Raw genomic sequence first — 129,383 nt, forward strand, 5'->3', positions numbered from 1 at the left:
AAAATTATTTCAGTGTTAGATAGCCCATTTATCGAGGAAGGCTATAGGCTATATAACATTACGCTATGGTCATTAGGAGCGGAGTAGCAACAAAAAGTGTTACAAAAACGGGGAACATTTTGATCCATTCTCTTAGGTGACGCAAGCGAAGTTGCGCGGGTCAGCTAGTCCTTCATAAAGGATTTTAACGCGGGCGAGGTCGCGGCCTGAAGCTAGTCATGCACCCTGCCTTCTTCCCAGATGGGATATAGGTCGACTAGAATAAGCCGCTTGCGTCACATAAGAGAATTGGTCAAAATTTTCCCAGTTTTTGTAACATTTTGTACTGTTATTCTGCTCCGAATGACCGTAGCGTGATGTTATATAGCCTATAGCCTTCCTCGATAAATGGGCTATCTAACAGTGAAATAATTTTTCAAATCGGACCAGTAGTTCCTGAAATTAGCGCGTTCAAACAAACTAACAAACAAACTCTTCAGCTTTATAATATTAGTATAGATTATACACACGATTTCTTAAAGAATAGTCAAACAAAAAATAATAATTTAAAAATCTAAAATTATCTTTGGACAACTCCTCAACCGAATATGTGTGGAGCAAGCCTTACATAGTTAATAATCTACATTAAAAATTATTTTTAGTTTATCGAGCTACAAGATATTATATATTAAATTGTCTACTTCATTATTTAAATTAACTTCAAAACTATTCACTGCATATGGCACTTGTATGGAGATGATTTCCTTTCTTACCCCCGGTGTCTGAGGTACATTTAGCGGTAGTTTATCTATTCAATAGCGTTTGCTTTTATATGAGTTCAAACGCTATTGAATAGATAAACTACCGCTAAATGTACCTCAGAAACCGGGGGTTAGTAGCGGGCAGTAGCTTGTACAGAGATTTGTTTAAACTAAACAGAGCTTGTACTGTAACAACTGAACACATACTTATATACTTACTAGCTGACCCGCGCAACTTCGCTTGCGTCACATGAGAATCATAATTTTCCCCGTTTTTGTAACATTTTTCACTGATACTCTGCTCCTATTGGTCGTAGCGTGATGATATATAGCCTATAACCTTCCTCAATAAATGGGCTATCTAACACTGAAAGAATTTTTCAAATCGGACCAGTAGTTCCCGAGATTAGCGCGTTCAAACAAACAAACAAACAAACTCTTCAGCTTTATAATATTAAAGTATAGATAAATGCAAAACTATAAAATTTTACTTAAAATTAATATTGAAATTTTCAAAAAAGAGATCATTCTTATAAATGGACAACTTAGTAGAGCCTTGTTAGCAAGGATCGCGGCTTGTGGAGATATACAATAGTTAGCATTTTAGTAACATACAGGCTTATGCAGCAAATCCATACTAATATTATAAATGCGAAAGTAACTCTATCTGTCTGTTCCTCAATCACGCCTAAAATACTGAAAAAAATTGCATGAAATTTGGTATGGAGATATTTTGATACCCGAGAAAGGACATAGGCTACATTTTACCCCGGGAAAATGACGCATTCCCATGGGAAAATTCAGGTGGCGGACGAAGTCGCGGGTAAAAGCTAGTTCTTACTATAAAGTAGATTCGTGTACGCAGGCTCTCTACAAAGTTGTTGGACTATAACTTATAATTAAAACTATAAATTATACAAAAAATATTCTTACAAAATTTCAAATCAAAACATCACTTAAATAGCACCTAGAAAAAAGATTATGACCAGAATCAATTTATACAATACTAGCTGACCCGCGCAACTTCGCTTGCGTCACATGAAAGAGAATGGGTCAGAATTTTCCACGTTTTTGTAACACTTTTTGCTGTTACTCTGCTCCTATTGGTCGTAGCGTGATGATATAAAATATGCTTGTCTTTCACGAAAAATATTCTCAAAATTATTTATATCTCATAGTATAACGAAGTCGCGCTAAGACATATCCGCCATTAAAACAGTTGCCATGACAACGAAATTTTGTTAATTCAATGTCATTATAATATTGACTATTCGGGATTTCGTTCGCCACCTGAATTTTCCCGGGAAATGCGTCATTTTCCCGGGGTAAAAAGTAGCCTATGTCCTTTCTCGGGTATCAAAATATCTCCATACCAAATTTCATGCAAATTGGTTCAATAGTTTAGGCGTGATTGAGTAGCAGACAGACAGACAGACAGACAGACAGACAGACAGACAGAGTTACTTTCGCATTTATAATATTAGTATGGATTATTGTGACTTATTATTAAGTATATCTAAAAAAACTACTTTTTGAATATATATCAGCCTAGCCTTTCTTCCAACTATGTTGGAGTCGGCTTCCAGTCTCACTGGATGCAGCTGAATACTAGTTTTTTACATGAAGCGACTGTCTATCTGACCTCCACAACACAGTTACTTGGGTTATAACACGATGCTTGTATGTCCGACAACCAGTCTTACCAAAACGTATTGTGTTATAACCCAGGTAACTGTGTTGTGGAGGTTAGATAGATAGTTGTTTCATGTAAAATACTGGTATTCAGCTGCATCCGGTGAGACTGGAAGCCGACTCCAACAAAGTTAGAAGAAAGGCTAGACTGATTGATTAATTACATTTTTTTTTTATTATACTACACACAATTGTTGAATATAATCACTAAATATGCGGTACATTTTTACAAATAATACATTTTAATAATTTTACATCAACTAGAACTATTTAGTTACTACTTTTAGATATTTAATTAATACTTAAGCATTTTGATGCCACTCGGTCATATTAAGATAGTGTTACATAAGTAAAAAAAATAAATAAATTTAACCCAGTCCCACTGCTGGGCAAGGGTCTCCTCCCGTAATGAGGGAGGGGTTAGGCCTTGAGTCCACCACGCTGGCCAAGTGCGACTTGGGGACTTTGCCTGCCCTCAATAAATGTTTTAAACAAATTTTAGGCATGCAAGGTTTCCTCACGATGTTTTCCTTCACCGTTGGAGCATGTGGTAATTATTTCTAATACATACATAACTTCGAAAAGTCATTGGTGTGTTGCCTCGGGTTCGAACCTGCGACCACTTGCGTGGGAGGTACCAACTTATACCACTCGGCTATCACCGCTCAATCAACCAATCAATCCGCCGATTACAAATAATACATTTCAATAATTTTAGATCAACTAGAATCATTTAGTTACTACTTTTAGATATTTAATTACTTAAGCATTTTGATGCCACTCGGTCATCTTAAGATACAGTTACATAGGTAAGTGTTTCTTAATAATACAATGAGACTAGCTGACACGGCAAACGCTGTTTTGCCATATCAATAAAAAAAAAATGTCACTTGAGGTATGAAAAATAGATGTTGGCCGATTCTCAGACCTACTCAATATGCTCACAAAATGTCATGAGAATCGGTCAAGAAGTTTCGGAGGAGTATGGCAACGAAAACTGTGACGCGAGAATTTTATATATTACTTTAATTCGTTATGTAGAATTTTAGAAAGACGAATCATCTATGTTCAATATTGTTAGATCAATTTCTTAATTCTATATTATTAGATTTATTTTAACTACGATATTCAGGAATTAATAGTTAAAAGCCTAATATTTGTTGTGTAATACATTTGTATCTTTAGATAGCAATACTTCAGGTTTAGATGTCGTTATAATAAATTTAGATGTCACATTTTTTGATGCCAACACATCAAACTTAGATGTTGAATCATTTGATGCCGTTTCATATGATAGATGTAAAATCATTTGATACTAGCTGACCCGCGCAACTTCGCTTGCGTCACGTAAGAGAGAATGGGTCATAATTGTCCCCGTTTTTGTAACATTTTTCGTTACTACTCCGCTCCTAATGGTCGTAGCGTGATGATATATAGCCTATAGCCTTTCTCGATAAATGGGCTATCTAACAGTGAAAGGATTATTCGAATCGGACCCGTAGTTCTTGAAATTAGCGCGTTCAAACAAACACTTCAGCTTCATAATCTATATACTAATATTATAAAGCTGAAGAGTTTGTTTGTTTGAACGCGCTAATTAACTAAAAGGAGCAGAGTAACAGTGAAAAAATGTACGTCAGGCTGGCCCGGCCCCATGGAATTTAATAATGAGATTGTTATCAATCCAATGTACCCGGGTATACTAATATATGTAACACCTTCATTTTCAATGTAACTCTTTTTAAAAGAAATTACGTGCACTTCTTAGTGGCCGGGCCAGCCTGACGTTTTCAGCCCGGCCACCTTGTTTCCCACTAATCTACAAAAAATACTGGCAATATTGTGCTACAGATGAAATGTACCCTATAATTTATGCATATGTAACACAAAATCGAATCCTAAAATGCAATAGCATACGAAATATTAGCGGTTGCAGGTGGCCGGGCTGAAATTATTTCGTTAATATAAAACAGTAAAACTGCAACACCTACCAAAAACTAATACCAGTACATAATGAGATATAGAGATATAGAATACATGTAACGCTTTCATTTTAAATTATAATACATATTTAGAAAGAATAATCACTTGAAATTATATTTCAGCCCGGCCACCTAAAAGCGGTAATATTCCCTAAAATCTTATGCCAATTTGTACAGTAAAACCTAATACAGCTATGAAATGAAAGTTACATTCGTTTCGTTTTAGTCGTATACCTTTAAGCCTTCTGTTTGACTAGATTATCAAAATCTGAGAAACTTGCCGAAGAGTGACTATCATTTATTAACTAATTTCAGGACATTTGGTTTGTTGAGTGAAACAAAATTGGTAATTGTCATATTTTTTTAATAATCATTTTTGAAATTAGTTAGGCAACATTTGTACTTACATTAATTAGGTACTATAACAATTGTTAATTATAAATAATGTAAAAAAAGGTTACACATTGATAATAACACAGTTATCAAAAAATTATAGTAATATCAATATTACCTTAACATCGAACATTCATTCATTCAGAATATTAGAAGATAATTTTTGGTTAAATACTTATTATACCTTGGTAAAAAATCACAGATTTTCATAATGATTTTTACATCAACTTTGAATTTAAAGTTTTGAAAACTTTCAATTAAACTCAATTTGTATAGACGTTATTTCGAAGGATTGTGAACACGATTGCCCGGGCACTGTTTTGTCCAGCTATAATGTAAAGAATATTATATCTTTTGATTTAAATGGAACAGATCAAATAATATTGAACCATATACCCTTATCTATCAAAGTTAGAACTAATATTTATGTGATTGTAGGTGCTATTGAATATGTAGTATTGGGGGAAAATCTAGGACATTATAAATGCCATTTATTTAATCAAGATCTGTGGATGTGTTATGACGATTTACAGTCTAGTGTTAAAAAAAGTAATTTGGATTTAATATTTTTACATTCCTTGACGTACATTTTAGCTTGATTAAATAACATAATCAAGTGATTAGTACGTTTTTAACGATTCTAATAAGCAATATATTTAAATTTGAATTAGTCAAAATACTTATAGTACAAATGCCAGATATAGGCTAGCAATGATTATTATATTAGCATACGTTTAATTATACAAGTTAACATTGTGATTTTTAGCTGTGATTTTAATATTATGTTAAATTATATATACTACATAGCTATATTTCCATTAGCTGCCACTGAAAGAACTATGGTTCTCTCTTTATTTAAGAATTGTTGTAATAATTATATTAGCATAATTTAAATTGAAAGTTTTCAAAACTTTAAATTCAAAGTTGATGTAAAAATCATTATGAAAATCTGTGATTTTTTACCAAGGTATAATAAGTATTTAACCAAAAATTATCTTCTAATATTCTGAATGAATGAATGTTCGATGTTAAGGTAATATTGATATTACTATAATTTTTTGATAACTGTGTTATTATCAATGTGTAACCTTTTTTTACATTATTTATAATTAACAATTGTTATAGTACCTAATTAATGTAAGTACAAATGTTGCCTAACTAATTTCAAAAATGATTATTAAAAAAATATGACAATTACCAATTTTGTTTCACTCAACAAACCAAATGTCCTGAAATTAGTTAATAAATGATAGTCACTCTTCGGCAAGTTTCTCAGATTTTGATAATCTAGTCAAACAGAAGGCTTAAAGGTATACGACTAAAACGAAACGAATGTAACTTTCATTTCATAGCTGTATTAGGTTTTACTGTACAAATTGGCATAAGATTTTAGGGAATATTACCGCTTTTAGGTGGCCGGGCTGAAATATAATTTCAAGTGATTATTCTTTCTAAATATGTATTATAATTTAAAATGAAAGCGTTACATGTATTCTATATCTCTATATCTCATTATGTACTGGTATTAGTTTTTGGTAGGTGTTGCAGTTTTACTGTTTTATATTAACGAAATAATTTCAGCCCGGCCACCTGCAACCGCTAATATTTCGTATGCTATTGCATTTTAGGATTCGATTTTGTGTTACATATGCATAAATTATAGGGTACATTTCATCTGTAGCACAATATTGCCAGTATTTTTTGTAGATTAGTGGGAAACAAGGTGGCCGGGCTGAAAACGTCAGGCTGGCCCGGCCACTAAGAAGTGCACGTAATTTCTTTTAAAAAGAGTTACATTGAAAATGAAGGTGTTACATATATTAGTATACCCGGGTACATTGGATTAATAACAATCTCATTATTAAATTCCATGGGGCCGGGCCAGCCTGACGTACATGTGAAAAATGATACAGAAACGGGAATTTTTTTGACCCATTCTCTCTTATGTGACGCAAGCTAAGTTGTGCGGGTCAGCTAGTATTAGTATAGATCTGTACATCAAACTTTAGCTGTCAAATAATGTGATGTCTATACATCACGCTTGCGTGTCGAATCTTTAGATGCCAACGCCTCAAGCTTAGACATCAAATCTTTTGACGTCATCACATCACTCCTACCCTTTACATCATCAACCTTCACACATTTAGCCGCCTTCATCAATTTCTTTCTAAAATAAGTTTTGATATACGAGTTGAACAGAATAGCTAATTGATGCTGGACGGTAGTCTTATGTACTTTCACATCAAGGTTAGTGAACTCTTGACATTTGTTACAATAATATGAGTTAGGTTTAGTGATTGCGTGGATGTTTTGTATGGTATTCGCGCTGCAAGTCAGCCATTGTGCCTTGTTGTACTTTGCTACTTGTTTTCGATGATGCTCGTTGAAAGCAGCGTGTGTGATGCCTGGGAGTACTTTTTCATTGCATACTAGGCAGTGGCTCCATTCTGAGTTCATCTGAAATGATAAATGAGTATTTTTATAATTCGTTCATAGATTTTAATGTAGTCTGTTTTACTGCGACAATGTATAAGTTTGATTTTAACTGATTTTTATTATTATTTATTTACTTTATTATTTAATTTGATTTATTATTGTTTAAAATTGTTATAAATATAATAACACTAGCTGACCGAACTTCGCTTGCGTGACATAAGAGAGAATGGGTCATAATTTTTCCCTGTTTTGTAACATTTTTCGTTGCTACTCCGCTCCTAATGGCCGTAGCGTAATGTTACATAGCCTGAAGCCTTCCTCGATAAATGGGCTATTTAACTGAAATAATTTTTCAAATCGGACCAGTAGTTTCTGAGATTAGCGCGTTCAAACAAACAAACAAACTCTTCAACTTTATAATATTAGTACAGATTTTAAAAGAGTCATGGCCATGACTTTCTTGTCCTAGTTTAGGCCATTCAATTGTCACTGGTCTTCATTACATAGTATAAAGCGGAGTTGCTTCCCGCATCTCACTGTCTGCATAGGTTAGTTAGGTCTTCAAAACTATGCAAATGATTTTGATGCGATTTTTAACCCCCGACGAAAAACAAGGGGTGTTAATAGTTTGACGTCTGTGTGTGTGTCTGTCTGTCTGTGGCATCATAACTCCCGAACGGATGCAGTGATTTCAATTTAGTTTTTATATTAAAGGTTACTTATGTGCGAGTGTTCTTAGACATGTTTGATGAAAATCGGTTCAGCCGTTAAAACGTTGTAGGGGGTGAAAGTGATGGGAGGAGAGAAAATTTACTCGGATCTCAAATAGCTTCGTATGATGAGAAAGTTGGTGGTGGGAATATTAGAACGGCTTAACCTAACTAGCCAATCTATAAAAAGTATGAAAAAAAAAGAAATGTTATAATTTCCGAGGTTTTTAAATTTATAGTTATTAATAGATAGGGTGGAGGTTCAGGAGGAAGGCTTATATTTTTTTGTACAAAATCTATTAAAACCGGGAAAAAATATAAATAAAAATGTACACACCTCTCTAAGAAAATCGTCGTCGATATTTCTCGTAATCATTCTTACATGTGGCTCACACATGCTGTGCGCTTCCTCTTCCGTCGTCCACACGTTACACAGCTGGCAATACACAGCCTGGCCGATCACTCGGTAACTGTGGAACGAAAGCTCCGGAATCTGCATTTTAAAACCTTTTGGCGTCACAATTATCACTTCTTTTTCTTTCACAACCGGTTTGTCGTAAACCAGTTTGTATTTCGAAACAATATCTGAAAGGTATTCTTTATATTCTGCTGTCTTTTCATCGTATTTGATTTTGCTTTGTTTAGCTGAGTTTTTAACTTCACACATGTTAGCTTTATTATGTTTTTCAGCGATTATTTTCATGTTTTCAGATACAGGATTTAATTTGATCGTACCGTCGTTGTTTCGTTCACTCTTCATAGTTTTATTCATGTCTTTTTTACAAATGCTTCTCATTAAGTCGTCTCTGGTCCCTGTAGTAACAACTCTGGACGCTTCTGTTTTCATTATAATGTTTTCAGCATCGAGTAATTTTGATGCGTTTTTAGCTCCAATTGTGTTTCCAATTATATCTTTAAAATCAGTATTCGTTGATTTATTTTTGAAACCAACTGAAGAAGAGTCGATGGTGTTAATTTTTTTATTAGCATTGTCTTTTGTACCAACTATATTCGACATTCCTGCCTTATTTTTGAAATAATCTGTTTTAAAAACGTCTGATTTTGTTGTGTTCGAAGCGGCAGTCTTAGCAGCGATGTATTTTATATCAAACGTGTTTTCTTCACTGACTTTGAAAGCATTCATGAGTAGCGTACTTGCTGAGGTTTTAGTACTTGTAGTGTCTTTAGAATCACCTGTCACGTCCGATTTTACTGTGCTTGTAACTACATTTGTTTTTAAATCATTATTCATTATCTTGTCTTTAAAAGCAGTATTTGATACAGTTGCTTTCATTGCAGTGACGTCGGAATAGGTCATTTTTGTTGCCTTATTTTTGAAATTTTCTGTCTTAATAACGTCCGATTTTGTTGAGTTTGTAGCTCCAATTTTAACAGTGTCTTGTGAACCAGTGTTATTTTCATTGTGTTTAAACACATTCATATTTGATATGTCTCTCGTATCAGCTGATTTTATTGCAGTCTCGCTAGAAGTAACTGCTTTCATCACAATATCTTTGGAATCAGTCGATTTTGCTGTACTGTTTTTGAAAGAATCTGTCTTGATGTCTGATTTTACTGTGCTTTTCGCACCGTTTGTTTTATTAGCAACGTCTTTTAAATCATTGTTTGTTACATTGTTTTTAAAGGCATTTGTTGTTGATCCGTCTATCGTATCAACTGGTTTCTTAGCAGCGTCTTTTAAACTAACAGTTTTCGACATTGGTGCTTTATTTTTTAAAGTATCTGTTGTAATAATTTCAGATTTTCCTGTGTTTTTCGCTCCAACTGTTTTACCAGCGATGTCTTTGAAATCATTCTTCGTTAGCGTGGCTTTATAAGCATTTGCGTGGGATACGTTTCCGAGATCAATAGTAGTAATTGCAGTGTTTTCTGAAGCACCTGAATTAATTACAATATCTTTAGAATCAGTCGATTTTTCTGCCTTATTTTTCAAAGAATTGTTTACTCTGCTTTTTGCTCCAACTGTTTTAGCAGCAATGTCTTTTAAATCATTGTTTGTTCCATTGTTTTTAAAAGCATTTGTCGTTGATACTTCTTTAGAATCAATTTTTGTGTCTTTTGAAGCATTTGTAATAATAACGTCTGATTTAGCTGACTTTGACGCTCCAGATTTACCCGCGATGTCTTTTAAATTATTATTTGTTACTTTATTTTTAAAAGCATTTGTATTTGATACATCTTTAGCATCAATTGTAGTATTTGCAGCACCTGTGTTCTCTTTTGAAGCACCTGTTTTCATTGCAGCGTCTTTAAATTCTGTCGATTTTGAGTTTGTAGCTCCATTTGTTGTATCTGCGATGACTTTTAAATCATTATTCTTCAGCTTGTTCTTATCAATTGTAGTAATTGAAGTGTCTCTTGAGGCACCTGTTTTCATAGCAGTATCTTTGAATTCCGTCGATTTTGAGTTTGTAGCTCCATTTGTTTTACCAGCGATGACTTTTAAATCATTATTTTTTAGCTCGTTCTTTAAATCATTTGTCTTTGATACATTGGTATCAATTGCAGTGTCTTTAGAAGCGTTCATTTTAATTGTTTCTTCTCTGGAAGTAAGAGAATTTATCGCGAAATTTCTGGAACCAACCGGTTTAATATCTTTTAAACCGACTTTTTTACCGCCATTCGAAGTTTTAGAAACTTGTTTGACACTAAAATTTGTGTTAGCAATCTCAGTGTCTTTCCCGTTAGACTTGCTCTTATATTTAGTAATTGCTTTCTCGAACTCACTCCTTTTAGCAGGTGGAGTTTTCTCTTTATTATCTTTTTCATAACGAATACTTGTATACTGCGACGGCTTGTACAAATCAAAGTCGTAATCTTCATACATTTTGAATTGATCGATAATATGAGTGTCTATGATCAATTGTTTGGTTAATTCAATATTATTTATATTGAATATTAGACCGTTGCTATCTGGGGTCTTGTTGTCATTATTGTTAAGTTCTTTCGTTGCAGTCTTGGCACATGATTCAGTTTCCAAATTGACTTTTTTGGTCACTGTTTGCCTTTCAGTATATGATTGGCTATTCATGTTGTGTGATATTCCCGATTCAATGTCCGTAATTTGATAGTTTTCTGATTGACATTGTTCTACTGATTCATCGCCACATTGAGATTGTACCTGAATATTGATTGTCTGAGATTGATCAACCGATTGAGCGTTCGATTGAAACCTTACCAATTGATGTTTCGGTGGATCATTATCAAATTGTGTGCTTACAAATTGATAGTCGATTTCTTCTCCATTCAAATAGAGATTGACGAAATCCTCAATGATTTTCTGATTGTCCGAACATTGGGAGTGATCATCAGTCATTTCGTGTTTGTATCTATTAGAATTTCTAACTGCTTTAGAACATATCTCGCAATAATACAAGTCTGTGTTAACATTATTATTCTCATATTTCGTTGTTGATTTAAAAAGTTTGGACAGATTTCGTAACAGTTGGTTAATAAATATGGTGTAAGCCCTGTGTTTTCTGCTGCTCAAATGTTCTTTACCGTATATATTAGGTACAGTGATGTTGCAGACATAGCATTTGTGTGATGCACACGGTTCTGGAATAAGAAAAATATATTATTCGCGATTGCTATACTAACTGCAGGCACAAGCGTGGGAGTTGTAGTGAATGGAGACCCCTCTCCATCTTCTTATGGCACACACCCCCTCCTCTACATGGTATACTAGCTGACTCGCGCAACTTCGACATTTTCCCCGTTTTTGTAACATTTCTTTTTGGTACTCAGCTCCTATTGGTAATAGCGTGATGATATATAGCCTATAGCCTTCACAAATAAACAAACAAACTCTTCAGTATAGATTACCCCTCTATCCACTTATGGGCTAGACTCACCTCCCTTCTTATGGGATTGACCCCTCCCCCTACTTATGGTATATACCCCCTCCATCCACTTATGGGCTAGACTCACACCCCTTCTTGTGAGACATACTCCCTCTCAATGCTTATGGGATAGACACCCTCCCATATTTATAGATTAGACCTCCTCCCCCTACTTATGGTACAGACCCCCTACCCAAACTTACGGGATGGGCCACCCACCCATACTTATAGGTTAGACCCCTCTCCCTACATATGGTTCAGACCCCCTACCCCAACTTACGGGACAGACTACTTCCCCCTACTTACGGTTCAGACCCCCTACCCCAACTTACAGGATGGACCACCTCCCCCCACTCATAGGAAAGACCTCCCCTCCCCAACTAATGTGATACTAGTTATAAGGAGCCTTCCACAATTTTTTCCCACAGAGCCTGTGTAAATAGACTATTAATAAGGAAGAACAATTTAAGGAACCATTAAAGAAACCAAAATATATACTTTAAACTGTGCTTTCAAATAGATAAAAGCCTGTTAATATGGTTCTTAAATTGAAAAACCAAATATATTTCAGAATTATTACACATCAGCATAAAAAAACTAGCATTTGCTTGTGCTTCTGACATATAACTTGCTTGGCAAAATTCATGACAATAGGTACAACAGTTTAGCTTATATTGCATAGCAGATAAATACAAATTTATGACTTGCATACAAAACAGTAAAATAAAGTTTACATTAAATATATTTTCAAAATCATAATAAAGGATGGTTAAGAAAGAATAATAAGCAAGAATTCTCCTAAGCCATGTCTATTTGCATAATATATGCTAATCTCTAAAACTACTAGACTGATTTAAATGCATCTTCCATTGTTATATAGCTAAGAATAAGATTATCTTTATTTGTGCAAATGAGTCTTACAAGATGACAAACTTTTGTCATCTTGTAAGACTAGGTTGCTGTAGTAGAGTAGGTTGCTGTACAATAGCAATATACAAAATTCTATCTTATGAAATTTGGCTCACCTTCTATTACATGAGACTGTCAAAATATGGATGTATTTCATACATTTCTGTCTACATCTTTTGATAATAAGGATGTGATGTTCATAATGACTTCTGACATCATTAAACTAGCCTTTCTTCCTACTATGTTCAAATCTGCTTCCAGTCTTACTGGATGCAGATTTGAGTTAAAGTGAAGTGACTACCTATTGGACCTCCACAACCCAATTACCTGGGTTATAACACAATACCTTGCTGAACTGTTGTAAAACTAACAAGAGTCTGACTACTGGTCACAAATGTCAAAGATCTTTGAAAATGACAGCCAGGACCTGCATGATGTTAAGTATGTATTATTGTATGTATCTTAATTTGCCACGTATGCCCAGTTTCTGAGGACATTAAGCGGTAGATAAACTATTCAATAGTGTCTTTATTACATGAGTTTAAACTCTATTGAATAGATAAACTGCCGCTAAACGCACCTCAGAAACTGTAGGTTAGACAGTTATAGTTATTTAATCATCATCAATATGCATTTGCTATTTAAAAAAAGGTACATACAAAAAAATCATAGTAAAGAAACAAAGTTATGAGCACAAAAAGATTAATAAAAAACACTTGAATAAAGAAACAACATTGCAACAGCTATTTAAGAACAATTCCTTACCAAACAGCGGGTCGTCAGGCTCGTCGGAGACCACCTTTACAGTACAATAGTCCACCACTCCATCAAGCTTCGGCTTAGACCACAACAACGACTTCTCTCTAGGCGACTTGTATATGTAGCGTTCCAGAAAACTCAGATCTAGACTGTCCAATGATATTGTGTATTGGACATCTGGATATTTTAACCGAGGCATTATGAACTGAAAAAGTATAAATTACTAATTACCAGTAGATAGAACAACACTGTCAAGTGTCAACTAGTCGCCACCGTGTTTTCATTATCAAATATTTTACAAACTATGTTTTTGGGTCTTTTCATATTTTATTACTTTTTCTAATTTCTTATTGTTAGCTTTAATGATAAAAAGAACCATTAATATTTATGTGGTATTTGAGATTACTTTTAAAGATATAATATGAAGCCCAACCCTTCTAGTGTTAAAAAGAAGCTTCTGTGTCACAGCCAGAACTGTAAAATAGGTGTGATATTATGTATTCACGTATCGACTTTCTGTGTTTTATGTATTTAACAAAGTAAATTAAGAACATAGTGGAAAGCATTCTTTGCTTCATGTAGATATGTTACATTCTCACGGTAGCATGAAATATGGTTAATGGATTATGGTATGATTTTAATTTATCTACAATCAGTAAATGGTAACTATTCGTAAATTAGATATTATGTGTAAGTATTTAGTCATAGTTATAGTCTAGAAGATGGGCCATAATATTTAGATTCTTTTTTCTACAACATAAAAGCTCAAATCAGTTATATTGTTTCAAAAATCGAAGATGCAAAAACTAGGAAAGCTTGAGACAAATGAGAGATGCCTTTGTCTAGTAATTGAGGCAACAAAAGCTCGCTGAAAAAGCACATACGTAGACCTTCTCAATCTCTCGTTTTACAGAGTAGTCTAGTAGATATCAATTAATTAACAAGAATTCGCGAACCTTGGCAGAAATTCTTATTGGAATCGTTAAAATCTACCGGTGTTTTTTTATTTATTAATATAGTTCACTTACCGGAATAAAACAAAGGAACTGCCTCTAATTAACTCAATATTTTTTTGAAATAAGAAATTATGGTGTATAATCTTAGAAGTTCATTCAAAAATCCACTTTTTATTGCGAATTAACGAAACAAACAAACAATTCATTCTTATCAGGTCAAAATTAATGGCTATTCGGCGAAGTTTATTGGACAATGAAAGAAAATGGCTATTGGTCATTGGCTATGGTAAACCACAGATACAAAACTTACAACTACCCACAGGCTACAAATATTACTAGACTAGGCAAATATTATCAAAACAAAATAAGAAATTATGCTGTGTTCACAATGACTTAACTAGAGCTGACAATGTTATAATGGGTGGGTAGTTTGATGACTTGTTTTTTACCCAGCGCGCGGCGCGCAACATTCACACTTAACCATTGTGAACTGATACTTCTCTTATAATTGAATATTTCAGTAGTAGTAGATCAATATGTTGAGCACTCGAGTGAATTTTGCTCGTAAATTTATTGACCGTGTAACCGCACTTTTTGACATAGACAATTAGTTTGCTAATGTCATATTTTGTAAAATTTTCTTAGCGCCATTCGTCCGGTAGGTGTTAGTTTTCTCCACCCTCAAATTCAATTTCCAACGTTGAATTTCGGGAAAATTCATCACTTCGTGAGTAGAAACTGAAGACTCTATTGGATTAGGTAAGTTTGATACAGTTTAGTTACTTGAAATACTTAAGTTGTTTAAGAACAGATTCATTTGGCCAGTAACAAGTCCCTACTTCGGTATTCGGTACCTATTATTCAAGGCTATTATCTAATATTATTTCAATTAAATTGTTGTGCTATTAGGTTCAGCTCAATCGTAAGTTGTTTCAAGCCTGTAGTACTATGTACTCGACTGTTTATATACTTCATCTCGTGAATACCTACTTTTCAAGACCGCCCTTCGCCTGCCTGTATAGGTACCTAGTTGTTTAACAGTGAATTTTTGTTCTTATCCACATTTTCTGTAGCCTGCAACAATGTTAAAACTGAGCTTGACGATCAACTCAGTCTGAGACGACTGTAGTAGCCTTTAGTAACAGCCTTAGAAACCTCTTTCTTATTATTATTATTACGTAGCTATTACTCAAATTGTACAGTGTTATTCCCTCCAATGATCGACTCTTCCGCCGGGAAACCTTGCAACAGGCACTCGATCTTCACGAGTTTAGTGTTTCATTGGTAAATACGGAGGCAATATCGTTTTACCGATGTTTTTAGGTATTTAGGCGGGAAACATCCCGTGGCCATGTAGGTCGCGTAGGTACGAATGTTTACGATGCTTAGCGGTGTTCCACTGCGTGGGGTGAATCGTTTGAACGGTACCTATATCGAAAGGTGCGGTTGTGGTAACTTGACAAAACTGGGGCTTGATCATCATAACTTATGGTCTATTATTTTATCTATTGTATGGTTAGTGGTCAACATAGTGTCAAAGTTGTTATCCGAAAGTTGTTGTTGTAGTGTTGGCGGCTTGAACAACTTTGACACTAGGTTGATCACTAATCACACGACAAGAAGAAGACCATTTGGGCGAGTAGTCTTTGCTGTCGCGCCCCGCATATATCAAGCGGACCTAAAAATCGTTCATTGCGATCTAGGTTCACTTGTCAAGTAGTTTGAAACCTTAGGGTCAGCGCAGACCAAGAGGAGCGCAGCGGAGAGGATTTTTTTAACGCACTTGAAAATAAACTTTAAGTTAATTGAAATAAAGTGCATAATTGCTTGAACCTGACAAAAAATGCTCGCGCGTCCTCGAGGATGCGCGGGTATCCCCGCGCAACATCACGTCGCCGCCGGCGTCGTACGAAAAATTTCAATGTTGTTACTGAGTTTAAAGAGAGAGAACGTCATTTTTATTCTTCTTCAGTCAAAAGAGCAATTATAGTCATGGCCCAGTCCACCATCGTTGACGAATTTTCACGAAAACTGGCCTGTTTAATGAAGAATGGTAACCTAGAACGCTTTCCTCGCGCAGGCTCGAGCAGTCGAGTTCTACATTAAACGCGCGTCGACGCGTGTGTTTCTATGGCATCTTCAAGTATACCGCGCAACTGTCATGGAGTAGCCGTGTATATTTTAAAAGTATCACTAAAAGCAATGATCAGAACGCTTGATACTTGTTTATTCTCATTTATATTGGTTTAAACTCATACGTGAATATTCAAAGGCAATACCACAAAATTTCATGGTTTTTGAAACCTTTATATATTTCTACGTGTCCTCTAACATCGAAGATAAGAATGTTAATATCCTAACATCCCTAAACACTGAGTACCTAACTCTTTAAGTATCATGGTGTGTTTGTCACTTCGACGTGTTCCATACCTAAAGAAAAGCGTCACTTTAAATTGAGTGATGTTTGACTGCTCGAGCGATAGTGAATGCGATTGCCGTGCCGTCTTGAGTTCGAATCCTGGATCCAGGTAAAAATTTATTCATTCAGTCTTTCTGTTCTGAAGTGCTTTGCACAATGTGTGAAGTTAAGGAAATTGTGGCTGTAAACCTATTTGCCTCGGAGAGCGTGTTAAGTCATCAGTCCTGCTTCTGACCTCTCACTGGTCGTGTTGGTTATCCATTCCACCAGGCTATGAGAGTGTGGAGACATAGCCACAAGCTAAAACATCATCTTTACGTTGTACAAACGGATAAAAAATCCAAACTAATATTATAAATGCGAAAGTAACTCTGTCTGTCTGTCTATCTGTTACTCAGTCACGCCTCAACTACTGAACCAATTTGCATTAAATTTGGTATGGAGATATTTTGATACCCGAGAGAGGACATAGGCTACTTTTTACCCCGGGAAAATGACGCATAATCTATACTTCTATACTAATATTATAAAGCTGAAGAGTTTGTTTGTTTGAACGCGCTAATCTCAGGAAATACTGGTCCGATTTGAAAAATTCTTTCAGTGTTAGATAGTCCATTTATCGAGGAAGGCTATAGGCTATATTTCATCACGCTACGACCAATAGGAGCGGAGTAGCAACGAAAAATGTTACAAAAACGGGGAAAATTTTGACCCATTCTCTCTTATGTGACGCAAGCGAAGTTGCGCGGGTCAGCTAGTGGGAAAATAAAGGTGGCGGACGAAGTCGCGGGTATAAGCTAGTGTTGTATAATCACATAACCATATATTGTTATGCACAGTCGGGTAATTTTCTTTTTATGTTTCAGAGAGCCATGTCTAACTGGAGTGATCTAACCCAGGGTCATAACGGTTTGACCCCAGGCCTTATAATCTACGACGCGAATCAATCCGCTAACGACTCGGGCAGGAACCAGTCTTGGCCACTTGGCGAAGATGCCATACCCAGTAAGTACTTTACTGCTAAGTTATTTCTGTTTTACTGCAGCCGCCCGCGGCTTTATGGACATAAATCTATACTATCTATACTAATATTATAAAGCTGAAGAGTATGTTTGTTTGAACGCGCTAATCTCGGGACTACTGGCACAGAATAATAAGTACTATAGTACAGAACACGCACTTCCCGAAACAATTTATAGAAATAACGACTCTTGCTACTTAGCAATAAAGTTCAATTCAGCTCGTATAAGCGCTCCGTACCTACCGACATATTCACCTAAGTATTCCCGCTCTCTTTTAACGCGTAACTCTGTCATCCTAAACCTGTGAACCGATTTATATCATTCAAACGGATATAATAGTTTTAGTCTTAGACCTTTCATTTGATACCAAAATCGTTGAAATATCTCAATAAACAAAAAGTCACATTTGCAAGTTGCTCTCGTAATTATAAAGTATCAAATTCCTTAATAATTCAGACATGAGTCCATATTGTTAGCATCAACAAAGTAACTAATTATACCTAGTTAGTACTATTATTTTGTGGTAGGTAGGTAATGTAAAGTTTTATAGTTTTTTAATGAATCTGTAGGTAATGAAAAAAATGACAATCCCTCGTCCTTCTTTTTCGACAAACATCCATCAAATGAGCAATGCTTTAAACCTGCCATTCTATTTTAAACGTTTTTATAATAATATCACTCACAAAACTTCTAATAAATGCACGCACGAGCTCTACGCGTGAGCGTCGACACTCGACTCTCGGAGTGGCGCTGAGGCCACGCGAATTTGTAGGCACTTATCGCTGTAGGTACGGCCGAGTGACGGTGGCCTGCTACTGGTCCGATTTGAAAAATTCATTCAGTGTTAGATAGCCCATTTATCGAGGAAGGCTATAGACTATATATCATCACGCTACGATAAATAGGAGCAGAGTAACAGTGAAAAATTGCGCGGGTCAGCTAGTAAGCAATATGAAGGTCGAAGATATTCGCTTTTCGAAGAACACTGTGGCGCGGTCGGTAGTGTATAGTGAGGTCCACACGGAAGAATAATTTGTGTGATAAGCAAATAATTGTTTCGGGTCTAGTTGCATTTTGTGTCCATTGTTTGTATGTTTGTAACGAGACAATTATTTGTGTATCGCACAAATAATTGTCTCGTGTGGGAATCGAACTCACGACCTCCCGACGCAATGGTAGCGGCGTGGCGACTTAACCACTGCGCCACGGAGGCAGTGTTGTATGTATATTACAAACATTGAAGTCTTCCTGTTTATTAAATTCGAAGAAAATCTATACTAATATTATAAAGCTGAAGAGTTTGTTTGTTTGTTTGAATGCGCTAATCTCAGGAACTACTAGTCGGAATTAAAAAATATTTTACTGTTAGATAGCCCATTTATCGAGGAAGGCTATAGGCTATATATCATCACGCTACGACCAATAGGAGCAGAGTACCAGTAAAAAATGTTACAAAAACGGAGAAAAATTTCACCCATTCTCGCTTATGTGACGCAAGCTAAGTTGCGCGAGTCAGCTAGTGCGTAGTAAAACATTTATTGTATGAATAATTTTCTATTTACAGTTCCATCTTACCTCACTGCACCGAGAGACCCAGAGGTCGCAGCTTTCGAAAGATACTTGGAAGCAATGTGTCAAAAGTTTGAAATACCCTTCCCGCCTCATGTAAATGTTTTAAACAATGCTATAATGATAATCACTTGCAATTGGAGCTCTATACAAGTGAGTGTAGATGAGTTTCACAGTTATAAGACAGTGATTGGCGAGGTATATTGTCAGGTGTGCAGGAAATATCTGAGTGGAAGAAAGTCTATTCATAATGTGACGGAAACTCATGTGAAGAATGTTTTCAAGAAAATTGATAACCAATTTATAAGGAGGGTGAGTATTTTTATATTACTTACTTAAACACATATTGTAAGAGCAAATATTCACCTTTACACACACACACACACACACACACACACACACGCACACGCACGCACGCACGCACGCATGCACGCACGCATAAAACAACAATCGCACGCATAGAGGGTGTACAAGGGGAAAGGAAAGACCACGCGCTGCGCTCGTCTGTGAGCGCCCGCGAAGAAAATCGCGAGCGAAGACCGCGCTGCTTTCCCGCGTGTAATTCTGTACGCTCCTAAGATGGCTATTGAAGTGTTCAACCAGTTGCGTTCATCGGTCAGTAAACGATCTCTTAGTTAAACTACCATTGGCGCGGTTAGTCCATAGATGGGTGGCCCATTGTGTAACACAAATCACCTGGGTCACAGTAGGCGAGTTTCATAGTTATAAGACGATATTTGGAATGATTTATTGTCAGGTGTGTAGGAAATATCTGAGTGGCAGGAAGTATGTACATAATGTGACGGAAACTCATGTGAAGAATGTTTTCAAGAAAATTGATAACCATTTTGTAAGGAGGGTGAGTATTTTTTATCGTAACTTTGCTGAGAATTATTTCTTTGGTCTTTGCTTACTACTATGGGAAGAAGGCGTGATTTTATGCATCTATGTAATAGACCAATTTGCACAACATTTGAAAAAATAAACATTTTATGCATTTAAATACGTTCTTTTGTGTTGATAGATGTAAATACCGGTCTTAGCTAGTATAAAAAAGTTTTTTTGGTATGGCAACTTTTTGTAATATTAATCTATGTTGGGTATCAGGTTCGATTCCCGTCAATCAGTTGGGTAAACTCGGATTATTCTCAATATTATCTTACATTTTATGAACTTGTCAATACATTTTCATGTTCTGTACTTTTGGATGTAACAAATTCGTACAGGGAATCGAACTCGAGACATCATGCTCACCAATTGCAAACACTACTCAAACCACGCCCACTCATTATAGCAATTCAACTATCCATACTAATATTATAAATGTGAAAGTAACTCTGTCTGTCTGTCTGTCTGCTACTCAATTACGCCTAAACTACTGAACCAATTTGCATGAAACTTGGTATAGAGATATTTTGATACCCGAGAAAGGACATAGGCTATTTTTTACCCCGGGAAAATGACGCATTCCCATGGGAAAATTCGGGTGGCGGACGAAGTCGCGGGTAAAAGCTAGTAAAAAACATTTTTAATTTCAGGTGAGTCCGGAAGTCAATCACTGTCTCAAATGTAACGACTTAGTTGCTTACAATCATACACATATAACTCCAAACCACAACAAAGATGTCCCACCAAAGAAAAAGAAAACAAAATTTAACAAGCCTAAGACCACATACTGTAACATATGTGCCATAGACATAATATCACACAACATAGAGAGCCATTTAAAATCAAAAAAACATATGCAAAAATTAAAAACTTGTCCGCCCAAAGACAATATTAATGATTCCATAGACAGAAGTCATGAAAGAATTATGATCAATGAAGGTTACTCTAAAATGAGTAAAAGTGCCCGGAAGAAACGTAATAGGAAAGCTAATAAGAATAAGAAAAATGCTTATATACCAATTACTGGAGCTAAACATGACCGTATATTGCCCCCATCTGATACTTATGTTCCTAAAAAGGACCATATAGTACCATCTTCTACGTTTATACCGAACAATCAACCGGAAGAACATTCCAGTGACTGTATTGAAATCATCGACCCTAGTTCTAAAATTGTGTACATTATATCAGACGATGAGACACCGTTTCTTAAAGAAAATGATCTTTTAAAGTCAGGACCAGACATACCACTGGAAAAAAATTATCAAACTACTAAAGAGACCGGTTTACAATTGACACTAATACAAGGAAAGAACAAAGATTATCAAGAAAATAATTTCCAAGGAAATAAAAAGATTGCCTATGCAGAAACAAGTAATTTAGATTCTACATGCCAAGGAAAAAACGATTTGAATGAAAAAAATAATACAAAATTACAATCAACAAATATGAAGACTGAATTTGTATCTACAATACAGAATTCTAGCAAATGTATTAGTGATATAATAGTGATATCGCCTGGTGGGTATGAGCTGTGTGTGTCCGAGGAAGTGTTTCATAACTATAGGGAGATGGACTCGTCTGTACACTGTCAAAGTTGTATGGTGTTCATATCGAGGAACACTAAAGCACATAGTGCTACGATCAAGCATATTAACTTAATTACTCAACCGGTTGATGATAATTTTATAAGGAAGGTGAGTTTTTTGGTTTACTTTTGTATCATAACGGCGCAGGTTGCACTCGCCGTAGTTCCAGTCAGCCTGCGACCACGGCGAGTGCAACCTGCGCCGAAACGTCAGGCATTTTAAGGTAAAATGCGTGTTCGCGTTAATTCCCGTATTCTATTATACTTTTGTATCAGTCTGTAGGTAGTGTCAGACTACTGATCGCAAAACCTCAGGTTTGATGCCTGGGTCGAGTCGTGGCGCAGTGGTTTAGGTCACCGCGCCGCTACCATTGCGTCGGGACTCGGGAGGTCGTGGGTTCGATTCCCACACGGGACTATTATTTGTGCGATCCACAAATAATTGTTTCGGGTCTGGTTGTACTTTGTGTCCGTTGTTTGTATGTTTGTAAAAGTCCCCGCGACGCAAGAGCAATTCTTAGTGCGGGAGTTGTCTTTAAAAAAAAAAAGTATTGTGCTATTGCTGTTTTTTTAATTTAAATGAAAACATAGACCAATAGTAGTCCATAGTTTAGTAACATGTCCGGTAATTCATTGTTGTCCATTATTACGGTATTTGGTTGTTCCCATATTTCATGGGACAATTTTTTTACGGCGAAACGTGGGTGTACTTTATACCTCTGCCTATGTCTTCGAATTTAACTATGTGAACTAACTACCTACTGTGCAACTACACTATAATAAGCAATTTCATAGGCGTGCGCGTGGATACATCGCGTGGTTCATGATACATTGTGCGCTCGAAAATGACATACCCCCGGTTTCTGAGGTACATTTAACGGGAGTTTATCTTTTCAATAGCGTTTTTTATATGAGTTTTGATGCTATTGAATAGATAAACAACCGCTAACTGTACCTCAGAAACGGGGGGTGACTCGGGAACCAATCATTACCGAGAAAAATGGTTGAAGTAAATTTCGCGCATGTAGTGTCACAAAATTAACACTGAAGTTTTTGGTTTGCCGTCATTTATACCCTGTATGCACGACGTATTAGAACAGTTTTTATTATGGAAATCGCCTAGTCTTTCCCTCAGACATGCTCTCTTAATTATGCAGACCCTCAGCTCAAATACCCTACGATCACCCATCTCTAAAACGTCCGCAATTACTTTGCTTAACCTTATAAACATTTTCAGATTAACGACGTATGGAGCCACTGCCTCGCATGCAACGACATGGTTCTAACTAACTCGCAGCATGTTCAAGTGTTTCACAAACATATAAGATTCACCTCCAAGCAGTCACACAAGCAATTACATTATTACTCGAATGGACCCTTTACTTATTGCTACGTGTGTTCGTTCAATGTGAAAAGTGAAGGGTTTCTTGAACATATCAATTCGAAATGCCATTTGGATGTTTTGGATGTTATTCGGGGAAGAAAAGGGCCTCGAGATGTGGTTAATTCTGGTGAAAATGTTATAAGGGGTGGTATATTGAGAGATTATTTGTTGAAGGAGCAAAATTTTGCAGTGAATAAGCAGAATTCTGGGGTAAATGTGCTAGAAAGTGGCATAAATGGACCGAATATTGGCTTAAATACTCAAAATAGTAGCAATTCGCAAGAAAATTTGCGAAACAATAGTGGTAATTCGCAAAATTCGATACTTAATGATCAAAATAGTGGCAAAAATTACCCTATTTGCGGCAAAAATGCTCAAAATAATAGTATTACTCAAAATGTTGATACAAATAAAGGTTTGAAGAGATCTATAGACGAAGTAGATGGAATAAGTTCTCTAAACTGTAGCAGTTCCTTGCCAAGTGATGTTTGTAGACAAAGTGAGAAGGTGCCAAGGAATGATGCGGGTACAAGGTGTGGTACATATGTGGCTGATGTTGAAGATGTTCTGAATTTTAAACTGTATATTGAACAGGTATGTTATTATACTCATACTATACTTAATACTAGCTGACCCGCGCAACTGCGCTTGCGTCGCATAAGAGAGAATGGGTCAATTTTTTGTAACATTTTTTACTTGTACTCTGCTCCTACTGGTCGTAGCGTGATGATATATAGCCTTTCTCGATAAAAGGGCTATCTAATTTTTCAAATTGAACCAGTAGTTCCTGAGATTAGCGCGACTTCTCATGAGGACCAATTTTCTGCATTCACATTTTTCTTATTACTGCTCCACTCCTATTATTCATAGCGTGATGTTATAAAACCTACCTCAACTTCTTACAGCCTTCCTTAATTAGTGGACTATTCAACACAAAAATATTTTTTCAAATCAAGTCTAAATTCAGCATTAAAACATCTTTTCAGCTTTATATTATTATCCTCTTATTCATAAAAATATGTATATGCAGTTATGAAAGGCTTGTAAAGAGTTTTGTTTCTTTCACTCCTTAGCGAAATGAAAAAGAGAAAACATATTTTAGTAGTTTTTTTAACTAAAATAGTTTTATAGTGTGTTTAGGAATAAGAAGGTTAGTATAGAATATAGATGGATGTGTATAATTTTTCAGGTTTCAAAAAAATTTGGCATCAAATTCAACATGCTGGCAATCAAAGAGGACTCCATTTCCCTCGTCACTCCCCAAGGAGCCAGCGTACAGATAACTGTGGAGTCCTTCCACAGTTACACTGACAGTCACAGACCGGTCTACTGCCAGTTGTGTGAGACTGTGGTCACTGACCACACTGCACATGAGATGACTGACAAACATGTGAAGAACATCTCTGGAGAGGTCGATGAACATTTCGCTAGGAAGGTGAGAGCATAGATTTTATAATAATTTATACCATCTCTGCTGGTTTATTTATAATTGTAGATTTATAGATGTACTAGCTATGGCCGCGATTGCGTCCGTGTGAAAAGGTTTATATGTGTATATGTGAATCTAGGTTAATTTCAGCTCAGTCAGTAGTAAATCTAAGCAGATTTATACAAACTTTCACCCCCTATTTTGTCCCGTTAGGGGTGGAATTTAGCGAAATCTTTTCTTAGAGTATCAGGAAAAGGCAACCATGTGACGTCATCGTCACGAATTCTACCAGGAAAATTCTACCATGTGACGTCATCGTCATGGAAATGTCTGCCATGTGACGTCTTCATCATGGAAAATTCTACCATGTGACGTCATCATCACGAATTCTACCAGGAAAATTCTACCATGTGACGTCATCGTCATGGAAATGTCTGCCATGTGACGTCTTCATCATGGAAAATTCTACCATGTGACGTCATCATCACGAATTCTACCAGGAAAATTCTATCATGTAATTTCATCGTCATGGAAAAGTCTACCATGTGACGTCATCGTCATGGAAAATTCTACCATGTGACGTCATCGTCATGGAAAAGTCTACCATGTGACGTCATCGTCATGGAAAAGTCTACCATGTGACGTCATCGTCATGGAAAATTCTACCATGTGACGTCATCGTCATGGAAAAGTCTACCATGTGACGTCATCGTCATGGAAAAGTCTACCATGTGACGTCATCGTCATGGAAAATTCTATCATGTAATTTCATCGTCATGGAAAAGTCTACCATGTGACGTCATCGTCATGGAAAAGTCTACCATGTGACGTCATCGTCATGGAAAATTCTATCATGTAATTTCATCGTCATGGAAAAGTCTACCATGTGACGTCATCGTCACGAATTCTACCAGGAAAATTCTACCATGTGACGTCATCGTCATGGAAATGTCTGCCATGTGACGTCTTCATCATGGAAAATTCTACCATGTGACGTCATCATCACGAATTCTACCAGGAAAATTCTATCATGTAATTTCATCGTCATGGAAAAGTCTACCATGTGACGTCATCGTCATGGAAAAGTCTACCATGTGACGTCATCGTCATGGAAAAGTCTACCATGTGACGTCATCGTCATGGAAAAGTCTACCATGTGACGTCATCGTCATGGAAAAGTCTACCATGTGACGTCATCGTCATGGAAAAGTCTACCATGTGACGTCATCGTCATGGAAAAGTCTACCATGTGACGTCATCGTCATGGAAAAGTCTACCATGTGACGTCATCGTCATGGAAAAGTCTACCATGTGACGTCATCGTCATGGAAAAGTCTACCATGTGACGTCATCGTCATGGAAAAGTCTCATGTGACTACCACGAGACGTCTTCTCCGTGCATTCTACCAGGAAAATTCTACCGTGTGTCGTCATCGGTATGAATTCTGACAGGAAAATTCTACCATGTGACGTCTTCTCCACGAATTCTACCAGGAAAAGTCTACCATGTGTTGTCGTCATCACGAAATTTCGTAGCGTCGTAGCCTCGTAGCATCACGGACTCGTTACATCATAGCTTCGTAGCGTCATAGCCTTGTAGCATCACGTTTTCGTAGCGGCAAGGGCTCGTAGTGTCAGGCCTCGTAGCGTCATAAACTCGTAGAGTCGTAGTTTCGTAGCGCCGTGGCCTCGTATCGTCGTTACTTTACAGCCTCGTAGCTTCATACCCTTGTAGCTTCATAGCCTCGTAGCGTCATGGCCTCGTAGCGTCGTAGCCTGGTACCCTTGTAGCCCCGAAGCGTCATGACTTCGTAGCATCGTAGCATCATTGCCTCGTAGCATTGTAGCCTCGAAGCGTCATGACCTCGCAGCGTCGTAGCATCATTGCCTCGTAGCTTCATAGCCTCGTAGCGTCGTAGCCCCGTAGCATCATAGACTCGCAGCGTCGTAATGTCGTACTTTGCAAGCTGACTGTTAAGTCGATCGGTGGACACACTCTCAGTTGCGTCTACAGCCAGTTGTGTGTAATATGTGGGGGTGAGTTTGCGGGGTGGGGGGGATGTTGCAATCAGTTTGTTGTTGTTTGGTGGATATAATGTGAGTGGCGCCTGAAATGAGGCCTGAAACATCAACATTAAGCCTAACCCAAGTACTTATAAAATTGTTGATTTTGTTTTTGAAGAACTGTCATAAATAAATGTATTTGTCAATTTTCAGATAAACAACGCTTGGCGGCATTGTATCGTGTGTAACGAGATGGCGTTCACCGGCTACGACCACGCGGCATTCAGTACGAAACATCAAGAAATTATCAAACGACATACCATAGACAATAACACAGATGTCTATGACACACAAGTAATAAACAAGGAACACACCATAGGCAATCAATTGATTAATGATAGGGTAAAAGATATTGTCAATGTTACTCAAATCATAGAATTACACACCATAAACAATCAATTTAAAAGTAACAGTCCCGAAGATATTGTCTCTGGTTCACAAATCACAAATAAAAAACACGCCAAAGACAATAATTCTCTCAATAACGACGCAAATAGTGTTGTCTATGATACACAAAAACCAGGTATAGAAGTAGTCATAGATAATCAAATAAAAAATAACTCGACCAAAGATATTGTCAATGGTACAGATAACAAAAATAATAGACTTGAAAATAGCTGTGACATTTTTGATGAAGATTCAACTTTGAAAGATATTTCAGAAATAGATTCCGATAAAACTGAAATATTAGATTATAGTGTTATAGAATATAGTCAAAAAGTTATCGAAAAAGATTGCCAAAATTACCAAAATACGAATAATAAACGAAATACGGAAAATAACACTTTAGTTGCTAATAAAGAAAATAACTCTAAAGAGATTCCCAAAATATATTATCAACATTCAAATACTATATTACAAAATTTTAACCAAAGTCTTTGCATAGATAGCACTTTAAACTCACAAATAATTAATATAGACTCTCTAATAGAAGAAAAAACAACAACAATGAATAAAAAAATGAATACAATAAACAAAAATCTAAACAACATATTAAAAAAATACAAAAAAGTCAAAGAGAATTTACTAAAATCATCTCGTAGTAATAAAAAAATGAGACTTAGTATCACTAAATTAGATTTAATATCAATAATGCCGGGTAACGATGTCGATTTCAATAAAAAATTGAATGCATCGCGCCGGCAACTACGATTTGCTAGCAAACAGTATTACGACTGCCTAATTTGCAAAGAAAAAGTTAAAAATATCGACCATATTATCATAGAACATGTTCAAAGTGATATACATTCTTCAAACGTTATTAAATTTATGACAAAAAACAAAATAATGGAACGAAATAATCGTATTATTTGTGAACTGTGCGACAGTGAAGTTCAGAACATTATAGAACATGTGTACGAGAACGTTTCACATGTGAAATTGAAGTTATTAAACGACGGTGTGACCCAAAGTGAATTACAACACTATGTGTATGAAACTAACAGTCGCTGTGTGCAAGAAATTGCTTTTAAGAAAGTCTATGAAGAGCTCTTAGAACGAAATAAGGTGAGACAAGTATCTAAAATGGTGTTTCAGTGCGATGCTTGTGATAAATGGGTGATGAGAGAACATGAGATTATTCATATATTCTCTGATTTACATAAGTCTTATTTAGAGAAGAGTACAGCTAAAGAGAATATTGAGTAAAGCTTAATTTCTTTTTACGCTGAATCGGTCGCGTATGTTAGGCGAGCGCACTGCTATTTGCTTATTTCATAGAAATATTAACTTCACTATACTGTGTTATACCTATACAATATCGTGTATATTTGTACATGATACCGATGTCAGCGTAGGAAGAAATAAGGCCTAAATTTATTGTTCAAAAGATTATTGTTACACAAAAGTGTATATTGTATTTTTTTTCGAAAATATTGTAGTAACTATAAACGCTTATATACGCTATATAGCTTTGCGTGTCTGAATATAGCAACAAGTAGTGCAGAAATTAAAGAGTAGATACAAAAGGCACGGCGCCTTTGTTGTTATTATACGTGTTCGTCACACGCGCTCCTAGGGTTGCCAGATCCAGGCTGATCGTTTGCGGGATATTTCAAGGGTCACGAACGGAATCGGAGTTTAGGTCTCCAGTCCGAGGCGATACATTAAGTAGGAATGACCAAAAACAAATATCGTTAGTTTATAAGCCACTACGCAGTGCGTAGCGACTGATTGTCGAAGTGCCTTATCATGTTTTTTGTAAAAATCATGTAAATTGTTGATCTCTTATTTAGTTGTATATTTAAATACTATATGTTTACAATTACTTGAGTATTGTTTTATATAGAGCTTAAAGGCCGAGTAATGAGGCCGCCACCGGAGACTTTTAAATACCTAAGATCTGCCTCCTGCTTCGCTTGTGAACTGTTTCCTACAACCTAAAGTCAATTGGACTGTTTAATTTAATTTTACTGTTTGGCAACTTTGAGATTGGCGGAATTACAAAGAATCGCCATGACTAAAAAAAATGGTGTCGCCGTCTCATGCCTCTCTCGTGATGCGAACTGCAAAATATATGCCACCAAAAACATTCTGTAAAAACCTCAAGTCTCGCCGTAAAAAGTTGTGAGATCTATATAATACCAAGTCGATTAATCTATTTAGTCTCTACTTAAAGGACCTTCTGTCTTAAGTTATTACGTATGTTACTATCATGCCAATTTAAAAAAAAATACCTCTAAAACAAATAGACCGACCTGGCCATCGCATGATGATTATTAGTATGTATCACACTACACAGCACGACGAGAAGTCAATGCTCCTGAAACGTTAATGGCGAATTTGTGTTTTCTTGCGATGACCAAGTCGATCTATTTGTTTTAAAGGTATTTTTTTTTAAATTGGCATGATAGTAACATACGTAATAACTTAAGACAGAAGGTCCTTTAAGTAGAGACTAAATAGATTAATCGACTTGGTATTATATAGATCTCACAACTTTTTACGGCGAGACTTGAGGTTTTTACAGAATGTTTTTGGTGGCATCTCACTTCTTTTTGTAGAGCGAACATAGGTCCACTTTGTATGGAAAGACTTTTTTTTTTTTCATAATTCAACATATTTTCCTATGGGAATGTTGTTCAGTTTCATGGGCTAAACACCCTTATTACCCACTCTATATGCCTTCCGTTATGCCTCATATAGTAGGTACCTATTTACACCTATTTTTTTTTCTACAGTAATAATAATTCATTAACTGCAAATGTAACCTTGTAATCTTATACATTTATATGGGATTACAAAGTTATTGTTGCAGTTAGTGTATTTCGAAAACTGGACCGAAATTAGAAAATATTAAATTTTTCCCATGATTAAGACACTAAACCCTATTTGTATTCTAAATTTTAAGCTTCTAAATCTGCTAGAAGTACCTTAGACTTTTGATGATCGGTGAGTCAGTGAGTCAGTGAATCAGTGAGTGACAAAATTCAAAATTTTAACAAGTTGTCATTCTTAAACTACTGGTTCAAATTGACTGAAATTTTAAATATACCGTGTTTATACAATGACTGATTAGTTGCTGAAAATCCAGGCTTCTTGTGTTATCCACAACGAAATTATAGGGGTGTCAAAAATAGCTCGAATTGCTTCGAGAAAAGGATGTTACGGCCGTGCCGCTTTTTTTTTGCTCGACTTGCGGGGGCACTTCCGTGCCCCCAGATAGATATTCTTGTTGATCCTGCTCGTTGAAAAATTGTTTAAAAAGACTGTTTTATTTTAAGGTATTATTATAAGGTTGTATGTATACACTATACAGGGTTATAGAGGTATATGATCAGTAACCGACTCTCAAGACTTATCTACAGAAGAGGAGTCAGCCGGGTCCTGACTGAGCGAGCAGCCTCGCGAGGCAATATCTAGGTCTCTTTTCTTTCAGACCGAAATGAGCGGGACCGAAATATTGCCCCGCGAGGCGGCTCGCTCAGTCGGGACCCGGCTATCGTTATTGCGGGAGTTGTCTTATTGTTAAAAAAAGACAATTTTAAAACACTACTTCATATAAGTGCTTTAGTAGAAAAACTGTTTATTTAATTAGTTAGTATAGATTATTTTATATTTGAAATTGCCATTTGTGATAATATTCCGAGACTGATAGAATAACTCGAGGGGCTCGTGGCTAAGTAACAACAATGGGTGATCATATTATACGTATCGAGCTCCTCCGTGTTTCGGAAGGCACGTTATGTGGGTCCCGGCTGTCATTTCGAAGATCTTTGACAGTTGTTAACAGTAGTCAGAAGCTTGAAAGTCTGACAACCAGTCTTACCGAGGCGTATCGTGTTATAACACAGGTAACTGTGTTGTAGAGGTCAGATAGACAGTCGCTACATGTAAAATACTGGTATTCAGCTGCATCCGGTGAGACTGGAAGCCATGTACGTCAGGCTGGCCCGGCCCCTTGGAATTTAATAATGAGATTGTTATCAATCCAATGTACCCGGGTATACTAATATATGTAACACCTTCATTTTCAATGTAACTCTTTTTAAAAGAAATTACGTGCACTTTTTAGTGGCCGGGCCAGCCTGACGTTTTCAGCCCGGCCACCTTGTTTCCCACTAATCTACAAAAAATGCTGGCAATATTGTGCTACAGATGAAATGTACCCTATAATTTATGCATATGTAACACAAAATCGAATCCTAAAATGCAATAGCATACGAAATATTAGCGGTTGCAGGTGGCCGGGCTGAAATTATTTCGTTAATATAAAACAGTAAAACTGCAACACCTACCAAAAACTAATACCAGTACATAATGAGATATAGAGATATAGAATACATGTAACGCTTTCATTTTAAATTATAATACATATTTAGAAAGAATAATCACTTGAAATTATATTTCAGCCCGGCCACCTAAAAGCGGTAATATTCCCTAAAATCTTATGCCAATTTGTACAGTAAAACCTGATACAGCTATGAAATGAAAGTTACATTCGTTTCGTTTTAGTCGTATACCTTTAAGCCTTCTGTTTGACTAGATTATCAAAATCCTATCCAAAACCAAATGTCCTGAAATTAGTTAATAAATGATAGTCACTCTTCGGCAAGTTTCTCAGATTTTGATAATCTAGTCAAACAGAAGGCTTAAAGGTATACGACTAAAACGAAACGAATGTAACTTTCATTTCATAGCTGTATCAGGTTTTACTGTACAAATTGGCATAAGATTTTAGGGAATATTACCGCTTTTAGGTGGCCGGGCTGAAATATAATTTCAAGTGATTATTCTTTCTAAATATGTATTATAATTTAAAATGAAAGCGTTACATGTATTCTATATCTCTATATCTCATTATGTACTGGTATTAGTTTTTGGTAGGTGTTGCAGTTTTACTGTTTTATATTAACGAAATAATTTCAGCCCGGCCACCTGCAACCGCTAATATTTCGTATGCTATTGCATTTTAGGATTCGATTTTGTGTTACATATGCATAAATTATAGGGTACAGTTCATCTGTAGCACAATATTGCCAGCATTTTTTGTAGATTAGTGGGAAACAAGGTGGCCGGGCTGAAAACGTCAGGCTGGCCCGGCCACTAAAAAGTGCACGTAATTTCTTTTAAAAAGAGTTACATTGAAAATGAAGGTGTTACATATATTAGTATACCCGGGTACATTGGATTGATAACAATCTCATTATTAAATTCCAAGGGGCCGGGCCAGCCTGACGTACATTGGAAGCCGACTCCAACGTAGTTGGAAGAAAGGCTAGACTGACTGACTGATAGTTCTTACGAAGATAAGATTTTTGTTAAGGTTGAGTATATTTTGTTCCGAATTTATAACCTGGTAAAGCTTTATGCAAAGATCACTAATTTCTTAATTTGTATACTAAAGAAACGAGTTAATTATGTACAGAAACTTGTTTTAATCTTAGATCGTTAGCTATGTAAATACAAGATCGATCATTTATTATTTGATTTTTTAATTATGTTCCTATAAATAAACGTTATAAATATTGTTATTTAAATAGTATTTATTTCCTTCCTTTTACATGCAATATAGATACAACTACTTTTTAGATCCTATAATCTATTTCAATTGTGCATGCCAGAGCTCTCTAAGTCTGACTCAAGGTATAATTTCAGCGGTCGTTAGAGTGCAGGGGTTCCCAAACTTTTTCCTAGTCCGGGACCACTTTTGTATTATTCTTGCTAGCAGGGACCACTATGTAAGAATATCAAAAATAAAGTGTAGTAATCATCCCGAAAATTTAAAATTATTCTCGGACTATATTATGACTCCGGCGGACCACTGGTTGGAGACCACAAAGTCTAGTGTGGCAGCACATATCTCGGGCTCTTCTCACACAGCACGGGGAAGGTGTGAGATCGTCTTGCCAGGTTGAGAGACTCTGTGGCGCAGCGCAGGTACGCGTGCCGGTACTCCGCGTCCGCCGGCTTGCGGCCCGACAGCCACACGTTGAATAATTGCTCCACTGGCTCTCCTGTTGTAAAAAATATTGATATTTAACAGAAGACTACGGTGCGAGTTCATGTGGCAAGTGGCGCCCTAGGCTGACTTCGAGGACCGTCAACGCACTGGACGTATTCTGAAAACTAGGTCTTAAAGTTTCCCTCGAAAGTCTTTTTATTTTTGACGCTTTGCCTTTCTTTGCTTTGTTAGTAAATAAGTCTAGTTAGCGCAATGTTGGTACAAACCTTTAAAATTGATTGACGTCTAACTATAGTTAAATTTGTTGATACCTATTAGCAACAAAAACAGAATGTCTGATGAATCCACTTCGTCTTCAATGGCTTAGACCACGCGGCGCTACGGTTGTCGGCGAGGTGATCGCTTAAACCACTGCGTTAGACGACTCACCATCAATGCTCTTCCAATGGCCCTGCCCGTCCACATCCCTCAACCCCACATAGAAGATAGCGTCAGCGCTGGTGAGGCGGCACACGGCGCGCTGCTCCTCCGCGTGGTTGACGACGGTCACGTAGGCGCCCTCCAGCTCGCACGTCATGGTCGCCTCGTCGTAGTTGATCGCCTCCTCGTGATGCTTGTAGCAGTTGGTCGTGGCGTTTAGGAGAGTGTACCCTGGTATACATATACTAATTTTGTAACTAGTTTTCGTGACGTCACCACTTTGATGGGTGGGAGGGTATCAAAGTATTGTTCCACGGAAATGTATGTCTTTGAATGAAAATCTGATCAGCGCCTCTAGCGGGGAACTTGATAACTATTTTTTTAATACCTACATTCTAAATGTCAAAATCTCTGTAGAAAATCGAGCTAGTGTTCTTACCAAGTCAATGTTTATGATTCTGTTCAGGTATAACTGTAAAAGCGTAACGGACTGAAAAACTTTCACGTTTATAATATTAGTATTGATGCGAAAGAGACTCCTGGGAACAAGTACCTACTAATTATTTATTTATGTAATTTGTCATGTCACGCAGATCAATGACCCGTATTATACACGCGCCATGAGGCCTAATTATTATATTCTTACGCTATTTTCATCAGGTTTTCTAAACGACCTTCAATAACTTATAAATAACTTGTTATTGGACTTAATTATAGTTTTACAAAGAAGATTAATGTATTTACTTAATAATAAAGTCTCAGTCATGTTACATAGGTATTTCCCTAAAAACCATAGTTTGTTGAACAGGTAAGTATATGGTCTGCCTCTTGGGCGAATACTTAAGCACCACTTAAGATTCAGTTTCGTTTGGTTATTTGGCTAGTGGTACAACGGAAATGTGAATTACTGCCATCCAGAGGTCTCGAGTTTGGATCCCAGGTCGGGCCGAAAAGTCTTTTCTGAGTTTTCTGTTAGAAAAATCATAGAAATTGTTGGGAGTTAGGAAGTTGAGGTCGTAGACCTCCGTGCCTCGGAGAGCAGGTTATGTCGCCGGTCCTGGTTAGCTCGCTACCGTGGCCAAATTTACATACTTGCATACATACATAGATATATAATGTCACGCTTTTTCCCGTAGGGGTAGGCAGAGACCAAAGTCATTTGGTACGATCCATCAAACTTCTTTTGCCTCATTCACGAGGTTACGAATATGGGCCATATTTTTAGATTATTATTTACCTGTATCACACTCCGGTACAGCGCGTGGTTCATGCTTTCTAAAACAGATATATGGCAGGCGGGAGACGCACGACACCGCGCTCACGTCGCCCTGTGCGTTGATGACGAGGCACTGGAGAGCGCGCACCTCGCCAGATACTGACACATTCACTCCGATAGACACTAGCTCGGATAGAGGCACTCCTGAAACATATTATACTAGCTGACCCGCGCAAATTCGCTTGCGTCACATAAGAGAGAATGGGTCAACATTTTCCCCGTTTTTGTAACATTTTTTACTGCTGCTCTGCTCCTTTTGGTCGTAGCGTGATGATATATAGCCTATGTCCTTTTCGGGTATCAAAGTATCTCCATACCAAATTTCATGCAAATTGGTTCTGTAGTTTAGGCGGGATTGAATAGCAGACAGACAGAGTTACTTTCGCATTTATAATATTAGTATGGATGTTATGACCAAAGTGTGTTTGGTAGTGTTGGTAGGTAGCAGCTACATACATCATCAATGATTTATACTTACTAAGCATTAATATTGTTAAAACCATTTGGCGGCGATTAAAAAGAGTGGCCAGGAGTTTGTTGGCAGCTCTTCTCATTAGCCCTACCTTCCGAACTGGCGGTAAATTCACTCTCTGTATCATTGACTAAACTTGACCTAAATAAATGAATGATTTTGATATAGGAATGAAAAACATCAAATAAAACAAAAAATCTGTAATCGATTTAAAGCTCTTTTTCAAAAGGGCTATCCAAGTCTTAGATATTAGTCTGAGGTACGACGCATTTTCGCGTTGCGATTCAATTACGAACCACAATAGACTTGTAGGGAAGACTAAACTCGGTGAGCCTTTGATATTTATTGCCCTTTGATTTGGCTAGCTGATTTTCATAAGTTTTAGAAAGATGGTTCGCGGGTCCAAAGACAGTTAATAAACAGAAAAAAAATATAAAATTGCAGTAACTATGATGTAATCGGGTTGTAGTCTATAAAAACCTATGATCTAGTTATCTACTTATTAATTTAACTGAGTGTGAAACTCTACGTACCTTCTTCGGACTCGAAGCGTGGAGGGTTCCCCTTGGCGATGGTTCCAATGTAGAAGGAGGAAGAACGTTTCTGTGATGATATGATGCTCTTTATCTCTTTCAATAGGTCAGCGGTGATCGGAGACGCTACCACTGAACCTAGAAATCAGAATAACCATTTATTTACTAAAGAAAAAATAACTAAATTAACTTTTTTCTGTCACACCGGACTATGAGAGTGAAGGAATAGTGAGTACCTGTGTATTGTCCACTTGAACAGTACAAACAAAGTTAAATAAATAAATAAAATAAATATTATTGGACAACTCACACACGGTCATTTGATTCCAAACTAAGCAAAGCATAGTTATATATACTTCTAAATACATACTTATTATTACTTATACTTATAGATAAATTAACATCCAGGCTCAGAACAAATACTCGTGCTCATCACACAAAGATTTGTCCCGGGTGGGATTCGAACCCACCACACGCGACGCTACGGCTATTGCGGCGAGGTGACCGCTTAAACCACTGCGCCAAACGTGCAGTTTTGCACAGTTGATCGGTTTCAATGGTCGCCTAAGCCCAGCTTAGTTAATAGTTACTGCAAGATTAGTGTTTTTGAGAAATTAACCTCCCAACTGTTTTGTCAAGGATCATGACGAATTTGGGTATTAAAAAAAATAAGTTGGTACCTATACCTATGCGGTAAACTGAAGACATTTTACATTTTTATTTTAGGTAAAGACTAGCGGACCCGATAGACGTTGTCCTGTCTACACGTCTTTAATTTGAAAATTTTAAACTTTTTTTAATAATCTCAACCATTCTTAGATCTCCTTGAACACACACAAAAATTTTCATCGAAATCGGTCCAGTCGTTTAAGAGAAGTTCAGTGACATACACACTTACAGAAGAATTATATAAGTATGTATGTATATAAAGATGTTGAATGTTACCTCTCGCGTGGCATCGATGTGAAGCTTCTCTGTAAGTGACTGCCGCTTTGAACGGCCCGATCCAACCCTCGAGCTGATCACGATACTCAAACTTGCCGTACGTCACATCTAATAAATAATAAATAAATAAATATTTAAATAAATATTTTTGGACAACTCACACACGGTCATCTGATTCCAAACTAAGCAGAGCTTGTACTATGTTAACCAGACAACTGATAAACATACTTATATACTTCTAAATACATACTTATATAGATAAATTAACAACCAGGCTGAGAACAAATCCTCGTGCTCATCACACAAATATTGGTCCCGGGTGGGATTCGAACCCACCACACGCGGCGTTACGGTTATTGCGGCGAGGTGGCCACTTAAACCACGGCGCCAAACGTGCAGTTACGAATATAGTTATAAGCATTAACAAATAGCCCCATTTTTGTAGCGCAGTCTAGTAAAAAATACTTTTATTGAAGAGCTCTATTGTGTGTCTATATATTTATAGTAAATCTGAATGAAAATAAATACATAATATCTCTAACTTTAAATTTTAATTAAATTCTTATACATTGAAATTAAACGTAGTCAATGAAAATCGGCTTACCTCATTAATTATTTACGATATTCAAAACACGTTGTTTAATCTGTGAAATCTTGCATGATATTTAATTAACGTACAAATTTGAGGGTTTTAAAATTCAAAAATTCAAATCATTTATTGCTTACTAAGTTATATATACAAAAGGATCTTATATTAGGGTCGTGACAAACTTAGTAACCTTTTTCAGACATTGCAATTTTTACAAGGTAGGGTAAGGTGAGTTATTAAAATTTTATCATTATGTCTAGATTCTAGCTTCTATATAATTTATATTGCTTAAAAATTGGCCATAGTTAAACGGAAAGGATCCAACCCACACTATTAAAACACTCCTTGAAGTTAAAATTTTAATATCACGAAAACAATCCAAGTAAAATTCAAACCCGCCATGAAGTTATAGACCTGAGTTAGTCCCCAAAGTTAAAGTGGAGAATCAATGACGGAATACGATCTGAATTTTAAAGTTAAATATCTCGAAACTACGTCTGTGTGGGTTGGATCGTTTCCGTTTAACTATGGACAATTATAAATGCAATTTTCATATTTTTTTGTAATAATAACATACCTATAACATCAAATTATTTAAACAAATAAAAGCTAATTGTTTGACACTTACCAGCAAGAACAAGTAAGACGACGGCAAACACGAATTTTAACATAATGTCAAAGTGTTTCTAACACGAACGATTAATTATTAATGAAACTCTAAGCTAATTCCGCTTTATATACCAGTAAATAAGTAGATAAAGACCCCGCCTGAGACCACAAGCGATAACTACACGAGCTTTTTAACCAACTTCTAAAACGGAGGAGGTTGTTGATTTGGTCATTTAAAAAAAAATGCGTTATAATTAATTTTATGACGAAAACTGTAGAGAGTGAAATTAGAGATTTCTTTAATCTTAAGCAATGAAAGTTCGGACTTATATAAAAAGAGATTGCACAAATCGTTCGAATTTGGGCGCTCAATTATAGGTTTTAAGTAACATCTGCCTTTGCGCTGTACAATATGAGAAGTGAAAATATCTATGTCGTATAGAATTCGAACCAACTCCTGACGACAATGATAGAGGCGCGACGTTCACCTCAACCACTGAGCATATTTATGCATGTTTAATTCTCATATACTGTAAAATTATGTGTAGCTTTTTAAACCCAACAGGCCATTACTCTCTCACTTTTGGGCAAGAGTCTCCTCTCGAATTTAATTGAAAGGCCTTGAGTTCAATGCTATTTGATGCATATTGTACACGTGCGAAAAATATTCCATTCCCGTATCAGAATGGTCTGAACAAAAACAAATATGATTAGAACAAATTAATAGGCGTGTGTAAATGATATTATAACATGAAATACTTCCTGTTGACGGCCTTGCAGGTTCGTAGCGATTACTTATCGATTTCTCGAAAGCTATAGTTACTACAGGTGTTATTTATTTATTTATTAAGGACAACTTACAAAACATACACTAGTAAAAAGTTTACAAACATGTTTCATAATATTAGCTTAGAGCTGTTTTACTTAAAAGTTGCCACGGCATGCATTGGGACAATTTTAATCAACGAAGTATTTATATTATACAAAAACTTAAAAAATAAAGAAAAAATACATAATATCTAAATTAAACTAAACATTAAACTTCACATTAAACTATTTAAATAAATTATATTTAAACTAAAAAAAAAGCTGTAATATGGTATTAAAAATTCAATTTTAATGTTCTCCATTTCGAGAAATAATCTAGATAATTAAGGTGGATTTTTCAATAATTTGCGATTGTTGATTTGCTTACTCAAGATATACATTTCTTCAACCCGCATTTAGAAAGCTGTGTAGGCCTAGGGTAGAATATCAAATTCAAAATCAAATCATTTATTCATATAGGTCAAATGCTGACACTTATGATAGTCAATGATACAGAGAGTGAATTTACCGCCAGTTCGGAAGGTAGGGCCAATGAGAAGAGCTGCCAACAAACTCCTGGCCACTCTTTTTATTCTAAGAAGAATCCGACACTCAGAAGCAAGACTGTATTAGGAAAAGTAGTTAAATATAACAACCTCTTCGTGCAAAAGTTGTGTGTGAAAAAAAATTATGTCAAATATTTGAAGCGTCTACCTTGTTGCCTTTTTTAATATTGAGCAAAAAGACGAAAAGTTTGTAGGGGTTTTTTTTTTTAATTTTTAAAATATTTTTTTATTTGGGCACTGCCGTGTCCCCAGATTCAGTTCAAAATACTTTTGCATTAATCAGTACTAATAAAGAGCTTTGTAATAAAACAACAAAAATGGGATAAAAGGTCTTTATTTATTAAAATAAACAAATTAAATACATTAATTAGATATGTTATACTTGTGAGATACAAATTAATATATTTATTTAAAACAATTTTAATAATGATTTAATCACTTCAAGTTTAACCAATTTTTATTTTTATTAATTTAATTGTCAAATTTGTTCAAGCCGCCAGAAAGGCCTTTGACATGGCTTAACGACTGTTGTCTTATAGACAACAATCTAAACGAAACGTGCTTTTCGAAGCACGGAGACGTTTTTTTAAATTCGAATATTCGGTCACCCATCTATGGAATGACCTTGAAAAGTGTTGCTTAACCCACCGATCGATTACCGACCGGTGAGCGCAACTGGCTACAAGCGCCTTTTATAAAAACTTTATAATAAACGTTCCTTACATACATAGAGACTGAAAAAACTGACTTTGTTTTGCATAGATCTTACAACTTTTTATATTGAAGAACAGAGATTAAATTTGTCTTTTTAACTGGCTTTCAGCTTCAGTTGTTTCATACATTTGCCGTCCATTCAATTAGTAGATAGTTTATCTACTTAAATATAAAACTGTGAAACAGTAGCACGATTCTCCACAATCGGTACTTTTGAGTATCGAGAACTTGACATTTAAAATGTACTGCTGTAGTTTTTACGATGACCGCTAGAGGCGCTGAACCGACTGTCATGCAACATTTTTCGATAGATAGCCGGTTGTCGGTACTCGATAGTGGTAGAGAATCGCGACTGGCTGTTACATTATTACGAGTTATAGACATTATTACTTGCTCAAACTGTGAAGGAAAACATTGTGACGAAACCTTGCATGCCTAAAGTTTAATACATTTCTAGAGGGCGTGCAAAGTTCGCGAACCGCACTTTAACAGCGTGGTGGACGTAAGGCCTAACTCCTCCCGTAGAAAGAGACTCTTGCCCAGCAGTGGGACAGTAAAAGCTCAGCGTGGTGGACTCAAGGCCTAACCCTTCCCTCATTGAGGAGACCTAGCAGTGTAATGGCTTAAAAATAAACATTAATTAGGTTTATTTTTTAAGCTCGTCGCTAGCTGTGTCGGTGGAGCGGTCATGTTTGTCCACTCTTTTGTGCGAAGCTCCCGTCGCAAAGATGCGTGTGGCCGCTCGTCCCGGTGTGTGCGGATGTAGTTGGCCAGTGTACTGCGTTTCTGTAAATACAAAGATAAATAATTAATTATTTTATTTTCTCTCACACATTGTCATCAAAGTACTAAAATCGACTAGGATACTAAGAAAAGCGACGGCTGGATTTGAAATGTTTTGTCAAAATTTTACGGTTCATGAGATACGGTCTCATAGTCAGACAGTGAAGTCATAGTAATAAGGTATGGAATCCTAAAAACAATCCAATTTATTGTAAGTTAGATTCACAAAGAAAAGGTTCTGTACCATGTATAAAAAACGTTAAAAATATCGTCTGCTGTATGAGACTTACTGAAATTAGAACTAGGGTAATTGGCTTGCGTCGTTAAAAATAAGGTCTACCCCCCCCCCCTCTCTCTCTCTCTCACATATATACACACACACACACACACACTCTCATATACATATGAGTAAAGAGACTAAAGTAATACTCACCGCGATTGCTTTACTGCAGTCAGAACAAATCTTGTCTCTCGGCTTCGAGACGCCTTCGTGCTTTTCCAGTATGTGACACTTAAGACGATCACGCGCTGCGAGGCTCTGCAACAATAATTACACTTTGTAACAATTACAATAATTAACTGTAATGTTAAGTGTCAACAGGGTCCTGTAGCGTGATTCTGTACAATCGGTATTGTCGAGTACCGAAAGTTTGACATTTAGAATGTACTGCCAAAATAATTCCTACGATGCCCGTCAAAGATTTTCATACAAAATTTCTCGATGACAAGCCGGTTGTCGGTAGTCGACAATAGTAGAGAATCGAGCGACTGTACCGCGATTTTCTATCGTTGGCATCGTTTTGAATTGCAACACACATATTTGGTTCAGTATAAATCAGCCTAGCTGGGCAGCAAAACCGGACAGGGACCTTGCTTGTTTAATTAGACTATTTGTGTTTAGGAGCGGACCCCAATGCGACGTATTTTTAACCCTTGACGCAAAAAGAGGGGTGTTATAAGTTAGACGTGTCTGTCTCTGTGTGTGTGTCTGTCTGTCTGTCTGTGGCATCATAACTCCTGAGCGGATGCAGCGATTTCAATTTAGTTTTTGAAAGTGGGAAGATTAGCCGAATGTCTGCAAATATACTCGGATGGGGTCTCAAATAGCTTCGTATGATGAGAAAGTGGGTTTTAATAAGTACTTACTTTGTCATGTTTTTCTTTCACAGGCCTCTGATATTTTCCTTCATCGTAATATCCCTTAATGCATGTATCAGATTTATATCTCGAAGCCTCTCTATCCGTTTCTCTGTTCTTCAACATTTCTTGTTTAGTCAGTTTTAATACTCCAAATTTTTCTTTGTCTTTGGCGACTCTATTCGTTTTCTTGTTTGTGCTAAGGTTTGCTAAAACATCTTCTTGTTTTGTTTCTTTGGAATAAATATTGTTCAAAATTTTTGGCAAATGTTTTTTTGGTACATTGGGGCAAACGTTGGCCTCCGGAGAAGTGTTGTCTAGATTAGTTTCTCTTTTTATTAGAACAAAATCAACAGTAATGTTGGACAAACGTTTGACAGTCTTTGATCCAACATTAAGACCAATAATTTTGTTGCCAGTTTTTTCAATATCATATACTTCTTTAATTCCAGTCTTGCCTCTATGCATATCCTTGACATTATCTATTTTTTTTTCTTTATCAAAAGTTTCAATTTCATTATTATATTTTGTAAATGAAATCATACGTAGTTTTACTAGTAAGAGATAATTTTGAAAAATACTTTTTGGTTAAAAATCAAAGAGGTATAAATAATTATAACTTGTGTAGAAAATAAAATGTAATTGCTGTTTTAATCCAGCCACCAGCCAACTTGTTCGTGAGCGATCATTAATTTCTGAGATATCAACACTTGGGTCTTGAAAATCTCAATCTTTTTAAACAAAGCTTGGCATTCGAAACAAATCATGATCACCTTCAGTACGCCCTGAAAAGAAACAACCATTATTATTTTTAATCATATAAGTATTCAAAACACTTAATTTCATACAGTATAAATTACATTACGTCTCAAAACTACTTGATGACAATGGTTGTGGGTCCCTGAACTAAGTTAACCTGTATCAGGCGGGAAGGACTTATTATATCTATCTATCTATTGTATGGTTAGTGGTCAACCTACAACCTAGTGTCAAAGTTGTTCAAGCCCGAAGGCCTTTGACGTGGCTTAACGACTGTTATCTTAGTAGACAATAACCGGGACCGACTTTTTACGTGCCCTCCGAAGCACGGAGACGCTCAGTTCAAATTCCACTATGCGGTCACCCATCTATAGAATGACCGCGCCAAAGGTTGCTTAACCCACGGATAGTTTACCGACCGGTGAGCACAAAAGAAAAATCATTCCACACTTATTTTCATAGCTTTTTTTTGTATTATTGGAGTTTTCTGACATTATTTACTAAGGTATTTTGAATACAACTCCTGCATTAAGAATTGTTCTTGCAAACTTCTTACAAACAACAGATACAAAGTAGAACTAGATCCGAAATAACAATTTGTGAATTGAACATATAATTGGTCCGTGTGGGAATCGAACTCAAAACTGTAAGACCGATCCAATGATAGCAGCGTGGCGCGATGCAATGGTAGTGGAAAGACATACAGTTAAATTGAGAACCTTATCCTATTTTGAAGTCGGTTAAAAAAAATCTTTATAAAAGTGTCACAACGCATATAAGAGAGCTTTATTCAGCTAAGATAAAACTTTAATGGAGCGACAAAAAAAAATGGTATGTGCGCCTTTTTTGCAGAATCCGACAATATACATAACTCAATTTGAACAAAAATGTTATATGCGTCCTTTCAACTGTCGGGGCAGTATGGAGCTTACTTAGCATTCTAAGAATAAAGACGAATCCGTCTTTAATTCGGAACTCAACTCCAAATGTAGGCGAAAATACAGCTTGGCTAAAGTGGGATTGAGGCGGACATGTTTACCGAATGCACTCGGATGCGCTAACATCGCCACGAAATGGCGGCCACAAGATGGCCGGCGACGGAAGGCCCAAACTGAGATGACGTGATGACTGGCACGAGTTTCTAAATGAATAAGTAACAATCTACCGAGGGGACCAAAAATAGGCCTTTTCACAAAAACCGGCTGAATATTAATTAAATACGTTTATTTCAATTTCTATAGACTTTTGATAAAACGATATTATATAGGAGATCCCTTTGTAAGAAAAGGGATTAAATTACTCGTATTAAAAGACTCCGCACTTCCACATAACATAAAAAGCAATAGAAATGAAAACATTTCGACAAATAAAAATGAAAATTCACACGCTAAAAGAAATCACCACAAAACTAGTTTCCATCAAACTACAACTTACTTTATCAAACCATTGGAAGTAGACTGATTCTTTGGTGATATTACTCAATGGTGTCAACTCGCGATCTGCGCTCGAACACACAAAGCACAAATTAGACATTGTTATCAAAACACTGTATTTTATGGCTTGTGTTCAAATCGATACTGAGTCACAGCGGCGCTGGGGCGGCGGCGGCCGACCTACGACTTTTTTCAGAGGTCCTCGCAATGTAAGCTTTGCGCAATCGCGAACTTCGAGAATGTTGCCATTGTGAAATTATTGTGAAGTGTGGTAGAAAAGTGAGGTAGCATTGGGAGAAAACTGTTTTGATGTGATTTAGTTTTTATGATTAAGGTATTTGCGGTTTTAGGATTTTGTTTTATCACAAAATTTAGGGGTAGATGGACCGTATACTTGCGTATTTTATAAATGTGCGGTCACAGTAGTGTATACGATCGCAGCGTAAAGATCTCTGATTACAAGCTCAGGAATGGATCAAAAATAAAATTCTGGAGTTATTATTTTAGGAGTGAATTTCCCGGAGGAAGGGAGTTAATAACTACCTACTAGTTATGTACAATATATAATAGGAAACGTGAATTAACGCGTATTATTCCCGTATCCTATTGTATATTAAACATGCAACGCGAGAGTTTAAAAGTTATAGTATGTACAAGTTTGTATGTGCCTCGGAGAGTACCTACGTAAAGCCGTCAATTCAGCGCCTGACCTCTCACTTGTCGTGTCTGTTATCCGTCTCACCGTATGTTGTGTATCATGTTGCGCGCGATTTTATGATATACCGTAAGTTGAGACTGTTGGACGATAGGTAGAGGGAACATTAAAGAAATAAAACACAATAAAATGTATTTTAATATGTCATATCACAATAAATACGATTACATGATTACAAATCCTCTTATTCATAAAAATATATGATTATAAAGCTTATAAAGAGTTTTATTTCTTTCACTCTTTAGCGAAATGAAAAATAGAAAACATATTATAGTAGTTTATTAACTAAAATAGGTTTATAGTGTGTTTATGAATAAGAGGGAAAGTGTTGAAGTCAACATCAGTGTGGTATAGACGTCGCCAAACAACTTGAACATAATTTGCTGTATTAGAAATTAAACAGAATGTAGACCCAGTGCAGAGGACACTTGGTTGGCTGTTATACCGAGTTTATTTGTTTGTTTGTTTGAACGCGTTAATCTCAGGAACTACTGGTTCGATTTGAAAAATTCTTTCAGTGTTAGATAGTCCATTTATCGAGGAAGGTTATAGGCTATATATCATCACGCTACGACCAATAGGAGCTGAGTAGCAATAAAAAATGTAACAAAAACGGGGAAAATATTGACCCATTCTATCTTATGTGACGCAAGCGAAGTTGCGCGGGTCAGCTAGTTATACATAAACTGACCTAAAAATCGTTCACTAAGATGTAGCGAGATTGTTCAAGTTGTTTGGCGGCACTTATACAGTGCTGTGTAGTGCGCGCGCGTGTGCGGCGAGCGCGGCGAGCTGCGTGAAGCGCGCGCCGCACGACCCGCACGCGTGCGGCCGCGAGCCTGTGTGCGTGCGCACGTGGTTCAATAGGATCTTGTTCGTCTGAAACAACACGTACATTCATTTCATTTAACTGCACGTTTAGCGCAGTGGTTAAAGCGGTCACCTCGCCGCAATAACCGTAGCGCCGCATGTGGCGGGTTCGAATCCCACCCGGGACAAATCTTTGTGTGATGAGCACGAGTATTTGTTCTGAGCCTGGTTGTTAATGTATCTATATAAGTATATATTTAGAAGTATATTTTGTGATATAAGTATGTATTTTGTGAGTTGTCCAATAATATTTATTTATTATTTTAAGTTATACTTCGTCTGCGTGGTATGTCTACGACAGAATTTTCATACAAAATTTTATACTCTATTTCATCCCCTTGAGGGTAGAATTGATCAAAATCCTTTCTTGGCGGATGTCTACGCCAAAGCATCTACCTGCAGACTACAAAACGGAACTTCGACAAATTCTTGTACGACACTACTCTACTCCGACAAAATGGCACTCCGATGCGTTTTAATTTAGACAATACTAGAGTTCGATATACCTAGTCTCAGACACTATTGTACACCGACAAACCGTTTCTTCGACATAACTTTAATAAGAAACAATGCGACTTCGACGACATACTCCTTCGAAAATAATGCTAGGTCGACAGCAGTAAACTTCGAAGTACTCTTCTCAGGCATGTTGTACTTCGACAATATCGTAAATCGACGTGACACATCTAAGCCACCAATGTATATCAATTTTTTTTTAAATGTATTTTAATGAACTATTTTTACAGCATATTTTTTTTTTTCATAGCTGTGATAGCCGAGTGGTATATAAGTTGACACCTCCCACGCAAGTGGTCGCTGGTTAAAATCCGAGGCAACACACCAATGACTTTTCGAAGTTATGTGTGTATTAGAAATAATTATCACATGCTCCAACGGTGAAAAGCCAGCAAGAAAAATATTTTATTTAGCACTGAATAGTTACTACACATTTAAAGTGCATTAAATTTCCTATCCAAAACTATATCTTTGGAAGCTTCAAATGAAACAGTTTTATTTTTATAAACAAAAATAAAAATGGTATCTCATAATAGGCATCCTTACCCTACCACTCGGCTATCACAGCTATGAAAAATAAAAATATGCTGTAAAAATAGTTCATTAAAATACATTTAGAAAAAAATTGATATACATTGGTGGCTTAGATGTGTCACGTCGATTTACGATATTGTCGAAGTACAACATGCCTGAGAAGAGTACTTCGAAGTTTACTGCTGTCGACCTAGCATTATTTTCGAAGGAGTATGTCGTCGAAGTCGCATTGTTTCTTATTAAAGTTATGTCGAAGAAACGGTTTGTCGGTGTACAATAGTGTCTGAGACTAGGTATATCGAACTCTAGTATTGTCTAAATTAAAACGCATCGGAGTGCCATTTTGTCGGAGTAGAGTAGTGTCGTACAAGAATTTGTCGAAGTTCCGTTTTGTAGTCCTACCTGCATGGCAAATTTCAGCGCGATCCGTTCAGTGGTTTGGGTTGTGCGTTGATAGACCATTGTGTCAGTCACTTTTGAGACTTTATATATATTTAGATTAATAACTTTTTTACCCATAGTCCCGCTGCTGGGCAACTCTCCAGAATGAGGGAGGGTCTTCATTTCACCAAGCTAGCAAAGTGCGGGTTGGGGAATGTTGACCGGTTAAGAAACGTATTAATTTTTTTTTTAGGCATGAAAGATTTCTTTATGATATTTTCCTTCACCGTTGGAACGAGTGATAATTATTTCTAATACACACATAACTTAGAAAAGTCATTTTCTACCATTCGGCTATCACAACAGAGGTTTGACAAGGGAAGTGGCTTGAGTTCTTCGAATATTAAAGTAGCTAAAGAAAAGAGAAAAGCAGTTTTATTGACGAAAAGAGCTGAGTACGGCGTGAGAGAGACCCCCTAGCCCCCCTTCACCCCCGGTCAGATCATTTTTATTCGCCAAATACTGAATACGGTGTGAGCGTGACCCCCTAGCCCCATTCACCCCCTAGATACAGGGGGTGTACATACGGTGAACCCTCGTCCGCACATGTAACAGATCTTGTTCTTGGGCGGCAACACTCCCTCGTGCACGCGGCGCCGGTGCTTCACCAGGTCCGCGTTACGAATGAAGTTCTGAAACAATACGATATTATGGCATTGTAGGTTACTCTTAATTTTTGAGTGAGTGAGTGAGTGAGGGAGTAAGTGAGTGACTGTGATAATGAATGAATGAGTTAGTGAGGGAATGAGAGAATGACTGAGGGTGTGAGAGTGTTAATGAGTGAATCACTGAGGGCGTAAGGGTGTGAGTGAGTGAGTGTGTGTATGAGTGATTGAATGTGTTTGTGAGATAATGAGTGAGTGAGGAAGTGAGTGTGGAAGTATGCGAATGTGTAAGAAAGCGTATAAGTGAGTGAGATAATTAATTAGTGAGTGTCAGTGAGTGGGTAAGTGAGCGAATGAGTAAATGAGTGAGTCATTGTGTGAGTGAGTGAGTGGGTGTGTGAGTGAGTAAATGGGTGAGTGTGTCAGTGAATAATTGAGTGAATGAGAGAGTGAGTGAATGAATAAGTGATCGAATGATAGTGAACGAGTGTTTGATCGAACGAATGCGTTACTGATTAAGTGAGTGTTTGTGTGTGTATGGGTGAATAAGTGCTCGAATGAGTTGATTACTTACTTTGTCGCACTGTTCGCAGCGGTACTTGTAGTACTTGAGGTGCACTAAGTTGTAGTGGTCCTTCATGTAGATGTTCTTAGAGAACACCTTGTCACAGCCCGGACACGGCACCCTGCACATAAAAATATTAAACAATCATTGAAATATACGTAACATTATGCTTGTTATACAATTCATAGTCAATATACGTCAAACTCAAAGTTTATCGATTAAGTCCTTAAGCTGCGTTTACGCTAGAGAAGCAGAGCAGAGCAAAAATTTGTGTGGTGTGGACTGACTTGAGAGAGCGCTGACTTGAACCTTGAAAGAGCGTGTTTTTAGAAGAAATTTGTGGTCCACTCGTGGTCGGTTCTCCTAGCGTAGATGCAGCTTTTAATTCGTGCATGTGTATGTGTATGTGTGTGTTTGTGTGTGTATAGACAGACCTGGTGTGTGCGCGCGGCGTGTGCGTGGCGCTGTTGGCGAGGTGCCACCGGTAGCGGTACACGTCGCGGTAGCGCCGGTCGCACTCCACGCAGTAGGCGCCCGCCGCCTCGCCGTGCGTGGTCTTGTTGTGCAGCCACAGACCGTTGTAGCGCGCGAACGACTTGTTGCATGGTTTGCATTCGAATGGCGAGTGCTGCTTGCTGGGGAAGAGAGAGAAGTTGTTTATATGAGTGAGTGAGTGGGGGAGTGAATGACTGAAAGAGAATGAGGAAGTTAATGAGTGAGGAATTGAGTAAGTAATGAGCGAGGAAGTGTGTAAGTAACTCAGTCAGTCAGTCAGTCATTGAATGAATGAGAGAGTGAGCATAATAATTGTATATTTGAATGAGTTTGTAAGTGATTAATGATAGAGATGATTAATTGAATTACTAAGGAAGTTAGTGAGTAAGAAAGTTAGCTAGTGAGTGAATAATTGGGCGATGTAGTGTGTGAGTGAAAAAGAGAGTGGGAAAGAGAGAGAAAGTGTGAGTGAGTGAGTAAATAAGACTGGTGTTACCGCAGATGTTGTTTGATGCAGTACTTCATCTTGAAGGTGACGCCGCAGTGGTGGCACTCGAAGCGCTCGTGCCACGCCTTGTAGTGCTTGAAGAACTCGCGGCGATTACTGCAAGCAAGTGTAAATTATTTAAATATTTCATTTAAATGTAGAGGATTAGGCATTTAGTTTTTTATTTAGTCACGTAAGTTAAGATAATGTATCCATACTATCTATTTTGGATTTTATAAATACGAAATTTGTCTGTCTGTTTGTTTGTCTCTTACGCTGCCATGTTTAAAATACTGCGGAATTTCAGTAAAAATCGGAGATAGTTAAAGAAACCAAAAGTCTAAAAAGAGGGTGAAAATTTGCAACTGGAGCTGCTTATCGTAATAACCATTTAAAATCTTGACAATTCTTCTTAAACTAACGCAGTCTCTTATGAAACAAAATTTTATATTATTCTTATTTAAATTTTATATAAATCTGTTGAGTCCAGAAATACACCTAATTTATAGCCTACACTCAGGAATAATGCACCTACATATAACTGAAAGGATTTTCAAAATCGACTCAGTAGTTTCAGAGATTACTCACTACATACAAACTAACAATCTCATAATTAGTATATTTCTCACCCGAAATTCAGCAAGCATTTCACACACTGGAATATCTTCGGATGTCTTTTCTTAAAATGTTTCAACCTCATCGTCTTGTCGTGACAGCTGTAGTCGCAGAGAGAGCACGAGTACTTGTGCCTGTGTTGTTGTATGTGCGCCGATAGATGGCGCTTGTTTAAGAACCTCGATGAACACGCGTCGCAAATGTATGGCGACGACTGAAATATGGAAATTTACGATTTATTTTGAGTATTTTTGAGTTAAGGTCAATTTGGGTAACTTTGAATCGTTTGGGTAACATTGACAGTGGGAATTTGAATTATTTTCGATTATTTTTTCATATGAAACCAACAGAATTGATTAAAGTTTGCAAAACTAAAAACCTTTATCAATTGTGTTGGTTTCATATAAAATTGTTAGTATTTTTTTAAAAAGGACTTCTCCCGCTTTAAACCTTGTTCTAGTGTCGCGGGGTCTATTACAAACATACAAACAACGGACACAAAGTACAACCAGACCCGAAACAATTATTTGTGGATCGCACAAATAATTGACCCGTGTGGGAATTGAACCCACGACATCCCGACGCAATGGTAGCGACGTGGCGACCTAAACCACTGCGCCACGGAGGCAGTCGATATTACAACTACAGAGAAAATAAAATACTAACCTTATTATGATAAACCTTACAATGTTGTTCCAATGTTTTCTCATCAACAAACAACAACACACAATCAACACATCTCTTATTCTTCTTTAATAAAAACTCTTCACTATTCCTCTGTTCTTCTAAATAAGGCTTTACTTCTTCATCTTTCATTTCAACTCTTCTAAACCAACTACTTTTATATTCTGTGATAATTTTAAATTTTGGTTTTTTATTCTGCAACGCTCGTTTGGTTGCCCAGCGGTTGTTCTTGGGCTTTTTCGGTTCTGAAAATTTGAATAAAATAGATTAGTAACTAGCTGACCCGGCAAACGTTGTTTTGCCATATAAATGAAAAAAAAATAGTTTCACTTAGGGGTGTGCAAAATAGATGTTGGCCGATTCTCAGGCCTACTCAATATGCTCACAAAATTTCATGAGAATCGGTCAAGCCGTTTCGGAGGAGTATGGCAACGAAAACTGTGACGCGAGAATTTTATATATTAGATATTATTAACAAATTATTTAAAAATTAAGACATTCATCTCCCATACTAAGAATTGCTCCTGTGTCACAGTGACTATTACAAATTATAGCCTAATGGTTTAAGTTGGCACCTCCCACGCAAGTGGTCGCAAGTTCGAACTCAGGGCAACACACCAATGACTTTTCCAAGTAATGTGTGTATTAGAAATAATTATCACTTGCAATGGCGAAGGAAAACATAGTGACGAAACCTTGCATGTCTAAAATTTGTTTAATACATTTATTGAGGGCATGCAAAATCTACAACCCGCACTTGGCCAGCGTGGTGGACTCAAGACCTAACCCCTTCCCTTGTTTGGAAAGAAACCTTTGCCCAGCAGTGGGACATTAATGGGTTACATTTATTTTTTACATTTATTGAGGGCATGCAAAGTCAAAGTCTCCAACCCGCACTTGGTCAGAGTGGTGGACTCAAGGCCTAACTCCTCTCTCGTTTGGAAAGAAACCTTTGCCCAGCAGTGCGACGGTAATGGCTATAAAAATCAAAATTAAATTGAAACACCTACCTACAACTTTAGCCGACATTTCTTCAGTTTTAACATCATCACCATCATCACCTCCATCACTGACACTTGTATCACAGTTTACATCACACTGTATCACCTCATCACTTCGTGTATCACTTGTATCACCATATTTAACATCATTGTGAATACTCTCATGTATGTATACAGTGTGAGTGTGTGTGTCGTTTAAAATTACTGTGGTAAGGCCTGACTGTGTACCGTAGATGTAAGGCTGAAAGAAATTGAAAAAAGATATATTAATTTTAAATAATTTTATATAAGGTTCAAAATGATAGGTCGCCTACAGCCTCAAAATCAAAATCAAATCATTTATTCATTCAGGTCAAATATTGACACTTATGATAGTCGTTACAATAACTGAATCTACCACTAGCTCGGAAAGGGGGTAGAGCCTTATGAGAAGAGCTAGCGAGAAACTCACGGCCACTCGTTTCAATCGCCAAAAGTTTTACAATGTGGTTGATACAATAATTGATCATGCGAGGAGCTGCCAACAATCAGCGATATAGACTAAACATCAATTATTATGGAAAATGAATATAGCTAGGTAATTTATTAGTCTCTGATCATACCATATGTTGGGAGCACCTACTAGCATGTGATAATAAGAATATGGGAAGCAAATGAGCACATTGGTTATAACATTATAGAAGAAAAAAGTGACAGTTTTATGATTGCCTAGCCTGTCTTCTAACTATGTTCGAGTTGGCTTACCAGATGCAGCTGAATACCAGTATTTTACATGGAGTGGCTGCCTATTGGACCTCTACAACACAGTTACCAGGGTTATAATACAATGATACCTCTTAATAAGACTGGTTTTCAGACTTTCAAGCTTCTGACTACTGTTAACAACTGTCAAAGATATTTAAAAACGACAGCTGGAACCCACAAACTAATGTTTATTCCAATACTCTAAGGAACTCTATAATATGATCACAAACCCAAAGATCAACCTCAGCAAGCATAGCTTAACCTGAGAGATCAATCTGACCGGCTGTTGTTACTTAATATTGAGTTCCTCAAGAGTAAGTATACTTCAAATTAGTAACCTACCTGTCCTGTATGAAGCATTTCTTGAGCCTTGCACAGCTGTTGTTGAAATATACAAACTTTTTTGAGTACAGCAACACATTCCCAACATAATTGTATGTTGTCTGACAGTACATGACTCTGGAAAATTAAATGTACAAGTTTATATATTTACTTACTCTCAGCAATCAGATACACAACCGACTGCCTTTGTGGGGCAGTTGGTTGTGTATCCAATTGCTGATCTAGACGGTTTTGAGTTCAATTCCCAGATTTGACAAAGTGACAATTGCCATAGCTACATCTCTCTTATATGTACTTCGTAATTTTTAAGTATTAAAATTCATTTACAAACATTTCTCTCATAATTTTTGTGTATCTGTGCATTCAGACATACAAACTACTTGTGACAGTGTAGTCCAAACTCTATACTGTAAATAATAAATGGAGTAATTCTAATGTACATGTGTAGAAGATACCTACTGTTAGGGTAAGGCTTACTGTAAGGTGGCAATAAATAAATAAATACATAAGTGTTTGGGATTATCATCGTTATCAGTGAAATGTGTGTGTATTTCATACACCTAAAGATGCATGTATTTTTGTTTGTGTCAAGGCAAGTTCATGCTTTAGTCCAATCTTAATTAATATCGACTATCTATACTAATATTATAAAGCTGAAGAGTTTGTTTGTTTGTTTGTTTGTTTGTTTGTTTGTTTGAACGCGCTAATCTCAGGAACTACTGGTCTGATTTGAAAAATTCTTTCAGTGTTAGATAGTGCATTTGTCGAGGAAGGTTATAGGCTATATACCATCACGCTACAACCAATAGGAGCAGAGTAGCAATAAAAAATGTTACAAAAACGGGGAAATTTTTGACCCATTCTCTCTTATGTGACGCAAGCGAAGTTGCGCGGGTCAGCTAGTTTTTAATAATGCTTAATAGTTTGAAGCCTACGAATAATCATTCTAAGGGCGTGAAAATACAGTTCTCCTCTACTTCGCTCTGTCCTCGACATCGTCTTCGGAAACCTCACACTCACTCATGTCTTTCTGCACTACAGTTTCCTAAATAAAACATGGTTAACTTTATTTAACAGTCAGAACTAAGTAGGCGAAATAAGTTTTCACTCACATAGTAATCAAATCCGAATACAATCTTTTTAAACACGTCTGTATAAGCTCCTAATTGATGAAGCTTTCGCCCCACGCTTAAACAAACGCTGCAACTTTCGTTTGTAGAAGGAAATTCATGTTTTATTTCAGTATCATCCATCATTTTGTTTTAATCTAATTATAGGAAATTATATGCTGATATTTGCGTAAATGTACATTTTAAGGAAGCGTTTAAGTAATAGAACGCTAGTAAATATGTTTTTTAGTTAAAAACAATTGTGATTTTGAATAAAATCCGAGTTTTATAGCAAGTCTTATTGGATTCTAATATCACAACATTCACAACACAACAGCTGTTATTGTTTGTTGTTGTCAAACTGACAATTGCCATGTAGAAATTGTAATTTATTACGTCCTGAAATAACCCAAATAAATAATGTAATAAATATTTAATAATAAACATAGAAATAAAATAATATATTAAGCTTGCAATGAGGAGATAAATTACAATATTGTGAAAATTGCAAAACAACGCCACCTAAGCAAGCAGTGTCTTCAGCAATAAAACAATTTATGGAAGCGCCATCTAGTGTCTCTAGAATAAAACAAGCTATCACAACGTCATCTATGTCATTCATCACAAAACACGTGAAATAAGCGCCATCTTTTGCCCGTAGATAAAAGCAAACTATGACAACGCCATCTATTATTTACATAAGAATAAAGAAAGTACCTAAAAATGTATTAATAATTCTAAAAAAAAAACGCATTGGAGGACGAGAATTGGGAAGAGTTTGCGAAATGTCTCCTTGATGCTATTAGTGATCAAAATGCTGGCTTTTACTGAGGTCAAAGAATACGCATCGCCATCCAGCGTGGCAATGCTGCCAGCATTCTGGGCACGTTACCTACCGTTCGAAGATGTTGAGGAGAAATACTACGACGCGCGAAGTAAGTATAATCCCTTTTATGTATACCTATTTAGTAAATATTTATTTATTATAGCTTAATTTTGTGAGTTCAATCGACGTCGATGATAGAGGAAGTTGAGGAAGAGTGTAATGAAAGTTGACGCCGCTGCCATACGGGACGAATAGCTACGAAGAGTTTTGTATGTTTGTAAAAGTCCCAGCGACACAAAATCAATAAAATTGTAAGGTGGGAGTTGTCTTTAAAAAAATGCAAATAGAATTCTTTCATCATTTGCGAAATAAAATAATCTATGACACCGACGTTTAGTATCTTTATTAATAAACTAAAAAAAAGTGAAATAAAACACAGTCTTGTATATATTGTTATATTAATATATTTATTGAATACCCCAACCCGCACTTGGCCAGCGTGGTGGACTCAAGGCCTAACCCCTCTCATTACGGGAGGAGAGCCTTGCCCAGCAGTGGGACATTAGTGGGCTAAATTTATTCTTTATTGTATGAATGCGTTAACAGCGGGTATGTACTGCTTGCGCGAGGCGGCCAGGTTCCTCTGCGCGAAGTAGGTGAAGTGTTGCGCGCCGCACTCCGCCGACGTGAGGCCCAGCGAGCCGCTGCTCCACTGCTCTAGGTGCTTACTTAACTGTGGACAAACAAGATAATACATACTTTTACATACTAGTATTATAAAAGCGAAAGTAACTCTGTCTGTCTGTCTGTTACTCAATCACGCCTAAACTACTGAACCAGTGAGCATGTTCTGATTTCTTGAGTATAGCCGACCGTGGCGGTCAAAGGGTTTAACATTCTTTTAGTAGAATTAAATAACGGCGCTAATTAAAATATACTACTGTTAATATTACCGATATAGCTGCATCCTGGCTGTTATCGGAGTAGACGGCGGCGTCCCTCTGCAGTCCCTCCGAGAGGTCCATCCCCAGCAGCAGCGCCGTGGAGCAGCCGTGGCGGGAGAGCGCCTCGCTCACTGACTTCGACGCGTCCGGCTTCTTCAGGAACTCCTGGTAAATAAATATTGATGATTGACTTTTAAATTATTAGTATAATAAAATCCATACTAATATTATAAATGTGAAAGTAACTCTGTCTGTCTGTTACTCAATCACGCCTAAACTAAACGCCTAACTAACCCGAACCAATTTGCATGAAATTTGGTATGGAGATATTTTGATACCCGAAGAAAGTCATAGGCTACTTTTTACCTCGGGAAAGTGACGCATTCCCATGGGAAAATATAGGTGGCGGACGAAGTCGCGTCTGTCTCTGCCTCATAGCCAGTTGCGCTCACCGGTTGGTATACGATCTGTGGGTTAAGCAACCGTTGGCGCGGTCATTCTATAGATGGGTGACCGCATAGTGGTATTTGAATTGTGCGTCGTATTCAAATACCACTGAAATGAGCGTCTCCGTGCTTCAGAGGGCACGTAAAAAGTCGGTCCCGATTGTTGTCAATTTAGATATCAGTCGTTAAGCCACGTCAAAGGCCTTTCGGGCGGCTTGAACAACTTTGACACTAGGTTGACCACTTACCATACGATAAGAAGAAGAATTGATTTTTGTTTCAACACTACAAAGGTAAGTTATCTGTAAGTTATGAGTCAGTTATGACACACCTTGACCAGCAGTGGGAAGCTGGGGATGAGCACGTTGCCCACGACCTTCACATCTTTCTTGAGCAGCTGCGCGGCCGACAGCGCCGACACGTCGCTGCGAGCCGCCACTAACTCATCCAGGACTCGGCCACTACACAACAGATTCATATCTATACTTATAATAAATCTGTAGAGAGGTCAATTCTGTACATTGAATATATTTAAAAAAAAACCAATGGGGGATGTTTAGTAACGGATACTGATACCGAATCTGCAATTTATAATTTTCTTTTCTGTCTGTCTGTCTGTCTGTCTGTGCTCCGTCTGTATGTGTCGCTATCACGTAAAAACTACCGGATAGAATGCACTGAAATTTGGTATATGCATAGAATAAGTAGTGGAGCAATTTCTAGGATACTTTTTATAGCATAAAATTTCAAAGATTTTTAGAAAATTGAAAAAAATACGTAGAAATCGTTTGAACCTGCGTTTCCCTATAGAGACCATAGATGGCGTTACAATCCATTTCACAACATTCGCATAGTTATCGCATAGCACCAACCAATAGATGGCGTTATAAACCGCAACAAAGCATGTTTTTTCTAATTAATTTATTTTGATGGATTTATTGTAAAAAAATACCTTTGAAACATGCTATACATTTATAAGATTTTTAAACATAAATGTTGTATGATATATTACACAAAAATGTTGGTTTACGTGGGTCCGGTGCGATCGGGATATCCTAGATGGCAAACCGAGTAATTTCGTTTGTTGTCGTTGTTCGCCGCAACTGACAGATGGCGTTGTTGTTCGAATCACATAATATTTAATAACCAAATTAAATGGTTGCAGTAAGGAAATAAATTGTATAGCTATGAAACAGACTATGTGGTAAGTTTTAAAAAATAAACAACGGATGTTATAGTATTAAAAATAATTACGGGTTACGCGGTTTCGGACGTATCATCGCAAGTATACATTATTACGCGTCTGAAGAGCTCCGGCGCAGATAGGACCTATAAATAATATTCTGAATCCAGACGGGTAAGCAATGGTCAGTCTATTATAAGGTATTATATTTTACACTGTAAACTGCTACGGATACAGACGAGAGCGGAAAAGAAGGTAACCACAGGAAATCAGGCCTGCCTGAGCCTGTGTCATATTGTGTGCCTTTCGGGTCCCTTTCGTAAATAACCATTAGATGACAAAAGAGTTGTTAACATTTTTATGTGTAGGTGTATCGAGTGCTTCGCAATTCGCGTGCTCAAACGAATAAGCAACAGTACGAAATTCACGCGAGCGGAGCCGCACGGGTCAGCTAGTCTATACTAATCTATACTAATATTATAAAGCTGAAGAGTTTGTTTGTTTGTTTGTTTGAACGCACTAATCTCAGGAACTACTGGTCCGATTTGAAAAATTCTTTCAGTGTTAGATAGTCCATTTATCGAGGAAGGCTATAGACTATATATCATCACGCTGCGACCAATAGGAGCAGAGTATTAGTAAAAAATGTAACAAAAACGGGAAAAATTTTGACCCATTCTCTCTTATGTGACGCAAGCGAAGTTGCGCGGGTCAGCTAGTGGCTTATAAGATAACTGTTGATTAGGCTATCCGATATATAATGTGTCAGCAAATTGTGTATTTTTAAAGGGAGGTGTTGTTAGGAAGAAGTTTGGAAAGGTGAAGTTATGCCGTGAGGGTATAACGATGTGTGAAGTGGAGGGGGAGCGGGTATTAGGTGCGCTAAGGGGGGATAAGTGAGCAATGTGAGCATGTGAGGTGGGGGGTCTTGAAGATATTAAATTATGGAGGGGAATCGAGTGCAGGGGGGCGTTAAGTGTATGTATATGGGGGGGGCGGGATATATTGTCGGGGGGTATTGTGTGTGTGTGGGGTGGGGGGCTATGTCTGACCGTTCCTGCTTGTAGTCGGCAGGTTGCAGCAGACTCTCGAGGAACTGGATGATCTCCTCGTCGTGAGGAGTCGCCTTGTTCACCTGCTTGCAGAAGTTCACCGTGTCCAGGATTATCGTAGCTGAAATACAGTCATAAACATTTCCCTCTTATTCATAAAAATATATGAAGTTATGAAAGGCTTATAAAGTGTTTTGTTTCTTTCACTCCTTAGCGAAACGAAAAAGGGAAAATAGATTTTTTGAACAAATAATTATCAGACTGAGTACTGATTGCCTCCGTGGCGCAGTGGTTAGGTCGCCACGCCGCTACCATTGCATCGGAAGATCGTGGGTTCGAGTCTGGTTGTACTTTGTTGTTATGGGCAATGGCAAAAATCTAGCCACCATTCCTTACCTTTGTGCTTTGACAAATATGTTGTAAGGTGGGTATCAAATATCTATAAAAGTATATAAAAATGAAATGCTGTTCGTTAGTCTCGCTAAAACTCGTGAACGGCTGGACCAATTTGGCTAATTTTGGTCTTGAATTATTTGTACAAGTCCAGAGATAGTTTAAAAGGTGAATAAATTTGAAAATGTATAAAATAAAAACAAGAATGCGTGAGCGGAGCTGCGCGGGTCAGCTAGTAAAATAAGAAAATACTGACCATTCTTCTTACTTCTTGTTATCGCATGGTTAGTGGTCAACCTAGTGTCAAAGTTGTTCAAGCCGCCCGGAGGCCTTTGACGTGGCTTAACGACTGTTACCTTAGTAGATAACAGCCGGGACCAACTTTTTACGTGCCCTCCGAAGCACGGAGACGCCCAGTTCAAATACCACTATGCGGTCACCCATCTATGGAATGACCGCACCAACGGTTGCTTAACCCACAGATCGTTTACCGACCGGTGAGCACAACTGGCTATGGACGCCTCAATACTGACCATGTAACAGTTGACTGCAAACAAGATAAGCGTTGAAGAAGTCCACATCTTTAGCCACAAGTGCTGCTAGGTTCTTTATTCGCTGAGCTACGAGCGTGGCGCACGAGCCCACCGTCTCTATGGTGGTGCGAGTGTCGGCCGCGTAGTGCCATGATGACTTGTCTATAGGCCTGTACAGCAAAAATGTTTCACCATTTTAAAGTGAACATGGCAATATTATCTTTTTTTTAATGGCAACCTGGTAGTGTTGTGTTATTTAAACATTACCAGGCAGTTGCCATTCACAAAAATTGTCTTGAATTTTCAAGTATAAGATATACTTGAAAATACTTACTTGTTTACTAAGACAACACTAACAGGCAGTAGCCATTCAAAAATATATATTGCCATTTTGCGTAGCGTTCTGTTAATTAAGTGTGGTTTAGGTCGCCACGTCGAAAACCATTGCGTCGGGAGGTCGTGGGTTCGATTCCCACACGGACCAAATATTTATGCGATCCACAAATAATTGTTTCGGGTCTGGTTGTGCTTTGTGTCCGTTGTTTGTATGTTTGTAAAAAGTCCCCGCGACACAAGAACAATTCTTAGTGCGGGAGTTGTCTTTATGAAAAAAAGTACGGAAATGGCATTTCTATTTTTCTTTACATAAAGTTTAAATATCTTTTAAATGGCAACTCCTTGAAGGCTTAGTGGTATCCCATGCAAGAGCTCAATGGATAGAACACAAGGAAATATAATACGTGTATTATAAATAACTAACTGACTTGAGGAACTTCGCTTGCGTCACATAAGAGAGAATGGGTCAAATTTATGTCCGTTTTTGTAACATTTTTTAATAGTACTCTGCTTCTACTGGTCGTAGCGTGATGATAGCCTATAGAATTCCTCGATAAATGAGCTATCTAACACTGAAAGAATTTTTTTAATCGGACCACTATTTCCTTAGATTAGCGCGTTCAAACAAACAAACTCTTCAGCTTTATAATATTAGTATAGATTCTCTTTTATGTGACGCAAGCATAGTTGCGCAGGTCAGCTAGTTTGTAATAATAGTGAGATGTCCTCACCTATGGTCAATAATCTCAGTGACTAAAGGCGTGAGGAACAGGTCTTTCTTGGCCAACACATGGTGGTCTACTAGCACCACCTTAGTGTTAGGCCTTGTGGTCAGCACGGTCAGATCGTGGTCATCTCTGAAACAAAGATAATGTACCATTATTACTTGAACTAATCATCTCTTACATGAAATCACTACTTTTACATGATACTACTTTAATTCAACTAGAGGACCCGCGCGGATCCGCTTGCGCATTACTTAGCAAAAATAAGAGTCGACTTTCAACTACTTATTCTAACCCGTTGGCCAGGGTTTGCAATGTAAGCATAAAAAAAATGTGTTTGTTTACGACCTTGCATAAAAAATCGTGAAATTTTCAGTGGTTCTATATTATATCAAACATGTTATATGTATAAACCTTTCTCTTGAATCACTCTATCTTTTTAAAGAAAACTGGCTCTATATCTGTTGCATAGTTTTTAAGATTTGAGCATACATACATACAGACATAGGGACAGGCGCGGCATGTAACTTCGCTACTATGTAGTGATAAGTAAAAACCTTAGCATAAAAACAAAAATAAAAAAATAAGTACCTGAAAATTAAACTACTTTCAAAAATGTTATATTTTCTGAAGAGATAAGCGACTTCAGTCTTCAACTCATAGTCTCCTCTCTCCACATTGAGGACGGGCAGGAATATATCATGTTTCACAAACTCCGGTCTATTCTCTCTGGTACACACTTTACACTGTATCTGATTGTATTGCCAGTTTAAAAAACAGGCATAGACTATAGCACTGACAGCAGAGTCTAGGTCACAACTCTCGTTGCCTATTACTATTGTTAAATCTTTGTAGTTGTCTGTGTTCTGAAAAAAAACAAAAAAAAAAGTAAATAAAAGTACCTATTTCAATCTGATTTGGAGTTTATTATTATTATTTATTTGATTTATTTAATGACAAGGTACCAACTCTCCTAACAGCCAGTGGGCATTACCTTCATTCAATCGCAATCCCTAGCACTATTCATAATTAATTCAGCATTAGATTATTATTATTTTATTATAATGTTAATGTTTGTTATCTTACAATGTTCTATAAATATACTGTTTATGTAAGGCGGTAATAAATAAATTATTGAAGTCTCCAACCCGCACTTGGCCAGTGTGGTGGACTCATGGCTTAAACCCTCCCTAATTATGGGAGGAGACCCTTGTCCAGCAGTGGGACATTAATTGGTTAAATTTATCCTATTTAAAGGATAAAAAATGTAATCAAGTGATAAAAAGATACATAATTGGGCAGAAGTATTACATAAGACATCCTAAAGTGGTAACAATAGTATATTTAGAGGGTAGATTAAAGGTCAGTTTACATAGTTATCAATTAAGATAACCGTTGTTAACCCATGTCAAATGCCTACCAAGCAGCTTGTATTTCTTTGACACTAGGTTGACCACTAACCATATGCATGATAAATAAAGAATAATACGGATATTTTTTTATTAAACAATGACGGAAAGACTCATTTTTTTTTAAGAAATAATTACTTGCAAAAGCTTAATTATTCAATTAGAACAATTAAAGTACCGATTGAAATGTTAATTCTGATATGATTCTTAATATGAACACATTATAAGCAAGCTTTAAATAAAAGTTTGGTCACTGTAAGATTAATACTTTAAACACATTGTTTATTATTGAATTATTTATTTAAACTTCTTATACAAAATTTGTATAAAGGTGGACTTAATGCCAAAGGCATTTTCTGCCAGTCAACTTAATTAGTTATTCTATTCAATATATTTCTATAGTCTTGCTGATGACATGGAATGGGTGAAGGTCACAAGGTAGGCCCCCAACTAGATGGTCGGACGACATCATTAAATGTGTGGGGCTGCGATGAATGAGACAAGCACAAGACCACATCAAGTGGCGTACTGAGGGTGAGGCCTATTCTCAACAGTAGGTGGAAACGGACTGATTAGATAGATAGATTTACTGGTATAGTTCTTACGTTCATGTCACGCCTTTTTCCCATACGGGTAGGCAGAGACCAAAGAAGGTCACTTGGTATGATCCTTATAAATTTCCTTGGCTTTATTCACTTACATACATCTAGTCGTACAAGACCGTCGGTTATTACTTCCATATTTAAAGTATATGTTACATAATATTTCCAAATTTTACTCACTTAAGTGCAAATTTAAGGTCCCTAATGATAGAACCAAAAAACTACCGGGTCTAAATGTTGTTGTTTATACTTACTAATTTCGACAAGGAACTATTGAAATATTCATCCATTTTGTGTATAGTGATTGTAGCTTGCAGAACTGAAGGGTTTTGGGGCTTTTTTTATGGTTTTTATCCCATTTTTAGTTTGAAAATTTCAAATGTTATTAAAATGTCAGAATGAAATTCAAAATATTGATACGTCATTTGACATTGACACTGTTGACAGTAGGGGATATACGGTGTTGCTATACTTTAAATAAAAAAAATACTAAAACTACTATCTACATACGTACTTATTTTTTTATTTTCCATTTATTTCTTCATATTATTGTACCATTACAGGTACAACAATATAAAGTTTTTAGGTTTGACCTCTTGTCCGCAATTATCTCTTTTATAGGAAAGTAGCAAACGCCTAAAAGCAGAATGCATTTTGTAACTTCAACACTATTTAATTGAGTAACTTTCTAGCGTGTGTGGGGTATTTTAATTACAGGATGACCTTCAAAATCAATCATATAATTAATTTCAGATAAACCAACTTTTGTAATAAAATATTTTAATGTCCAAAGTCTTGTGCAATAATTCAATATTCGTTCATTTCTAGTTACATAATGAAAGTCTGTGCTGGGTTTTTAATTCTTATTATTGGTAAGACAAAACAAAACTGAATTATAAATAACTTACCTAGTTATTTAAAGGCGGGATGTGAAGAATAACAAAAAAATACACTTCATTAAAAATAATTAACTATTACCTACTCTCATCGGTCGGATAACGATTAAGTAGTCTAAGCAATCTTACCACGGATATTACATAGATGGGTAGCCGCGTAGTGGTATATGAGTATAGCTTCTCCGTGCTCCAGAGTGCACGTAGGGTCAGTTTTTGTTTTAGTCAGCCATGTCAAAGGTCTTCGGGAGGACACTAAGTTAACCACTAATCGGCAAAGATTAAATATAACAAATTAATATTGTACTGTGTAACTGTCTACTTATACATATAAGGACATTATACGTTCAATATATACCTAAGAAGAATAACAGAAGCCTTCTTTTTTAGCGATCCAAGCAGCGTCATGCAACAAGACGGTAGACGGACGAAACAGAACGCAAGTGTCGCCATCTATCGTGGACTGCAAGCACATCAAATGTTCGACCGCTGAGAACCCTCGCTGCGTGCGGGTTGTGAACAAGAAAACAGCTATCAAGCCGATATTCATCATTGTCCTGAATAAATGCGAGTTGCTGTACATGAAATGTCATCAAGGTACACAAACTGATTCATTAAATCAATACGTTGTATACTAGCTGATGTGCGCAACTTCGCTTGCGTCATATAAGAGAGAATAGCGCGTTTAAACAAACAAGCAAACAAACTCTTTAGCTTTTTATTATCTAATATATAAAATTCTCGCGTCACAGTTTTCGTTACCGTACTCCTCCGAAACGGCTTGACCGATTCTCATGAAATTTTGTGAGCATATTGAGTAGGACTGAGAATCGGCCAACATCTATTTTTCACGCCCCTAAGCGACACTTTTAAATTTTTATGGCAAAACAACGTTTGCCGGGGCAGCTAATTAATTGTATAGATTACTTGTTCTGACTGATTGATTGACTGACTGATAATTACTCCAGAATCGAAACCTTGGAGCTAAAAAACATAATTTTTTTACAAGGGGCTTTTTATAATGTGAAGTAGACACTCCATAATGAAGGTTTTTTTTTATACATATTCTTTTTTTTTTGTATATTTTTTATATAGAATAAAATAGGGGACAAAGTCAACTTTACTCTCTCTAAACTTATACGCGAGTGAAGCCGCACTGCTCCACTAGTAATATTTGAGGTACATTTAGCAGACAAAATAGCCCATGATATTCAGTTACTGGGTACTTTGTAGCGGGCTCTTACCTTTTCATCTCGCGCGCATCAAGCAAGCGCCTTTTGGCATCCTTCAGACTGATCTTTGGTAATATATTTCAGATTATCAAGGAAAAATAGTACCTATGAAATATTGTGGCCACGTCACTCCCAAAGCTAAGAAAACTAACACTGTGGGTAAGTTAAATAGGAAAGAAAATATTATTATAGAAGTTATAAGGATCGAAACAAAATAACATGCCACCCTACGTTTTCAACTTACACTGTGCATCTGTCAAAATCAATATTTTGAAATTGACAGAACGCGTTACAAAAAACAAATATTCATATTGAATTTATTACACAGGTCACACTCGTGTTAAAAGGGACTCTAATCCACAGAAACCGAAAGTACGTAAGTATATTATTTTAACGAGACCAAGACTGAGGCCTCATCGAAAGCGTTATGTACACTCATAACTTTTGAACAATTAAACTAAATCGGTTATAAGGTATTTAAATATATTGGTATCTGTCGGGAGAAGGTTTGTATGGGATGGAATCAATGGGATAAATCTATACTAATATTATAAATATTGTACTATAGCCGGACGAAGTCAGGCCAGTCCTCTAGTTAATTAATATTAACGTTTTATAGAAAGGCGTAAATCGAGTCGCAGAGAGGATGGCACAGACGACGACCGTGAGTAAAACTAACTTATAACAATATTTTAAGGTCGGGGAAAAAGTCTTTTAGCATTATCTCTCTCTCTCTCGTCGCATGGTTAGTGGCCAACCTAGTGTCAAATTTGTCAAGCCGCCCGAAGGCCTTTGACGTGGCTTAACGACTGTTATCTTCATAGACAACAATCGGGACCGACTTTTAACGTGCCTTCCGAAGGACGGAGACGCCCCGTTCAAATACCACTATGCGGTCACCCATCTACGGAACAACCGCGCAAAGATTTGCTTAACCCACAGATCGTTTACCGAACGGTGAGCGCAACTACTAATGGGCGCATTTGCATTATAGTATGTATGAACTTGTAATGTTATATGTATATTGTTAATTTACAGCGGTAGGAGGCTATAGTGTATCTGACGTGTACGAAAATAACAGAAGTGAGCTATCCTTAGGTAAGTTATCTTAGTTTTATTACTCTACTATGGTTTGCTTAAGTCTAACTACGGTTTATCTATACTAATATTATGAAGCTGAAGAGTTTGTTTGTTTGAACGTGCTAATCTCCAGAACTACTGGTCCGATTTGAAAAATTATTTCAGTGTTAGATAGCCCATTTATCGAGGAAGGCTATATAACCTTAGCCATTAGGAGCGGAGTGGCAACGAAAAATGTTGCAAAAACGGGCAAAATGATGACTCATTCTCTTTTATGTGGTGCAAGCGAAGTTACGCGAGTCAACCAGTTTGTTTATATTTATTTATCTGTGACCCGGTTTTTTTTACACGGGCTAAGTCTCGTGTCGAAGCTAGGTTTTAATTATGATAAAATACTTTTTCTAGCGTATGGTAAGTGACCCTGTAAAGGAGTTCTGTTTTTAAAGCAAAATCAAGAAAAATAGCCTCCTTTACACACACACTCTATCGCGCATGAAACAACAATCGCGCGTGAAAGAGCGCACGTGTAAGGGGAAAGGAAAGACCACGCGCCGCGCTCATCTGTCAAGTGCGAAGAAAATCGCTCTCGAAGAGCGCGCTGCTTTCCCGCGCGTAATCCTGTACGCTCCTTCTTCTTGTCGCATGGTTAGTGGTCAACCTAGTGTCAAAGTTGTTCAAGCCCGAAAGGCCTTTGACGTGGCTTACCGACTGTTATCTTAATCGACAACAACCGGGACCGACGTTTTACGTGCCCTCCGAAGCACGGAGACGCTCAGTTCAAATACCACTATTCGGTCACCCATCTATGGAATGACCGCGCCAAAGGTTGCTTAACCCACAGATCGTTTACCGACCAGTGAGCGCAACTGGCTATGGGCGCCTCAGTTCCTATAAGTATATTTTAATGCCTTCGTTCTTCAGACATGACGGGAGAGGCAGATGAGTCATTAGACCAGTTGGGCTCTGAACAAGAATCAAATGAAGCAGGCTACAAGATCCCTGATGTCACCTGGTTTCCTCTCATCTCTTCGGAGACTATTCAAAGATTGAAACGTGAGTAACTTCAACATACATACGTAATATAGCTATACATCCTAAGGGCGCGTTCCCACTATGACGTGACGACAGATAATCGTGTAGTTTTATAGTAGGGCCGCTGAGTTATTACCGATTTGACACATGACAAATTGACAATACTAGTGAAGTGACTGAACCAGTAACCCTAATATCATTTTGGATCAGTTTGTTTTTAAATATTCTAGTATAGAGTGTAATTAAATAAAAACAAAACCAATAATAGTTAAAGACACAAGTTCTTCATTAGGTGGAGTATCCTTGATGAAATAAAATAAATCATTCCTATTCCAATGAATTCGGATCGAATACAATTAAGCACATCACTATGAAAACTAGACGCACGAATCCGCACCATGTAACTTTATACAAGCGCGCCAAAGAACAAAAAATAAATGTTTTCATATTATTTACAAACTATTTTAAGTTTGAAACAGTGTTTATTGGAAAATTACTTAATTCTGATATTTTGACATAAAGTTTTATATTAAAGAGGTATTCTAAATCATTCCGCAAATGTGACGCTCGTGCAAGGTTATATCGATTAATTTAAAGAATTATCTGTCAAATCGGTAATTATTCAGCGGCCGTACTAAAAGTGTCGCTTATATGTTTAAATGGAGGTGTTCACATACAGAACGACACGACTTACTGTCGTCTACGACATTTTTTGCAGTGACGACAGATTATCGTGACAGTGGGGACGGCTAGATACGACAGTCACTAAACGATAAAATTTTTTGACGATGAACAATCGTTATAATGGAAATAGCTAGAGACGACAGTCGTCCAACGATAAATTAATCGTTACGACAAAGTGGGAACGCGCTCTAAGTCGGTATAATGTATATGGTTTAGTATGTACGTTTATATAAAAGTTATAAAATAACTAGTTACATGAAATTATACTAAGGAGGTATATCGATTTAGCGCCAGTTTCATTGTAATCAGACAACCAAAAATATTTTTTTACTTTAAAAGATAATAGTTAAATTGAATGTTTTTTTTTTTTACAGAAAAGACAACGAGTAAGTATGTTTATTTCTTTTGAAACTTAGAAAATAATAAATAAATACTTGCGTCCTTCGAGAGCCAATTTAATTTATGTATATTATATACTTCTAGTCGAAGCTTGAAGATTTCAATGTATTATTAAGCAAAGTAGAAAAAAGGAATCGGTTTTCAATATTTTTTTTGCGGGCTTGGCAGATGAGCGCGGCGCGTGCTCTTTCCTTTCCCCTTACACGCGCGATTGTTGTTTCATGCGCGATAGAGTGTGTGTGTAAAGGTGGCTATATTATCTCAAAAATTTAATAATTCCTTTATTTCTAAATCTGTATTTATTCGCAGCCAAGCAACAGGGTCAAGATATAAAATGTCCCACCCAGTGTGAAGTGAGCAGTCGGTCAGTGTGCGCTAGATGTCAGCACAATGTGTATAAGACTTTCATATCGGTCTGTCATATGAGGATGTACGTCTGCGAGAATAGAGACGAAGGTACGTATAGCTCGATACTGTAGAGAGTATCGAGTATCGAGAATTTGACATTTAAAACGTATTGTTATTATAGTTCCTAAGGCGCACGGTAGAGGAGCTATTCAAATATTCTTATTTTTTTTTGTATATTCTTAAAGAAAAATAACTTTAAATTAAAACTGAAAAAAATGGTAAGGAAGAAAATACAGATCAACAGTTGGGACCCATTTAAATTGTCCAAAAAAGGATATAAAATAAAATGATGTTTATTTACCAGTCACATTTAAATTCTTAAAAAATTAGGCTAAACTAAAGTTACAATTTTCTATTTATAATAATTTTAGGTCGGGGAAAAAGTCTTTTCGCATTATAGTATGTATGAACTTGTATTAAAATCTTTTCTCTACAGTAAAAGCTCGATATTTGGGTACCCCACGAGCTCACTGGAAGAAACCTAATGAACCGTGTACTCATTTGTGATTGTTGAAGCCAAAGAGATTTTATTACAAGTTCATACATACTATAATGCGAAAAGACTTTTTCCCCGACCTAATATTTCTTGTGACTCTCCACCTGATCCTGTCTCGGAAGAGTCAGTAAGAGTATTCAGTTTTCTCCAGTTTTTTAAAGTAAGGAAGTTTTTTCTTCCCTTATTTTTTGTTTCTACACAGTCAGTTTTTTCAGTTTTTTGACTGCCTCCGTGGCGCAGTGGTTTAGGTCGCCACGCCGATACCACTGCAACGGGAGGTCGTGGGTTCGATTCCCACACGGAGCAATTATTTGTGCGATCCACAAATAATTGCTTCGGGTCTGGTTGTGCTTTGTGTCCGTTGTTTGTATGTTTGTAAAAAGTCCCCGCGACACAAGAGCAATTCTTAGTGCGGGAGTTGTCTTTTTTTAAGAAAGTAAGAAAAAAGTAAGAAGAAAGAAAGAGTTTATTTTTCTTTCAGTTCTCCAGCTAGTATCCCGCACGGCTTGCATAGTATCAGCGCCATACATATCGAACAGCGCGACTCAGCTGAAGGGCGCCTATGCCGTCCACCACGACCCCGACGTGGTGCTGCGATACATCAAGTGCCGCGACTACGGCCGCATCAAGGAAGACCAGGACTTGGAGAAAGGACCTGGTAAGAATATAACTAACTTTCTGCTGGAATTAACCTTTTCGGAGTGAAACTTACAAAGACTGTTGCTGTGTTTACACACACGCTCTATCGCGCGTTTTAGGAGCGTACAAGATTATGCACGAGAAAAACTCTTCTTCTCATCTCTGCATCACCCGTAGGTTGACTGGTAGAGAATGCCATTGGCATTAAGTCCGCCATTATACAACTTTTGTATATGAAGTTAATAAATAAATAAATAAAAAACGGCGCGCTTTTCGCTCGCAATTTCTTCGCGGGCTTGAAAGATGAAAGCGGCGCAAGCTCTTTCTTTTCTCCTTGCACACCCTTTAGACGCACGCTATTTTAACCGCAATTGTTGTTTCACGCGCGAAAGAGCGTGTATGTAAAGGCGCATAATAGCTCAGTCCCTCTCTTCACAATACAAGGAACTTATTTATTTAGGGAATCACACACTTTTCTTAATAATAAATATTAACAATATTTTTTATGCAAGTCAACGTTACGATTTTAAACAAAATACAGTCCCATTGCTAGGCACGGGTCTCAACATAACTTTAAAAAGTCATTGATGTGTTGCCTCGGGTTCAAATCATTAGCCACTTGCGTGTGGTGCCAACTTATACCACTCGGCTTTCACTGCTAAAATGACAATGTCAAATACGTTTTTCACACACATAACTTGTGCAAGTCATTGCTGTGTCGCTTTGGTTTCGAACTCTCGATCACTTGCGTGAGACTCCAAAATGATGCCAAAGTAAATAAATATTATTGTACAACTCACACACGGTCATTTGATTCCAAACTAAGCAGAGCTTGTACTATGGTACATACTTATATACTTCTAAATACATACTTATATAGATACATTAACATCCAGGCTCAGAACAAATACTCGTGCTCATTACACAAAGATTTGTCCCGGGTGGGATTCGAACCCACCACACGCGGCGCTACGGTTGTTGCAGCGAGGTGACCGCTTAAACCACTGCGCCAAAAGTGCAGTTAAAATAAAAAAAATTAATACATTTTTTAGATCCAAGATGCATTTTCCAAAAAACGGCGCGCGTTCTAAACGAGCATTCAAGTGGCGGGTCCACCAGCAGCGAAGAAGATTCCCACACTAGCGGGGAAGTGGGGGGCAAACCGAAACCTAAACCGGGGAGAGACGACTCTAGTGGCGGAGACTCTCAAAGTGGTGAAAAGGATTCCGGTTCGGGTGAAAAGGGGGGAGATTCTGACAATAAGTCTGGAGGTGATTCTAGTGCGGGTTCTGGCCGAAGTGGTAAAGAGAGTGCACCTAGTGGTAGTGACGGTTCAGGGAAATCTAAGTCGGATGGACAAACTGGAGGGTCTTCGAGCGAAAAAGGTTCTGGGAAGAGCGGGGATGAAGGAGGTAATTTATTCAACTAATATTATATTATTAACTTGCAGACTGAGGCGCCCTTAGCCAGTTGCGCTCACCGGTCGGTAAACGATCTGTGGGTTAAGCGACCTTTTGCGAGGTTATTCCATAGATGGGTGACCGCGTAGTGGTATTTGAACTGGGCGTAAAAAGTCGGTCCACGTTGTTGTCAATCAAGATAACAGTCGTTAAGCCACGTCAAAGGCCTTCGGACAGCTTGAACAACTTTAACACTAGGTTGACCACTAACCATACGATAAGAAGAAGACTTGCAGACTGGCCCAACTTCGTACGGGTATAGTAAAATTTAAACCCGTCGATTCCGTTCCCGTCGGAATTTGATCCATCGATCCCATACAAACCTTTTGCCGACAAACATAACTTTAAAACAACTAAACCAAATAGTTGACAAAGTCGTCCAATCCGCAAGTATTTATTAAATAACTATCTTGTCTTTCAGGCAAATCGAAATCGAATGGAGAAAACTCTAATGGAGGGTCTACCAGTAGTGAAAAAGAAGGGGCAAGTGGAAATGAGAACAACGTTTTAAAAACTCGCTCACAATCTTCTGACGGAGAGGTTTTAGAGGAACTACCAAATATTTTCAGCGCGAAAGCGCCTAAAACCAAAGCAAATGTTGGTTATAAATCTGATGTTTACGATTTGAAACCGAAGTCGGGACATTTGACTGGTTTGATTAAAGATGTCTTGAAGAATCCGCAGTAGAATAAAAGTACAATAACTTAATAGAGTCTTGGCATTCATGATTATCTAGATTTTATTGAATAGTTCTGTGTATTTCCAATATAAAGTAGCCGTATCAAACAGTAGCACGATTCTCTATTCTCCACGGTCAGTACTGTCGAGTATCGAAAATTTGACATTTAATTTCTACTACTAAAGTAATTCCTACGACGCCCGTTAGAGGCGCTGATTTTCATATAAATTTTCTCGATAGCTAGCCGGTTGTCGATAGTCGATTGTGGTAGAGAATCGAGCTACAGGCAACAGTCACTTTAAATCAAATTCAATTATGCGCAAGCTTGCAATTCTAAAATACAATTTGACGTAAACTCGATTCTCTATTCAATTGAATTCGTATTCGATTCTGTCGGGAGTAGGCACAGACATAAAAATGTTTTTTTTTAAGTTCTGTGTTACCTTGAATTAAATGTACCGTTAAAAGCAAAATGTGTAAACTTCTTTGATTTATCCTTATCCACAGTCCGACATTAAGTGTAAGGTCTTAATATCATGTTTTCAGTCTCAAACATATCCTGTTAAGAGATTTGGCTGATGTTTTTCGACTGTCTGCTTGTTAATCCATGGAATTCCAACGTCCAATAGGAAATTGACATAAAAAATTGCGTAGTGGTGGGATTAAAGGCATAAGAATCTGAGTGTAGGACACTACAGTTGGCGAGTTGTGGGGGAAAGAGTAGGTAAAGGCTGTTTTTCCGCTGCAGAAATAATTGTAAATATCTATCAAAATTTTGTGAGACGTATCGTTTTCGTTGTAAGTTTTACTCTTATTGTTTATGTTATTATATTATAGCAATTCAACTCATTACTCTAATAAAAACGAAATTAAATTATAATAAATAAATATTTACAATATTGAAATACGAAAGGGAGTGCTTCACGCGTCGTAGTATTTCTCCTTAATAATCGTCAACCGGTAACGCACCCAGAATGCTGGCAGCATTGCCACGTTGGATAGCATAAACATTATTGTCTTGCATTTGTTATAAAAAATAACAGTTTAAACATAAATAAGCATTAAATGTTGTGTTAAGGCAGTAGACTCCCTGCCTGTCTGACATAACGCTAACTTGAACAAATATCAATCTGTCATGGCGTCTCGTTATACATTGCAATCAACTAATTATATCATTAACGAACATTGTTCGCGTTCATAATCATATTAGTTGTGCTTTAATTAATATTTTGTACAAAGAAATAATTCTGTAGACAGGACATTCTTTTTTTTAAAGGCTCTTTTCGTGTTTCCCTGATCTTTTCACCTAATCGGATCGGGCTGAAATGTCGCATGCATGCAGATGTTATGACGTAGGCATCGGCTAAGAAGGGATTTTGATCAATTCTACCCCCAAGGAGATAAAATAGGGGATGAAAGTTTGTATGGAAATTCTGCCCTAAGTCACAAACCACGCGGACGAAGTTGTCGGCAAAATCAAGTCAATCTAATATATAAAATGCCATCAAAAACATTCTGTAAAAAAACTCAAGTCTCGCTGTAAAAAGTTGTGAGATCTATATAATACCAAGTCGATTAATCTATTTAGTCTCTACTTAAAGGACCTTCTGTCTTAAGTTATTACGTATGTTATTATCATGCCAATTTAAAAAAAAAATACCTTTAAAACAAATAGACCGACCTGGCCATCGCATGATTTGATTATTAGTATGTATCACACTACACAGCACGACGAGAAGTTAATGCTCCTGAAATGTTAATGGCGAATTTGTGTTTTCTTGCGATGACCAAGTCGATCTATTTGTTTTAAAGGTATTTTTTTTTAAATTGGCATGATAATAACATACGTAATAACTTAAGACAGAAGGTCTTTTAAGTAGAGACTAAATAGATTAATCGACTTGGTATTATATAGATCTCACAACTTTTTACAGCGAGACTTGAGTTTTTTTACAGAATGTTTTTGATGGCATCTCACTTCTTTTTGTAGAGCGAACATAAGTCCAATTTGTATGGAAAGACGTTTTTTTTTTCATAATTCAACATATTTTCCTATGGGAATGTTGTTCAGTTTCATGGGCTAAACACCCTTACCCACCCTATACCCCCTCCCGTTATGCCTCATATAGTAGGTACCTATTTACACCTATTTATTTTTATTTTATTTTCTACAGTAATAATAATTCATTAACTGCAAATGTAACCTTGTAATCTTATACATTTATATGGGATTACAAAGTTATTGTTGCAGTTGGTGTATTTAGAAAACTGGACCGAAATTAGAAAATATTAAATTTTTCCCATGATTAAGACACTAAACCCTATTTGTATTCTAAATTTTAAGCTTCTAAGTCTGCTAGAAGTACCTTAGACTTTTGATGATCGGTGAGTCAGTGAGTCAGTGAATCAGTGAGTGACAAAATTCAAAATTTTAACAAGTTGTCATTCTTAAACTACTGATTCGAATTGACTGAAATTTTAAATATACCGTGTTTATACAATGACTGATTAGTTGCTGAAAATCCAGGCTTCTTGTTTTATCCACAACGAAATTATGGGGGGGTCAAAAATAGCCCGAATTGCTTCGAGAAAAGGATGTTACGGCCGTGCCGCTTTTTTTTTGCTCGACTTGCGGGGGCACTTCCGTGCCCCCAGATTCTCGCGTGACAGTTTTCGTTGCAATACTCCTCCGAAACGGCTTGACCGATTCTCATGAAATTTTGTGAGCAAATTGAGTAGGACTGAGAATCGGCCAACATCTATTTTTCAAGCCCCTTAAGTGACACTTTTTTTTTAATTTTTATGGCAAAACAACGTTTGTCGGGTCAGCTAGTATATTTATATGTAAGTCATATAAATATCGTGTCTGCATTCTATTTATCTATGTGGTATTGACTAATGCATGCAAATTTGCATAATTGTTTCCCGGCAATTATTACGAGTATTTGTGTACATTTGCAGTGCTGAGTGCGACTCAGCTGGCTATCTTACCTAATATGAAATCGGGTGAGTGTTCAAATAATTATAGCATTAACATAATATTTAATATTTTTAATAACGGGAGAGATTTTCATGATATTATACGTCAAACTTTCGTTTGAGAACTTTTTTTAGATTTTGCACAGATATTTTAATGAAAACATAATATATCAAAGTTTAGCAAAATGCAATAAAATTGTGTAGCAGGTAGATTTTTGAAAATGTGTGTATGTAAAGCTTGTTAAATTAATACACGTAATTAACGCTAATTTCTAATTACATATAGCTTCTTGCAGGTCATATGGCCTGCAAGAGTACCTTACACTTACACCTGACCCGAAGTTAATTATTACGGGATAAGACCTTTTTTTTTTAAAGACAACTCCCGCACTAAGAATTGCTATTGTGTCGCGGGGACTTTTACAAACATACAAACAACGGACACAAAGCACAACCAGACCCGAAACAATTATTCGTGGATCGCACAAATAATTGCTCCATGTGGGAATCCAACCCACGACCTCCCGACGCAGTAGTGTTGGCGTGGTGACCTAAACCACTGCGCCACGGAGGCAGTCAAACCCTTGCCCAGCAGTGGGACATTAATGACGCTATACCTAAAAATATATTTTGTTTCAGTCACACTCCTCGTACTCATCCACGTATCATATCTAACATGTAACTCTATAAACCTGCTAGAAATTTGCAAACACGTCATTAGGAACGATGTCGACTCAAGAACAGAACTACAGAGATATATCACAGAACTTAGCTCTCCTAGCAACGATACAGATAAAACAATTGAAGAAAAAGCACCTAATGATATTCAAAATGATATTGAAAATAGTATTCATATGAATAATACTAGAAAAAGCTTAGGAAACGAATTTGACAGTCAAAAAACAAATGAAAAAAGTGCACCGAACCTTCAAAATGATGTAGAAAAAGGTCCTAATACAAATAATATTAAAAAGAACTTTGAATATGAAGTTGATAGTCGAAAAACAAATGAAAAAACTGCACCGATCCCTCTAAATGATATAGAGAAAGGTACTTATATGAATAATACTAGAAAGAGCTTAGAAAACGAATTTGACAGTCGAAAAACAAATGAAAAAAATGCACCGAACGTTCAAAATGATATAGAGAAAGGTACTAATATGAATAATACTAGAAAAAGCTTAGAAAACAAATTTGACGGTAAAAAAACAAATGAAAAAAGTGCACCGTACGTTCTAAATGATATTGAAAAAGGTGCTAATATGAATAACACCAAAAAGAACTTTGGAAACGAAGTTGATAGTGGAAAAATAAATGAAAAAACTGCACCGATCGTTCGAAATGATATAGAGAAAAGTTCTAATATGAATGATACTAGGAAGAGCTTAGGAAATGAAGTTAGCAGTATTAATAATAATGAAAATAATGACAATGTTAGTGAAATTGGTCTTAATAATAAGACTAATGATAAAAGTGACGAAGTATTAACAAAACTTATTACTGATGGTAAGAATTCAAGCGAAGGAGCTACAATTGAAGATGTACCAACAAAATTAAATTTAAATAAAGACGAAAGAACTATTTCTAAAGAAAGTCCTTTAACTTCTGATTTAGATGACAAAGATACTATCAAAGATGTACCATTTAAAAGTTCTATCGAAGTACTAAACACAGATTTAGGTACAAAAGACACTACAAATTCTATTAATAAAGAAATTAAAGTGATAGATAAAGTTTTGACAAATATTAAAGAATATAATACTGACATTACAAACATGAGAGAAGTCAGAGAGCATCTACTAGACCACTTGTTAGATTATTTCATTAATATTGTTAAAGACGAACAGCCAGTTATCACAAGAAAAAACAATGGCGACGACAAAATGTCGTTTGAAGAGAAATTGAGAAATTATTACAATCCTCTACATTTAGAATCGTATTTTCAAGAAAATGAATTAGAAAATGCACCTGAATTTAACGACGGAAGACGTTATGGCGATGATTATGATATAGACATTAATAATAATGAAAATTTGTCGGAGTCTTTTGCAAATGATACTAAAGGTATAGCAGAAAATGAATTGACAGCTGACAATGAACTTGAAGACTCAAAATCAATGGAAAATGCTGATATAAATAAAGATATAGAAATACAAAATACAAAACTATCAGTCGAAAATACAAATACGGAACTACCAGGCCTTGAAATACAAAATAAACCGCAAGTTTCAATACAATTACGGAATACAATACAATCACAAATTACAAATGGCGGCTTGACACGAAATACTTCTTCACTAGGAAAGACAGATGACAGTATGAAAGTAGGTGATGAAATAGCAACGGAAAAAATTGGGCTTTTGGAAAATCGTAAGAAATTGAGCGATAATAATGATTTTGTTGATGAATCTTTAATTAAGAAAGGTGTAGATGGCTCTAAAGATAAAGTTTTGAAAAATAATACGAATAAAGTACGAGAAATTGATGTAGAAATTAATAAAAATGATAGTGGTGTTAAGTTAAATTGTATTACAACAGCCAAAAGTGACGAAAACAATACTGATTGTAACTGTAAGCCTGACTTTCTTAAACTAATGAATACGAAACAATCTGCACCAAGTGACCGTAGAAGAAATATTTTAATTCAATTTATTATAGGTAATAAATAGTTTAATAAATATTTGCTTTGTTTTTTTTTTCAACCTATCGTCAGCGCCATCTATTGATGAGTAGCAGTACGGTTAAGGTTTTTCACAAAATGGCCGATTTTATAGTTTGTACGCGACGTTTTTTAATTTTGAGTTTTAAACAGTTTTCAAGTCCTTCATGCACAAAGCTACGCGGATCACCGCTAGTTAAAGACTTTTGTCATTTTTTAAAGACACACTAAGAATTGCTCCTGTGACGCGGGGACAGCATACAAACAATCAAAGACAAAAGTACAATCCCGAAACAATTATTTGTAGATGCCCAAATGTTTGTTCCGTGTGGGAATCGAACCCACGACCTCCCGACGCAATGATAGCGGCGTGGCGATCTAAACCACTGCGCCACGGATGAAATTTAGTCTCAATCACAGAAAATATTATAAAAGTTAGTTCGAAGTCGGATCAAACCGCTAGTTATTTATAAAAACACTGAAATAACATTAAAACTTAGTACTTAAACTTTCTTATACTTACAAAGTTTATAGTGGTTAGATATAGAACTTATTCCAAACTTAGCTCATTAGTACAAAGTTAAAACACGATAGATAGTATTTTGAAAACGGCCATAAATGGGCCGGTAAAAGATACATAAAATTTTAAATTTCACAGTGCAGGGACATCAATAGGTCATTGACACTGACCCTCTATTGCAGTTCTATTTATATCTTTTATACCTTTTCGCTTTTATTTGCTTTTAAATAAATAAATTAGCTTCTTTCCCGCGACTTGGTCCGCGTGAAATGGTTTGAGGGAAAAAGTTTGTTGTGTTACACCTGTTTATTAAAACCTATATTATAGCAGGGAGCTAATGATTAGATTATCCACCAGCCGTCAAACTAACTCTCACACTTGTAAATTTTATCTATGCTACTGATATTATAAAGCTGAAGAGTTTGTTTGTTTGTTTGAACGCGCTAATCTCAGAAACTACTGGTCCGATTGGAAAAATTCTTTCGGTGTTATATAGCCCTATTATCGAGGAAGGCTAAAGGGTACATATCATCACGCTACAACCAATAGGAGCAGAGCAGCAGTAAAAAATGTTACAAAAACGGGGAACCTTTCAACCCATTCTCTCTTATGTGACGCAAGCGAAGTTGCGTGGGTCAGTTAGTAATGTATAATTTATCACAAAATAACTAACAAACAGGGCTTGTCCGACCCTTATTTATAAGCAATGAAACTGGTTCTAAGTAACAAAACTATTTTCGTCTCGCATCTATTTTTACAAAGACCTGTGTACTAAACCCAAGGCACTGTAAGTAGTAGATCTAAAATAGACTAGGCCCTAAGTATGTGGTCTAACCAGTCCCACAAATAAAAGATGTAACACTCTCGTTTTCATTACTTTAGAAATGGTTTCCATTATCTGTCAAAACGATAATCGCCATTTTGAAAATGATAGGATTAACGAAAAATTATTAAACTTATACTCGTAAAAGGATCATCCAAAATCACTGTGTAATTATTTTTCGTTAATATTAATTCGATCCCAACGAAAATACGATATTAGTGACCTATATTAAATCAAATTAAATGTGTTGTTGTCAAAAAGAGTACCTAGCTATTTTGACTGGTAGTCATAATCTAACTTAATATGAGTTATTGACGAAAAAATGTGTTTCAAATGGTGCACATTAATATTAGTGTATTTATTTAAAAAAATATATTTGGTGTTAAAGATATTATGTAAGCACCTATTGTCAGCTTCAAAAGTCGCTACACACCTTTCTGAAAACCTATATTCCGAAGAATAGATACATAATATTCCATCGAAAATACCTTTAATTTCAACTAATACAATCAGATTTTGTTCAGATACTTAAAAATATCGTAATTTTGAATATTTTAAGTTGTTAAACGACTTTTATTCCATACCCAGAACATAAAAAAAAGTAATTTAAAAAGTCAAACGCGGTCAACTTTTTTTAAAGTTGGCGTAAATGACATTTTAAAAACAAAGTTGTTGTGTTAAAACAATATGAATGAGTCATAATATTGACTTAGATGTATTTTTTCCTTTTAAACCAGTATTTAATTGCTATGTTGTAGATTTTTTAGGTAAACTAAAGTAAAAATAAAATATAATAACTTAATTGCGGATCTCATGCCTTTAATTGACACCATCAAATTTTTTCTTAAAAAATATTTAGGCAATTTGAAACCCAGCATGATTCATATAAATCAAAACCGTTTAAAATGCGACCCTAACATAAATTACTGAGAAAAACCTTAAAAAATCCCTATTAAAATTAAATAAATGTCTAAAATCAAATTAAAACAGTATTTTTTTTGTTTTTAAATTCTTGGCGTATGACAATGAGTACCGGTCGTGAGGTTTTTTTTTCTTTAAATGCTTGAGGCGATGACAAACCTGTTTCTGCTTTAGTATAATCGCGGCTGCCGTCGAGGCAGTGTGTGTTCAAACTATAAATCGACTTGCAAATTGTTTTCAACATCAGGTACGTAAAATCGTAAACAATATTTATAAATTTGTAACAAAGAACAAATATTTTGAGGTTATATTTTGCATTTGTTTACAAAAACGTGATTTTTTAATTGTAAAATGTAGTTTTTTATGTTTAAGTAAAGAAAACTTTGTTTTAAAATAGTTTCGATATTTTAAAAGTTGAACTTTATTGGCAAATGGCGATGCTACACGATAATAATAAATTATTGTTTATTTTTTCGTATTTGGTTATTAAATTATGCTAATAGATGAAGTTATTGATATTTTAGATTAAATATAGCTATGATACATGTTTTGTTATTATCTTGTCGTAGTAAACTTGAATTGTTAGTTGAAAAAACAAAGAGGTCAAAATGGATTCATTTTACCTACGTGAGATACCTAGGTAATAGGCACATTAAAATTATTAACTCATTGCTATTCTACTGCTGGGCAAGGAATACATCTGAGCCTCTAGTCAAAAAAGGTATATATCAGCTTAGCCTTTCTTCCAAACTATGTTAGAGTCGGCTTCCAGTCTCACTAGTCCTAGTTTCGGGACAGCAAAGTCAAATTACGGGACACGGGACAACGCGCTAAATTCCAGGACAATCCCGGAAATCCCGACCATCTGGCAACCCCTTGGTCTTGAGCCTTCGAGGATTATCAAGGATATATAATACAGCGTCCCCTTGAAGTAATAGTTACATATATAACTTTTTTTAGGGTTCTTAAAAGGTTAAAAACGGTATCCTATTATTAAGCCTCCACTGTCTGTCGGTCCGTATGTCTCCAGACTGTATCTCATAAACCGTAATAGCTAGGACGCTGAAATTTTCACAAATTATGTATACCCTTTGTTAAATACATCCTTATACTAATATCATATAAACGAAAGTTTCTTAACATGGATGGACATAATATTTATTATTACTTTTACACGAAAAAAATGCTGAACGGATTTGAAAGAATTTTGTACAATGGTAGCTTATAACCTGGACTAACAGTTAGGATACTTTTTACCCTGGGAAATCGTTTCACGCAGACAACGTTTCGGGTAGAAGCTAGAAGCTAGTAAAAAAATGGCAGCCGTGACAATGTGTTTTACCCATTCAGATGAATCTTTCAACCTAGCTTTCTAAATTAAGTCAAGGTAAGCAAAGCACGGTATTTCCCGTATAAAATAAGTATCTATCAAGAGATACGAAAGTTTCAAATATTGTTTTAGAAGCTAACTTTTGCTCGAGTGATTTTTTGGTAAAATAAAAAGAGAGAGATAAAAATGATATTTGTGGTATATATTTTTTACTGTATTAACCACCAGTTTCAAACGTACATTTAGCGGCAGTTTATCTATTCAATAGCATTAAAACTCATACAAAAAAACGCTAAATATACTCAGAAACCGGGGGTAAGTCCTTTAAATTGTGCTTTTACATAACTTGTTTCATCTTTTTATTCATTCTGGAAGGCGTTGCAGGATATGAAGATATCCATACTAATATTATAAATGCGAAAGTAGCTCTGTCTGTCTGTCTGCTACTCAATCAAGCCTAAACTACTAAACCAATTTGCATGAAATTTGGTATGGAGATATTTTGTTACCCGAGAAAGGACATAGGTTTATATATCATCACGCTACGACCAAAAGGAGCAGAGTACCAGTAAATAATGTTACAAAAACGGGGAAAAATTTCACCCATTCTCTCTTATTAGACGCAAGCGAAGTTGCGCGGGTCAGCTAGCACTATAATAAATAAATTTAACCCATTTCTGTCCCACTGCTGGGCAAGGGTCTCCTCCCGTAATGAGGGAGGGTTTTGGCCTTGAGATGAAAATATACTACAAGCCGATAATGTTGTAAAAACAGTTCCTAAAGGCAAACGTAGTTCTCACATTATAATTTTGATCAGACGCATTTCAAAAAACTTGTTTTTGAATAAATACAATATGTCTTGAACTCGTATATGCATAGAACCGGAAATTGTGACGTAACGTTTCAGTTAAAGGTCATAGAAATATATCAAGATTTTTGCAATAACATTATTTATCAATTTAAATTTGTTTTTTAAAAAGTTACCAATATTTATTAAGGTTTTAGAAAAGTTTTGATTATTTTTTTGGTCGGGTACAGACAGTATAAAAGTGGCGCTAATTTTTTTTAAAATACTTTTCAAATACGACACATTGATATTTACCCTCTTATTCATAAACACACTATAAACCTATTTTAGTTAAAAACTACTATAATATGTTTTCTCTTTTTCATTTCGCTAAGGAGTGGAAGAAACAAAACACTTTATAAGCCTTTCATAACTTCGTATATTTTTATGAATAAGAGTCGAATACGAAACTAGAAACGAATCTTAACTATATTACTTTTTCTAATTGAAAATAGTAAAAGTAATTGGTGAGTGAAAAGAGTGGCCAGGAGTTTGTTGGCAGCTCTTCTCATTGGCCCTTCCGAACTGGCGGTAAATTCACTCTCTGTATCATTGACTATCGTAAGTGTCAGTAATAGTATTTGATTTCATTTTTCAAATTTGGCGTGAATATTGGCAACACAAATGAAATATCAATAGTCCCAATTAATCTATAAGGTGCAAAAAAAACTTAGCCGAAGTAGGTTTTTTTTTACAATTTCCTGACAAACTCAAGGCGTTATTTCCTAGGTCTACTTTTGCATTTTCTAGCTATACCTACCCCGAGCCATGAGCGCAAGGCGTAATTTAGTATTTTTATTTGTATGCACGGAGTCTGGAACCTCGGGTTAAGGACCTCTATGCATCGGAGAGCACGTAATACCGGTCACAATAAAATGTATTCACACGCGAACATTGGCTTATCTTTATATATATAATTCTTCTGTAAGTGTGTATGTCACTGAACTTCTCTTAAACGACTGACCGATTTTGATATTTTTTTTGTGTGTGTTCAAGGGGATCTGAGAAAGTTTTAGATTCACAAAAAAAAAGTATAGAATATAAAATTCTCGCGTCATACTTTTCGTTGCCATACTCCTCGGAAACGGCTTGACCGATTCTCATGAAATTTTGTGAGCATATTGAGTAGGTCTGAGAATCGGCCAACATTTATTTTTCATGTGTGACAATATATATTTTTTAATTTACATGGCACTACAACGTTTGCTGGGTCAACTAGTATAATATATAACGACATAATATATTACGCGCAGTTATTTTTACGAAGTTTTATAAGACAGCAGGTTTACTCCCGATAGTATCGAGTCGAAAATCAATTTCAATTGGTTCGAACAAATGTCAAATTGTAGTTTTAAATGGAACATGGATAAATCGCGTTTTGTTATTTTATAACTGTAGTGACATAATATAAGGGGAGGCGAGCCTATTGCTGTAAATTACCTGTGTATCAAATTTCGTGAAATACTTTTTATTTCTAATTACTTATCTCTAAGTGTCACACTAACACTGTTAGTTTCTAATAATTTTTAATTAATTTGTTTTTTTTTTCTTATAGTACTGTGTTGTTTTCTTTTTTGTCGTGTGCTATATTAAAGGTTTTGTTAGGGGCAGCTGAAAATCAGTGCTGTGCTTAGCACAGCGTATACTGAGCTGTAGCCCTTTGTTGCACATAAATGTACTGACTAGTTATTAAGTTATGTATTTGTGAAGCCTAAAGCCTTCCTCGATAAATGGGCTATCTAACACTGAAAGAATTTTATAAATCGTACCAGTAGTTCCTGAGATTAGCGCGTTCAAACAAACAAACAAACAAACAAACAAACAAACTCTTCAGCTTTATAATATTAGTATAGGTTAAATTTTGTATCGTCTCGTTAAAATTTTGGTAGGGTTTTAGTTAAATTAAAGTGTTTATTTATATTGCGTCTTGTTTTAAGGTGTTTATAAAATGATGTCATGCTAAGTGAATGACTGTCAAGGGCATAATATTACGACGTTCATTACGAATCAGTATCTATGTTTTAGATACTTTTCAATGTTAGTTAGTTAATTGTTAGTTGTTGCCACTGCTGGGCAAGGATCTCCTCTTAAATTGAGGCCTTGAGTCCACCACGCTGGACAAGTGCGGGTTGGGGACTTAGCATTCCTTCAAGAATTGTTCTAAAGAGTTCTCAGGCATGCATTGCATCACGATGTTTTCCTCCACCGTTATAACAAGTGATATCCTACTAATATTATAAATGCGAAAGTTTGTGAGTAGTTGTGGGTGTTTGTTACTCTTTCACGCAAATACTACTTAACCGATTACATTGAAATTTGGTATGTAAGTAGCTGAAAACCCAGAATAACACATAGGCTTTTTATCTCAGAGTTCGCGAAGGATCGGGATTTACACGGGAAGGCTTTCTACGCAGACGAAATCGCGTGCGACCCCTATTTATGTAGTACAACTAGCTGACCCGGCAAACGTTGCTTTGCCATGTAAAAAAAAATGTGTCACTTAGGTGTATGAAAATAGATGTTGGCCGATTCTCAGACCTAGTCAATACGCTCACAAAATTTCATGAGAATTGGTCAAGCCGTTTCGGAGGAGTATGGCAACGAAAACTGTGACGCGAGAATTTTATATATTAGATAGTAATCGTTTTATAATGCTTTAATTAAAAATATGAAGAATTTTTCCTTTACCCATCGTTTAGTGAAGATATGATATTAAACTGGCATTGTTGGCTAATTGTGGGTTTTCCAACAACACAAACTACAAGGATATCTATACTTATGTCATTTAAAATATTACCCAACATTGTTAACACTAATGGGAAAGTTGCAACATTATTTAATGGTGCATATCTATTATAACCTAATTACTTAATTTATTGCAATATTTTAAGCAACAAAGAACTCATGCTTAAAAGTAAAAGAAAAGAGTTGAAATCTTCACTACATAGTATAAAGCAAAGTCGCTTTTTGCGTCGGTCTCTATGTATGTGCATACATATGTTTGTATGCTTAGATCTTTAAAACTACTCAACGGATTTTAATGCAGTTTTAATAGTGATTCAAGAGAAAGTGTTATGTGAAAAAAAAAACTTACAGTCGAATTGAGAACCTCTTCCTTTTTTTGAAGTCGGTTAAAAACTTGTAATGGTTTTTTTGTAAAATACCTGTTTATCGCGACTGAAGCCGGGGCGGGCCGCTGGTTAGAAAAATAACACACGTTTAATAACATTACTCTTTATACATTTAAGTGTAAAAGTTTTTGGTTAAGTTACGGCTCTACTATTGCGTCGGGAGGTCGTGGCTTCGATTACTACACGGAACAATTATTTGTGCGATCCACAAATAGTTGTTCGGGTCTGGTTCTACTTTGTGTTCGTTGTTTGTTGTCAAAGTCCTCGCGATACAAGAGCAATTCTTAGTGCGGGAGTTGCTTAAAAAAGAAACAAAAAAAAAACAATATTAGTAGGATAAGACAACAATTAATCAAAAATAAAAAATGACCTTGATAATTTGACCTTACACTTGACCTCATGACCTTAACCCTAAAGTCACACAAACACGCTTCCATCCTTTTTTAATTAGCAAATATTTATTTGGTAGATAAACCCAAAAAAATTACAAACTCATAATTTAATTAACACTTTTGAAGATTGTACATTTAACTGCATGGCGCAGTGGTTAAAATGTCACCTTGCATCAATAACCGTAGCACTGCGTGTGTCGGGTTCATATCTCACCCAAGACAAGTATTTGTGTGATGAGTATGGGTACGGCCGGTAGTATATGCGGCTGCCGTGCGTGAGGTCTCGGGTTCGAATCCTGGGTCGGGCCAAAAAGTCTTCCCTGAGCTATCAAATGATATTTATTTATTTTGTTGCAGATTTACAAAGGATGATACAGTAAGAGGATAATAATGACACATAGTATGTTGTTTGTTTGTTTGTGTGTGGTGTTCTTCGCCGCCGCTAGAGGGCAGCAAGGTGAGTCATATGATTTAAATATTTAATCAATATATATTATACTAGCTGACCCGCGCAACTTCGCTTGCGTCCAATAAGAGAGAATGGGTGAATTTTTTCCCCGTTTTTGTAACATTAATTACTGGTACTCTGCTCCTTTTGGTCGTAGCGTGATGATATATAGCCTATGTACTTTCTCGGGTATCAAAATATCTCCATACCAAATTTCATGCAAATTGGTTCAGTAGTTTAGGCGTGATTGAGTAGCAGACAGACAGACAGACAGAGTTACTTTCGCATTTATAATATTAGTATGGATAAAACTCTTCCGTTACTGACTTACTGATGGACAACGCACAGCCGAAACTACTGAGCGTAGAAAAACAGACATTAATTGATATGTAGACGTGGCACAGTGGTTTAGGTCTGTGGATGTCGTGGGTTCGATTCCCACACGGGACAATTATTTGTGCGTTCCACAAATCATTGTTTCGGGCCTAGTTGTACTTTGTGTCCGTTGTTTGTATGTTTGTAAAATTCCCCGCGACACAAGAGTAATTCTTAATGCGGGAATTGTCAAAAAAATTTTGTGACCTTATATTTCCAAAATTCCGAAACTCAGAGCCGAGGCTATCAATACGAATTCCCAAATAAAAACCTAAATTGCATTAAACGGAAATCAGAGATGAGACTTTGTGTAATTAATAATTCATGAGCCGTACCGTTAGAGGTAAGTGAATGAGGAAAATATAATGTATTTAATATAACGTTACGTAATCATGATATAACGGGTTTTTTGTACATAATAGTTTGTTGATATGGACTATTAATTATGGTAAAGAAGCTCCTCTTTTTATTGCAAGGTTAATTTAATTATACTATAACTAGCTGTTACCCGCGACTTTATCCGCCACCTTAATTTTTCCATTATGCGTCATTTTCCCGGGATAAAAAATAGCCTATGTCCTTTCTCGGGTATCAAAATATCTCCATACCAAATTTCATACAAATTAGTTCAGTAGTTTAGGAGTGATTGAGTAATAGACAGACAGATATAGTATGCACTAGCTGACTTGTGCGGCTCCGCTCGCGTGTAGGTATTTCGTCTTGCAGGCTTACTTCCGACAATATCGAGCTGAAAATCAAATTCGATTGGTTTGAACAAATGTCAAATTGTAGTACCTAGTACCTAGTGTGTAATCGTGTAGTAATACTAGTTATCCGTCCTGTGGTTTGGGCTGTGCGTTGATAGATCACTATGTCAGTCATCTTTGAGTAGATATATAGATTGATTAGCACGTGGGTTGGGCAAAAGATTCCATTCGTTGGTGTTTGAACCCTCGATCACTTGTGTGGGAAGCTAAAGTTTTACCAGGCTATCACTGTATCTTAAAAGTGTATAATATGTTATGTTTTCAGAGGGAGAGCCGTGTGTGGAAGGGTATGCTAACACAGCGGGGACTTGCGTCCCATTGGAGCAGTGCAAGTCAGCCAGAGATGATTTTCAGTAAGTTTACCTTTCTTTTTACAGTCAACTATAAAGACATTTTATATTTATTTAATTTCACTCCTTTTTTGGACACAATTAGCTGTATTTTCAGATCTAAGGGAAGGTTCATATTTGACGGAACATACGTCGCTTATTTTCGCGTAACACCACAACAGACAAATGTATAGAAAAACACTCGACCGTTCACACTCAACCGATGATGCGTGCAAAGATCATACAAATTATTACGCCCGACGCATCTTCCGTCAGATATGAACCTTCCCTAAGACATAATAAGTCGCTACTTGAAAAATTTCTTATATTGACGCTAAAACAAATTATTTAAGAGGAGCTCGTGGCTTAGTGTGCAACAGCCGCACTGATCGATCTCTGAGGTTAAGCTACGCTTGCCGAGGTTGTTCTGTGGATGGGTGACCATCTTATACATATCGAGTTCCTCCGTGTTTCGGAAGGCACGTTAAATTGTGGATCCTGGCTGCTATTTTCGAAGATCTTCGACAGTCGTTAACAGTAGTCAGAAGCTTGAAAGTCTGACAACCAGTCTTACCCCCTCGGTAAGACTGGTTGTATCGTATCGTGTTATTACCCAAGTAACTGGGTTGTGGAGGTCAGATAGACAGTCGCTGCATGTAAAACACTGGTATCCAGCTGCATCCGGTGAGACTGGAAGCCGACTCCGACATAGTTTGGAACAAAGGCTAAGCTAATATTTTTTTTTTCTCTACAGAAAGAGCGGTATCCGTCCCACATTTTGTTCTCACAACACATTCGGCGGTTCGCTCGTGTGTTGTCGCGACGGCTCCAATATACTGACCAACCCTTTCAACACGAAGAACACGGAGTAAGTTCATTGTGATAGTATCTAACTACAAAACTGCTCAACACGTTTTAGATGTTTTTTGTTAATTTTTTTTTGATCTAGCCTAAAAAAGTATTAACATATTTTGTAGAAGTGTAGGAAAATTTAAGATAATCTTTAGAATAGTCTTAAAGCCGTACATAATCTTATCTTATCTTATCTTACCAACCACGCCATAGAAGCAAGCAATCAGAAATATTGTCTTTCGAAAATTATATTTGAACGATAGAAAAATCTCCTTAATAAAATATGTTGTTTCCAGTCGTCCCGTTTGGAGCACTGCTAATAAGGACGGAAGAAGAGTCAGCGAAAGGAGTAAGTAATTTACATTGTTTGTAAAAAACATTTAAAAAATCCCTTACAAAAACTTAATTTTCCTTTAAAAAGTAATAAATCTTACTAATATTATAAAACCGAAGAGTTTGTTTGTTTGTTTGAACGCGCTAATATCAGAAACTACTGGTCAGATTTGAAAAATTCTTTCAGTGTTAGATAGTTCATTTATTGAGGAAGAAAAATTTTCTCCGTTTTTGTAACATTTTTTATTGCTACTCTGTTCCTATTGGTCGTAGCGTGATGATATATAGCCTTTTACCTTCCTCGATAAATACTATCTAACACTGAATTTTTCAAATCTGACCAGTAGTTCCTGAGCAGTGTTGGGTCAATCAACTAATTTTTTCAATCAATTGATTATTCATGACTAATTTAGTCATGAATTATTTAGTCATGATTGAATTAATCATGAGTAAAAATAATAATCATAATCATGATTGAATAAATTAGTCATCAATCATTTAATGATTAAATGACTGATGACTAATTCATTGTATTTTTGTATGACGATTAAACTAAAAAAAATAAGTCAGGTGACTTAATTTTAGTTTAATTGAACACATCTATAAAACTATAACTGATCACCACCTTAAGTTGACTGAAAGAAGATAATTCCATTATTTATAAAATTTGATTTTCAAAACGCGTAGTTTTTAAAAGCAATTTAAATTATTTTAATCTAAATTAGCCCGACTTATTTTTGCAAATGTGTACCTGTGTAAATTAAAAAAAAATAAACTGATTCTGTTGTAAAACTAGCTTTAATTAAAAACCTGTGATTAACAAATCAACATTCATGGAACATAGACTTGAAAAGCTTAGTTTTATTTAACTATTATTTTTAGTCATTAAAATTTTAGTCATGATTGAATAACTAACACTAACACTAATTAATCATCAATCACGACTCATGATTGAATTTTTTTAGTCATTATTCATTAGTCATGAATAAATAATTTAATCTTAATCATCAATCATCAATCAAACTAAATTTTGCCCAACACTGTTCCTGAGATTAGCGCGTTCAAACAAACAAACAAACTCTTCAGCTTTATAATATTAGTATAGAAGTAAAGTCTATCTATCTCGCTCTCTTCCTAGAGTGTGAGGAGTACAGCCGAGGAGTGATAGAGAAGGTAGACTACATCCCGCTCATCCCGGAGCCGGAGACGCTGTCCATATCGGCGGCTAAGTGTGACTACACGGGAGTCGAACTTATCATCGGCGGAGAGAATGCCCAGACTGGGGAATTTCCACATATGGTGATTATTTGCTTTTGTGTGTTTTAATATTTTAGATTGTTTTTTTATCTGAAAGGTTTTTAAAGGCAAAGGTTTTGTAAAATTTGCTTAAGTTTTTTTTGGATTTTCAGTGTATTATTTACTTACGGGTCTACACGTTACTACAACGGGTCTTATACGCGATTGAAAAAAGGTTAGGTTACCATATTTGATGGGTGATCAAATAAGGTATCCAACCTTTAAATTTTCAATCGCGCATTATAATATTATGTGAACTATGTAGTCGCGAGAGTTAAAAAACGTTACATGAAAGTTAGTTCAAATTTATTTCATACTAGCTGACCCGCGCAACTTCGCTTGCGTCACATAAGAGAGAATGGGTCAAAATTTTCCCCGTTTTTGTAACATTTTTTACCAGTACTCTGCTCCTATTGGTCGTAGCGTGATGACATATAGCCTATAGCCTTCCTCGATAAATGGACTATCTAACACTGAAAGAATTTTTCAAATCGGACCAGTAGTTCCTGAGATTAGCGCGTTCAAACAAACAAACAATCAAACAATCAAACAATCAAACAATCAAACAAACAATCAAACAATCAAACAATCAAACAAACAAACAAACTCTTCAGCTTTATAATATTATTTCATATTCAGGCAGCAATAGGCTGGGCGGACTTCCTGGGCGGCTACAAGTTCAAGTGCGGCGGCAGCGTGATATCTCCGCGCTACGTGCTCACGGCGGGGCACTGCACCAGCGACGCGCGGGACTCCACCACCAGGGGCGCCGAGCCCGTCGTCGTGCGCCTCGGAGACCAGAACATTGATAACAGCGTTAGAGACGGCGCTAATCCTATTGATGTGAGTGGTAACCCTAGTAACTTAAGTTGGTGACAACCCTAGTAATTTAAGTTGGTGACAGCCCTAGTGATTGAAGTTGGTGACAACCCTAGTAATTTAAGTTGGCGACAGCCCTAATAATGTAAGTTGGTGACAGCCCTAGTAACTTAAGTTGGTGACAGCCCTAGTAATGTAAGTTGGTGACAACCCTAGAGGAGTAGTATGCTGGTGACACCCCTGGATATGTAAGTATGGGTCGGTAGCGAGGTGTAGGGCTGGCACAAGTTCAAGTGCGGCGGCAGCGTGATATCGCCGCGCTACGTGCTCACGGCGGGGCACTGCACCAGCGACGCGCGGGACTCCACCACGAGGGGCGCCGAGCCCGTCGTCGTGCGCCTCGGAGACCAGAACATTGATAACAGCGTTAGAGACGGCGCTAATCCTATTGATGTGAGTGGTAACCCTAGTAACTTAAGTTGGTGACAACCCTAGTAATTTAAGTTGGTGACAGCCCTAGTGATTGAAGTTGGTGACAACCCTAGTAATTTAAGTTGGCGACAGCCCTAATAATGTAAGTTGGTGACAGCCCTAGTAACTTAAGTTGGTGACAGCCCTAGTAATGTAAGTTGGTGACAACCCTAGAGGAGTAGTATGCTGGTGACACCCCTGGATATGTAAGTATGAGTCGGTAACGAGGTGTAGGGCTGGCACAAGTTCAAGTGCGGCGGCAGCGTGATATCGCCGCGCTACGTGCTCACGGCGGGGCACTGCACCAGCGACGCGCGGGACTCCACCACGAGGGGCGCCGAGCCCGTCGTCGTGCGCCTCGGAGACCAGAACATTGATAACAGCGTTAGAGACGGCGCTAATCCTATTGATGTGAGTGGTAACCCTAGTAACTTAAGTTGGTGACAACCCTAGTAATTTAAGTTGGTGACAGCCCTAGTAACTTAAGTTGGTGACAACCCTAGTAACTTAAGTTGGTGACAACCCTAGTAATTTAAGTTGGTGACAACCCTAGTAATTTAAGTTGGTGACAGCCCTAGTATTAAGTGTTGGTGACAACCCTTGGGGAGTAGTATGCTGGTGACAACCCTGAAAAAGTTCATTGGTGACACCCCTGGATATGTAAGTATGAGTCGGTAGCGAGGTGTAGGGCTGGCACAAGTTCAAGTGCGGCGGCAGCGTGATATCTCCGCGCTACGTGCTCACGGCGGGGCACTGCACCAGCGACGCGCGGGACTCCACCACGAGGGGCGCCGAGCCCGTCGTCGTGCGCCTCGGAGACCAGAACATTGATAACAGCGTTAGAGACGGCGCCAACCCTATAGATGTGAGTGATGACTCTAGTGACCTAAGTTGGTGACAACCCTAGTAACTTAAGTTGGTGACAGCCCTAGTGATTGAAGTTGGTGACAACCCTAGTAATTTAAGTTGGTGACAACCCTAGTGATTGAAGTTGGTGACAGCCCTAGTAGCTAAAGTTGGTGACAGCCCTAGTAATGTAAGTTGGTGACAACCCTAGTAATCTAAGTTGGTGACAACCCTAGTAATTTAAGTTGGTGACAGCCCTAGTAACGTAAGTTGGTGACAATCCTAGAGGAGTAGTATGCTGGTGACAACCTTGAAAAAGTACATTGGTGACACCCCTGGATATGTAAGTATGAGTCGGTAACAAGGTGTAGGGCTGGCACAAGTTCAAGTGCGGCGGCAGCGTGATATCGCCGCGCTACGTGCTCACGGCGGGGCACTGCACCAGCGACGCGCGGGACTCCACCACGAGGGGCGCCGAGCCCGTCGTCGTGCGCCTCGGAGACCAGAACATTGATAACAGCGTTAGAGACGGTGCCAACCCTATAGATGTGAGTGATGATCCTAGTGATTAAAGTCGGTGACAACCCTAGTAATTTAAGTTGGTGACAACCCTAGTGATTGAAGTTGTCGACAGCCCTAGTAATGAAATTTGGTGACAACCCTAGTAATGTAAGTTGGTGACAACTCTAGTAATTTAAGTTGGTGACAATCCTAGAGAAGTATGCTGTTAACGACTCTAGTCGTGTAAATTGGTGCCAACCCTGAAATTGTATGTAATTGGTTAATAAATACCTTATTAACTTAAGCTGGTGACAACTCTTAACAAGTGTGTCTGACCTGTCATCTATTTTATTTTCTGGGTCATTTTTGGGAGTATTTTAAAGCTTTGTTTAGATTGAAGGTATTTGTCTCGTGGTATTAATAAAGTGACATTTTAATTCTAAGTCGGTTTTTCAAAGAACTACAACTATAACACGTTGTGCTTTGAAGTCGATTTTTCGTGACAGTTATTTGACAGATATAAACCAATGACAGGCTTTGAATTCTGTTTTCCTACGTACTATAGAAAATGTAAGTTTTGACGTCTGTTTTTTGTGACAATTATTTGTCAATTACATTTTCAATAGAATATTTAGTGAGCAGTGATAGCCGAGTGGTATAAATTGACACCTCCCACGCAAGTGGTCGCTGGTTCGAACCGAAGGCAACACACCAATGACTTTTCGAAGTTATGTGTGTTTCAGAAATAATTATCACACGCTCCAACGGTGAAGGAAAACATCGTGAGGAAACCTTGCATGCCTAAAAATTTGTTTAATACATTTATTGAGGGTATGCAAAGTCCCCAACCCGCACTTGGCCAGCGTGTTGGACTCAAAGCCTAACCCCTCCCTCATTACGGGAGGAGACCCTTGCCCAGCAGTGGGCCATTAATGGGTTAAATTATTATTTTTATTTTTTTTATTTAGCCTGTTTCTGTGTCCCACTGCTGAGTTTCATATAGTTTCATGTTAAATTTATTATTTTTATTTATTTATTCACCCAGGTGCCAATCCGCAACATAATCCGTCACCCAGAGTACCGTCCCCCGAAGGTGTACAACGACATCGCGCTGCTAGAACTGGCGACCGACGTGTCTTTCCGTAACGGTATCAGAGCCGCGTGTCTGTGGAACAAGCGGGACTTCCCCGGGTATGAGAAGGTCATAGCTACGGGGTGGGGAGTCACTGATACACGTGAGTACCCGGTTGTGTAAGGTTAAGGAAGTTGTTTTCTGATCCCCATGTCGTAATTTTTTATTTATTTATTTTTTTATTTTTAAAAAGACAACTCCCGCACTAAGAATTGCTCTTGTGTCGCGGGGACTTTTACAAACATACAAACAACGGACACAAAGCACAACCAGACCCGAAACAATTATTTGTGGATCGCACAAATAATTGTCCCGTGCGGGAATCGAACCCACGACCTCCCGTTGCAGTGGTTTCGGCGTGGCGACCTAAACCACTACGCCACGGAGGACGGATTTTTAATTATTCGTATATACGTCGGCATAGTGTGTGTACTCAGTGAAATGCCTATGTAATTCTCTAGAGCCCACTTTTTTATAATTTTACACATTTATTATTTTACTGTACATTTCATTCAAAATTGGTATGTGCTTGTATTAATGTGAAAAAACATGAATAAAATAAAAAAACATACGTTCGCTTATTTTAAAACTATATTTTGCAGCCGAGGTCTAACTTGGCTAGCGTTTGGTAGCAAACTCAGAACCAATTTTTGCATATAACATTTAAAGTCAAAGATTACAAAACAATTTCATTATAATGTAATTCATAAACGAGAACTAGCCAAGTCAGACCGTAGGCAGCAATATATCCTAAACAATCCGTTACAGCTCTTCACAATTAATTTTAGGACTTGTTACCCATTTTGATATTTGGTCTGTTGTCAAATCATCAACCAACTTTGGCTCTCATTACGTTTTTGATGTGATATAATTAATATTTGTATGTATGTAAAATTGCAGGTACACGTGAAACATCGAACGAGTTAAAGAAGGTCTCTCTGTCGATCTTCAACAACCGCGAGTGCGACAAGTTGTTGGAGAACGAGCACAGCAGGAAGTTCCACGGAGTCGTGGAGACGCAGATGTGCGCAGGCGAGCTGCGGGGCGGCGTCGATACTTGCCAGGTGATGCTCTTTATATAGAGTACTAGCTGACCCGCGCAACTTCGCTTGCGTCACATAAGAAAGAATGGGTCAGAATTTTCCATGTTTTTGTAACACTTTTTACTGTTACCTACTCTGCTCCTATTGGTCGTAGCGTGATGATATAAAATATGCTTTTTTTTTCATGAAAAATATTCTCAAAATTATTTATACCTATCTCTTAGTATAACGAAGTCGCACTAAGGCATATCCGCCATTAAAACAGTTGCCATGGCAACGGAATTTTGTTGATTCAATGTCATTATAATGTTGATTTTTCGCGACTTCGTTGAATTTTCTGAATTTTCCCGGGAAATGCGTCATTTTCCCGGGGTAAAAAGTAGCCTATGTCCTTTCTCGGATATCAAAATATCTCCATACCAAATTTCATGCAAATTGGTTCAGTAGTTTAGACGTGATTGAGTAGCAGACAGACAGACAGACAGACAGACAGACAGACAGACAGAGTTACTTTCGCATTTATAATATTAAGTATGGATATCTAATATATAAAATTCTCGTCACAGTTTTCGTTACCATACTCCTCCGAAACGGCTTGACCGATACTCATGAAATTTTGTGAGCATATTGAGTAGGTCTGAGAATCGGCCAACATCTATTTTTTAAACCCCTAAGTGACACTATTTTTTTTTATTTATATGGCAAAACAACGTTTGCCGGGTCAGCTAGTATATATAGATAGTAACTATAAGATAGCTTATCAGATGGAATTCTGACAATTGTATGCAAAAATACAGATGACTTGAGAAATTCTTTCATACTTTGAAGTCGGTGTAAGAGCAAAGTAACTGTTCTGTCAGGCAATTGTTGTATCCTACATGTAGTTACAGATATTTAGATTAGGAGTGTAAAAGTAGTAGAGAAATCTGGCTTTAACTTGATTGAGTCCAGTGATGATTCTTAATCGACGAATTGTGGCGAAAACAACTTAAAAAAAAATTGAGTTTTAAATAACTATTGTGCATTTTTATGTCGGTTACGTCTTTAAATTTGGCTGTCTTAAATACACAGTAAAGATTATTAACTTTCAAAATATTTTAGAGATATTTTTTTCGGTTTAAGTATGGTTAAGTAACTATAACGCGGACGCTTTATAGATGAGTGACCGCTTGGTTAAGAGTACACACTTAATATTCAAAATATTCACATCATCTTTGTCCCCAGGGTGACTCCGGGTCTCCATTGCAAGTGGCGTCCCTGGACAACCAGTGCATCTTCCACATAGCGGGCATCACGTCGGTGGGCAAGCAGTGCGCGCAGAGCGGTCTGCCGGGAGTGTACACCAGAGTGTCCGCTTACTTGGACTGGATCGAGGGACAAGTGTGGCCCGGGGAATAGAACTAATGTATTTTTCGATAATATACGTTTTTACGATAAAATAAGACGTTTTATTTAGATCAATTAAGTATTATGCTTGTTTATTTTACATAAAGGTTGTGTTTTGTAACTAAAAGGTACTTATATTTTCCAAAAAAGTATTTATAAAAATGACACCCCATTTTTGCTTCTACACCTAAGATATTGTAAAATATACCTAAAAAGCAACTGAATTTTGTAAGACAGTGTTAAGGAATGGATAAATTCTCTTAAAATCTAGCCTGTAAGTAATTTTTCTTATATGTTTCCATTTAATTCTTCGTCTATCATGATCTCAAATAGTAGGTATTACGTCGGTGGGCAAGCAGTGCGCGCAGAGCGGTCTGCCGGGAGTGTACACCAGAGTGTCGGCCTACTTGGACTGGATCGAGGGACAAGTGTGGCCCGGGGAATAGGGCTTATAAGCAAAAATAAATGTGTGTGTAAAAGAGTGATTTCATTCATATCTTTTTCCATAAAAATAGGTTCTTGCTGTAAGAAAGTAGGTTTCTTTTGAAGAATAGCAAGAAAATTGGTATGCTGCAATGTTATATTCTAATTTTGCAAAAAAGATTTGCATTTCTGTAAAATACATTTGAGATCTCCTAAAAAATAAATTTAAATGGATTTAATATCAAGTATTCAAAGAACCAAGTTTTAAAAATATTACCTTGGAGTATGCACTTGTACGAAATTACATTTTGAGTATATAAAGAGATAGGTACTAAAAATTTACAGTTGATTAAATACGTAGATGTCTATAAAATGACGCCTTTTTCGCATATGGGTAAGCAGAGACCAAAGAACGCCACTTGGTACGATCCTTACAAACTTCCCTTGCCTCATTCACATACATACATGTTGTCATACAGGACCGTCGGTTACGAGTAGCACCTGACCTTTTTACAACACATCACCGATATGATCTGTGTATGTCTTTCTAGGGCGTCCTCTCCCGGTGATTCCATTTACGCCTGATAAGGTCCAGTTGGCCAAATCTTGACTAAAAATATACCAAAATAAACAAAATAATAATTTTAAATACTTTATTAATTCTCAAACATTTTACATAATAATATTATTTCTAAAAAATCATCTACATTTCAAATATAATTCATTTTTTATTATTTCTATTTATTTTAACCATAAACATTCTAGAAATTTCTTCTATTAAGATAATGGTAAATAAAAAATATTTTTGCAATAAATATTATTTATTTTGAAAGGAAGCACACTCTTAGAAATAAAGAAAATGGCTTTAATTTGTGCAGTTTATATTAATAATTCAGACTAAACTAGTTTCTAAATTCATTTAATTTTATTAATATTATGATATATTTATTTTAAATGTGAAGTGCTGATTTTACAATAACGATCAATGGAGTGTAGTTCTTGCTGATTTTGAGCAACAATAATTAAAATTGAGCAGAAAAAAATGAGCAAAAACAATGATTTTACAATAATTCGTACAGTTTAAATCTGTTTTTTTAGCAATAAACGTTTATTTAAATAAAAATCGAGGTAAAATATGAGATTTATTAAAATTATGAAAATTTTTTTTTTTATGTTAAAATTATTTACATTTATACCTTAATATTAATGGACGAATTTATTTATTATTTTATTTTATTTCTAAGCAATTTATTTTATTTATTTAAAGCATTAAGTGATTTTGTACTAATGTTTGTGAAAATAATATTATGCAAAACTATTTTATTTTTCGTAAAATTTTATTTTACATATATCTTTTTTATTTATTACTTTCTAGAAAACGGTGAGATAACTACTAAATGCATTCGAAAAATTTATTTTATTTTTATGAAATTCAAAAAGGCTAATTTTCAAATTCAAAGTTCTTTTATTGATTCTGAAATGTTATTTTTCGAATGCAATTATGAGACTTTATATATTTTGAAATATTTGTTGCGACAAACTAGACATTTATTTATATACCTGAAATGAACAAACAGTCAAAAAGTTCCCTTTATTTTCTTTGCAATCCGATTTTTAACACATAATATAATTGATTACAATTATTATTGAGTGAGAAATTGCTAAAGAGCTCTACTATACTTGAAATCATAAATAGTTTCAGTTTCATATTTTTGAAAATATCCTTTAAAAATACCCACTTAAAGATGGTGACTCAGTAATTAAAGATAAAATCTACCTAATTGATTAAATCATGAAAAATTATGTGAAATCGCAACAATTATTTCTTCAAATACAAGTACCTAATTATGATTTAAAGTACATGAAACCCGAAGCTTTATTTAATAAGCCAACACTTTTCTTATACAGGACACCACGAAAATGGCGAACAAAGAGGTCTTCACTATGTCTGCGTCTGAAATTAATACAGAACGTATTTCGGAAGGCACGTTAAATTGTGGGTCCCGGCTGTCATTTTTGAAGATCTTTGACAGTCGTTAACAGTAGTCAAAAGCTTGATAGTCTGACAACCAGTTTTACCGAAGGGTATCGTGTTATAAAAATAATGTTCTCCTAGCCGATATACGGCAACGGCGGTCAGTTTCATTGAAACTGGCCATCTGTAGAGGAATTTGTTTATAGTGTCGTGTGTACAATACACAGGTACACTCTCTAATCCATCACTCTCATAGTTTGGTGGGACGGATAATCGACACGACCTGTGAGAGGTCAGGCGCAGGGGACCGACGGCTTTACGTGCTCTCCGAGACACGGAGGTCTTCGACCTCAACTTCCCGACTCCGGGAAATTTCTAAGAAATTCTTAACAGAAAATCTCAGAAAAGAATTTTGGACCCAGGATTCGAACCAGAGACCTCTCGCACGGCAGCCGCATGGCGCATATACTACCGACCGCGCCACAGAGGTAGTCACTAAGCTAATATACGTACCACTGCAAGTATGTTCCTTCTCCACGAAGCCGTTCTCAGCGTCACAGAGGCAGATCTTGTCGGTGGGAGCGTGCACGCGGAGGTGGGCGGGCGCCGCGCCCGTGATGTTGGGGGTGCCGCACACCAGGCCGTCGTTGCACTCGTCGCTGTTTGCACATACGTGGTAGAGGGCTGCAAGGAAACATACATACATACAAACATACATACATACATAATGTCACGCCTGTAATGCCCGAAGGTTTAGACTACGGGTTCCCAACCTTTTCTTAGTCCGGCACCACTTTTATATTGTTCTTGTTAGCAGGGACCACTATGTAAGTATATTAAAGACTAGCTGACCCGCGCAACTTCGCTTGCGTCACCTAAGAGAATTGATAAAAATGTTCCCCGTTTTTATAACATTTTTCGTTGCCACTCCGCTCCTAATGACCGTAGCGTGATGTTATATAGCCTATATTAACTGCACGTTTGGCGCAGTGGTTTAAGCGGTCACCTCGCCGCAACACCCGTAGCGCCGCGTGTGGTGGGTTCGAATCCCACCCAGGACAAATCTTTGTGTGATGAGCACGAGTATTTGTTCTGAGCCTGGATGTCAATTTATTTATATAAGTATGTATTTAGAAGTATATAAGTATGTTTATCAGTTATTTGGTTACCATAGTACAAGCTCTGCTTAGTTTGGAATCAAATGACCGTGTGTGAGTTGTCCAATGATATTTATTAATGATATTTATTACTATAACCTTCCTCGATAAATGGGCTATCTAACACTGAAAGATTTTTTCAAATCGGACCAGTAGTTCCTGAGATTAGCGCGTTCAAACAAACAAACAAACAAACTCTTCAGCTTTATAATATTAGTATAGATAAAGTGTAATAATCATCCTGATAATTTTAAATTTTAAAGTTATTTGCGGACCACATTTTGACTTCCGCGGACCACTGATTGGGAACCACTGGTTGAGGCAGAGGTGTATGAAATACACAAATGCCCAGGTCGTTATAGAAATGAGTCTACCGCGCTGGCTAAGTGCGGGTTTGGGACGCCGTCAAGAAATGTGTTAATAAACAATATTTAGACATAATATATTTCTATTTATAAGAAGAACCACCTCCGTATCAAGAATGGCTTTTGTGTCGCGGGGAATTTTTACGGATCGCACAAATATTTGTTTGGTGTGGGCATCGAACCCCGACGCACTGATAATAGCGTGGTGATCACCTCAACCATTGCGCCCCGGAGCCGTCATCATGATGTTTTCCTTCTCCTTTACAAGTGTATAATTTTTCTATCACTGCTTACAAAACTCATATTTAATAGTTAAAAATCATTGCTATTCTTTATGTACTACCTTAGATTCTCAACTTCAATAATGTAGTATACATTATAATACCAATATTATAAAGCTGAAGAGTTTGTTTGTTTGAACGCGCTAATCTCAAGAACTTATGGTGTGAATTCAAAAATATTGTATTTTTGAATAGCCTATTTATTGAGGAAGGCTATAGGCTATATAACATCACACTACGACTGACAGGAGTAAAGTACCAGTAAAGAATGTTACAAAAACGGGGAAAAATATGACCCATTCTCTCTTATGTGCTTTAAAATGCTTAAACCACACACCTATCACAAGCTCACAAAACATCATTAACACGAATATAATTAAAAAAACGCGAGCACGCGTGTGAAATACCTTAATTAAATACAAAATAAATATTTCTATAGCTTTATATACCTCAGATCTCAGCGATAAGTCGATACTGTTCGTGTAATAAGTTTCGTGTCACAGTATAGATATTATCGCCGCTAAATACTGAGAGCGTGTTATAATTTTGTAAGAAAACTAACCAATTATTGTAAAGAAACATGGAACTTTCGTTATCGTGGTAAAATGGCGTGCGGTGGTTTTAAATGGTTTGTTTCTGGATTTTCTTTGACGCAGTGTGATTTTGTTAGCTTACTACTGTATTGGGAATACTTTATTCCCGTTTTGGGAATAATGTATTCCTGTTATGGGAATAGGTAATTACTATTTTGGGAATAATTTATTGCTGTTGGGAATGTAAAACTCCAGCAATGAGAATATTTGATTACTGTTTTCTGAATTTATTCCGGTATTGGGGATCCCTTGTTACTGTATTGGAAGTTGATTCCTGTTTTGGGAATGCCTTGTTACTGTATTGGGAATAACATTTTCCCGTTCTGGGAATCTATTCCTGTCTTGGGAATAACTTATTCCTATTTTGAGAATTATTTAGCGAAGTCGCTTGCTTGGTCTTTAGGACCTTTTACATAAAAGATTAAAACGTATTTTTGATGTTCATAAGGAATAGCTGATTTAAGATTGCAAAAATGTTAGCCAGTTAGATCTTCCTTACCTTTATGTTGTGCATCGCACTGTCCATTGACCGGGGGCTGGTTCTCTCCACAAAGACACCTGGTGGTGGGGTCGTAGTGGGTCCTCACGCAGGAGCTGCCCGTGATGCCCGCGCACTCCGCCTGCCGCGAGCATTGCCGCGCTGAAATGTTACACGTTAGTTTGATACATGTATACTCGATATATAGTGTTACTCGATCGAGACAAATGTTGAATATACTCATTTTGGTATATGTATCTACGCTTTATTTACATACATGGTTACTCGTTTAAGTCTACCTAAATTGTATCAATACGCGTATGCTCTATTTCATAATGATACTCGATCGAGCTAAATGTTTGATACAAAAATTTTGGCATATGTATTTACGGTCTATTTACGTACAGGGTTACTCGTTCGAGTCAAACGTAACAGAAGTTTGGATTTAATACACGTATGCTCTATTTCATACAGCAAATTTTCAACAGAATATCACAGACTTTTTGGCTTCTAGGCTCTCTGTGACTAATGACAGCGCTGCTAAATTTGACTTGAATTCATTGCTCGATCGAGTAAAACTGTATGTAATTTAATAGAGCTGGGGGTTAGAGACATTACTAAACAAATGTTGTCTCTCACTTTTGTTTTGGCAATAAGTACTGAAATATTATAATCGCTATTTTATTCTACTCTAAAATGTAGTCCTTTTACTAAAATACCTTTAAACTACATTTCTATGTATGTATGTACCTACTTTATTAGGAACGGTGAAAGAATTTTCCTACAGGCTTCTTATCTTGCTTCAACCTAACTTGCTTTAATACCTAAAGGCCTATTTTAAATTTTAAATAATGCTTTCCAAACTTATAAATAAAATATGTAACTAGTTTAATTTCAAGCCAGAAACACAAAAGGTAAAAGCGTTAATAATACATCTGTCTTTTATGTTGTTACCAAAACTGCTAATTCAAATTAGTTGAGACCGACTCAATTTTAGATTTCATTACAGGGAACAGACTTCCTTTTTAACTGACTTAAAACTTTAAAAAGAATGATGTTCTATATTTCACTCGATTTGTATTCCTACACTAGGCGTTCCTGCTTATATCATAACTGTGAAATGTTACGAGGCTGGATGTTTATAAAATAAATTTAACCCGTTAATGTCCCACTGCTGGGCAAGGGTCTCCTCCCGTAATGAGGGAGGGGTTAGGCCTTGAGTCCACCACGCTGGCCAAGTGCGGGTTGGGGACTTTGCATGTCCTCAATAAATGTATAAAACAAATTTTAGGCATGCAAGGTTTCCTCACGATGTTTTCCTTCACCGTTGGAGCATGTGATAATTATTTCTAATACACACATAACTTCGAAAAGTCATTGGTGTGTTGCTTCGGGTTCGAACCTGAGACCACTTGCGTGGTACTAGGCGGATATTAATGAAACTATGGTACACTGGTAGCTTAGAGCCTAAATTAATTTATAGGATACATTTTTATCCCGGGAACTCTCTGACATGGGCAGAAGCTAGCAAGGGAAAGAATTCAGCTTTCAAACAAGACAATAACCATCAAATTCAGAATAGCAGTTCTATACATCGCTACATACAAGACTTACATATTAATAATTACAACAAATTCTTTTAACCTTCCCCACCTAACCTTTAAGATATACCGCCAACATTGGCCACCAACATTGGTGACCAATGTTTGCAGGCCAACGTCGCGTGTCGAGATATGCAAATGGCCGAGCGACTTAATATATACCTTAGGCTTTGTAAAGGTTATTAGGGAGACCATGAGGGAATGTATAGAGGGATAGTTCTAAATATAGTGCCGTTTAACTTTGAATAAATCTATACTAATATTATAAAGCTGAAGAGTTTGTTTGGTTGAACGCGCTAATCTCAGGAACTACTGGTCCGATTTGAAAAATTCAGTGTTAGATAGCCCATTTATTGAGGAAGGTTATAGGCTAGATATCATCACGCTATGACCAATAAGAGCAGAGTATCGGTAAAAAATGCTACAAAAACGGGGAAAATAATGACCCATTCTTTCTTATGTAAAATAATTTTTCAAATCGGACCCGTAGTTCCTGAGATAAGCGCGTTCAAACATACAAACTCTTCAGCTTTATAATATTAGTATAGATACGCGTATAGGACAGTTTTCTTTTAACACAAATCATGGCCTCCCTACAAATAAGTTTATCACAAGTACATTATTTTTTTAGTTCACATAAATATATAACTTTATGTAAATCTATTACTCTATTAAATAAACCATGTATTTCATTTATATTTAGTTTTTAGACCGTTATAACGTTTACGCACATATTGTAAATTTTATGAGATTTTAGCGCGGTAGTTTTATAGATGGGTGACCGCATTATGGTATTTGAACTGAGCGTCTTCGTGTCTTAATATTCGGAAATGTTGTTTAATGTTCTAGAAATCGCAAATTATGCAAAAGATAATATAGTTATAAAAAGATAACCTGCAAATTATTATAGTCACAAAAATAAAATCTACAAAAAATCGGAGACTCTTAAAAAAAACAATATTTTTTGTTTGAAATTCAATTAAATGTTACTAGTCATGCCAGAAATGTTTTATTACACATACATATATTATGTCTGGTATATTATTTAAGCATCAATCTTTCAGTAAATGTTGACAACAAACCTTATAATCACAACTAACTAATACACACCTAACTTTTAGCTAACTTATCAGATAGAATATTGACAGTTTAATTCAATCATTTCCTATCACTTTACCTACCCGGTAGGTTATCTAACACTTATTCATAAACTACAAAACTGACCTAACCTCTGAAAACCAAACTACTTCAACAGAAAACCAAAAATAAAGTTTTTAGACTGCATAATAGAAAAGGTAATCACTATCTACAAAGAAAAATACACCTTATTGCTTGTAAAACAACGTCGTTTTTAACTTAAACGCTATAGAAGTACCGATTAAAATTTCAAAGCAGATACAGTGGCTCGCACGGCAAGCTAAAAGCCATTATAAGCTGACCTCTCGTCTTGTACAATATAACCTTGCTCAAAGATCAAGATAGACTGGTAATTGGACGGTGTAAATCTACCCGCTTCCGTAACTTATCTTGACAGTGCCATCTACCGTCGAGTAGTGGAACTAGGTTATGTGAATAAATTTAAACCCTTCCATGGACGACGGTATTTATTTTTATTCGATATAAAACGACGTTTTGGTTTCCTGTTTTAAATGTCAAGTGATAGGGAGGTTTGGAATTGGTATTTTTGAAGATATTCGTTTAATGTCATTGAAAAGTATTAGACTTGGAAACTTTAAAATATGTAGAAACTAAAGGCCGTCCGCGACTTCGTCCGCGTGGAAACCCTTCCCGTGTAAATTCCAATCCCTTGGGAACTCGGGGATAAAAGGCCTATGTGTTATTGTGGGTCTTCAGCTACCTATATACCAAAGTTGATCGTAATCGGTTCAGTAGTATTTGCGTGAAAGGGTAACAAACATACATACATTCATTCTCACAAACTTTCGCATTTATAATATTAGTAGGATGACTGTCCCACAGCAAAGCATAAACACACCTAACAATCCAGGTAGCATAAAACCAAGATTTTTAGATCATTTTTGTCATATGATAACCAAAAATATATTCTAAAAAAAAGTTAAGCAAAAGCCTTTTTTTGTCGAAGATTGAAAAAAACCAAACCTACGTTGTCTATAGTAACTTTTGACATTAACAGACTCAACTCTATGTATTGTTTATGGTAATGAGCTACAATTTGCTTCGTATTTTTTCTTTAACACCGTTTTATCTGCATAATTGCTTCAAACACGGTTCTTTTAAAGCTTTTAAACAATAATATATATTTATCTAGATTATACGTCACTTTTCTTGTACTAAATTTTCTTTTAAAAATGATAATTTGACAGCTCCTTACTCTATGCGTCATAATATGGCGGGAATTTTGTATATAAACGGATTTTTTTCGCGGGAGGTAATTTTTTGAGAATTATGATTTTTTAAAACTTTAATACTTATATTACTCGTCTTGGCTTCAGCCTTCTTACGCACGCCTTTTAAAAGTCAAAATTTCCGATACATAGACAGACAAGACCGAAATGTAAAATAAATATAAAATAATCTTTATATACCTACTATTATATAAATTAATGACGCAGTTAATTAACAGTATTTAACAGTAAAAAAGTAGGAGAGCATTATTAGTGAGATATATGAGAATTTTTGGAAATTCCACCCCGAAACGGATAATATTCTACGTGCACAAAGCCCCGGGTGTAAACCTAGTTACTTTATAATGCTTTACCAAAATTCATTGAGAAACAGTTGCGTGTATGAAAGTATTTCAAAGGTGTGAGTTATTGCGTATTACTCTCATACGTATTGTTAATTAATTAGTACTGTTTCTTTACTAAATAAGTCACAGTTTAATTTATTTTATTTTATTGAGTAGACTTCTCAATTCGGTCGGTATGTTTTAAATGTATGTTACACCGATTAGCCGTGCCTCGGAGAGCACGTAAAGCCGTCGGTCGTGTGCGCCTGGCCTCTCACTGGTCGTGTCGGTTATCCGTCCCACCAGACTATGATAGTGATGGAATAGAGAGTGTGCCTGTGTAATGTACACACACTTAGACACTATAAACAAAGTCCTGCATCGTTGGCCAGTTTCAATGAGACTGACCGCTGTTGCCGGATACCGGCTAGGACAATATTATTATTACACTGATTATGGGAACCGACTTCAAACGTATCAAAATTTTAATTATAAAGTACTAGCTGACCCGCGCAACTTCGCTTGCGTCACATTAGAGAATGGGAGCAATTTTGCATCGTTTTGTAACATTTTTCACTGGTACTCTGCTCCTATTGGTCGTAGCGTGATGATGTATAGCCTATAGCCTTCCTCGATTAATGGGCTATCTAACACTGAAAGAATTTTTCAAATCGGACCAGTAGCTCCTGAGATTAGCGCGTTCAAACAAACAAACAAACAAACAAACAAAGAAACAAACTCTTCAGCTTTATAATATTAGTATAGATCTGTATGAAACAGGTCACCGTCAGCTGTATAAGCCGAGTCACTTAATGTTCTAAATTCTGAATGTTGTATACCTCCAGCCGCGAGCCTTTATACAAAGTTGTCTACTGAGTTACACACGCATAGAAGTATTTAGCAAAGAGGTTTCAGGCCTTTGGCATTAAAACTAAATCTATACTAATATTATAAAGCTGAAGAGTTTGTTTGTTTGAACGCGGTAATCTCAGGAGCTACTGGTCCGATTTGAAAATATCTTTCAGTGTTGGATGAATATATAGCCTATAGCCTTCCTTAATAAAGAGGATACTCTTTATTAAGGAAGGCTATAGGCTATATAACATCACGCTACAACCAATAGGAGCCGAGTACCAGTAAAAAATGTAACAAAAACGGGGAAAATTTTGACCCATTCTCTTATGTGACGCAAGCGAAGTTGCGCGGGTCATAACTAATATTTAGCAAAGAGGTTTCAGGCCTTTGGCATTAAAACTAAACAATGAATATACATGAAATATCGATCTCATACAAAATGGCGTCTTTTGTTATGTAAATGTAACGTATTTTAGCAATTCATTGTGCTTGATTAAATGGCAGAATAATGGCTGTAATATTAAAACCTTGTGTAAGAATGGCATTGACAGAGGAGTGGTATAAAGAATCGACCATCACGATGGTTCGAACCCGAGGCAATACACCAATGACTTGTCCAAGTGATGTGTGTATCTATACTGATATTATAAAGCTGAAGAGTTTGTTTGAACGCGCTAATCTCAGGAACTACTGAAACTACTGTTGGATAACTACTGATGAAAAACTAATGTTGGATAGCCTATTTATTGAGAAAGGCACGCTTCGACCAATAGAAGCAAAGTACCAATAAAAAATGTTTGTAAAACGGGAAAATTTTTGACCTATTCTCTCTAATGTGACACAAGCGAATTTGTGCGAGTCAGCTAGTTATAAATGATCACTTGTTATAACGGTGAAGAAAAACATTGTGATGTAACCTTGTATGTCTGAGAGTTGTTTAACATTTCTTGCGGGCATGCAAAGTCCCCACACTTGGCCAGCATGGTGGACTTAAAGCCTAACCCTTCTCTCGTTAGGAAAGAGACCCTTGCCCAGCGGTGGGATAGCAATATATAAAAGTTCAACTATCTAACTATCACGGTTCATTAGATACAACCCGGTGACAGACAGGCAGCAAAGTCTTCCGTTAGGAAACACTAAAAATAGTTTTCTCGCAAAATGGAACGCAAAAAAATATACGCCATTTTTATTTTTCTCATTTTGACGTTTGACATTTACGTCGGCCATATATAAAAATGATCTGTTATCTATGTTAGCATGCGACGCGGTACCTATTCGTACCACAAGAAATTTGACCCGCCGAGGTCGACTATTATCGATATGGGCTTACAAAACTTAAGAAAAGTATTGTTTTATGGTTATAGGTCACATGGCCTAGTGGTAGACGGGAAAAAACTATGTTTAGTGCTTTTTTATTCGAAAGTATGAGGCTTTTTGGTTAATAAGTATGATAAACGTACTTAATATGCTTATTCCCGAAAAGGATTGATAGCAAACGACTGGTTGTAAAAAAATGTTGTACCTCACGTAACGTAATGATAAGACAAATAAGATTATGCTTGAATACTTTTTTTATTTCATACAAGACGTGAAAACATCGTGAGGAAACCTTGCATGCCTAAAATTTGTTTAATACATTTATTGAGGGCATGCAAAGTCCCCAACCCGCACTTGGCCAGCGTGGTGGACCCAAGGCCTAAACCCTCCCTCATTACGGGAGGAGACCCTTGCCCAGCAGTGGGACAGTAATGGGTTAAATTTATTTATTTTATTTATTTATACAAGACGTTGCCAAGTTGTCTGCCGCGAGATCCAATAAATGCTTTCCTTACCTTTTCAACAAACATATATTTCAATCAATGTAGATAAAACCTTTAGTGAATATTCATTGCAACTTTTATCACGAATTACTGTAGGTACTGTCAAAATATAAGAATAGATATTTTGTCTAAATCCAAAAATATCTGTACGAAAAATGTGTTCTTGAGTTTGTTGCAAAAGGCTTAACCAATGACGAAACAGATATTGTTTTATAAAGTCGAGTAAAGGCATGCAGAGTGACTAACCTCGCAACGTTTTTTTTAGTAAAATGTCACAAAACTAATTCTCTCAAACAATTTAGTTGCAACAACACTGACTGAAAACCTGATTATAGCATAATGCAGGCATGAAAACGACTCCCAACCTATTTCCATGCAAAATTTCATGAATACCGGTTCAGTAGTTTACGCGATAAAACGTAACAAATAGATCTACACAGTTTCTATCGCACTTGTGTAGTTGACTGGGTTAACGAAAAAATATTTAACTCGTATTCGTAAAAGGTTCACCTAAAATGCTCAGACTACGTAGCTTTTTTCGTAAATAATGTTGAAAGTGTAATTATTACAGACTGAAACATATTAGACACTCATTTGATACCAACAAAAATATGATATAGTGACGTCACTACGTCGTATTTCTATACTAAAATGTGTTTTTGACAATTCATAAAGAGTAGCTGATTTGACTGGTAGGCAACTACCGTTTCACAACGTAACTATGGTTTAAAATACAATAACTCTACATAACCGAGACGTTTTGACAAATGGTTCTAATATGGGCTCAGTATTTTTGACAGCAAACGTCAAATTAATGACTTACGTTTGAAATATGGACGCAAATTGTTATGAAGCATGTTACTGATGGATTTATATATTGACTAACTATTGCCCGCTTGACTGTAGTTTTTTTTTTATATAATACAACTCCCGCACTAATAATTGCTCTTGTGTTGCTGTGATTTTCACAAACATACAAACAACGGACACAAAGTACAACCAGACCCGAAACAACTATTTGTGGATCACATAAATATTTTTTCCGTGCCTGAATTGAATCAATGACCGAAGTAGTGGTAACTGTAGCTAAACTACTGCGCCACGGGGGCACTCAAAAGTTACATGGCTTACTGCTCTGATATGAAATAGGCTGAGAAATGACATAGGCTACTTTTTACCCCGCGAAAATGACGCATTCCCATAGGAAAATTCAGGTGGCGGACGAAGTCGCGGGTAAAAGCTATTAATCAAAAATTAAGTTCCTATAAATTGAAAGCAGGTTTATAACCTGAACTTTTGATTACCAGTCAACAATATATCGGTAAGTGAACTGAAAGTTAATAGTTATTTGTCATGAAGGCAATAGTTCCAGGTCATGTACTAATAATAGCTAGGCATTTCTGTTATTTATAGTTTCAAGTTAGCGTTATAATTCAGTAGCACGATTCTCTTACATCATCAATGATTTATACTTATTAGAAATATTGTTCAATTTGACGATTAAAAGGCCAGGAGTTTGTTGGCAGCTCTTCTCATTGGCCCTACTTTCCGAACTGGCGATAAATTCACTCTCTGGAGTACTATCATAAGTGTCAGTATTTGACCTAAATGAATAAATTATTTGATTTTGATATGCATACCTTCAAGTTAGTGTAATAATTCAGTAGCACGATTCTCTTATAGTCGCTACTTTCGACTATCGAGAGTTTGACATTCCAAAGGTACTGCGAGAATAGCTTCTAAGACGCCCGCTAGAGGCGCAAAATTTCGATAGCTAGTCGGTTGTCAATAGTCAATAGTCGAGTATCAAGGGTTTGACATTTAAAACGTACTGCGAAAATAGTTCCTACGGAGCCCGGTAGAGGCGCTGAACCGATTGCCATACAAATTTGATTGCTAGCCGATTGCCGTGAGCCGGTTGTAGGTAGTCGATAGTGGTAGAGAAACGCTGTGCTGAATTTTTGATTATAAGTCAACAAACGTAAGTTAACAGTTATTTGTCATGAAGGCTATAGTTCCAGGTCATGTACTAATAATAGCCAGGCATTTATATTATTTATACCTTCAAGTTAGTACTGTTATAATTCAAGTTTGTTGAAGAAGTAGGTTTACTAAAGAACTAGTTGCTATCCACGACTGCGTATTTCTTTATTTAAAAGACTACTCCCGCAATAAGAATTGCTCTTGTGTCGCGGGGACTTTTACAAATGTACAAACAACGGACACAAAGTACAACCAGACCCGAAACAATTATTTGTGGATCGCACAAATAATTGTTCCGTGTGGGAATCGAACCCACGACCAGCGTGGCGACCTAAAACCCTGCGTCACGCGAGAGAAGATTAAATAAAGTATGTATAAAGAGCTAGACGGATTAGCAGATAAATAATGAAAGTAGTACCACAGAATAATAAGTACTATAGTACCGTACTCTTAAATTTAATCAGATGTGTTTCTGGCTTCAAATCAACCCTTCCGAATGAACGAAAGGTACATTTATCTATGTATTCACTTAATTCTAGTAATTTTTAATGAAATATAATTTTATTCATACAAAAAGTGGAAATAATAGTCGTTTTATAAACAGTTTTATAAAAATCACCCGTCTATGTTAAAAATAGGTTAAATAAGAAAAGTTTTCATTACTTACCAACAAAATATGAATAAAATAGTTAAAATGGACAACATTCAGAATGAGGAACTATCTACAAATATTAAAAGAAAAAAATTGCCATAGATAAATTGAAAACTATCATATTTGTGTAAACTAAAGTGTTTAATATCAAGATGCTTAAAATTTACTCTCAATTAATTAATTTTACAAAATATTGAATTAGTATTTGAGAAAAATAAATATGTTTCGCCTCTTTAACTGAGTTTTATAGAAAAAAATACTGTGTATTAAAAATATTAGTGTGTTTAATAATAATATATTTAATAAAAACTTTGTTTATTGCATGCGTAAGCTTTGGTCACAAGTTTCTAAGCAAACCAGTGCAGTGAAAATGAAGAGCAAAGTGTAAATAATATTTTACATTAATTACAATGAAGTATTCGTTCGAACTTGATGTTTTGTTTTGAGAATATTAATTTATAATGTTCTGAATGAAAAATATGGAATACTGTTGATATTTTAAAACGAAATTAGGTAACTATTTGTTAAAAATGTTTTTAACGATATTAAAATAAAATGTTCTTTTTAAGTACAACAATAATGAAAAAGAAGAATGTCTTTTTAACCATTAATAATAGTTTTTTAAAATAATTTAAGATATGTCTGTTATATTAAGCTTTCTAAAATGGCAGTTAAAATTAGATTTAATATATTTTCATATTAGTTTAAGGTCTCGAATATGATTTCTAAAAGACAAAAATAAATTCTGATTGTCTAATATTCTACTTCTATTATTTTTTTCATACAATTAGAAAAATTATCAGCAAAAATGCCATTTATTTTCATCAAAGTCCGAACAAATACTTTTAAAACTTACCCGGCGGTGCCGTAGGGGCTGCTTTAGGCGCCTGAGTGTTGGTCTTTCCGAAAGTAGTCAGCGCTTCTGTAGTCGCTAGCCACCCAGAGAAAAGCAGCGGCAAAATGGCCGCCGCGGCTTGAAACCTGCACCACATCTCCACGCGCCAAAATATACGCATAACTTTTGACGTTTCACTAACTTTTTTAATTTAGATTTTTTTTTTCTTTTGCCTTTTTTTCGGTGGGTTTTTGACAGCTAGTTATTTTTTAAATTTTTTATTCTAATTTGGTGTAAAATGGAAATGTAATTTGTTTTTTTTGTATCTAGTTAAAACAAAATTGTGATTCTTTTCGTGAAATTTTGCAAATACTAAAATGTTAGTTTAGAATTTTGTGAATTTGATTTTAACTAAATTTTGTAGAAATGCACGAGTGCTTTTTTTATTTGAAATATTGAAGTGAAAACTATTTGATAGAAAATATTTGGAGTATTTTTGAAACATTTTTAAATAAGTCAAATCGCATATCCAAAAATGTGATTTTTTAATTATATTTCGCCATATTTAGTCCCAATTAGTCCCTTAAAGATGTGGTGTAGGAGTAAAGTAGAATTTTGTTCGTAAAAGTAAATTTTGTTTAGTTTTTATGCCAATTGTATAAAATTGAGTTTGTTTAGTTTCTGAAAAGATGTAGCGACGCATTTTTTGTTTTAAAGCTCATTTATGGGTTTATAATAAAAAAAAATATCAAACCTACGCATATATGTTTCAGGACTATTATTCAAGCGAAACCCGGGTCTCATAATGTCCCTTGAAACGTTCTTATATCAGATTCACATTAAATATTTGGGATTCTCTGCCATGATACAGACATCATAATTTACGAAATACTATCAAATTTTCTATGGTAACTGGCAGTTAATATAGACAAATTTTACGCGTATTTTAACTTTTATATAAAGTCTGTCTAAATGTTAACTGTCAAAGTTCTTAGGCGCTGTCTCCACGGGCGAGAGAATCGCGGCGATATTATCGTCGTGCCACGTATTTCTTTACACTCTCTATGGAACCGTCTCCACACGGCGATAATATCGCCGCGATACGACGAGTGGCAACGAGCGTGCGAAACGTCAATACATCGTCGCTAGTCGGCCGCGACAAGCAGCGAGCGCGCTGTCAAATGCAGCGTCATTTGTTTTCAATGTTGCCTCTTGTTTAGAGAAGCTTTTTAAACAAAGAAAACGCGGGCTACGAGTCGCCGCGGAATCGCAGAGATTCCGCGGCGACTCGCGACGATACGCGGCGGAATTATCGCTCGTTCGTGGAGATTGTCCGACGATACAAGGGCGGACTCGTCGCGATTCTCTCGCCCGTGGAGACAGCGCCATAGTTTTCAGAAACGCGCTGCCATAAATGAGCTTTGATTACAGTGTTTAGTTTCTTGAGTATCTCTGAAATAAATGTACAATTAAGGCCTAAGTGCAACTTGACCTAGGACACAGAGAAAGCGCTGTAAAAGCCGCAGTATGTATGTGTGTAGTGTATAGGCTCCCAACCTTAAACAAAGAAAAAACTCAGAAAAAAGGCCCTTTTCTTGTCTGTGTAAAGGGGGCTAATCAAATCAAGTCAAATCGAACTCTTAAATCTCAAGCTAGGGCATGATTGAACACTGGTTGAAAAAAAACTAATAGGATTGTTTGATGTAGATTATTTTCATTTCAAACCAGTGTTAGATCACGCGCTAGTTTGACATTTGAAACTACGATTTGACTTGTTCGAACCAATCGAATTTGATACAACTCGATACTGTCGGGAGTAAGACTGCTGGTGCGGGCGAAAATACGCATTACAGGAAAAGGGGCCTAAGAGTTACAAAAATGAATATTCTACATTTATTTTTTATCCAAATACCGCTCCTTTAAGACACGTTTTAGTGAGTAAGGAGGTTGTATTACTCAGTTGGGAACCTACAGTGTATAGTATGGAAAAGCTAACATTTTATTATCGTATTACTCTTACCCGGGGACACAGTAGTAGTCGCAGCCTTAGGCGGGTCAGTGTTCGCCTTTCCAAATGAAGATATGCCAAAACATTCGACTCCTAGCATATTGAGCCGAACCACAAATAAAACAGACAGAAAAGCGACTATTTGTCGCTTACACGGCATCTTTTCACTTAATACCTTTTGCCTTTTAAAAAGTAAATCTGTGTCTTTGTTCGAAAGTATTGTCTATGAACAAAATGGCGGATTTTTGGCGCCAATTTCTTGTTATGTGATTGTAAGCAGTGGTTTTTTTTTCAGCCAGACAGCTATTGTTTGTTTTTTGTGTTGTTCTATAATAATATTTACTTAGATATAATATGGAAGTGCATTTTAAATGCACGATGGTTTGGTGATGTGTGTGTGTCGTCTAAAAAATGATCTAAAATGCCGGTTGCATCTTAAAAGTACCGGGTTTCCTACGAAAATTTATTTGAAAATTCTTTCATTAAAAATCTAATGACGTTAGTTTTAGTATAGTTAAGCATATAGACAATCTCTCGTATTTGTCAATAATTTCGTTTAAAAAAATACAATATAATATTTATGTACAACATCGAGAAAAAACAATAATTTGAGAAAATAAGTAAATAAGTCACGTAAGTATTTATTAAAAAAAAGTAAAATAGAAAATTAATTTACATCAAAAAAGGTTAAATGTCAAAATTCGTTTCCATTCGAAGCTAGCATTCGTACTTACGTTAAAAAAAAAACAATTAAAAAAGTCAAAAAATATTTACATTTCAAGCATATACAGGCTCTTTATTATTTCATTGCTTTAATTTATATACAAAAGTTTCATTTAGTTATATTTTTAGGGTAAAATTTAGTCCCATTATACGAAAAAAGGTTCTTACCCGTAGGTGGAGTGGGCGATGGCGTATTTATAGGGTTATCTGTCTTTATAACACCAAACACAGGACTGAAAGCACCCATAGCCATTCCGATCATCGCAAACGCGATAAAAATCGTAAAAAAACATTTCCGAGACATTTTCAAATAACTAACCAATTCTGCAAAATAAATTTCGTTAATTTCGAATTTTGGAGGGAAAATATTGAAAAAAAATATATTATATTTACACTATGTACAGTTGCAACGGAACTTTTTTGGTAAAAAAATATTGTGTTAAATGTCAGTCAGCCTGTGACACCGGCTAGTGTGAATGCCGAAACGTCAAGCTGGATTAAATCGCGTTTATTCTCGTGACAGTCTGTAAAGTCCTGGGTAAACATTTTTTTATATAATGGGACTAAAAAAATCCATGTACCTGTAATTATTTACAAAAAAAAAACATTCAAAAACATTGTGTTTTGTGTTTCTATGTGTTGTAGTGTTTTCTAAGAGTGTAAGGTGTCCCATTATATGAAAAAACGTTACCGGGTGGTGTTGTTGGAGCTGCTGAAGGAGGTTTTGTATTTGACACTCCGAAAGTACTCAAGGCTTCAGAAGAATAACCAGCCAGGGAGGCCAACACCAAAGGCAGAATGGCCGCGGCAACCTGCTTCCGGCACATCTCGAAAATTGCAAACATTTCCGCTTTTCAAATTTAAATTTCAAGGTTCGAATATTATTTTAACGGTTACGAATTTGGATTGCGATTTGATAGCGTCAAACAACTTGTGTGTTTTGGAAAATGATTTAGATTGCAATTGTATAAATGTGATAATTACAAGAATTTTGATTGTTGCTAATTGTGTTAAGTTATTTGGCGCATATTATTCTGACAGCTATTGTCTACTTATTTTACACAATTTTAACTGTATTTCTTTAAAACAGAGGATTAAAAGTTTTGCTCATATAAGGACTAGGGAGGCCCTTGTCAAAGTCAAAGTCAAATATGCTTTATTATATGCATAAACTTAAACAAGTATTCGACATCGACATTTTTATCTACCACTTTGCTTAGTAGAGGAACGATAGATATTTAAAATTTATGACATGAAACCAACTTTCAGAGAAAGCAAATGAACGGTTATTTTATTGGTATATTCTTATATTATCATTTCCCTTTGTTCATTTTTGCAAAACCAAGCAAAGAAAATATAGCGAAGGAACTTTGGTCAAGCAATTTTTTATTGCACCTGCAACCGCTGTTATCAAGTAGTTTTTAGACCTAATGTAATTTAAATTGTATGAAATTAATTTACTTGAATAAATAATATATTTATTCATTCTTTTTTTTATGATAGATGGGCCCCAACTAGTAGGTGTTAGAGCTATCTAACTGCTACACATCAATACTTAATATTATAAAGCTGAAGAGTTTGTTTGTTTGTTTGAACGCGCTAATCTCAGGAACTACTAGCCCGATTTGAAAATTTTTTTCAGTGTTAGATAGCCCATTTATCGAGGAAGGCTATATATCATCACGCTACGACTAATATGAGCAGAGTACCAGTAAAAAATGTTACAAAAACGGGGAAAATCTTGACTCATTCTCTCTTATGTGACGCAAGCGAAGGTGCGCGGGTCAGCTAGTCAGTACTAAACATATTCGAAACAATGCGTCACGTTTTCAATATAAACCAATCAATTTCAAGTAACAATTTAATTAGCTGTCAGAATAATAAATCAAAAGATTGATGAACAAAATGGTGGACGGAAGTGACGTCTGTACAAAAGTCTTCTTTGTCTATGGCATAGAACGTGTGTTGCCAGAATATTAAATATACATACTCCTTATTCATAAACGCTTTTGTATTCTATCCCTTTCACTCTAAAAGACAATAGCCAGTTGCGCTCATCGGTCGGTAACCTAATTAAGCAACCCATATCGCGGTCATTCCATAGATGGGTGACCGCATTGTGGTATTTGAACTGGGCGTCTCCGTGCTTCGGAGGGCACGTAAAAAGTCGGTCCCGGTTGTTGCCTATTAAGATAATAGTCGTTAAGTCATGTCAAAGGATTTCGGGCTTAAACAACTTTGACACTAGGTTGACTACTAACCATACGATAAGAAGACTAGAAAAGTTCTACATATAGTATGGAAAGGGATAGAATATAAATATTTACGAATAAAAGAGTTTAATAATTAATTAAAATAGCCTGTAATGATTGCACACTTAAATGTTTCATGAAAGGAATCCCTAAATACAGTAGTCCGACGCTATGATGCTACGCGGCGTAGCGCTATCGTAGCACCTGCGTAGCATATAGCTACGAAAGTCTACAAATTTAAATTTAGTCAACATTTCAGGTCTTTTTCGTCCATATAACTTATTTTTCGATGAAATATAACATCACAATGGAACTTATCATTCCTGAAGGGTCTTAGAAACAGTTAAAATACAGGAGCGAAATCGTAATACGCACTTTTTACCCGACATCGCGAGGCAAAGGTAACATTCGTTATAGACCAGTGGTTCCCGACCAGTGGTCCGCGGGAGTCATAATATGGTCCACGAATGATCTTAAAATTTTAAATTTTCATTGTGATTACTACACTTCATTTTTAATATATTTTTACATAGGTTGTCCCTGCTAACAAGAATAATATAAAAGTCGTCCCGGACTAGGAAAAGGATGGGAATCTCTGTTTCAGACCAAGCATCAGACCCTTATATAACTTGAATGGTTCTCGACTGTAAATCCTTCTATTCTGCCTTTTGTTATATTCCAAACTATTATACTTAATCTTTTTTATTTTATTTAAGTTATTAACTAGTTTGTTTTTTCAATTCTTGTTTTTACCCAGTAGGTTTTTTTAAATAATTATTCAGCGTCTTATCTTCAAGGCCTGATCCCTCTCCCATCCCGAGATTTCGCCCTTGCCCAGTAGTGGTACGGTAACGGGTTAAAATAACTCCATTTCAGTAAAAAATATAGTCCGCAAGTCTAACATAGTGCGTGCCAAGTTTGAGGGAAATCAAATTTGAATCGGTTCAAATTTCCGCTCACGCACGTGTTATTTATTATACCTCTATAATACCATAGACGGTTCGCTCTGTACCATAGATTGGTATAGACTTTTACCGACATAGCTACCTACTTACTTGTTACAAAAATTCGAACTACATTTATTTTGCAAAGTTCTTTAACCAGAGGGAGAAGCCTATTTCTAAGACTTCCCTGTCTGTCTGTCTCCAGGCTGTATCTCATGAACCGTGATAGCTAGACAGTTGACATTTACACAGATTATGTATTTCTGTTACCGCTATCTATACTTCTATACTAATATTATAAAGTTGAAGAGTTTGTTTGTTTGTTTGAACGCGCTAATCTCAGGAACTACTGGCTCGATTTGAAAATTTTTTTCAATGTTAGATAGCCCATTTATCGAGGAAGGCTATATATCATCACGCTACGATCAATAGGAGCAGAGTACCAGTAAAAAATGTTACAAAAACGGGGAAAAAATTCACCCATTCTCTCTTATGTGACGCAAGCGAAGTTGCGCGGGTTAGTTAGTATACTAAAAAACAGAATAAAAGAAATAAAAGGACGAGGGGCCTCTTGAAAATTGTACACTAATCATATTTTTTGGGGTTTTGTACATAATACTACGGAACCATATTTATGGGAATCCAACTCGCACTGGGATAGTTTTTTACCGTATATTATGACGAAGAAAAGCCTATGGGCTACTTCAAATGTCTTTATTTATTGTGTGCCATTTGTCTTTTTACTATATGAAAGTCGCCAGTATTTGTATAATACAATAGTATTTAGTATGTCATATGACTAGACTCGAGACCTATCTATACTTATATTATAAATGCGAAAGTAACTCTGTCTGTCCGTCTGCTACTCAATCATGCCTAAACTACTGAACCAATTTGCATGAAATTTGGTATGGAGATATTTTGATACCCGAGAAAGGACATAGGCTATATATCATATACCAGTAATTATGTTACAAAAACGGGGAAAAATTTCACCCATTCTCTCTTATTGGACGCAAGCGAAGTTGCGCGGGTCAGCTAGTTTAACTATAATCACCACATAGTATAAAAAGTCACTTGCCACAGTCTGTCCCTATGTATGTATGTCTTTAAAACCACGCAACGTATTTTGATGTAGTTTTTTTTAATAGATAGTGTGATTCGAGAGGAATGTATATGTGTAAATTGTTAAGGAGTTTTGTAAAATTACTTTTTAAACCGGGGCGGGCCGCTAGTAGTTATTAGACTGAAGTTAACGCGGTTCAAGCAGAGATTTATAAATATTGAACTATTTATATAAGCCGTTGTAATTACGAAAATGTTAAAACGAAATGATACTATACTTTTATATCTTTACTAATATTATAAAGCTGAAGAGTTTGTTTGTTTGTTTGAACGCGCTAATCTCAGGAACTACTGGTCCGACTTGAAAAATTCTTTCAGTGTTGGATAGAACAGTTATCGAGGAAGGCTTAAGGCTATATATCATCGCTACGGCCAATTGGAGCAGAGTACCAGTGAAAAATGTTACAAAAACGGGGAAAATTGTGACCTATTCTCTCTTATGTGACGCAAGCGAAGTTGCGCGGGTCAGCTAGTATTCTATATCAAAAGATTGTAAAACCTGTACCGAAATTCCTAGCATTGCTTGAAAGATACGCATAAAGAAACTCATTGAATCATTTGAAAGATATACATAATCATCGAAAAATAATTATTTAGAAAGAATCATTACAGGCCATTTTAAAACGTGAAAAGAATATATACAATTCCATTGTGTTATTGCTGTAAACGTAAAAAAAAATTGCAGACATATTTGTTTCAAAAAACACATTTTCCAGTTTCATACCTTTTGAACAAGTATCGAATAACCTTTCCATAAGATAGTGACAACATATGTAACTGTCAGTTATCTCTCTGTTAAGTTAACCGAGACTTATTCAGAAGATAAACTGGGAGTTAAATTGATATTTCATTTTAATATGATTGATGAACATAATATTTTTAAAATGCGTTGTTAGTTTCAATCATGACCGGTAGATGGCGTTGCATTGTATTTTTTTTTAAATTATGTTTTTAATTTGATTGAAATTACGTCAGTCATGATTAAAATCTACTTAAACGCGTTTTTACTTTTATTGTTTTGTTTTAAAATATAATATCAATGGGTTTTATTCTTTAAGGTTTTTACATTAATTTTATTTTCTTTCGATATTCTTTTAAATAGGACTTTTACATAAGGGTTTATCCACACCGAGCGTAAGCGTTGAAGTTATCCTTTTCTAAAATTTGTTGGCATAACTAACTAATTATGATGCTTATAAATTAACCTTTACTAAAATTGTTTGGTAATGTTCACGGGAGAGCTGTGATTGGATACCTACCTACCTTTCGCATTAATAATACAAATAATATTAACTAAATATGAAGTGTATTTTAAATGTTTTAATCTTCAAAAAAGGGGGCCAAAATTGAGTAGAGAAATCGAAAGAATAGTAAGGAAGAAGAGGTATAGTAAGGAAAGAAAAAGCACTCAGAAAATGTCTTTAAGTGGTTTGAAACATTATGCCAGCAAAGTCGCGGGCCAAATTTAGTTAAGTTAGAAGGTATTATCTTATCAGATCTTATGCAATATATTATGTAACTCTTTTTCTTCGTATTATGGACAAGGTTGAAGAGCTATTTTGAGCAAATTACGTAGATTAAAGTTCACTTTTCAGGAAAACTGAACTTCATGGATTGTTTCTCAAAAACAATATCATTATTCTTTGAATAACGTTAACTGACGATAAAATTAGCTCTAAAGGCTGATTATAATCATCAACTAAGTCAAGTTCTTAAAATATCTTAAAACACAAGAGGCTTCTCATACAAAACTAATGGAACAAAGAAAACTGGCTGTCTTTTCATTAGATTTATATTGAACACATTACTACCTAACTGCTGTGTTTTTGAGAAATAAAACATTCCATGCTAATACTAAACGTGGAATAAGGACAAGATGAAGAAGAAGACGTCGCAACAAATAATATGCAATACGTAATTCATTGTATGCTAAATGTGAACATACCCTTATTTCAACGAAATAAAAAAATCTAATTATGATTTTTTTAGTTCAATAAAATGGCGGCCTTCTAATTTTTTTAATATTTATTTTAAAGAGATGTTTAAATATTGTTAAAAGGTTTATTCTATAGTAAATTAAATACGTAATTTATAGTTATAATTAACTGTACAAATTATGTCCACCAATCATATTTTTTATATAATACAAAATTACATACATTTAGTGCAAAAAGCAGCTGTGGGTCTTAATATTAAAAATTAAAAAGCATTTAGACTTAAATACTCGAAAAATAGTTTAAAATGTCAACTGTCTAACTATCACGGTTCATGAGATAAAGCCTGGTGACAGACAGACAGCGAAGTCTCAGTAATAAGGTCCCGTTTATACCCATTAGGTTTGAAACCATAGAAATACTTATTCCCGGTTTCTGAGGTACATTTAGCGGTAGTTTATCTATTCAATAGCGTTTAAACTCATATAAAAAACGCTATTGAATAGATAAACTACCGCTAAATGTACTTAAAAACCGGGGGTTAGTTTGTTAATTCAAAAGTTCCGTAGCATTTAAAGTTTCGCATTGTTGGCAAGTTAAAATAGTTAATTCGAGTATTCAAATCTACAAATTCTTTTGCACATTTCTTTATATTGTATATAAATAACTACACTAATATATAATTGAAACCCTGTTTCTTGAAACTATTTCATTTAAAATACAATTTAAATTACCATTTATAAGATTCATACTGATTAAAAATTACATCCACCATTTTGAAAATGTCCAAGAAACAGAATTCCCGCGAAACGCAATTCGAAAAAAGAACACCAGTGCGAAAGCGTGCGTTTGCTTTTAAAAAAAGTATATTTATATAATTTTTTAATTTCGTTATTCCATTTAGAGTCAAAGTTTTTTTTTTACTTTAGAACTCAGTACTTTAGAACAAGGGTTTTTTAGTTATTTCACTTGCGGTGTTTTTATAATACTGTGTAGTTACAATGATTGTTGCACTGTCGAGCGTTGTAGTAGGACGGAGTTTGACGCGGTACTAAGCAAGGCAAAGAGCAGGCAAGGTTAGTTTCTTTACATACAGGCTGGTTTAAAAAAAGTTGTGAGGCCTACCATAGATTAATAACTTACTTTTTTAACGGCACGTTCGGCGCAGTGGTTATAATGGTCACCTTGTCGCAATAACCGTAGCGCCGCGTGTGGGGTTCAAATCCCACCCAGGACAAATACTTGTGTGATGAGCACGAGTATTTGTTCTGAGCCTGGTTGTCAATGTATCTATATAAGTATGTATTTAGAAGTATGTAAGTATGTTTATCAGTTAAAGGGTTACCGTAGTACAAGCTCTGCTTAGTTTGGAACTAAACCGTGTGAGTTGTCCAACAATATTTATATTTTTTAATACATAACTATTTTCTATTTTCCAACACCCTATATAGGGTATTAAATTAGGGGTAGCAGCCACCCCTAGTATATTATATCGAAGTTAACGTTTCGGGGTCGAAAGGGGGCAGTAGGGGGTGGGGGTGAAGAGGGGGGAGGTAATAATTCTAACGTTATCGCTCTTTGTTAGCCTACTGCGTAGTTTGGGCTACTTTGCATGTGGGTTTGATGTCCGGAGCGAGTTCGGTTCGATTCCTGAGTCAGTACATTTGGAAGTACAACATGGAGTTCAAAGTGATTGGCTTCTGGCCACGGCTTTGTTTGCGTGAGTAGATGTCGCGGAAAAGAACTGTATATTTGCGCTTTTCAGGGTTTTAAACTGTAGACATGGTTGTCGAAGTGGTTAAGATCGTCACGCAGCAGTCATTGCGTCGGGAGGTCGTGGGATCGATTCCCACACGGACCAATTATTTGTACGATCCACAAATAGTTGTTTCTGGTTGCACTTTGTGTCAGTTGTTTGTATGTTTGTAAGTCCCCACTACACAAGAGCGATTCTTTATGCGGGAGTTGTCTTTTAAAAACGAAAATGTCTTTCCCATTCGAAACTAAATAAAATAACATTTTTCAAATACCTGATTATCAAGTCCCAAGTTCGAATCCAAGTTATGTTATAAATTCTTTTGTATAGCATTCAAGAGTCTCATTATCATAATGCACTTGTAACCGGTTTGATTTCTGCACGCGACATATTTGAACAACTACTGAAAACATTTTCAGTTACTTTTCAAAAAGTCTGAAGTGTATCCCAGGTCCCAGGTTTGAATCTCGGTCGGACCAAAAAGTATTTTTAGAGTTTTAGTGCCTGAGGCGCCCGAAGCCAGTTGCGCTCACAGGTCGGTAAACGATCTGTCGGTCATTCGATAGATGGGTGACCGCATAGTTGTATTTGAGCTGTACGTCTCCGTGCTTGGGAGGGCACGTAAAGAGTCGTTCTCGGTTGTTGTTTACTAAGATAACAGTCGTTAAGCCACGTCAAAGGCTTTCGGGCGGCTTGAACAACTAGTACTAAGCGGTAGTTTATCTATTCAATAGCGTTTAAACTCATATACAAAAACGCTATTGAATAGATAAACTACCGCTTAATGTACTCAGGAACCGGGGGTATGTCAGTCAGTTTCCTTTTCGTTATACATATTTAGATATTGATGTTGTGTGAATCTAAAGTTTCATGATATTACCGTATTTCATTGAAAGTTTCATCAAAAACTTTTTGATCGTCACAGTTCTTGTTCGCACGCAACCAAAGAACTTTGTAACTAGGTCTATGCCAATATTATGGTGATATTTTGATAGAAACTTTATTATTTGTAAACAAAGGAAATGATTTCTATGTGGTTTAGACTGTATTGTACATGACGGGAGACTACAAGGGTCTGGGTTTTATTTCCAAGTCAGACAAAATGCTATTTGGGCTCTAACCGAATCAGATAATATTTAGGAGGCACAAAATTAATGGTTTTAAGTTTAAATCATATTTTCACGCATGTTATTTAAAAAAAAATGAATAATTTTAAGTAACTATGTTGTTATTAGGGTGCCGTACCGGAAGGGTCAAACGGGGCCCTATTACTAAGCCTCCGCTGTCTGAACAAAAACTAAAAAATAAAAATATTAAGGTGGGTCCCCATACAATAAACGTGATTTTTGGTACGGAATCCTCTGTGTTCGAGTTTGACTCGCACTTGGCTGGTTTTTTTGCCGATCGAAGGAATTAAAATTCCCACGGGAAAGGAATCAACGGGATAAAATCGTACTATGCCCGGATTAAGTCATGCCAGTGCGCTAGTTTATTATAATTAGTGCAAGTTTACACAAGAACTATAAACAAAGGGTTTGCAAGTTTACAGTACTTAACTACCAAGTATAATTAGTGAGTCATTAACTACATGCAAGTTAGAAGAAACACGTAAACTGCGTAAGTAATAAGTATTTATATTATACCAGCGAATATATTTGTCGCTTTTTTAAAACAAAATGGCCACAAAATCTAAAATTTCAAAAATATTACAAATATATTGTAAAAATACATTTCATCTGGTATATTTTATTACTAGCTACCCGCGTAACTTCGCTAGCGTCACATAAGAGATAATCTAATTTTCCCCGATTTTGTAACATTCTTTACGGGTACTCTGCTCTTATTGGTCGTAGCGTGATGATATATTGGCTACAGCCTTCCTCAATAAATATACTATCTATAACTATCCAACAGTTAAAGAATTCTTCCATTCGCACCAGTACATAGTTCTTAAGATTAGCGCGTTCAAACAAACAAACAATCTCTACAATTTTATAATATTAGTATAGATTTTTAAAGACTTGTTGTAAAAACATCAACGAAATCTCCTTTAGAGTATAATTTTAAAAATAATAAATGACACGGGAAACTAAGACGTGATGTCCTAGCTTCGCCAAACTTAAAAAAGTTATTTTACAAAAAAATCCTGTTAAATTTTACACAAACTTTGTCAATATTAAAAAACCGCATCAAAATTGGTAGTTTCGAGGATCTAAGCATAGGTAGAAATAAAATCAGTGAAAAAAGACTTTGTTTTATTCTATGTAGTTCATTCTACAAAAGAAATAAAACAATTACAAGAAAACCTTTTCAAAGGCGCACAATAGCACTAGCATTTACAGTAATTGTTTTTTTAATCAAACATCGATTGGCGGGAAAATTGACAGTTGACAGCTGTCAGTGATTCCAATATAGCGGTAAACGGTCGTCTTTAATTTGTTTTCTAACCTTTTAACTGAATGAAAGGCTAAGGTTTTCACGGAATGAATAATTTTACCGCGCACGAGTTATTTTTAAGAATGCATATGAATTAATGGCGCTATAAGTCATACTTGCAAGGTTTTTATGCAAACTAGGTTTTATTGGAAAGAATGTGGTTCAAGTATTTTCCGGGTAACCTTTTATAGTGTAGTTTTAGAAGCTTTTCGTAAAATAGTTATCCGATTTGAGAAACAATTTTCGCAGTATTTTTTAATGCAAGGTTCTCAATTTGACTGTACACACTGTTTTTAAAAGCACAAGTATTTGTTCTGAGCCTGGTTATTATTATTTTATACTTATATAGATAAATTATTTATATAGGTATGAATTTACAAGTATATAAGTATGTTTATCAGTTTTTTTGTTACCATAGTACAAGCTCTGCTTAGTTTGCAATAAGACGGCCGTATGTGAGTTGTCAAATAATATTTATTTATTTATTAAATACAAAAATATATATTTAAGGGGCCTCCCATACAACAAACGTGATTATTAGGCTTCGAGTAGGTACGTTACTTTACCCTTTGGGTACGGAACCTGAAAAAGAGTGATAGTGAACACCAGAATTTTGATCTGCCATTAGAATTATCCATTAAAAGGTCATTGGAAACCGTTTTCTATAATTATAACCTCACGCAATTTTTAACGGAAGTTGATTTCTTATAAACTAACGATTGGAACGTGCGTGTGTTATTTGAAGGTGTACAACCTTTGAGTCAAAATAGGCTGTGTTATAAACGTGTCATGATTACCAATACCCTGATATATATGCCTGGATAGTGGTGGGACAATTTTTGCTATTTTTCTTCCTTAGTTACTACGCATTTTATGTAATTTTATACTGAAAGGGGAAAAGGTTAAGGCACGGTTTCATGTCGTTTAAAAGTGTTTTTTTAGGTAATGTCACGTCCCACTGTTGAGCAAACGTTTTAATAATCCGTCTGACAAAGATTTTATATATTTTAGGAATATATTTACAATGATAGCCTGTTCGAAAAATCTATGCAATGTAATAATTTAACCCATCATGTCCCACTGCTGGGCAAGGGTCTCCTCCCGTAATGAGGGAGGGGTTAAGCCTTAAGTCCACCACGCTGGCCAAGTGCGGGTTGGGGACTTTGCATGCCCTCAATAAATGTTTTTAAACAAATTTTAGGCATGCAAGGTTTCCTCGAGATGTTTTCCTTCACCGTTGGAGCATGTGATAATTATTTCTAATACATACATAACTTCGAAAAGTCATTGGTGTGTTGCCTCGGTTCGAACCTGCGACCACTGGCGTGGGAGGTGTCAATTTATACCACTCGGCTATCACTGCTCCCCTTATTTTATGTGTTTAATGTAATAATGTCCGTCTTTAGGAGTAAATAAACTACCTACACTTTGCAATGACTATTCATTCCACTAATCAGTTACTTTAAAATTCTATTGAATACAAAACAAAATAAAAATCAGGCCTCATCACTAAAAAAAGCGTAATACGTCCACGATTCTGACCTTTGGCATAACACGACACATGCTTGGCACTAACTCTCATTTAAAAAAAAAGTAAAACACTACCAACCTTCCGCAAAGAACTGTCAAACTTAACCACAGATAACATAGAGTTGAATTTCGCGCGGGAACTCCAAGGAGGTTTTTCTGTAACTGGCCTTCTTTCAAGCCACGCGATTCGTGTTCGCCCTTTCACTAATTAGGAATTTCGAAGTGTAATGGCGCTAAAATACTCGGAGTAATGTAAGGAATGGAGTAAGTATCAAATGAAATAAAGAAATACAACTTACAGCTGAAATTTTGGTTCGTAAATGTGAATTAGGAATATTTTTTGACGGTTACAGACATTTTTCTTTGTGTTGATAGACTGTAGAGCTAATTTATTACTTAGTATCTATGTGATGAAAAATAAATAATAAGGCTACCCTTATTATTATTTTTTATAGATGCGTTAGTAAAGATTTTCTTTAATTTAATTAATTATTAATTATTAAAGGATGCCCGCGACTCCGTCCACGTGGTAACCCTGCCAACGGGTCCTAGCTCCATTTACTTTGAAAGAGTAGATTTTATTCCTTTTTCTACATTCACCTATAAATGAATCTCATCAAATAGGGTGCCCATAGCCAGTTGCGCTCATCGGTCGGTAAACGATCTGTGTGTTAAGCAAAACTTGGCGCGGTCATTCCATAGATGGGTGACCGCATAATGGTAACAAATCGGTTCCGGCTGTAGTCAATTAAGATAACAGTTGTTAAGCCACGTAAAAGGAATTCGGGCTTGAACAACTTTGACACTAGGTTGACCACTAACCATACGATAAGAGAGATTCAATAACTGCCGGTTTCTGAGCTACATTGAACGATAGGTTATCTATTCAATAGCGTTTTAACTCTTATAAACATGACAGTTTAAATAGAAAAACTACCGCTAAAAATGTGCCTCAGAAACCGGGCATTAACCCTTGTAAAAGACTGTCTTCTACAAAAAGTACATACATTTACCTAAAGCTATAACAAACTGGATAAGCTCTAGCCAATCAATAACGCTACTTCAAATGTTAAGATATGCCGCGACCTTTAGCGATCGCGTGTGATTACCATCTAATAATTAAGCTGGGCTACAGTAGCTTGACGTGAAGTACTCGCGCCACACACCGGTCGGAAAACGATCAGTGAGTATAGGTGCCGCAAAACAATTCACTTTTTCTTCTTCGTCTCAACCTAGTGTCAAAGTTGTTCAAGCCGCCCGAAGGCCTTTGACGTGGCTTAACGACTGTTATCTTAATTGACAACAACCGGGACCGACTTTTTACGTACCCTCCGAAGCACTGAGACGCCTAGTTCAAATACCTCTATGCGGTCACCCATCCATAGGATATCGCGCCGAGGTTGGCTTAACCCACAGATCGTTTACTGATCGGTGAGCGCAACTGGTTATGGGCGCCTCAATTCGCTACATCATCATCATCAGCGTAGCCTTTCGGGTCCAAATCTCTGGTCGAGTTAAAAAGTCTCTTCTGAAAGTTTCTGTTAAAAACTTTTCAGAAATTAATGTATAATAGTTAGGCATTTTAAGGTAAAATGCGTGTTTGCGTTAATTCCCGTATTCTATTATACGTTAAACATGCAACGCGAGAGTTTAAAAGGTTCTCAGAAATTGCCCGGAGTCATGAAGTTTATGTTGTTGACCTCCGTGCTTCGAAGCTCACGTAACAAGGACCTGGGGAGCTATCACGTATCTCAGTTGACAAACATTTGAAAGCCACTATCATGTCCATTGTTTTTTTCCTTAGATGATAGTGATTAATACGTTAAGTCAAAGCAGCAATGTACTGAATAGTGACCATAGATTTGACGTCTACTAACTGTCAACTGAAATACGTGGTAAGCCCGCTGGTTGTTGTCTATTAAGTTAACAGCCTATAAGTCATGTCAAAAGCTGTAACTTGAAAACTTTGACATTAGGTTGACCACACGATGAAATAAAAACACAAAAAGTTCTGTACCATAATTAATAAAATTGGGAAAAAAGTCAGGAGCCTCCTAAAATGTCAATTTTCTTCTGTTTCTAGCGTTTGTTGTTATAGCGGCAACAGAAATACATAATCTGTGTAAATGTCAACTTTCTAATTATCACGGTTCATGAGATACAGCCTGGAGACAGACAGACGGAGAAGTCTCAGTAATAAGGTCCCGTTTTTACTCTTTGGATACGAAACAATAAAAAGATTCGTCGAACACGCCATTTTAAAATTAATACTTTTAACTTATCATTTATTAGATCATAATATTATTTTAATATACTTTTTAGTTATAATTAATTGTAGCTTTGTAATAATTTGTCGTTGTCGTGCCTATAAGTGATTAAAGAACAATTATGTTGACTCGTTTTAAAACAAAATGGCGGCTGTTCGACTGTCTAAGAAAGTAAACAGTGGCATAAAATAAAATTGATTTTAAAGCATCCCATTTGCACCGCAAAACTAAAATGACATATCAACAATGTCTACGAAAGCTTTATAATTTTAAAACAATTTTGATGCACAAGTACCTAAATAGTAATACTAGCTGACCCGCGCATCTTCGCTTTCGTCACATAAAACAGAATGGGTCATAATTTTCCCCGTTTTTCTAACATTTTTCGTTGCTACTCCGCTCCTAGTGGCCGTAGATGTTATATAGCCTAAAGCCTTCCTCGATAAATGTGCTATCTAACACTGACAGAATATTTCAAATCGAACCAGTAGTTCCTGAGATTAGCGCGTTCAAATAACAAACAGCTTTCAGCTTTATAATATTAGTATAGATACCTATAGTATAGATAGTCTAGAGCCTTCCTCGATAAATGAAAAACTATGATTTTATATGAGCTTAAACGCTATTGAATAGATAAACTACCGCTAAATGTACCTCAGGAACCGGGGGTACGTCAGTCAGTCAGTTAAGTTACATATATTTAGATTAATTGTCTTTAAAAGTATGAAAAAATGCCTTTTTCCTATGTATTTCTTATTGAAACGCGTGTTATATTGGCTACAAAGTTAAGTTCGCGTGAGTACAACGTACAATTTGCGTCTCTTCCGTGAACACAACGTTGGTATAACTGCTACTTATATCGTCGCTCTAGCACGCAAGTTCGACCTTCATTGTGAAAGGGAGGTACTCCAAGGAAAGTACTGTTGTACAGTTTTGGGCTGTGAAAGAATATAATAGGTTTTGGTAGATTAAAGCCGTTGAAAGCAGCCAACTGTGCAGGACCTTATTTATATTTCCTATACACAGGAACATTTCACTTCTTCATTCTCTTTGGCTG

The 129,383-nt window shown here is 36.3% G+C and overlaps 10 protein-coding genes across 16 annotated transcripts; 4 read left to right on the forward strand and 6 right to left on the reverse strand.

The window, feature by feature from the left end:
* Nucleotides 1-6,465: 6,465 nt before the first annotated feature.
* Nucleotides 6,466-14,657, reverse strand: LOC142985545 (uncharacterized). The gene is made up of 4 exons (XM_076133779.1): nt 14,513-14,657; nt 13,491-13,689; nt 8,291-11,532; nt 6,466-7,264 (listed from the first exon to the last, which is right to left on the reverse strand). The coding sequence occupies exons 2-4, from the start codon at nt 13,681-13,683 to the stop codon at nt 6,836-6,838; spliced, it is 3,864 nt and encodes a 1,287-aa protein (XP_075989894.1). The 5' UTR covers nt 13,684-13,689; nt 14,513-14,657; the 3' UTR covers nt 6,466-6,835.
* A 418-nt stretch (nt 14,658-15,075) lies between these two features.
* LOC142985605 (uncharacterized) lies at nt 15,076-29,678 on the forward strand. Its single transcript, XM_076133881.1, has 7 exons — nt 15,076-15,199; nt 17,726-17,864; nt 19,446-19,762; nt 20,989-22,035; nt 23,164-23,904; nt 24,500-24,745; nt 26,957-29,678. Exons 2-7 carry the CDS (start codon nt 17,732-17,734, stop codon nt 28,448-28,450), a joined length of 3,978 nt encoding a protein of 1,325 aa, XP_075989996.1. The 5' UTR covers nt 15,076-15,199; nt 17,726-17,731; the 3' UTR covers nt 28,451-29,678.
* A 3,407-nt stretch (nt 29,679-33,085) lies between these two features.
* LOC142985376 (uncharacterized) lies at nt 33,086-38,137 on the reverse strand. The gene is made up of 6 exons (XM_076133503.1): nt 38,070-38,137; nt 36,853-36,960; nt 35,908-36,045; nt 34,864-35,046; nt 33,636-33,857; nt 33,086-33,258 (listed from the first exon to the last, which is right to left on the reverse strand). The coding sequence occupies exons 1-6, from the start codon at nt 38,110-38,112 to the stop codon at nt 33,086-33,088; spliced, it is 867 nt and encodes a 288-aa protein (XP_075989618.1). The 5' UTR covers nt 38,113-38,137.
* A 1,604-nt stretch (nt 38,138-39,741) lies between these two features.
* Nucleotides 39,742-44,449, reverse strand: LOC142985624 (uncharacterized). The gene is made up of 4 exons (XM_076133908.1): nt 44,251-44,449; nt 42,067-42,842; nt 41,354-41,458; nt 39,742-40,923 (listed from the first exon to the last, which is right to left on the reverse strand). Exons 2-4 carry the CDS (start codon nt 42,598-42,600, stop codon nt 40,774-40,776), a joined length of 789 nt encoding a protein of 262 aa, XP_075990023.1. The 5' UTR covers nt 42,601-42,842; nt 44,251-44,449; the 3' UTR covers nt 39,742-40,773.
* Nucleotides 44,450-45,084: 635 nt separating this feature from the next.
* Nucleotides 45,085-54,322, reverse strand: LOC142985463 (zinc finger Y-chromosomal protein 1-like). The gene is made up of 10 exons (XM_076133657.1): nt 53,976-54,322; nt 52,864-52,980; nt 51,787-52,018; nt 50,759-51,021; nt 50,107-50,306; nt 49,487-49,594; nt 48,930-49,130; nt 48,505-48,616; nt 47,853-47,957; nt 45,085-45,843 (listed from the first exon to the last, which is right to left on the reverse strand). The coding sequence occupies exons 1-10, from the start codon at nt 54,117-54,119 to the stop codon at nt 45,709-45,711; spliced, it is 1,617 nt and encodes a 538-aa protein (XP_075989772.1). The 5' UTR covers nt 54,120-54,322; the 3' UTR covers nt 45,085-45,708.
* Nucleotides 54,323-55,239: 917 nt separating this feature from the next.
* Nucleotides 55,240-62,855, reverse strand: pn (exopolyphosphatase prune). The gene is made up of 8 exons (XM_076133845.1): nt 62,676-62,855; nt 61,002-61,276; nt 60,417-60,542; nt 59,350-59,519; nt 58,424-58,544; nt 56,520-56,649; nt 55,752-55,907; nt 55,240-55,531 (listed from the first exon to the last, which is right to left on the reverse strand). The coding sequence occupies exons 1-8, from the start codon at nt 62,709-62,711 to the stop codon at nt 55,382-55,384; spliced, it is 1,164 nt and encodes a 387-aa protein (XP_075989960.1). The 5' UTR covers nt 62,712-62,855; the 3' UTR covers nt 55,240-55,381.
* Nucleotides 62,856-63,144: 289 nt separating this feature from the next.
* LOC142985377 (uncharacterized) lies at nt 63,145-66,687 on the forward strand. Its single transcript, XM_076133504.1, has 7 exons — nt 63,145-63,293; nt 63,705-63,911; nt 64,631-64,705; nt 64,875-64,922; nt 65,166-65,210; nt 65,585-65,644; nt 66,548-66,687. The coding sequence occupies exons 1-7, from the start codon at nt 63,257-63,259 to the stop codon at nt 66,685-66,687; spliced, it is 612 nt and encodes a 203-aa protein (XP_075989619.1). The 5' UTR covers nt 63,145-63,256.
* A 1,368-nt stretch (nt 66,688-68,055) lies between these two features.
* On the forward strand, nt 68,056-71,818 carry LOC142985552 (uncharacterized). The gene is made up of 4 exons (XM_076133786.1): nt 68,056-68,197; nt 69,127-69,303; nt 70,337-70,696; nt 71,166-71,818. The coding sequence occupies exons 1-4, from the start codon at nt 68,164-68,166 to the stop codon at nt 71,429-71,431; spliced, it is 837 nt and encodes a 278-aa protein (XP_075989901.1). The 5' UTR covers nt 68,056-68,163; the 3' UTR covers nt 71,432-71,818.
* A 7,626-nt stretch (nt 71,819-79,444) lies between these two features.
* On the forward strand, nt 79,445-95,643 carry LOC142985423 (venom protease-like). The gene is made up of 10 exons (XM_076133583.1): nt 79,445-79,572; nt 85,383-85,482; nt 86,881-86,968; nt 87,699-87,812; nt 88,093-88,145; nt 89,268-89,428; nt 90,065-90,268; nt 93,108-93,297; nt 94,095-94,258; nt 95,462-95,643. Exons 2-10 carry the CDS (start codon nt 85,416-85,418, stop codon nt 95,633-95,635), a joined length of 1,215 nt encoding a protein of 404 aa, XP_075989698.1. The 5' UTR covers nt 79,445-79,572; nt 85,383-85,415; the 3' UTR covers nt 95,636-95,643.
* A 1,084-nt stretch (nt 95,644-96,727) lies between these two features.
* On the reverse strand, nt 96,728-121,376 carry sosie (oogenesis-related protein sosie). 7 transcript variants are annotated; one of them, XM_076133771.1, is made up of 5 exons: nt 121,277-121,376; nt 113,372-113,541; nt 100,917-101,057; nt 98,535-98,705; nt 96,801-98,000 (listed from the first exon to the last, which is right to left on the reverse strand). In XM_076133771.1, the coding sequence occupies exons 2-5, from the start codon at nt 113,517-113,519 to the stop codon at nt 97,927-97,929; spliced, it is 534 nt and encodes a 177-aa protein (XP_075989886.1). In that variant the 5' UTR covers nt 113,520-113,541; nt 121,277-121,376; the 3' UTR covers nt 96,801-97,926. The 7 variants fall into 7 exon arrangements, with proteins under 7 accessions (XP_075989880.1, XP_075989886.1, XP_075989883.1 ...); XM_076133768.1 differs by having other exon boundaries at nt 113,372-113,582; nt 121,338-121,375; XM_076133769.1 differs by having other exon boundaries at nt 121,338-121,370.
* Between the last annotated feature and the right edge of the window lie 8,007 nt (nt 121,377-129,383).

Source organism: Anticarsia gemmatalis, chromosome 30 (genome assembly GCF_050436995.1).
Source record: "Anticarsia gemmatalis isolate Benzon Research Colony breed Stoneville strain chromosome 30, ilAntGemm2 primary, whole genome shotgun sequence".
NCBI lineage: Eukaryota > Metazoa > Arthropoda > Insecta > Lepidoptera > Erebidae > Anticarsia > Anticarsia gemmatalis.

Excerpts from the sequence above, each read along its gene's own strand:
- LOC142985545 (XM_076133779.1), bottom strand. The coding sequence starts at position 13,683 with ATGCCTCGGTTAAAATATCCAGATGTCCAATACACAATATCATTGGAC. Across the intron at positions 11,533-13,490 it reads GCCTGACGACCCGCTGTTTG|AACCGTGTGCATCACACAAA; the intron begins GTAAGGAATTGT and ends TTCTTATTCCAG. Across the intron at positions 7,265-8,290 it reads ACGACGATTTTCTTAGAGAG|ATGAACTCAGAATGGAGCCA; the intron begins GTGTGTACATTT and ends TTATCATTTCAG.
- LOC142985605 (XM_076133881.1), top strand. The coding sequence starts at position 17,732 with ATGTCTAACTGGAGTGATCTAACCCAGGGTCATAACGGTTTGACCCCA. Across the intron at positions 17,865-19,445 it reads TGGCGAAGATGCCATACCCA|TTCCATCTTACCTCACTGCA; the intron begins GTAAGTACTTTA and ends TTCTATTTACAG. Across the intron at positions 23,905-24,499 it reads TTAAACTGTATATTGAACAG|GTTTCAAAAAAATTTGGCAT; the intron begins GTATGTTATTAT and ends ATAATTTTTCAG.
- LOC142985376 (XM_076133503.1), bottom strand. The coding sequence starts at position 38,112 with ATGTTAAAATTCGTGTTTGCCGTCGTCTTACTTGTTCTTGCTG. Across the intron at positions 36,046-36,852 it reads ACATCGATGCCACGCGAGAG|GTTCAGTGGTAGCGTCTCCG; the intron begins GTAACATTCAAC and ends TCTGATTTCTAG. Across the intron at positions 33,858-34,863 it reads TGTACCGGAGTGTGATACAG|GGTACACTCTCCTAAACGCC; the intron begins GTAAATAATAAT and ends TATGTATACCAG.
- LOC142985624 (XM_076133908.1), bottom strand. The coding sequence starts at position 42,600 with ATGATTTCATTTACAAAATATAATAATGAAATTGAAACTTTTGATAAA. Across the intron at positions 41,459-42,066 it reads TGAAAGAAAAACATGACAAA|AGCCTCGCAGCGCGTGATCG; the intron begins GTAAGTACTTAT and ends TTATTGTTGCAG. Across the intron at positions 40,924-41,353 it reads ACTGCAGTAAAGCAATCGCG|AAACGCAGTACACTGGCCAA; the intron begins GTGAGTATTACT and ends TTGTATTTACAG.
- LOC142985463 (XM_076133657.1), bottom strand. The coding sequence starts at position 54,119 with ATGATGGATGATACTGAAATAAAACATGAATTTCCTTCTACAAACGAA. Across the intron at positions 52,019-52,863 it reads AAATGCTTCATACAGGACAG|CCTTACATCTACGGTACACA; the intron begins GTAGGTTACTAA and ends AATTTCTTTCAG. Across the intron at positions 50,307-50,758 it reads GTAAGGTTTATCATAATAAG|TCGTCGCCATACATTTGCGA; the intron begins GTTAGTATTTTA and ends TCCATATTTCAG.
- pn (XM_076133845.1), bottom strand. The coding sequence starts at position 62,711 with ATGGATGAATATTTCAATAGTTCCTTGTCGAAATTA. Across the intron at positions 59,520-60,416 it reads ACTGAGATTATTGACCATAG|GCCTATAGACAAGTCATCAT; the intron begins GTGAGGACATCT and ends TTTGCTGTACAG. Across the intron at positions 55,532-55,751 it reads GCCAGGATGCAGCTATATCG|TTAAGTAAGCACCTAGAGCA; the intron begins GTAATATTAACA and ends GTTTGTCCACAG.
- LOC142985377 (XM_076133504.1), top strand. The coding sequence starts at position 63,257 with ATGAAAGTCTGTGCTGGGTTTTTAATTCTTATTATTG. Across the intron at positions 63,294-63,704 it reads GTTTTTAATTCTTATTATTG|CGATCCAAGCAGCGTCATGC; the intron begins GTAAGACAAAAC and ends CTTCTTTTTTAG. Across the intron at positions 64,706-64,874 it reads TAAGAAAACTAACACTGTGG|GTCACACTCGTGTTAAAAGG; the intron begins GTAAGTTAAATA and ends TTTATTACACAG.
- LOC142985552 (XM_076133786.1), top strand. The coding sequence starts at position 68,164 with ATGAGGATGTACGTCTGCGAGAATAGAGACGAAG. Across the intron at positions 69,304-70,336 it reads GGACTTGGAGAAAGGACCTG|ATCCAAGATGCATTTTCCAA; the intron begins GTAAGAATATAA and ends TACATTTTTTAG. Across the intron at positions 70,697-71,165 it reads GAAGAGCGGGGATGAAGGAG|GCAAATCGAAATCGAATGGA; the intron begins GTAATTTATTCA and ends CTTGTCTTTCAG.
- LOC142985423 (XM_076133583.1), top strand. The coding sequence starts at position 85,416 with ATGACACATAGTATGTTGTTTGTTTGTTTGTGTGTGGTGTTCTTCGCC. Across the intron at positions 89,429-90,064 it reads CTGGGGAATTTCCACATATG|GCAGCAATAGGCTGGGCGGA; the intron begins GTGATTATTTGC and ends TTTCATATTCAG. Across the intron at positions 94,259-95,461 it reads GCGGCGTCGATACTTGCCAG|GGTGACTCCGGGTCTCCATT; the intron begins GTGATGCTCTTT and ends CTTTGTCCCCAG.
- sosie (XM_076133765.1), bottom strand. The coding sequence starts at position 111,532 with ATGCGTATATTTTGGCGCGTGGAGATGTGGTGCAGGTTTCAAGCCGCG. Across the intron at positions 101,058-111,372 it reads AGCCCCTACGGCACCGCCGG|CGCGGCAATGCTCGCGGCAG; the intron begins GTAAGTTTTAAA and ends GTAACATTTCAG. Across the intron at positions 98,706-100,916 it reads GTGCGATGCACAACATAAAG|CCCTCTACCACGTATGTGCA; the intron begins GTAAGGAAGATC and ends GTTTCCTTGCAG.